This window comes from Megalops cyprinoides, chromosome 12, assembly GCF_013368585.1.
Source record: "Megalops cyprinoides isolate fMegCyp1 chromosome 12, fMegCyp1.pri, whole genome shotgun sequence".
NCBI lineage: Eukaryota > Metazoa > Chordata > Actinopteri > Elopiformes > Megalopidae > Megalops > Megalops cyprinoides.
This window is the reverse complement of record NC_050594.1, coordinates 15,936,510-16,043,559: the sequence shown is the minus strand read 5'-3', so window position 1 is coordinate 16,043,559 and position 107,050 is coordinate 15,936,510. Positions and strand designations below refer to the sequence as shown.

The 107,050-nt window shown below is 43.1% G+C and overlaps 3 protein-coding genes across 6 annotated transcripts; 2 read left to right on the top strand and 1 right to left on the bottom strand.

The window, feature by feature from the left end:
* The first annotated feature begins 5,238 nt into the window (after window positions 1–5,238).
* Window positions 5,239–40,707, top strand: pdss2 (prenyl (decaprenyl) diphosphate synthase, subunit 2). Its single transcript, XM_036541556.1, has 8 exons — window positions 5,239–6,149; window positions 17,550–17,684; window positions 25,226–25,424; window positions 34,348–34,422; window positions 35,502–35,675; window positions 37,306–37,437; window positions 38,026–38,061; window positions 40,198–40,707. Exons 1-8 carry the CDS (start codon window positions 5,905–5,907, stop codon window positions 40,351–40,353), a joined length of 1,152 nt encoding a protein of 383 aa, XP_036397449.1. The 5' UTR covers window positions 5,239–5,904; the 3' UTR covers window positions 40,354–40,707.
* A 9,732-nt stretch (window positions 40,708–50,439) lies between these two features.
* On the top strand, window positions 50,440–61,273 carry zbtb8os (zinc finger and BTB domain containing 8 opposite strand). The gene is made up of 7 exons (XM_036542232.1): window positions 50,440–50,595; window positions 51,484–51,508; window positions 53,363–53,484; window positions 57,048–57,130; window positions 58,714–58,766; window positions 59,800–59,836; window positions 60,335–61,273. Exons 1-7 carry the CDS (start codon window positions 50,514–50,516, stop codon window positions 60,419–60,421), a joined length of 489 nt encoding a protein of 162 aa, XP_036398125.1. The 5' UTR covers window positions 50,440–50,513; the 3' UTR covers window positions 60,422–61,273.
* Window positions 61,274–64,147: 2,874 nt separating this feature from the next.
* Window positions 64,148–78,238, bottom strand: LOC118787473 (CD276 antigen-like). 4 transcript variants are annotated; one of them, XM_036543048.1, is made up of 5 exons: window positions 78,045–78,238; window positions 74,627–74,674; window positions 68,971–69,324; window positions 68,116–68,400; window positions 64,148–66,869 (listed from the first exon to the last, which is right to left on the bottom strand). In XM_036543048.1, the coding sequence occupies exons 2-5, from the start codon at window positions 74,664–74,666 to the stop codon at window positions 66,718–66,720; spliced, it is 831 nt and encodes a 276-aa protein (XP_036398941.1). In that variant the 5' UTR covers window positions 74,667–74,674; window positions 78,045–78,238; the 3' UTR covers window positions 64,148–66,717. The 4 variants fall into 4 exon arrangements, with proteins under 4 accessions (XP_036398941.1, XP_036398940.1, XP_036398942.1 ...); XM_036543047.1 differs by lacking the exon at window positions 78,045–78,238 and adding an exon at window positions 77,902–78,034; XM_036543049.1 differs by lacking the exon at window positions 78,045–78,238 and adding an exon at window positions 74,920–75,242.
* Between the last annotated feature and the right edge of the window lie 28,812 nt (window positions 78,239–107,050).

Here is a 107,050-nt window from a genome sequence, read left to right as displayed (position 1 = left end):
TGCAGCTGCACATGCAGCAAGTGAAACTATCACACATTGAAAGGGGGGCTGCTGCAGAATCATGGGGAATGGGGGCTGTTATACCTGAGGAGTTTTGAAATGTGGAATTTTCAGTTTTCAGGAAGTTTCACCACCTTCAGACTCTGCAACATTTTTGAAGCCACACGATCACTGGTCCTATAAGGTCACGCAGCACTTACCATAACTCTTGGACACACAAAGTTGCCAACTGTTTCTCTTGAAGTCCCCAACTATTTCTGCTGTTTGTAGTTGTAGCTGTTTGCATGCTGACTAAATAAACCCTCAAGCTCTTGCTACAACCTAATAAATTCCAAATATTCCATGTGTATATTCCAATGGCTTGGCACTCACATTCTTTTTGCATTTTATCTTTCTTATTTTGTGGCACTGTTGCTGTTTATTTATTTTTTATTTTTATTTTTTCCTGCTGTTCCACAGAAGAATGCTTTTGTGGACACATTATGTTTTTTTGAATGGTTATTTTTCTTTCATTGTTGGTCATTTCTCATTGCTTGTGTAAACCAGAACTCGAACAGAAATTGACAAACATTTCAAGACTGCTTGATATCCACTTGATATGTAGGGCACTCAAAGGAGTGACTCTTATTGCTAAGGGAATCTGACACTCTGCACAAACTAAGGAGTTAAGGGAGGTACAATGTCAGCATGCACCTTCCAAGTTCACTAAAATTGTAGTAAACCTGTTGCAGACCTGGAAGGATGAAGGATTGAGTTGAAATCATAATATGTGCATAAGGGATTAGTCATTAGACCTCTCATGTTCTACCGCAGTGCCAAAGAAGAGGATGAGCAGAACTTTTACACCATTCAGAGACCCAAAACACCAATTTGGCCTCATAAGGGCTGCAGCCATGCTCCCTCTAACCAGCCACCTTATGGCCAGAGATCAAATTTGCTCACCTCTACACCATCCACCCTGTTAAAAGTATGGGTGGAGCTGCAAGAACACATGTCCCTTGGTCAATTATGGAGATGTCTTTGAAAATATTCCTGTGCTTTGCCAGAGCATGTGAACATTGTCCAATTATAAACAATTTCATTTGAGTGAGGATAGTGTTACACAAAGAATGCTGCAACAAGGGTAACTCACCTTATTTGTATAACAGGAGATGCCATGTTTTTTTTCCACACAGATAAGTTTTCAATCTATTCAATTCAACAGCTTTTACCAGGGCGAATTGTGCACAGAGAAATATGAACTGTAAACACGAGTAAGACTGGAGTATAATGACAAATTAGATTAAATGATGGAGTTTAGATCCCTGAGGAGAGAATAAGTGGAAAAAGTGCAGTAATCACAAACATTACATCGCTCTGCACTTTGCTCCCCGGCTCCTTACAGCCGACTTCCATTTAAAATATACTTATGAGATTTTATAGACAGGATGATTTTACAAAGGAATTAAACAGAGATAGGAAACAGCTGGGTTGCCGATGTTTTCAAAATTGGAATCGCCCGTGGACAGTTAATGAAAATAAACATGCAATTTTCAAAAAAGCACACAAAACTCAGCTTTAGAGTTGGAATTATCCCGCAAGAGAGGTCACCTGGGAACTTGGATGCAGAAGGGTGTAAATTGAAATCCCCTTAAGATGAACTTTTTAAGAAACTGTCCAGATGGATATAATGTCAAACATGACCCATGCAAGTTTCCCCGGATAAATACTTCCAGATCAAATAAATAAGTAATGCAATGTACTTATGTAATGTTTATAGCATCTTTCTAAATCTCTGTTGTTTGGGGTTCTTTTTTTGTTTTTGATAGCTGTTATGGGAAATGAGGTTTTATGAAATGGTCAACTGCTGTATAATGAAGTGCTACATAGACATTACAAAATGTCTGCTCTTTTTTTTTTTAGAGATTTTAGTGTGGTCCTTTGTTCAGTCCAATTCAATCACAGACAGGGCAGGTTAGCTCCACTCGATGGAGGCTTCATGGCACTTCTCTCTGGCTCATTAATGCTTTATAAGTGCCATATTACTTAAACTAAAAGCAGTTTTAATAATCCCAGTGACTTGACTTCCTGCTAAAAAGAGCACCTAAAATGGTCAATTTGACTAACAATTTGAATAACCTGTGTAATTCACTCAGCTAAATGATTAAGGGAGAAGACAACAACATCAAAAAATGATTCAATGCGCAGCTAGATTTTGATGTTCAAAAGCAAAGGAGGAAGGTCAGATTTTATGGATATTGTGATCAATTCAAATGTTACAGTAAGAGACCATTCCAATGTCCTCAGCTGAATCAGAACCAGTATTTCTCCAGGTCCAGAGTTTTCTGAAGCTGAAACAACGTGGATGTGCTCCTGCTCCAATGTACATGAATAATAGACTTCAAAAGAATTGAAGAACTATTTTGTAAATGCATACATAAAAAAGAAAATAATGAAAATGTCAGGCTTACAGACAATTTTCCATGTTGTGTAAAGTCACACATCTCTCTGAAACGAAAAATATATAAACGTTATCAAGGTTATATCAGCAAGGCTTAAACTGGAGACTTCTGCATGTGCTGGAGGGATGTCTTTGCTGGATTAGTCACCCGTGTACCCTGTGATAAACTCACTTCTACTGAATTAATGAATCATGCCAGATAGTGTGTTGTTTCTTTGTGTGTGTGTGTGTGTGTGTATGTGTGGTGGTGTCATCATCCCTAGTCTTTTTATTTAAAAGGGATGTATGGAAAGAATCAGCATATTTCTCCTAATCAGTTGGGTCTTTTCCTTTCCTCAACATTGTGTGGCAGGGAGAATGAGAGACAGTGCTAGATTGTGTTCACACACACGCACACACACACACACACACACACACACACAAAGCCTCCTCTAATTTGTGTGTGTGTTGGGAGCAAATGTGAAATCAGTGCTCTGCTGCAGAGTTGATCCCTGAAATATGTTTATCTTTCCCATAGTCCTGATCAGCTTTCCTAACTGCATAATTACAGTGAATTCTCAGAACAATTCTCACTGCAGTCACTCACATCTTTTTTTGTTTGCCAGTCATTACAAAGACTCCTGTGTCAATTAAAACTCAAAGCTCAATTTTGTGAGGGAGTGTGGAGGGACCATGCAAAGCACCTGGTAACAGAGATTCATGACTCTGAGGTACGTAACAATATGCCATGTACCAATATAAACTGTCCTGAGGGAGAGAGAGAGAGAGAGAGAGAGACTTGACTTTTAAGCCTCCTTTATTTAGACAATAAATCAAAGAGCTCAACAGCCATTTCCATTCATCAATTAAATAAAGGAAACAAAGCTAACAAACAAAAAAAAGTAATTGCAAAAGAGAAGCAGAGAGCGAAAGAGTTTGCAGACGTTTTTTGTAGAAATGGCATTCTTTCCATTATAAAAAAGATCATCAATATGAAAGCATGATCTTTATGTTCACAGTACCCAGTAATTTCTCTATAAAGGTGCAATGGAAAAACAGCATTTTTAAATTGATTACTTTTCTGCAGACACCTGACCCCAATCTCTCAGTGAAACAAGAAACAGTAAACATACTAGGAAGCTGGCCTATGTTTCAGCATTAGGGATGGCAACAGTGTGGCTAAGGGCATTGTTTTTTCAGCTTTGATTGCCTTCTCCAAGGTCTCAGACAGAGTCTGTGACAGCATTTCAAATAACAAGATCAGCTGGTACATTTCTCAAAGTCAATAACACACGCTTATAATCAAAACATATTAAGCAAGCGAAACTCATACCGGTTATATGTGAAACTTCACAGGCTATGGTGAGGTGAGCAGGGAATATCACTATCCACATGGGTATACTTGGAACCTATTTTCTTTCCAAAGAAAAATTGTGAATAAATGTTGAACAACATTAACATATAAATGCCAAATATCCAGAAATAATTTAACAAGCAAGTGCTTCTGATTTGTGGACAAACGAACGGTTTGCAACACCTGCAAGAACTGCGCTGAAATGGCTACAAATGTTTTGACAGTTTCAAAATCTTAACGCCGTTTAAAGAAAATCCCCAGAGCAAAACAGTTTTTGATACCTTGTATCAAACTTGTATTTTGTATGAAATTATGTGTGTACTTGCTTTGTGAGGGAAAACGGAAAACATTACATATGCTACAAAGTAAAGTCTATCTACACTGCAAAAAATTATTTCACAAAGGACAGCTATCTCGTGAGTTCCAGCCAATCTGAAAGTACATGGCAAACAGAGTAGAGTGAAATTCATATTTTTGTGAGGTAACCATGATACTCCTGCTTTCGAAAGGCAGCGCTCAATACTGAACCTCCAGAGACGAGTTTGATTGTCAGGCACTGATATGTAAAACATAATCCGGAATCAGGCAAAATCATTATTAAAAGCAGAGGAAAGAGCAGCTGTTATTTGAATCAGCAGTTTGGAAAAAAAAGAGCAAGAGTAATTATTAAAATTCTCTCAAAGCCCTGCGTGCTGTCTCCACATCACTGTAGGGAGTTCTTGCCAAGCATTTATGTTTTTGTAAACAGTCACTTTGGGAAATACATCATCCTGTCTACATCTTGACAGTGGGATGTCTAATCCTGACCCTGACAGATACAGTGGGGGCCAGGGCCTTCTGCTGAAGTGGAGGAAATAACTATGAAGTCTCAGGTTTGTAGGAGCATGTATTTGTGTGGTGGTAGTGGTGGGGTTCAGGAATATTGTAAAGCTCTTATTCCCCCATCTTGAGACCGAATCCCAGAGATCAGACAGGGCCCCCAGTTCTCCCTACAGAAACTGGGCCAGAATAAACTTCTCTGGGGAGTCCCTCAGAGATGTGTTACTTGATCCTCCCATGGGTCCACGCACCAGCGTCATACCACATACTCCCTGCTGGGAATCATGGAAATGATCCAGTATATAAAAAAGTATTTTGCCACCTGATTTGTTTACCAAAGGCTAAAAGATGTGGCTTTGAAATGATTTTTGTGATAGAATATTGAGAACGTACGGTGTTATTTCTTGGAAAAAACAAACATGTAACAGTAATTTTAGTGAAGCCTTTACTATTGACAGCACATTCTGTCTGTTTCTTTGTTTTCACTTAAAGCATAGTCTGTACATTATAGGTGATATAGACAATAAAGGAAGATATGAAACAAAGACTGTTGCACTGCTTGAAGGTTTGCGCATGGCATAACAGCACTCAAGAGGTTAAACGGCGATGTATCTTTACGACGTGTCGTATTTCGATTTGTCGAACATGGCGGCATGCATTGAAATGTCGTGAAACCCGGCTGGCTGAAGTGAGGTCGTCTGTTATCTTTCTGCCGTAACGATTCTATTTTACAAATGGAAACAAGTACAGAATGTACCATAGTTATTTCCAGGATACTGTGACTGTTTTACCTCAGCAGAACGCATGGCGTAGCATAGATCCTATGTCAGAGAGCAGCAAACTGGCTAGCTGACATTGCGAGGGAACGCTCATGATTGAGACAGCAAGCCACTAGCTAGCGCTTAATAGACTGTCATAGCGTTCAACACAGGCCAGGCGAGCTAGCTAGTCAATTAACTATCTGTTACATGTGTAGCTATATTTACCTAGCTTTACAGTCTTGCCTGACACTTAGATCTACACAAGTGTATCTTGCTAATAAGTTAGCCCCATAACTGCATTGCGTTGTCTTAAGCACGCTATCATTTTTGATTCATTGGTTTACTGGAGTATCTGTCAGTAGCTTTACAGCTTACAAAACCGAGTACTGGCTAGCTGGTTATATGAAGGTAAAATAGCTAGAGTGCTTATAGTAGGTATTGTCTTCCACTGTAAGTGAACGTTAGCTAACTTAACGAGCGGTAGATAGCAAGCTGGAAATAACGTTGTTTTGAAATCAGGTAATCAGCTAATGTAAATATAATTGGCGACGATGACATTGCTGCGGGCAAGGCTGTCTTGCCTCGGTTCATTATGCTGCGGACGCAGGGACATCAGCTTTTTCACCAACACGTCTCCTTCTAACTGGAGTAAAGTGGTTTCCGACGCGGAGAAAATCGTAGGGTATCCGACCTCCTTTATGAGCTTGCGCTGCTTGCTCAGCGATGAACTCAGCAACGTCGCGATGCATGTGAGAAAACTGGTGGGGACCAAACACCCTTTACTTAACACTGCCAGGTATGGATATATGTGTGTGCGTGCGTGTGGGGGCGGGGGGACTTCATGCTAGCACTAAGGACGGCTGCATTGCTTCGCAGGACGTAAATTACTGTTCTGCGTCTCCCAAACAAACTCAATGTTAACGTTAAGGTTGTTGGTAACTACTGTACTTTGTGTTCCGTCGTCGTAAAGATGGGCAGTGCGACAGTTAATGTTGGCTCTGACTAACCTGTTCAGTTGATCAGGTGCTAGCTAACTACCTTGTCATGAGGAAGATAATCACCCAACTTCGTACATGAAAGATATCTTCAATGACAGACCTGGCTTGTGCATTTGCTAACGCTGTCAGTTTTCCAGATGTTAAATTAATTACATTTCTGAGAGCTGTGGACGTTAATGATAAAATGCACAATTTTAACTTACAGGAAGTTTTGACACGTACCTTACTAACCACTTGTTGCTTTGTATGCTCGTACAGGGCTATTTCCATGCTCGCTTTTGTAACACTGTGCACGAAACATTAAATTGTAAGTTAAGTGTAATCAGCATTTTGAATCGATTCTTGCACACTAATTCAGTGCTAAACTGTTGTCATTCAGTCACTGCCAATGAGCAGAGTTGCAGCAGTTATGGCTAACTTAAGCTCGCGAGATGGGCAGGGATGACACGTGAAATAGCCCTATATAACCGTGTAACACAGAAAAGCAACTTTTTTTTTCATCCGTAATGTTTGTCATTTACCATTGATTTAATGCCAGCGCTCCTTTTATGTGCTTCCTGTCCCTACGATTGGTTGATTGTAGGTCTATGTCTTCCTTTTAATCCTGTAATTTTGTGTTACAAAGTCATTAAGGCACACAGCGTTTTTACATGCAATGGCTCTGTAGTGCAGGTATTGTCTCTTGGCCTCCGTTCAGTAAAACGCATGTGTTCATGTTGCGTAAGGCTCCCTCCTGTGGCTCATGCTGTCACTCTCCGCTGCATACTGGCATAAAGCTTATGAAGTGAAGAGAACAGAGATGTTAACCAATCAAAGATCTTTAACTTTGACCCGTTTTCTGATTGGGTTGTGCAGTCCTGTCCACTTGGCAGAGGCATCATGTTACAGATTACATGTGACAACACTGTGGGGGGTCTGAACTCATGACTGCTGGATGAACAGTGGATAGAATTTATTAGAAGGAATTAAGTGTAATTGACAGGTTAAATTTTGAAGTAGTTATTGCAGCAGAATACATTATGTGTGTGTGTCTGACTGATGGGACTAGTGTTGCTGACTGTTGACCTAGGTAGACAGATGTCATCTATGTCAACCTCTATTGCATGCTAGCATAAGCCACAATCATGTCCTTGGTGTCTCTTTTTCCTATTCCACTCCTCAGCAGTGGGACCAACTAAAAAACTGCTTTTTACAATCACACAACACCACTTTCCCAGCTTGAGAGTTCAGCCTGCTATGCTAGAAGCCCCAGGTCCCTGGCATATGATCACCAATAAGTCACACTGTCAGGCTCCTCATATGCAGACTAATGCTGCAGCTCTTCCAGAGACTTGAGGACAAATTGTTTTTTTCTTATCAGCTGTCTCTGCAAAGAAGGTGCATTCTCTGTGCATCACCAAATGGGGCATGGGCACGCCCAGTAAGATCAGCTATCAGCTGTGAAGAGTCTGTGTAGATTGCAGTTTGTTTTCTTCTATGATTGCCTCAGAGTGTCATATGGGGCACCTAAACCAATCAGGGCAGCTGAGAGTATGTACAGTGTGAGGAGTGAAAAAAGCCCCCCTCACTGGACATCATCATGAAACCCAGCTGGAACTCTGAAGCTGTGTATCATCATTATTGTTACCCCCTTCCTCTGAAGGAGACCAGCTCAGAGTCAGAAACTCCAGCAGCAGGGTTAGGAGGATCTGCTCATCGATATGCCCTCCGTCACCCGGTTTCTGCTCAGGGTGGCAGAGTTGAGAGAGAGAGAGAGACGGAGGGGGAGAGAGTGGGAGAGAGAGAAAGAGAGAGAGAGAACTGGAACTTGACCCTAGTCTGCAGACAGTCCTGCTGGAAACTGTAGCCCAAGGGTGTAATAACCTATACACCTAAATCCGATATGACAATCCATTTCGGTGTTGTAGCACCGGCGAAGTGGACCTCTCACAGTCTGATTCCTCTCTGTCAGCCCGGGTCGGCCGGCTCGTATTTCCTGCTGTGTCTCCGCCCCAAGACACGCAGCAGACAAAAATATCCACAATCGCAGACAGACGGCCTCACAGAATCACCTTACGGCTTTCTCTTTCATTTCATTCTTAAAAAACCTGGTGGCTCAGCTAACTCCGTGCAGTCTGGAGTTACGGAGAACACAGCAGGGCAGGGAGAGACAAAGACAAATGGGACTCGGTTCATGGAGCCCTGCTTTACTTCTGTACCGGGGAAGACCTTGAAACAGTGTCATGCATTAATCTACCCAGAGATGCATGCTGCTTGTGTTCTGTGGTCTGTTCGGCGCGTTACAGTTTTGCTCTTTATGTCGTGGTATCCTTTTGTCTTAAAATGCTGCCCAAACAATGTTAAACAACTTTTCAGCCGAGTCAAAAGAAAGACATCGATAAGTAAATGGTCTATATTGGAAAGTGTCTCCAAAAACCTAACCCCTAAAATTCATTCAAATGACATTGATCAGGCAGAAGGCTTTGATGTTCTCTTGGTTCATGACACTCTGCTCTGGTTGGCTTGAGAATGGAATCTGAACAATCCTGGTTGTTCAGTGGTAGCGGTGTGTGGAACAGCAGGTAGGGCAGAGGACTTGCAAACAGATGGCGATGGCTGTACTTTCCTGGTGAGGCAGCACTGGTGACAGCCTTGTGAAAGGCCTCAATCTGCTAAAGTAAGACTCGTTACAGAGCAAACCCACTATAATGGAGCTCTCTATCCCCTGCTCCTTGTCTGAAGCTGAGCCTCCTCATTCACTCTGGTTTCACATGGTGCAAGATGCCCCTTACCAAATTACCCTTACAGAATGTCTTGAGGCGCAGAAATCGAAGTTAGGAAAACAGGTGACAGGAAACAATTAGTCTAGCAAAACCTGAGCAGATTTAGCTTGTTGGCCTGAACCAAAAAGTCCCAAAATTAGCCTGTGACAGGTCATTTACTGTATATGCAATTACTGTGCTTATACACCAGAATTATACAGCTGGGGTGGTTTTAGGAATGTGTTTGGGATGTGGACTGTTTGCAAAGTTACCACATGGTACCACAAAGTTGCACTGGTAAGGTAGAAATTGGCAAGTGACTACAGAAAAATAGCACCAAGCTGTATGATCGGTCAGAAGGGAAAATGTCATGTGAATACAGCTGGATCGATACCATTTACATCGGTGGAATGGGCGTAATTGATTACTTTCAGCTAAAGCAGTAAGTAGTCATACAGTCAGTCTCTCTCTAAAGAAGACAAAATAAGACAGTGGAGTAAGTAACCAGAGGGCATAGGGGAGGTCAAAGAAACAGATTTCAGACTTTGATTAGTCAAGATAAGGAAACCGATTAACATGGGACATGGCACAAAATAAAAGCAAAACAGTAATTAGGGAAGCTAGCCGGTAGTCTGAAGACTGCTGGATCTGTTGTCATCCCCTTGAATTATTATCATTTGGTTCATTTTATGAACTAAAATCAAAAATAAAACCTTGCATGTTCTCACCCAAATCAGTCATGTATAAGGAGAAGACGTGCAGCCCAACTCACTTCACTGATGGAGGGACTGAGCCACACCCAGACACACCTGTTACATAATTATAGTCTCTCTGGAAGGAGCACCGGAATTAGCACTGAACTGAGAGCTTTTCCAAACTGCTGCCTGAAAGAATGGAATCGCCTGGTTCCAATTCCATATGTCAGTAGCTGGACCCTCTTGTACCAGCAGCCTTAGTGTGATCATGTACTGTATGTTTTCTGTCTGTCTAAGTTTCCTGCTATGTGCTTAAAAGTACTTCTGGAAGTGAGCGTCTCACAGGCTCTTTCTCAATTATATGTAAAATTATATTTCAGCTCTGATGAATTTTAAATAAATTGAAGAAAAATCAATTTTCCCTCTAAATTTTGCTCAGTGAGCAATGATTAGATTTCAGCTGCTAGACGGCACATGCCAATTTCCGCATCTCTTTGAAAATTTGCCCAACTTGAGAGGCCAATCACCCGGAATAATTGCAAGAACCACACACACTTTCGCTGAGACAAACTGAGGAGAATGATGGAAAGCAGACAAAAAAAAAGAACACGAAAAATGTCTTTGTCATACCTGTAATTTCAGGACATAATGAATACAGAGTAGACCATGAATTTCAATACTGCCATCGGAAACAAGGAATCTTAAAATGACCATCAACATTGCAGTGTTTGCCTGGAATGTAGTGTTGAAAAGCTTGCTATATTCAATCAAACGGCACACCGTTGTTTGGTAATGGTCCTTGTGGTGGCTGATAATATTGAGTAATGCTGCAGAAGTATTCTATCATTTGCAGTCACACAGTTGCCTGTCAGTCGATGCTTAGGTTACGATGGGGTTCCCTACAGAGTCCTGCATGCAGCGTCTGTGTCATAGGGGTGTCTAATGTGCTGTTATTAATAGCACACACATTAACAGTAGACTTACTGTCCGGCTCGCTGCTGGACACACGTCAGAGCCAAATTAATTCTGAAGAGAGAGGAGGACCCCTGTGTTGGTTCTGCCTGTAGAGCCCGGATTGTCTGTGGAGATTTCTGAGCATAGATCTGTTTTTTCTGTTCTTCTTCCTGCCGCGCGCACGTGGTATCGACTGGGTCAACATGAAGCCTCTGTATTACAGTCAGACGGAGATGAAAGCGGCTCTCCGCCGTTGTCACGCACTCAGTGGGGTTTATTTATTGATTGTGCTGCAATGGAAGCCGGTGGATGATGTAATTATTATCTATTGATGCCCTCATGAATGAAACATCCAGCCCTTTCGGGCGTAAACAGAGGACTGGCCAGCACACTGCCGTGTTCTCGGTGTATTCAGCGTGATGATGACCTCACATTCTGCCCACGGGTGTGGCTCACCTGTGGTCACCTCCAAACAGATTAACAACTAACAGTCTGCCAGGTACAATGTTCAGGACCACCGCTAATAGAGGGCTACTGTACCAGTAGTGAGGTCAAGGCTATATGTATTTATATTCAGTGTTCTATTTTCCTCTGTTTGGAGAGGACTTTGCCTGTATTATTTAAGAGCAGTTTGGGCTGTTGTCTCCCTCTCTTCCCCTCCCGTTCGGCGACGTCTGGACGCGTCTCTCCGCATGACCGCTCACCCTGAGTCATTAGCACTTGGCCAATGTGGGATCCGTGCCCGTTCTGTCAAGCCCCTTACCTCCATCCCTCCAGACACGCACACAAAGCTAATGCAGAATGCCTGTGAAATCTAACAGCATGTTTGAACTTAATTGCAGCTTAATAAAGTGATGTTGCTGGTCACAGAGCCAAATTGTCTTGCTGAAATCAAAATTGGTCATCTCACAGGTTAGGTAGGTAGATAGATAGATAGATAGATAGATAGATAGATCGATAGATAGATAGATAGATGGTTAATCCTTTATTGATCCAAAAAGGAAATTGCCTTGGCAACAATCAAGTTTGTTGAAACAAAGGTGGACAACCTAAAATAAACATAAAACAGGACAATAATCAGCATCAGGTCATTGGAGAAGGGAGAGAGGAAGAAGGGGTCAGTGTTACGAAATATGTATGGTTTAAACCCCCCAAACCCTGGCCCCCTCCTAACCAGACGACTTTATAAGTGGCATTCAGAAATGGAAATGTAAAGGGTAATATAGGCACTGTAACTGTTTGAGTCAAGCAAAAGAGAGGTGCGGGACGGTAGAAAGACACCAGGAAGGCAGCGACCCGTCCTTCTCTCTCTCTCGCTCTTTCTCTCCCTCTCCGTCTCCTTTACTCCTCTCATCCTCTGCCCCCCATGTGCTCCGCCCCTTCGCAGGAAGACCAGTATGATTGATGGATGTGCGGCAGTGTGGAGTCTGGCATAAACATTAATAATCTATCGTCCCGCTGCTGCGACCCAAACGAGTCTCCCCCTGAGTAAGGTTCCTCCACTTGTGCCTGTGGTGGGGGGGCTGGTGGCACCAGATGGATTCCCTTACTCAATATACGTATGCAGAGAGACTGGAGTGAATGCATGCCTAAGACACTGCACTCTGCTTGTTTGTAAAGTGTGTCTGTACGTCTAGTTTACTGGAACTGATAGGTTGTAGTTATTAAATGCACCAGGGATCATATAAATGAAGCATTTAATAACTACAACCTATCGGTTCCAGCAAGCTAGACATACAAGCACACTTTACAAACAAGCAGAGTGCAGTGCAGCTTGTGGAAGAGGATGAAACTGACCTCCATTTTAGAGCTCAGTAGAAATAAAAATGAAAGAAAAAAGAGAAATGTGGGGAAATTTTAATGTAGGCCCCTATAGATGAAATATTATCATTTTAATTTATTGAAATGTGAGGAATTGTATACAGAGTATTATTTCATTTAAGAAACATACTTCTCTTTTCTTTTACTTTATTTTGTTTTACTTTTACTCATTGGTTCCAATTTCCAGCAGTTAACCCTACGACTAAGTTTCTTTTTTAAAAGACCTGTTTGGGGGTTCATCTGAACAGGCACAAACTGACGGATGAAACCAGCCTTGTTGCGCTGTCTGCCTCTCTCCCTCCCTCCCTCCCTCTCTTTCTCTCAGGGGGAGGGAGGGGGAGGCTCACGCTAAGTTGAGGCCGGTGTCTGGGCTGATGCCGAGGGGGCGGAGCCGTCCGCAGGCGTCTGGACTCTAACGATGTCCATGATTCATGGCGCGAGGGCTCCCTGGGGACAGGATTAAAACTGCTCGCTCTAACTGCTCCCGAGGGAGTTCAGGCCTTTTATCTCCACGGCAGCCGGAGTCTCTCCTTTTAACTGCGTGTGGCTCCAGGTCTGCGAGATTGCACTGCCGCAGTTGATCAGTGCGGGCGTAACTTAAACGAAGGCAGTTATTTTCTGCATCACTATCTTTAAAAAACAATATGAAGACAGGTAAGGTGCAGATTATAATACCATGGTATTCAGATGGGGAGAGAAGCCCAACTCTGCCTCATTTCCCATTTGACCTGTTGGTCCTCGTGATTTCAAGTTTCGGGACTGTCGGACCTGGTGTGGGTTTGGTGTGCATGGGCAAGAGGCCTTGGGTCTGGGTCCCGTGACTCTGGCCTGTAGTGAATTGAGTCTGCGTTTGGCTGCAGGTTTTTTTTTTTTTTTTTTTTTGCTGTTTCCTGCCGTGCGCCGCATGTCATCCAAGTTCTCGCTCAGTAGTGCTCAGAGATTATCACCATGGCAACCGTGTCGTTTACTCGTCAGAACATCGCCCCTCTGAAGACCCCGGGCTCGCCGTGGGCTGCCGGGACGTGCGACTGACACACAAACGGTGGCCAAGACAACACCGCATGCGCTGATTAAAAACCGTATCAATGTTTAATACAGTGCACGTTGCTTGCGAGACGGCCAAGGAGCGTATGTTTTTTTTACAAAGAGTGTTTGTGTGCTCAATACCAATTATTCAAATGCTGTACTAGGCCTATAAGTTCTCATCATGTCAAAGTTGTGAATGTGGTTAAAATCAGAAACAGCGCCCGTGTTTCTGGGCAGGCAAGATGTACCTTCTTTTCAGTGCACCCAGTTGTAAGTTTTACTATCTGACAGCTGAGAGGCTGCAATGTTAACAGCGCTGTCTGTCTGTGACTGATGCTGATTTTTTTTTTTGTCTTAGTCATTTGTTTTGCCAACTTGGTACATCCATGTATGTGCAAGTTAAATTTTATGCGATGATATTATTGGGGATAAGTGACCTCACATCCCCTCTAGCCACCTCCAGCAATATCACTGCTGGAATTATTCTCAGCGCGGCAGTGAATTAATGACACTGCGGACAGGCAATTCTTCCACAATTGCGCTGACCTCCAGTCTGAGTCTTCCCCTCGTAGCGGCAATTAGAAGCAAATCTGCTGGTTCGCGGTGCTAGAAGAGGGGAAAAAAATCCTTTCTCTGGGAGCGGGAATTAAATGAAGGGTTTCGCCCCTGGAGAGGCAGTAAGGGTTACATGCTGTCTCATTAGCGATGTGTTCTGTGCATCTCATTTGCATACAATTACCGGGCATTATGGGAGAATTTTTTTGTTATTGCAGCGCAATAGCCCAGCCGGGGGTTGGTCGGACCAATATTACCTGCCAGTCTGAAGAAATTTTGGATGAATGAGGGGAAGAAACAACAACATTTATCTCTCGGTCCAGGCTGTATGATGAACCCATCAGTGAGTTGTAGCTACCAGCTGAATGCTAATGGAGTTCAGACGATCATACATTAAGGAGGTTGAGTGAAAGTTTTCAGGGAATAAAATTGACTGAACTAATTTATTTCTAACAAACTTTGGAATGTACAGTAATTTTATGCAAGTCCCCTTAAATCACTGGTCGCATTTGAGTGGACACAGTTTTCAAAGTAATGGTTTTGATCCTGGTTATGGCCGTATTCTAAACAAACTATTTACATTCAGTATGAACTACAACCACTGTTAACATTCCTGTTTATGTGGTAATCAGTATCCCAGATAATCCCTCTACAGGACAGGCATGAACATCGCCACTTATCTTATTTGAGAGTACGGTTTTGAAGATGCTTTGAAGATGATTTTGTGTTTTTCTCTTGAGTGCTCTTGAAAATAGCCCTTCGTGAACAATTGTCTCCTTGTTAAATGTGACTCTTTTTTTAGCCATGACAGTTGCCTGGTGAGTGAATTGTGACCCGTGATTCTGTGCAAAATATTGAACATGTGTAGGTGTGAGCCTTTAGGAGGAATATTCTGAATGAGGTAGTTGTATTGCTTAGTATTCCACTTATTAGAGGAATATCCACATGTTTCATGTAGGTTTGCCGTGAACAGAATACCAGCTTGTTAAAGTTATGGTTATTGGAATAATGCATTTACATTACTCATAGTGTAGTCAAAATATGTGATTATTGTGGTTCACTTTGGAATAATGTGCCTTACAGGGGCAGTCAGTCTTAGCCCCCCCCCCCTCTCTTCCCTGTGTCCAAAGCGTTACTGTTATTGTGTGAATTTTTTATAATATTTAATATATTTGACATTTGTTCATAGAGGATGATGCACTGAGGATTTGCAGAGACTGAACGTGTACAGAACTGCACAAAACAGTTAGACTTTAAATTACAAATTACCAAGTGCACGCACAGCAACCGTGTTATAATTAGCAATTACTAAAACAATTTAATTACTACCTGTAATACCCTGTGTTTCGAGGCATTTTGTAGCATTGCTCCTGCTCCATGGCTTTTTGCATATGCCACTTCCAGTGATGAAGTAGCTACAGCAAGTACACACCACATCCTCATTCTTTAATTGCTTTTATCAGTTCAGAGCACTACCCAAATAAGTTTTTTTGTGCAATATCACAGTTATACAAACAATTTCATGAAAGTAAGTTTTGGCAAGCCAGGCCTAAGCAGTGTCATACCGCAGGCAAACACTCAGAGGGTGTGGTGACATCACTTCCCTGTTAACCAGACTCCGAGCCAAGAGTGATGGCCAGTATTTCTATGTTTACCAGATATCTCATAAACAACTGAATTTTCAGAAACGGTGTGTGTCTGGTTCCATCTTCAGCATGCACAAGCACTCTGTACTGTACGGCTTTCCAGCTGTGTTCTGAGAGAAAACCTTGTGTGGAACTGTAGGCTGTGAGGAGAGCCGTGACAGCAGTATACTGAGGAAAATGTCACTTGAGAAATTAATAGAATTAATTTTTTTGAGCAATAGCAAGTATTTAGACATTTCCATTGTACGGTTGAATACACTGATACAATGCCATTGGAAACATTCAAGAAAGTTGATGAAACCTAACCACTCTGAGCATGTTGGAGAGAGACGATTTAACCCAAAAAAGAGAAGTGTGCTAAGTGGTTATTTCCTGAGTCCAGTCCCTGAATGGTCATGAATGTCTGCCTCTCAGTTAGCCAGCGACCCCTCCCCATTTAATTGGCTGCCTTATTCCTGTGATGTCATTGGTCATTAGCGCAGTCCTGTGCTGCTGGTCAGTACCAGAGCGCACTGCTGTCATCGTTACCGGGGCCAGGAGAACCCCGCTGAGCGAACCGCCCTCACAGCAGGAGTAGCGTCATGGGACGGAAGTGTTCCAAAAAATGGCACTGCCAGAGAGCAGGGGGTCACAGGAGGGTGACTCACCAGAGTAGATGATGTGATCAGAACTTTGTGAGTCGATTGATGCAGTGAAGCACAGCCAGGATACCACGCTAGGCCGGTCCCCTCATTCTTAAAAAAGTCCCCTTGCTCCACAAGCTGCAACCTATCTGTTGAAATGCTGAAGTAGGTAAACATTTGTATCCTGGCATGAAGAGACAAAATGGTCAAGTAATCTTGATGAAAATCCAGATGAAAAAATTAAATGTATCGCTAACCAAAATGTTTCTGCTTCTTCACTTTTGGAACAATCTTAAAATAGGGCAAATCTTCTGAGTTTCCCAGCTGTCATTGACCACAAGGAGCCATAGTGAGTGAGCACATGGATAAGAGATACGTATGACGAATATGTGAAATCCAGTAATTGGAAATGCTCACTGCTAGACCCACATGGGCCTGGTGCTGGAGAATAGCTCCCAGTTGAGCCTCTTAAATCAAGCCCCTGCTGAACTTAAACCTTTTTTCCTGGTTGCTCATAAAAACTGTGCTTTTCAGGTTTTATGGGTAATTTGAAACCATAAATGGCTATTTACCGCCATACTTTCCTGACTGCCATGTGCAATGTGGCATGCACCGTTTCATATTCAGAGGCACTCTTTTCAGCAGCTGCTTTTTTAAAGGGGCGCACTTGTCAGAATTAATCACTTCATATGAAGTACTATGTGTATGAAACATTACCTTAGTGACTGACAATGATGCTTCCATTGCACAAATAGCCCAGAGCTGAGCCTCTCTGCTGACTGCTGATGTCACTGGAACTAAGGCTGCTCTAAGCGATTGCTGTAAGACAGTGGGAGGAAGTGGGAAGAATTTAAAAAAAAAAGATGACTAAATATTCATCTCACACAAACTACACATCTGTCATCTGTCTGTACACTCAAACAAAGTGAATCTTCAGCCTGTTTTGTGTCTGTAATGGGTTAGAGACCTGCATGAGGGGAAATCTGAGATCAGAGATTCAAAACGCTTCTGTAAACCTTTAATTATGAAAAATTAGGGAGCGGCCGCATTCACCTACCTCGACCGCTCTTTCCTCATTTGCCTTTTTAGGGCGGGGCCTGAGTGTTTGCTGACCTCTGTCCTCCTCCTTCTCTCCAGGGGCTTTGTGTATGACAGCAAGAATAACCTGCAGATGAGGGGTCTGGTGGTGCTGCTGATATCCAAGGCAGCGGGGCCGAGCGCAGCCTCCCCCGACCTGCTGCAACAGGACATGGTCAGCGGGATCTACCCCAGGTGAGACTGGCCGTCACGCTGCTCTTCTGTCCACTCGGTATGTCTCCTCATCTGATGTGCTCCAGGTGTGCCTGTGCTTCAGGTAACTCTCTACTCCAGGTGTCCCTGTATCTCAGGTAACTCTCTACTCCAGGTGTCTCTGTAGCTTAGGTAACTCTACTCCAGGTGGCTGTGTACTTCAGAACATTCTGTATTCCAGGTGTCTCAGCACCTCAGGTAACTCTCCTCTCCAGATGCCCCGGTGCTCATACACACTGTACCTCTGTATCTCCTGGGGCAAATTTTACCCCATCCAGTTATGGGCATAGGTTAGTCTGATACAGGAAGATACCACGACCTCCCAGATACAGGTAAGGGTCTAACTCTGTTATAGGTGTGTGTTATAGGTGTGTGTCTAGGTTTCTTCTCTCAGGTGAGTGCTGTTCTTCATGCCCTGGCTGCCCTCTCGCCACCCACCCCCTCCAACCCCCCTCCCCTCGGCTGGGACACAGACATGAGGTGTTTGAGGAGCAGGGAACAGACAACAGTGGGGCAGTGAGAGGAGCACAGAGCCCCCCCTGTGTGGAGTTTGAGCTCTAATGAGCAGGAGTCCTGGGACGTTCACTCCAGTTTCATAACCCCCCCCCCCCCCCCCCCCCCCATACCCCGCTGGGGTAACATGAGCTCCATTTCAAAGCCTGCAGTCAAATATGCTGCGTATACGCCCATCTCAGATGCACTGTATGAGTTTCATCCAGAACATAAACAGTCCTTTTTATTTTGCTGGCATGCATTGCAGATATGAACATTGGCCGATTATGCAGGCATTTTCTGTGCTCGTCCTGTTCGAGGATCCCAGCTTCGGTCAGGTAACGTTGCCGGGTGGTTTTCTGTGGGCGTCCAGTCATTTTCCACAGTGCTGTGTTCGGGCACATGGCTTTGCAGGCAGCGCTGTGCATTTTGAATTCCCCAAATGAAGGTGCACAACCACACAGGATCACGCTCTCCCGTATACCTTTACTCTTGACGTTGGAGGCCGGTTCAGGGTTTGATCGGGTGGCTGACAACGTCTGGCAGGAGGGCACGGGCAGATTTTGGGGTCGTGATTTGGGCAGTCTTCACACACATTGGCACACACAACACCCCCTCTGTCTGTCTCTCTCTCTGGCTCTCTCTCGCAAGCTGTCTCTGTGAGGTCAGTGCAAGTCCAGGGATAAACGCCACTGCAGCGTGGCTGTCTCACAGCTGGGGATGCCTCTGTGCTGCAGGTGTGTCAGCAGGTAACATCTGAGAATAGGACCCTCGAGACAGCCGGGGAGGAGAAAGAGAGAGAAGTTTGGGAGGGTAGGGCTTGCTGCTGGATCAGAGGTCAGGTAAGGGGACAAGAGGGCCAGCTGCTGGCTTGAATCGGGTCCAGTGGCGCTAAACGATTCACTTCCCTCATTAGCAGCTCGGACTATGATCTGACACCTACTTGTCATCTTGCAGGGGGAGAGCAACAAGCAGCCTGTGGCAGAGAGATTCTCTGAAACACGTAGTACATGGCTAAGACACCAGCTTTTCCCAGAATTCCCTGGGGCCAGGTGAAATGTGAACCTCCTTGACCTATAGGAACCAAACGAGTATATTCAGCTTAACGGTGGACCATAGAGCAGGAACAGGATTTATTATTCACTGCTTTTGAGAGGCAAAATTAAATTCAAGACTACAAAAGCCATCACTTTTTGTGTATTTGGGACAACTTGTGTGAGGGTACAGTACCAGTCCAAACTTTGGACACACCTGATTAAGATAATGGGAAACATGCATTGATAGTCATTGTGATCGAAAGACTTATGCATAAATGCTTTAAATTTAAATCAGCTTCACTATTTATGTTTGTCTATGTATAAATTTCTCAACAAAAAAAAATAAATAAAGAATCTGAAGAATCTTGAAGAATCTAAGAAAGAAGATAGTTTTGATTTGTTTGATTTGATTTAACACTTTTTGGTCACTTTTTGACCAACACTGTTTGATCAGTGCGTAATTCTTTTTGCATTATTTCATAGTTTTGATGTCTTTACTATTATTCTGAAATGTGGAAAATAGTAAAAATAAAGAAAAACCCTTCTATGAGTAGGTGTGTCCAAACTTTTGATTGGTACTATATAACAGAAGCATGCATTTGATTGACAGCCGAAGATGCGGCAAGCATAAGATTTGAACACCGTGCCATTTGAAACAGGCCCCAGTGCGCCTGCCGGAAGCCTCCAGGAGCATTAAATCACGCGAACAGGCTTCTCCCCCCTCGCCTGATTATCTGCTGGAGGAGTTAATGAGGGACGGAATGATTGTGTGATTACCAAGATTGCTTCTGTCACTGGCCTATTTATACAGCCCCCACCCCCAGGAGGGTAAGCTATGGCGTTAGGTGGTTTATCTGACGCTGGATGGGGTTCCCACCCAGAGACATCCACTTGGACTCCAGGCCCGGAGTGAGGGCAGCCTTTGGGCAATCACTGATAAGGAAACTTTTAAGGTCACTTTCTGTCTCTCCCCCCCTTTTTTTAACCTCTCTTCCCTGACACTGTGAAGCCACGTGTGGTTGAGCCACTGCACCTGCAAGGAGACGGCCAGGACGCAGTGCTTTGCAGGTATGTTTATGAGTCACTCGCAGTCCAGGTGTTGAGTCCAGGTTTTGGAGAACCGCAGGGTGCTGTTCCGTCTGCGGACACCTGTGATAAAAGCTCAGGGTCAGAGACGACGGAAGGTGCGCTCGTCTTCAGGGACTCTGGAGAGAGGCTTTTGCACTCAGGATATCGATGTTAGCCACAAAGGGTTGAAACAGTGGTTTAAGTTTCATTATCACCAATCTTTCCATCTGTCTTTTGAGTCCTGTGAGTTGCCATTTTGTGCTGGTGACCACAGAACTAAGCATTTTTTATAGTTCTGGATGTGCTTTTTTTTTAATCGTATTTTTTGGCTGAATCTCACCCCTGCCCTATTCTGGTCCTTTTGCGGTCGTGGTGTGACTCGACCGCGTTCAGGGTTTCTCTCCGTTTCTCTGCCTGCTTCCCCCGTGCCTTTCACTTGCCATTCAAAGAGGAAAAGGGGATGTTGCTCGTAACGGGCAGTTTTACGTGTGGATTATTTCCCAGCAGTGCCAAGGGGTTACCAGAAGCCACTGTTGTGTTTGGCTGTCTGCACGCAAGGCGCTTGAATGACCCCTTTCTTGCTCAGAGCTGGCACCCACCCGCTCTTGGGGAATGGGTGTGGGGGGGGGGGTGCTGCTGGACGGGCACTCACAGCTTCTCGAAACACCCCTCCACTCTCTCTCACACACACACACACACACACACACACACACACACTTGTGCACACACTCACACTCCCTCCCTCTGACCACACCCTCTGGAGCGCTGGTCGCTCCAGCCGGCCAAACGGGAAGTGACCACATTCTTCCAGTCCTCGGACACAGCAGTCACTTCACAGACATGCCCCCCCCCCCTCACCCCTCCACCCCATGTCAGCCGCTGCGGTGTTGAAGTTTGCTCCAGCTGCTCCGAGTCTGTGTGGAACTTTCGCAGCCTAGCCGCGGCGCTTCAGAATTCCGCTCCTGCAGTGATCTGTCTTTCCTTCAGTCTATCCAGACCGGTCTTTGAGCACCTCTACCCCTACCCCCGAGCCCCTGCCACAGCGTACTCCATAACTCTCGGCATTCCTGTATCCCGCTGCCTGGCGTGATGCCAGCGCTCAGCATGGCAACCCTGTCCGGGCTCCGCAGTCTGTCTTGCGCTGCCCTCGGGTGCTGCACCTCCTTCCTTCATTGCCAGTGGGGTTTTTTTTATGCTGTGGCCACACTGCTGCAGGACAGAGGCGTTTCACATGTGACGCTGGCTCCCCCCGCCCCCCCCCACCCCCCTACCCCATGCCTCCTCCCTCCCAGTCTGCGCTGGTTCCTGTGGGGCAGCCTGACCAGCTGTGACTCACATCCTGATAGTGGTAATGCAGAACGCCCACATCTTTGGCAGGGGCACCTGTGCACAGGGCCTGACCTCACGGCAGAGTAGAGCTGCAGAGAGACAAGCAGGGGTCAGAGGTCACGCAGCCGGGGGCTGCCTCCAGAAACGCCAGTGGGCCCAATCAAGCCCCACCCCAATGCATTGCGGATATTTTCACACTGGAGGTCTGACACATACTTGTTTATTTGCTTATTTTATGTAAAAAAAAGAAACTCCCACGCCTTATCTCTTCAGCAGTTTGGAGGCGAATTAAATTCACCAATCTGCTCCGTTGCTCCGTTGATGAGAGTTTGTGGTAAAGGGCTCTGATTGAAGCAGTAGTTGTGTTTTGCTTGAAATATAGTGCTCTTGAGCTTCTTTTTTACTGTCATATATGTGGTCTCCACCCTTCTGTAAGAAACAGTCGGATGAACGTTTTTTGTTTTGTGGGCCGCAAGTTTATCGTCTTTTTTTTTCTTATGCAACATTCGTTATTGGCTCTCCCATTATTGACCCACGCTGTGAATCCAGGATACAGAGAAGTGCAAATCAGTTGTAAGGCAGAGACACACACACATACAAACACAGATGTAGGCATGTGCACTCACTTACACAGGTGCGCACACACAGAAAGGCATGCATGAACACAGACGAGACACACACACAGACACACTAACACGTACCCACATATGTACACACAGGTTGCCACAAAGGCGCGCACACACACACACACCCATGCACTCAGATTTGCCACACACACACACACACACACACACACATACACACACACACACACACACACGCGCGCGCACAATAACCAGCCCCCCGCTGCCTCCCCTGTCTGATCTGGCCTCGTGTGCGGCTTTCCTAACGAGCGGTGAGTAATCTCCCATCACCTCATCCACGCTCGTCCTCTCTCTCGCTCTCTCTCTCCTCGTCTCTGCGCTGCGGGTCGGGATCTTGGCTCATTACCGCCACTCCGATGGGGGTTGATTGATCTCTCCCAGGGACGGTCTCCTCCCCCCTGACGCACAGCATTTGTAAAACGTCTCCCGCTCTGGTGCAGTCTGCCGATGGTCGTTTTAGGAAAGGGGGGGTCGTGGTTGCCAGTGTGGAGTAATGCTTAGGGCTCTAGATTCAGAGGGGCACTGGTTACCAGCAGTCCGCATCCACACACACCCTGATAACCTTATGGAAGAAGTCCTCCAAGTTCCAACGTTTTACATAATGTACATGGCTAGTCAAGAGGTCAGTGCTGTTTTAAGTAAAGTATCTCGCATGTAGGATGCATCTGGGCTCTTTCTGGTCCCGGTGAATCCACCCCCAAACCCCCCCCTCCGACCCCAGCTTGAAACTTTCTGGCAAGAGAAAATGTTGCTAGTAAAGTGCTAATCTTAAACGCTCATGAGCTGAACTTTTTTAATGAGCGTGCTCGTTTGGAAATGAGGCAGATAGGGGTGATGAGTAGGGGGAGATACGCGTGGCTTTATCTCGGGCCAGCGGAGTGGGATTGTGGGTAAGCGGTGGGAGGCACGGCGGATCCCGGCTCCTCTTATCGGCTGTGCCCAAAGTCACAGGGACAGTGAGATAACAAGGAAAGTGTCCGACCACCACTGTCCTGTCTCCAACCCCCCCACCACTACCCAAAACCACCCCACCACCGCTAGGGATATGTGCAAAACCGCAGTTTAAAGTTGCTCGCAGAGCGTTGCGTTTCAGACTGCAGTGGCCCCTCCTAGCATGTAGCCCCCCCTCAGCCCTCAGTGCCTGGTGTAGACTCCGTTGCTGTGTGGCCCACGCAGGCTGTGCCACAAGGTGACGGGGACTCTGTGGGAGAAGCGGAGCCAAGCGCAGCGCTGGGGAGAGGAGGCGTGGCAGGGGGGCGGAACGCTTCAGCAAGATGGCATCCGATGCTGCTGTGTTGCTATGCAACTGGGAGCAGGAGTTATTTATAGACTGCCCACTCCTCCTTCTCCTCCACCTCCTCCTCCTCCTCCTCTTCCCCCTCCTCCAGAGTCTGCCGATCTGGAGTGGTGGATTGTGGAAGTTTTGTGTGTGTGTGTGTGTGTGTGTGTGTATGTGTGTTTGGGGTGGGGGGTTGAGGGGGTTGGGGGCGAATAGGGTAAGCCTTGAGTGTTTTAAGGACCGAGCACTGTTTTTGATCAGTTTCTGTTTCATGTGAGATGTGTTGATGTGATGAGATATGGCTCTGTGTCTTCGTGTGTATACCACTGTATACATGTAGATGTGTGTCTTCTGCATGCATTATTCGTTTGCACATCTTTAATTTCACAGGATTTTGGGCATTGATCCCAAGACCCTCTGGTCCAAAGGGCCAGTTCCCTGAACAGTTCCTCAGTGATTATCCATTTTATAACCTTCCAATGGAACGCAGATACACAAAGACTGCCTGTCCTTTCCCCGATTATGCTTTAAACAAAATGTTCGATGTCGTGGAATCAGTGCCCTTTATTACCCACCATGCACTGGCATGAACCTCAGCGCAGCGGAGCAGGCGCTGGTCACCGTCTCAGAGCGCTGCCGAACAATGGTTGTGATTGAACAGGAAAGAGCGATATTAACACGTTTTTAATAAAGGCTCGCCAAGCACCCGAAACGACATGCAATTACCTGCAACCTGCGAGCGCTCCTGACGGGGCGGACTTGACAGACCAGGGGAATCTAATTGTCTCATCAAGACGCTTTCTCGCCCGGTGAAAGATGTGTAAGTGGCCATCAGCGTGTCCGAACCTCCTCTGACAGATTTCCCCCGTCTCGCCGGAGCGGGTCCGTCCCATCCCGAAAGAGACCTGATTATCCCCGGAATGGCTGAATCAACATTTGATTATAGCTTCCTTACGCTCTGTAAAGAGTGTCATTCAATGACCAATTTCTTGTCTGTTCTCTCATAATCAAGAGTAGCTGTTATTTCTAACACATATTATGAGCTTTGCTGCTGGAGGTGATGTTTTTTTTTCCCCCTTCTTTTTGACTGGGAGTGTTTTTTTTCTTTTTTTTCCGAAATTGATTTTTTTTTCATGCAGATTGGATCAGAATGCAAATTGAGTTATTTGCTGTCAGTTAGGGGTGTTCATGCTGGCTTTTGAAACATTGACGTTTTGAATTCCTGGGATACTGGATAAAGAGACCAGAATATTAATGGCCCCCGTTTGAGCAGCACAGGCACCGGTGGGGTAGAACACCCCCTCTAATGTCCTTGACATCGGTTGCGTTTTGTTGTTTTCAGTTATTTAGTTAATGGTTTTGGGTATCGCAGTTAAAATATGCCCTTCACTGAAAGCAACAATGCTTTTGCTCGCTGTTTCTGTCCAAGCTGAACCATAAAAAGTAACTACACTTCCTTTTATGGTCTGCCATTAGCCAGTGTAGCATGTGATTTGCTATCTTTGAATGAATCAATTTTATTTGATGCAGCAAATTGCCTCACAAAGAATTTTAAGATGACAGAGCTTCAATTATGTTTCTGGGGCTTAAGATGATTATTTCGAAGTGTTAATTGCATCTGCTCAGATGTAATTGGCGTGGTTTGACCCTATTTCTCTGTGCTGTATGTTCTAGCCAGCGCAACCTTGCCGAGATCACGGAGCTCATCCACACTGCCTTTCTGGTGCATCGTGGGATTGTCAACCTCAAGGAGTGGACCAACTCCGATGGCCCGCTCAAAGACATGCAATTCGGAAACAAGATGGCCGTCCTGAGCGGGGACTTCTTACTGGCCAACGCCTGCACGGGGTTGGCCCAGCTCAACAACACGAAGGTATGGAGTCCACACTTTGCCGTGCTTACTGCACAGAAGGGCCACGTGGAGCAGTTTTCAGGGGAGCAGTGCAGAGCAGTTTTTAGGACAGCACTGTGAAGCAGTAAGCAGCAATGTGGAGCAGTGGTCAAGACAATAGTATTGGGCAGTGGTCAAGGAAGCAGTGAGGAACAGTGGTCTGGGGAGCAGTATGGAGCAGTGGACAGAGCAGCGGTGTGGAGCAGTGGTCAGGAAAGCAGTGTGGAGCTGTGCTCGGTGCTGTGCGCCCTTGCTGTTCGGCTTCTGAATCATTTCATCTGAGCAGTTAATGTAAAAAACCACCATTGTAAATAGGTCAGAAGGTGTACAGTATGTGTTAAATGTGCTGTAGGATACAGGAGAAAAATCTCTCGTATGCAGTACCTGTCTTCAGAGGGAGGAGAGGAGCTCGTCTTGCGGAAAATTTGTGGAGATTGTGTGTGCCGGGCCTTGCTGAACCTCCTTTAATTTAGCCCTCTTCTGGAGCAGGGATTCGCCTCTGATAATGAAATGCAAATCTGTTTTCCGACTGCCAGGGGGAATATTAGCAGAGTCAATTATTTTTCCGGGGGCATTTCCCTCTGGATTTTCTCTGTGGATGCAGGGGTAACGGTCCCCCGCACGGCGCTGCAAGTTTTAAAATCTCGCCCCCTCTGTCCTTTGGGTGCTATTGCAGGAGATTTCCGCTTCGTAAATGCAGCACAATGATCACTCTCTCAGTGAATGTCAATGCAGTCTTGCGAGTGACGCCATTACAGTTGGTGTCTGTAAACCATATAATGTTACACGTCTCAATGGGGTTTATTATTATCCTTTTTCATTTTTTTCTCCTCTTTCAGTCAAAACATGGTGCAGATTTTAAGTTCAATAAAATTAAATAAATATTTTTTTGCTTCAAAATAAGTAAATGAAACCGTTGATGGAAATCATAGTACTTCTGAACAGAATGTAATTTAACACGGCAAGTGATGTTTGTATATGTGTGTCTGTGTGTGGTGTGTGTGCATTTGTGTGCGTGTGTTTGTGTGTGTGTGTGTGTGTGTGTGTGTGTGTGTGAGAGAGTGTGTGTCGGGGAGTCCCTGTCCTACCCCTGGCACGGTTGCAATGTGTCTACATTGAATTTAAGTCAAGACTGCATTCTGTAGTATGTGCCTGTGCTCTGCTTGTCAAAGGCACTTTTCCTGGGTGCTACCTGCCACTGTGTGAGAGGCAGGAGAGTGGCTGGAAAGTGTCAGCAGTATTGACCTTCCAGTCCCAGAGCAGCAGGCCTTTCGGAGGGGGGAGCCAGGGGGGGTGGGTGGGGGTGCACTCCTCAGGAATGCAAGGAATATTGATGAGAACATAAACAGTCTATTCAAACGAGTTAAACACCACTTATAAACGCTATCTGTGTCAATTTGGCCCTGGCCAGAGCTTATTGATTAAATCAACAGATCAATGTTTTAGCTTCAAAGCCACTGCAGGGTCTTTTACATGCACAGACAAATAAGTGCGTACACACACTCACACACACACACACACACACACACAAGCATTTGCACTCACGCCCAGAAATACATGCACGCGCAAATGCACAAACACCTGAAAATGTGAAAATGGTCAGGAACGGAGATAGATGGCGAGAGATGCACTGGAGGGAAGCCTTGGAGAGAGGCTGCAGCTCGTTGAGGATTTAATGGGATTGGGGGCAGGCGCGGATCATGTGCTCTTTGGGGGGAGCCCGCTGCAAGCGAGGGAAGGGAATGGAACGTGATTAGAAACAATTCCGCAGAACGTTAACATAAACAAGGAGAACTTGTGAAACTGGCGAGCCAGCTCACTTGGCAGCGCTTCCGCGAGGACTTGGATGCCCTTAACACTACCCTTATCCTCAACCCCACCCCCTCTTTCCTGTCTTCCCACCCCCCGGCCCTCTGATTGACAGCTTGCCCGTCACTGCCTCGGCACTTGGTGTGGTCATAGCCGCGCCTCGGTGTCCGAGTCCCCTCAGCGGTGCTGTTTTCGCAGGCGCAGCGTCCGCGATCCCCCATGCCTCCCCTGTTTGCTGCCTCTGTTCCTAATGCTTTGTGTTAAATCAGCTGGCTCGCCTCTCGTTTGCGACAACACCGCTGCAGCGCGTTTGGGAATCCACTCTTCTGGCACCGAGCACCATGTCTGTAGCTTATATAAAATCCTTTACGTGAGGGGCGAAGTTGCTGCCGCAGCGCTGAGCGGTTTTTTGCTTTTGTTTTTTCGTGTTTCGCGTTCCCAGTGTGCCATCCCGCTGCCCCGCGGTGATGCCCAGCACCCCACCCCCTCCTCCCTGCCACCCACGGCCGCGGCGGGCGAGGGGGCCGAATTCCCTCTCAACCCCGGCGTCCCGGGGGGCTGCGTCTCGGGGCTCGGTGGGCGGCCCCCACTTGCACGCCACAGATCATCTTCTACGCGCCCGCCCTGAGCCAACGATGACAGACCCTGTCACCAGCGCGCCCCGCAGAATGCGCGTCCCTCTGAAGATCAAAATAAACGCGATTCCTGCCGGCTTCGGGCCGGACCGGCTCCCCCTCGGCAGCGCACGTCTGGGCCCGCCTCGGGTGAACCCGAGGTCAGCCAGTCCGAGCGGTCGCCCCGGATCCTGGCTCGCGCACACCGGCCTCGCGTTTAAAAGAGACAAATGAACATGACACCTCCTTAAAACAGCGATATACGCGTAAATGGAAATGATCTGGTCTCGAAATTCAAGTATCCTTTTACCATGCCTCGTGTGACTGGAATCAGCAAGTAAAGTTTTAGGCCTAAAATATTTACTAGAATTTTTTGGGGGTTTTTTTGTGGAGAAACAGGTGAGTATATGAAATATGAAAAGTCGGGCTTTTTTTGTCCATGCAATAGTGTTACCAGCGAAGAGCCAATGGGAAGCTTTGAAATGCTTCCATGTCTTCGGCTGCAAAGTCCAGCAAAGGCGTGCAGTATCGGGTATCAACCAACTATTTATTGCGGCTGAACGCAGCGGCACTGGACATGTGATGGATAGGATGGGGCCAGTTGCGCAGCCAGAGGCCCTAAGAAGGCAGGGCTACGCAGCCAGAACTGCAGCAGAGCAGATGGAACTAGAGCGGAGCGCCTTCTTATGGAGCTGTTCTGTCATTCTGAGGCGCCCCCTGCTGGAGATAAGTAGTACTAATCACTTAAAGGCAAGCAGTTTTTTTTCCCCTGAATTAATCCCGGGGAGCAAGACTCCACCGCACTCTGAATTCATTGTTTCATAATGTATTTTTCCATTGGCAGAACCTTCAGACCAGAACCACATATTTAATTATCACTCAGGCGCTGGCTAATCAAGAGCACATTTTACCTATAACGTCGTATCGCATACTGTTAAACTGTGCCACACTTGCAAAAGAATGTGTTTACATTACCAGTTGTGTTGAATTGGGTAGGCTGATTTCACATTGCATTTTGTTTGAGTTGTCCACTGAGCCAGTGTGCCCATCGATCCAAGCGACTTTTTAATCCCTCTCTCAAATCCAAACTTTTTTTTTTCTTTTTTTTTTTTTCTTCTAGAGGGAAATACTGAAGCAATTAAAATTCATTCATCAAGTAATTAAGATCTGAGGCGGAAATGAGATTCGTCGCACGAGTAGCGTAGCCGTGTTCTAAGAGCGTGTTTCGAAAAGCGCCGTGGCAACCCGTCACGGAAACGGGGACACCAATTTTCCCCTCGACTGAAGGAACACAGGGGACGCCGTGATGAATGGCGGTTTGCGCGCTGGTAGACAAACAGGTGTATGGAGGGAAGGGACGTGTTTCCTTGCTTTATTGAAACGGTGATGGCGCCGCGTGGCAGAGCTGGCAGCGTGTGGCTGCTATTGCCGCGCTGATCCTCATTTAGATGGATCGCTCTGCATATGAGGACGTGATGGAATCTACAGGCTGTTGTGGAGGAGGGCGGAACTCTGTCTCCTGTATTTTCTTTTTTTTCCTCATAAGAAGAGAACAAGAAGAGCCATTAATCACCAGTACTGTGTGTGTGTGTGTGTGTGTGTGTGTGTGTGTGTGTGTTTGAAGGGGTGCATGGAAAACCTGCTGAGAGAGTATGGGAAGGGGGGGGGGGGTGAGGGAGAGGGATCAATGAAGGAGTGAGAAACGGAGGAAAAGAGATGAACTTGCACTGTGCGTGCCCTGCGGAGTGTGATTGAGAGAGGAGGACCCTATCTCTCCATCCTGATCTGTGCTCACCCACTCAAACTCCATGCATCACTAGGCTTCTGAAGGAGGGAAGCACAGGGGTGGACAGGGGGTCTAGGATTGGGTTATATGGAGGAGTCTCTAGGTTTGTGTATCTCAGAGGTGATGCAAGAATGGATGGGTCTTTATGGGAAGGTGTGACATACCCTGATCAGAGGGGTCGAGGTGGGAATGCTGCAGAGTATTTCAGCATACAGGTCTGTTACACACCTCTTCAGACTAGAGTCTAACATCAGCTTCTGATGGTGTATGTGCAGCCCCACCCAAATTTCGACAGCAGATGCACTTACAATGTCTCTCTCTGTCTATGACCTGCTTATGCCATTTGTAATTATTTGTTCCTGGAATGGGGGAAGGTAAGAAGAGAAGAGCATCATGGTCCTACCAGGACACAAGCCCATGGCCAGCTAGTTCAGGCGCCTGGGCTCTAACCAAACCATGCAAGGTCTTACCCATCCACCTGATACGCTTTGAGGTTATTCCATTTTCGTGCCAGGATTGTCTAAGTGTTTTTGAACCTTATGTTTTCAGTTCAGTACAGACATGGAAGTGAAATAAGGAAAGCTCAAAAATCCAACTCTATGTGCAACGCAGCATTTGTTTTTTTTTATATCTCATGCTAAAAATCATACAATATTAAATGGTAAAAAGCCCCATTTTTGTGTCTGGCTCCTCGGAGCAGCTGCTCGGAGCCGATGCGCTTAGATCACCGTCGGTGCTGGGACATGAGCTGAGCTGACAGTGACTAGTTACCCACATCTGTGTCTTTGGAAGGCGGATTTCCCGAGGACATGGCACAACCCCTCCCCTCTGCCTGCCCCCCGCAGAGGGCCCGCCCCAGCAGGTGTGTGCTAAGCAGCGGGGCACGCCGACTCTGACAGCTCTGTGTTTGCACGTCTGAACCCCTGCTTTGGAAGCTGGGGGGAGAGGGCAGGCTAGGGGAGGCGTGACTGATACCCCCTCTGCAGAGCTCAGGGGAGGAAACGGTTAAGTTCGGGGTGAGGGAAGTCGGGGCATGACTGTCCATCTTCGTCTTTCAAGGAGAGGATGAGGAAAACAGGCCTGCAGGAAGACCTGCAATCAGACCTTAGACAGGGAGAGAGAGGAGAGACCAGGACTGATGCTGTGTCGTGTGACTCTCTGATTCAACAGTTTGAGAACTCTCTTTCATAGTATAAAAGAGAGAGGGAAGCTGTAGCTGTGCCCATCTGATATGTATACACACACACACACACACACGTACACATACGGAATAGGGAATGGTGTTATCACACACAAGACAAGACACAGTCACGAGACAGGGGAGTTGCTGTTGCTAGGACTAACACACACACACACACACTTGAGAAAGAGGCGTTGTTACAGTGACTTTGACATTTGGCATGAGCTGGTGTGTTATTGGTGCATTCCTCTTCGCATTACCCAAGCAGCCGGTCTTGGGGCTGCGAGCGTTTCACAAACCAGAACATTTTTCAGTGAGTGATTGATCTGTATTATGTGTCCCGGCCTTGAGAGGAATCCTGGGACAGCACTTGTATAAATGGTAATGCGATCCGGAGCCGCGGCTCTGGTTTCTCCCCTTCATAGACCTGTTGGCGATACTTGATCCGCCTGGATTTGGGAATGGGGCTTATCTGATACTTTCCAAAAAAAGCCCCTCATTTTCTCTATTCCCAAAGCTAACTAAGACGGCACATCTGGTAACACTGTAGGGGCATTGTCCTTTTGGTTTTCGCCAGAGCTCGGATTGCCTCAATATTTCCTCAAGGATCCGGTTACCCAGAGGGCAAGGGGACTCTGAGTGAGCTGTGTTTATACCAGCCTCTCAAATAAAAAACGTCTGGATTTAATGAAAAGGGGTGTTTTTGTAGTGTGTAATATATTCTTCTTTTTCCTGCACTTTGTAAAGGACAAATGATTATATGTATATAATTGTTAGATAACTAGGGTCTGTCATATACATATAAGTTGCACGTTATGTAAACATAAACACAGACGGAGTATTTAATACATTCATAATCTGGGTTGAGCCAGACATATTCTTTTTGTTGAGAAATCATTGGAAAATAGGGATGAAATCAGGTCTGTACTAATTGAGCATCTTTGTTACAGGTGTAATGATAGATGGTTAGTCGGGCTGCTTAATAGAACGAGATAAGTCTGGTTATTTTACCCCCTTGGATTAATATTTTCTAATTATAGTCAAGGAATTATGGGAGAAAGCATGGAATCTGAGCTGAGCGCCCATGGCCCCCCTCAGGTAGTAGAGGGTACTGCAGACTGAATGTGACACTGAATTTCATTGTGTGAATTACACCGACAGGATCAATGGAGCTGCCCTGAAGAGAAGGCAGAACTTTGATCACTGTGGAGTTACTGTAGATCTGTTTCACTTTCTCAGTAAATGGAGTTTACTACAAACTTTGATCTCAGGTAGGGGGCAGCCACCTACTTGTAAGTGAATTACGTACAGAAATTTTTCAGTGGCTATTTATGGAAATGGTTGGGAGATAGGTGCATATGAATATACTGGAATTGTATTAGGGAAGGGTTATGCGGAGCAAGACATCTAAACTCATAGCCGCTGTCCATCACTCAATGAGCCATATCTCACCTCACAATCCATATCTTAGCCGATAAAAGATGGACCTCAGACTTGGACCAGAGACCTCCAAAGAACAACTGTAATATTGTTTCAGACACTTAGAATCCCGCTGAAACTTTATGCACATATATTTTGATGGCCATTTTATTGCTTGGTTTGTCCCTGCAGGGATACTGTTGACTCCAGTAGTGTAGTATAAGGAATCCAGTCATCTCAATTTTCTGGTATGGCTAAATTAAACAAGCTGCTCATGAATGGAGCAATAAAAGTGCTCTCTCTCTCTGTATTTCGTTGTCACGCACTCACTGTTACTCACTCTTTCTCACTCTCCCACTGTCTCTCTCTCTCTCTCTGTATTTCTTTGTCACGCACTCACCGTTACTCACTCTTTCTCACTCTCCCACTGTCTCTCTCTCTCTCTCTCTCTCTCTGTATATCTTTGTCACGCACTCACTGTTACTCACTCTTTCTCACTCTCCTGCTGTGTCTCTCTCTCTCTCTCTCTGTATTTCTTTGTCACGCACTCACCGTTACTTACTCTTTCTCACTCTCCCACTGTCTCTCTCTGTCTGTATTTCTTTGTCACGCACTCACTGTTACTCACTCTTTCTCACTCTCCCACTGTCTCTCTCTCTCTCAGAAGGAAGCAGCACGTCTTTGGCTGTTTTCCCTCTTCCGCCTGCTGTAGGGTATTGTTAAAAGAAGAGATGGGATAAAACGAGGCTCAAATTTTAAAAAAAGAGAGAAGGGTGAAAATAAGCGTTGGTGTGTGTGTGTGTGTGTGTGTGCGGCATGGTGAAAAGGTTTTGAAGAGCCCGTGCGCTCAGCGGCGGCCCCTCGAGAGACGGGAATGAAAGGTCCGCTCGGCTGCCTTTATTTTCTTACGCCGGGGCTGTTTGCTTGCGGAGCGTCGGGTTCCCTTTGAACGCTAACGAACCCGTGGGCTCCGTTTTCTCCAGCGCCTCAAAGTTAGTTATCCGTCAAGTGGAAAGTGAAGACTGCTGCCGAGCGCAGGCTCCTCTAATTTTCCCCCGCGCGGCACTGCTATTGCAGGTGGAAACACTTGTGGGTGACAGGCGCGTGTGTGCGAGTCTGTGTTTGCGCATAGTCGTCTGTTATTCAACTGTTTTTGCCCCTTTCCAGCCCAGACTAACCGAGAGGTTTGGGAGTGGGGGGGCGGGGGGGGGGGGGGGGGGGATTCTGACTTGTACCTCTCTGACAGAAGATGGGAAAAGGGGTGAATGCTAGGAGGGAAATTTATTAACACTGGAGCAGACATCTGCATTCCCCCTGAGCCCCATTAACCCTTCCCTCTTGACGTTTCTGTATTTTGACTTCCCATCTGCATTTCGGTGTCTATGACACCGCAGGCCGGACACCCGATATGTGTGTATAATGTGGTTTTAACGTCTGGGACTATAAATAAGACGTTGAATTAGCAAAGCTGAGTCTAAATATGCTTTGCGAAAACATGGGCTAGTCTGTATGGCAGCAATAATGAGACCTGATCAATTTACAGCACACTTCAAACCCCCCCCCCGTCCGACAGGCCCTCACATCTATTCCCTTACGAGGCAGTCTCTCACCTTTCACAATGACGTGTTTCAAACTCACATCCAGTGGCCCTTCGTGTACATGCAACTCTTGCTCTCACCTGGCCCTCTTGCCCCTGTGCCTGGCTCTGTTGTCCCCAATAATACAGAAGGGACCGAACACAGGGAGGATGTAATGTTGATGAACTTTGAAAGCATCACTGAGTTGAGGGGCAAATCACATTCTCCTCATTTCCGTTTCTGCATACCAATTATATTAAACGAGGGGCTATTTATATTAAAAAGTGTGGAAACATTGCCTGTCCAGGATCTTCCTGTCGATTGCAGTGCGCTGTTGGGCCAGACTTTAAGTCAGGCCTGGGGTGTACTGAATCATAAATCCCCACCGGATTGAATGAATATTTGATGACCACTCTTGTTTTGCACTATATGTCTTTCTCTTTGCAGAGGGAGATGAAATTGTAGAGGAATAACAGAAAACTGTTGTCTTTTTTCTTTCTCTCCATCTGTTGTGGCCCAGGTTGTGGAGCTCATCTCTAGTGCCATCGGTGACCTGGTGCAGGGCATATACTACGAGAACTCCTCAGCCGTGGAGGTGAGACCTGTGTTCCTCGCAGCCCTCTGTCTCCTGTCGTCCCCTTCTAACTGCACGCTCAAGCATTAACAGGAGACATTCACAGCTTCCGTGCAACAGCTGTTGTCAGATCTGCAAGCCTTCATTAGAAAGTCCTTTCTCTGTTTGCTAGAAGGGCTCTGGCTGGGGCTGAGTGTGGGGGTGTCCTGTCTACTCCTTCTGTTGCCTGCTGCTCTTAAAGGAGTGATCCAGGTGCCTCCCGATTTCAGCCTACCATACTGTATTCCTTCCGAGTCCTGTCACTATCTGCTGTCCTGGTGAAGTATGTCTATGCCATTGAGCAGTCATATTTCATATAGTCTTGATTATAAGCACTTTATACAGTGCCTCTGTTAATTGTTTTTAAAAATTTGCCATTGTTCTATTCTGTTTCCCCAACTCTCTGCCAAGCTCCAGTGGGCTATGTTGGATATTACGCAGGCCTGACTCACAAGCCCTGTCAAAGTAGGTGAGAACTTGCAGTGCAGAGGAAGAGGCCTGCCCTCTGAATTATGAGTGACAAAAGAAAGTTTGTGAGGGCAGTGTTGTAAACAGTAGTAGGAGATGTCTGTCTTGACGTATGTCCTCCTGGATGGGAGGAGATGGTCTCTGACGGCCGAGAGGGCGTTGCTGGGACTCCAGTTACCTCTCAGCCCTTTCAGAGGGGAGAGTTTCCGAGCAGAGAAGCGCCTCGTTTTCTTCCTCACCCCCGGCTTCGGTTTCAGGCCATTTCTATTTTCTCCCCCCCATATCTTTGGAAGTAACAGGTATTAATTGTTACAAGTCTGGAGGCTTTTGAAGTCCCCCCCTCCTCCCCTTCTTGCGTTTCGTTCGGTTATTTTTGAGACCAGGACTCTGACTCTCAAATTTCCTTCTCCTTGTCTGTATCTCACTACCTGTTTCCTGTACTGTGTGGAAGTAAACAAACAACTTCTGTATGTTGCTGTTTGAATCATCTTTAAATGAATGGTAGTCATGTAAGCAATTGTAGTCATTGCAGTTTTGAGCATATTTTCCATCCAAATGCATCGCAACTAACAAAAAGATGAACTTTTTTAAAGGAGAGCTGTCCATCTGATGACATCACAGTGGCCTCGTGGGAGGAGCAGATGTTCCTTTCCCATGGTGCTTTGCTGGCGAAGAGCTGCCAGGCAGCCATGGAGCTAGCTAAGCATGACAAGCAGGCTCAGGTGCTGGCCTACCAGTATGGCAAGCACATGTCACTGGGCCACAAGGTATGTGGGTGGGGGGTATACAGAAAACCTATGATGCTCAGATCAGGGCTTTCTGATAAGGAAAACGGAAGGAAGAAAATGAAGACACCCTTCCAAGGTCATTCACATCTCTTGTTAAGCTCTCCAGGTGGTTTTCACATCCTCCATCCCCTAGTTTCTCTGTAGCTATCCTCCCAACATGCACATTGAGATTTTCAGGTGTGGGGAAGCGCTCTGTCTTTTGTAGGATATCATCTGTGGAACCCCTGATGTGCCTTCTACTCCATCAGTTGATTTTCACATGTTTAATAATAATGATAATCATAATCATCATCATCATCATCATCATCATCATCACCACCAATAGATCAAGAATGATCACAGTCACAGGTACCATAAGTGAACACTTGTTGCAAACTTTGTTTTGCCAGGCCTGTTAGGACTGCAGATTCTCTAACTTTTTAAAAAACATTGCTCTGAAATTGAAAATTTTAGCTTTTTAGCTGTATTGGTAATTGTTCATTTTAACTCTCTATTACCCTGAGTGTTTATCCCTCTAATTCTAGTCTCCTGTCATTTTAATTGCATATATGAATACAGATCCCTGCTAATTCCCTCTTCTTTTAGTTTTTAGGTATTCTGATTTCTTCCCTCACACATGCACAACACCTTGAGTTTGTGAAAAGTGATTTATATTTAAAATGTAAAATACTCATTCAGGAGCAAACGGAAGTCTGCCCAGAGCTGCCGTGCTGTACTTGCACAACAGTAGGATTACTTCTGTGCTTGCGTTTCTGCATCTGTGCCATGAAACCTTTATCGGTTTCTGAGTTTTCGGCATTGTCTTTTATTGTTGCCTCACTTGAAAAGTTGCACCTCTTTTGTTTGACCACGTGCTTGTGTGGATAAGGTCTTCGCTGCACGTTCCATATTCCACATTCCATCTTGTTTTGTCATTTGGTAAGAGAGTAAAGATTCCTATAAGAATGGGCTTGTGTACATCCGCATACACACACACGCTGAGTTCTTGAGCACCTGCGCCATGCCATGCTTTGCCACAAAGCCACCCGCAGTTAAAAGCCAGCACACGCAGAGAGAGAGAGAGAGAGAGAGATTGGTTCCGTGTGTTTCCTTTATGAGGGAAGCGCCTCAGACAGATCGGATGTGACAGCAAGCAGGCCGGATCACAGGTTTATTCCCTGGCCCGATGTTCCCCTTCAAAGCGTGTCACTTCCATTGTGCGTGATGCTCGCTTCAAACAGGAAGCGCTCTGAGAGGGGAGAGGAAAGGGAGAGAGAGGGAAGGAGAGGAGACCTGCTGTCTCTCAGAGACCCTCAAGCATACACGTGATGATGATGATGCATTTGCAAGAAGTTTAGGAAAGTCTGCTCTTTAGTTTGGTTGGGGGATTCCTGTAACGCATGTGCATTATATCTTATGGGTTTTTGAGGCATGCACCCAGACACACAAACGTATACAATATTTACTTATTTTTCTTGTTGGAGTAAAGCAATTGATTGATCAACAGTATGTGGCGATCCTGTTTCAGTGGCTGTATGATTGAGGGGTAACAGTGAATGCTTTTCTGTTTTCTTGTGTGTGCATGTGGATGCGTGTGTGTGTATGTGTGCATGCGCGCCTGTATTTTCAGATGAACTCCGACCTGCAGCCCTTTCTGAAAGCGACTGCTGGCGAGCCTGTGTCCTTCAGCCTGAACTCCGCCCCGGTGGTTTTCCACCGTCAGATCGTGGGGCCAGAGGGCTGGCTTCTCCAGCTGCAGCAGGTACAGGCGCCGCCCTGACACACCTGAACTGACCTGAGGTAACCTGACTGCTCCCAGGCACAGCAGAGTTTAAGTGGATTAATCCATGTGAGGGTTGTAACGTGTCACAGTTTTGCAGCGCTTTATTTGATTAGCAGACTCTTGCATAGCAGGGCGGTGTCCTGAGAAAGAATCTTTATAGATTGTAAGATATATATAACTCTTGACCTTTAGCACAGTGTCTCACCCACTGCTGCAACAGACTGTTGGGGCTGGTTGCTAGTGAAAGTTAAATATGAAATCAAAAAATGTTTCTTCAAGCAAATGTTTTATACAAAATAGCATATTCATCCCAATTAATCCTGACAAACCAATTCATTCTTTTTTTTTTAATAATGAAAGAGTACAAGTAATTCATAAAATAAAGGGCCTTGTCCCAAATGACATCAGAACCCACAGTTTATACAGCTGTATACTGGTCATTAGACCAGTACCCAAAGCATAGCATCAGAAGGAGAAATGTGACACAGTGAGGTGTGGTAGCATGTAGAAATGCATTGCGCTGATCATTGACCATTTCTCTCATGCTCTCTTTCTCTTTCAACACAGGCCACAACCATCGGAAGACAGCTGGACTACTCCAAGGTGGGCTGGTTGGAATTTCTTTTGTGACCCATTACTGTCTGTTGTGATTTTTTATGTATAGTATGTAGTCTAATGACGTCTGGTGTCTGACAGCCCTCTGCAGGGTGGCAAATGTAATGGTAACGTTGCATGTTTTACGCCCTTACAGTATGCAGCCCTTGACTAAATGCCCCAGCCATGCCCCATCTTCTTCACCCTTCTTTTTAAAGCACCTGTATACAGTGCAAACCACCTGTATTTCAGATTGACTTCTGTTACAGTAACGTTGTGCTTATTGACAGGTAAAAAAAACGATCCGGTCGAATTACCAAGAACGCAGAGTGCAATCACAAGTCGTGCTCAATCTTTGTTGTCCGTTGTCATTCTGCCTGCTTGCCTGCCTGCCTCACTGAAGGAGTACTGGGAGTGGGTGGGGGGGGGCGGGGTGGGTGGTGGGGTCGTGGTGTTAGGTTTGGTGTGGGACGGGGGGGGTGTCTGTTCACAGTAACTGATAGTGAGATGAAGATTCGGTCTCCAAAGTCAGATGGAAAAAGAACCAAGGGACACATGGGGGGCAGGAAGAGTTTGAAGGAAGGAGGGGATCTCGAGTCGCGTCTGAAACCAGATCGGAGGGGATAGAGTACCCAGCCTATTTGTGGAGGAGACAGGGTGGCTCTGTGACAATGGCATCAGAGAAACTCCTTCGCCGGAGTGGGGCGTGGGTCGGCTGTCTCTCTCCAACTCTACCTCCCAACCCACCAACAACCATCTGACAAAAGCCTTCACTGGGGGTGACCAGGACACAGGGGGTGATGTCACTCCAAACACACTGTGTGCAGTTTCGGCAGAGGCATCCAGAGCCATTTAAACTTCATACATACCACTGTGCGGAAAGTGTAGATAGAAATAGATCTGTATATCAGTAATTAGTCTGAGGCCCAACGTGCAGGTTCTGGAAGTTGTCTTCAGTGTAAGAGTTCATGAATGTTGTCCTCCACGTAATTACCTTCGGAATTTTCTGTCACATACACTTAAAACCTCTGTACTGATGTATGGATGGTATAGTTCAGTTAAACACACATCTACATGCAGTAGATGGTGTTAGTGCCATTGCTATGTGCATGGCAACAAAATTCTGCAGCGCCTCAAAGTTTTTAGTGCAAGAGTTCAAAGTGGAGTACTCTGCCCAATTAGTTTTTGGGCAGTTTGGAAATGTCTGTCACCCCTACCTTTCCCTGCCTTTAACAACGTGAAGATGAAGAGTAAATCAAATGAGAAGAGACATGTGGAGTGCCCACCATACGGTCCCTGTGCCAGGGGCCGCCCCCTTCCCCCCCGCTCCGCTCCCCCAAAGGGAACATTTCTCCACATTAACACGGAGCAGCCATGCTCGCTGCCTGCTGTTTTTAAGACATGGCCCAGAGGGCCTTTTCAGCACAACTTGTCCCAGAATTCATTATCCAAACTGCCGTCAGCTAAAGCTGTCCTGAGTGAAGCAGGCCTTGGCTGGGCAGACAAGCTTTTGTGTGTGTGTGCGCAAGTGTGAGTAAGTGTCCATAACTGTACGTGCGTGCATGTGTGTGTTTGTCTGCCTGTGCATGGACATGTATTTCCTCATCTGACATTCATTCACAGTGGCTTTTATTCTTTGCATGCATGGTATGTATTCCACCATTTAGGGTGGATCTGAAAATGTCTGACAGCATTTCTTAAGTGACAGAGAGAGTGGAATTATGGCATATTATTTGTATGTCAGTCCAGCCCACTAGATTTGAGATCGAAGGGGCATTACTCTCAAACTTTCAAATGGTCATAAGCTTTCCAGTATGATTTGATATCAGAATGTGGCTGTTTCTCAGTGAACTGTGTTGCATTCAGGGTCAGAGGGTGTTCAGACGCTCAGATGTTCAGACTTCAGATGGGGTTCTGTGTTTTCATCGCTACAGAAATGAAATAAGTCTCAGCTTCTGTTAATAAGATCTAATAATATTAATCTAAAGAGCTACAGTAGTAGTAATAATGTGTGTAGCTCACAGACAACAGGCGCTCTATTGTTGAATTGTGTTTTACAGGAATACCAATGAGAAGCAGTGCTGTTGAGAAAGTGTTTCACTGGCTCAATGTGCCTGATTGTTTCGGACATTGTTTTGTCTACAGCTTTGGGGAGCGATCAAGGCTGAGAAAGGTGTGAGCTCGGCGATCGACCTGTGCTGTTACCATGGAGACAAAGCGCTGGAGGCCATCAGGTGTTTCCCTCCCTCCGAGGCCCGATCCGCCCTGGAGAACATCGCCTGTGCCGTCGCGAAGTTCTGATCCTCCGAGCCGGGGCCCGCTCCAGAGGCCAGCGCTGCTGCTTGCACTGTGGTGTTCGGCCCAGTTTGCTGAAGTCCAAAACGTCACTCGTTGGCATCACAAAGCTGTGACCACATTTTGTGTCTGACAAGCTGGATGCAGAGATGCGCTGTCTGATGGACCCAAAGCTCTGGCTCAGTCAGGTTTGTCACAGAGCTGTGATGGACCCAGCTTTTTTTAACCCACTGATTCCAGGGCGGTCTGATTTGGGAAAAAAAGACATTTTTACTTCCGACATCAGAGATGTCAGATTCATTAGATTGCCTGCAATGTCACCAAAGTCCTATTGGTGAAAGAAGCCAATAGGGAATGTATGCCATGAATGAGTGTTTTCTTATGTAATAAATATCCTATTGTAATCAAATTATGGTAGTTGTGCTTCCGTTTTGTCAGAATTTTGTGTGACGTGTAGCTGCCTTTTTGTTTGTTTTTACAGGGGGGCCAGTTTTTTTTCCTTCCTCTTCCGTGTTGCAGCAAACAAAATCAGGAAAAAAAAAGGTCGAGCAACATCCCCTGGCCCTGCCAGAAGCACACTTGAAGCTGCACAGGCAGAAATAATTAATGAGCCCCACTCCTGTGACCTCAGCAAATGGACAGGAAATGCGGTGGTATTGATTGGGCCGCGCGAGGTCTGGCGCCAGAGAGGTGGCCTGTGGTTTCCCAGCGCTCGCTCCGAGGGCACAGGGGGTGTGAAGCGGCGGGTGTTGCCCGGCCTCCCGACACCTCTCGCCCAGCGGGGCGAGCGAGGGCACGCCTCGCTGAAGGACGACTCGCAGGTCGGGGGGAGGGGAGGGGAGGAGCGGCGTGCCCAAAACTCGAGGACGTCGACCCGGGTCCCCAGGTTTTTAAGCCCCTCGTGTTTGTGGCCGTGTTAGAGGAATGCCACGTTGCCTTTACTCAGCTGGAACAGAGCGCTCTCTGGTGAGCCTCTGGCCATCGCTGAAATATTAATCTTCCCCTTTAGCGGACATGGGAAACTCACAGGAAAACTAAAAGGGCTAAAAAAAAAGAGAAAAAAGAGAAAACAGCAGGGTTCCTGCAGAGATCTTTTTTTATTTTTTGCTCTGTACAGAGTGAAATCATTACCTGTTTGCTAAGCAAGCCAAATAAATTGCCATCGTGCTGTAAAAATTTTTACATCAAAGACTTGAAAGGGACTTTTTTTTCTTACACTTCAATATTTTCAAATAGTTAAGAGGGAATCTATGCTCAAGAATATTTTGAAAGCTGAGAGCAAATGATTTTTTCTTTCCGTGTGAGCTGTTTATTTTGGTGTTTTGTTTGCTTTTGCGGTGCGGTGGTTTTTCACGGAGCTGAGGGGAGGTGGCGGGGGGTCGGCGAGGATGGGACAATAACAGCCCCAATGACAGAGAGGGAAGGCCGCCCCCGGATCATGCCTCGCGGGAACCCGACCCTGTCTCTGTTTTGTTCATAGAGATGATTTCTGTGGTTTGCACGCGTGCAACCTGAGTGTGCCGTGGACAAGGAGGCTGAGTTTACATTAGTGATGTGGATAGGCCTGCAGCTCTCTCTCCCTCCCTGCCGTGCTGTAATTACAGCTGGCCACTGCAGACAGCCAGCACAGCAAACAGATTCCCTTTCAGCCCCCCTCTCACTCGCGGGACGAGGTTACTTTCACCCCGTGAGGGAGAGAGACAGAGGGGAGAGTGAGAACACCGGGCGCCCCCCCCCACCCCCCCGCCACCCCCGCATGCCACCCACAGGTTCATTAATGCAGGAAATGGGACGGTGTGTGGGCGGAGTTTGGACTCTCCAGACTTGGATAATGAATGAGCACATTTTTCTAGGAGAGAGAGAGAAAACACAATGGCTGTCTCTGCGAGGCCGGTACCCACCCCCAGGTGTTTATACGATGGGGCTGGACAGGAGGGGCGGAGCTAAGGCTTCTGAGCAGTGACAGGGGTGGGACATAAAGCACACCTGAGAAGAGATTGATTTTGTTAGTCAGCATACTACACTGAAAGAGAGAGCTGTCCTTAAAGTCTTCAATAAAAGCTGCCATTCCCCACACAGTCTGATGTATGTCCTCAGGATCACCTCTCACACCCGCTGCATTACTATGCGTTTAGTCATTTGGCAGGCACTCTTATTCAGAGTGACGTACAAAGCAAAAGTAAATACATACAGTAAAGCCATGTGAATAACTATACAGAATGTAATGTAATTTACATACAGATAATGCCAAACCACATCTGACCATGTTGCAATGCCTCATACAGTGTTACAGTAGCCAGTGCTAAACTGAATACAGATGAAACTGAATACATACACTAATCAAAATGTCAGCAGCTAGCTTAAAAGTGTAAAATCAATACCTTAAATGTCTGTATATGTTTAGGTGAGATTTAAGGGCATGATAAATAGCATGCCATAACACCTTGGCAGAAGTATCCTTGCAGCGGCTGATGCTGCATTTCAGATGTCCTGGGGAGTGTGGGACTCTCTCTCAAGAACCATTGCTGGTTCTTCAGCACATGCTGCATATTGCTGGCCTTGGCCAAGGTATCAGGGCTGTAACGGACCAGTGTCTCTCTGTCTCACTCTTCCTTAACATATTAATAGTCCTAATAGTCCTGGATGCCATTGTCACCAGCATGAATCCTCCCATGAGACAATTAGCATGAAGTCATGTGAGATATTGGAAAATGTAGTTGGCTAGGAGTGAAGCCGCAGCATGTGTTCCTAATCAATGTTCACGGTTTAGGCTGATGAAAATGAAATATGTAGAAAATCCAATATCTAACACACACACGTACACACAGATGATGGACCCTCTCTCTCGGTCCAGCTCACTTTACTGGAAACACCTGTTAATCCCAAAGCAGTGATCATGAAGTCATTCACCTCAGTATGAAAGATGTGGTCTATTCCTCGGGGGAAAAAATGAGCAGAGAGTCTTAACGGTGTATTAACGAGCCGGTGTTCGATGAACGGTACCTGATGATCACAGCTCCGAGAGCGCCCGCTCGTGTGATGGGTCTCATCGCGGTCCTTGCGCATGTCTCACGCCTCATCGCCTGACAGATCAGACCGCCGGCTCTCGCTGTCACAGAGACAGCCCATTAGCTGAGTAATGACTGCCGTGCCGAGGCGCGAGAGGGACGAGATACACCTCTCGATGCGTTTCATTTGCACATTGCACGATTCTCTTATCCCGCACTAATATAGACATCGTTAGAGGCTGGTCACAGCACACTGGTCTTGTGCCTTGGCTGATGACGTCGTTGCAGAGCTGTTTCAAGCTTTTACCGCTTTAATGCAAAACTATGAAGTTCGTTTTTTTCAATTGCTCTCTACCATGCGCTTGTTTAGAGAACTTTCGGTGTATGCTGGCAAAGTGATTTTTCATGAATGAGCGTGACACATGTTGGATTCTCAGAGGTTTGTGATGACTTACTGATGAATTATTTCTGGTTGTTAATGGCGTATCAGTTTTCACATCAAATACACAAGGTACCGTAAAGGCAACAATTAACAACAAGAAGGCATAATATGAAAAGAATGAAACAGAAAAATATCGTCGTAATGTTTTTAAGTGGACATTTTGCCATGCATAAATCAATATAGTAGTACACACTGTACCGCCACGGGAGCCTTTAGCGCTGTTCTGTCGTTCCGTGGCAGGGACACTGATGTTGCAAGCCTTTTTACGACCGCTGGAGGGAGACATTAGCCTATTTAGAGGTTGTCGTCTTCTTGCGTCCTCTAGCTCGGCCTGCAGGTTTTCAGGAAAACTACAAAGTTATTTTAAAATTCACATGGACCCAGTATTCTAAAAGTAAAAGTTATTTTTATATAGGTCAATTGGCAGCTGTTGTTTTCTTTTGAAATCAAGATAGAGGAATAAAACTCTCGCCAATAAGAACAAGATCCAAGTGAGACCCACAATCTGAACAGGTATCTTCTCTTTGTACATTCATAGACAGCAACTGTCTATTTATCTATTATTCCTTCCTTTCATGAATAGCAAAATAGTTGTGCCATAATTATGCATCTTGATAAGATGTTGATAATGTAAATTGATAATTGATGATATAATTATCTGCACCAAAAGTTTTCAGATTGTTTTAGCAACGGTGAAATAACTTGCCCAAAACCATTTCTTGTATTGCTATAATTTTGTCATTAGCCAGCACCAGCTGATCGTCGATGAGGCCTACGGATAAAATGGTTCAATGATTTGTGAAGCCATGCCTCAGTCATTCACACAACGTCAGCTTCCATACACAGTAGAAACAGCATGACACAGGTTGTAGACAGAATGAATAGTTTTGGCATGTACTCTGTGGACATGATCATTCCAAGAGTGGTCCATCTGCACATCTAAAGTGGTACTAAATCTCAAAACAACTCTAAGGGACTTTCCACACATACTTTAGACCCAGGCCAAGGTGACTTTTAGCGCTGGGCTAAGTGATGTTTCACACTTGCACATTGGCATGTCTGATGCTATGCTGGAGCTGAGTCAACACTGAATTGTTGGGATTAGCCCCAGAAATCACTTTAAACATGATTCCAAAATGGCTAATCTGAAAGGAGGATAAGATAGCCCAGGATCAGTCTTAGCCCAGGGTTAAGAATAGCCCTGGGCTAAAAAAAAATAAGTTTTAAGAGCCCTTATTTCAATGTTGTTTCTCACCTCACACTTATTGTGAAATAATCACCTCAGGAACAGAGGATTCCCTCAATGGTTCCTCAATTTCTACTCACAAAGTGACAATGTAGCACATACCCCAATTCTACTAAGTGAGAAGTAATTGGATGGATACTTAAGGTCTGACTCCCTTGCAATGTCAGATTTTTAAAACCTCAATATGAACTCAAAACATGTTTTACTGGTTGCTTTGGACTAATTAAAGCAATTATATTTTTTATTGTCACAAGGTAACCAGACTTAACACCCCCCACACCCTTCCCTTCCCTTCCCTCACCCTCATTCTCATCCCACCAAAGCACAAGGACAGGTAAGTGATGATTAAAACAAGCTATTATTATTTATTTATTTATTTATTTATTTATTTTACAGGAAATGTCAACAGTTCATGTACTGTGGGACACAGGGTATTAATGATCTCTCCCCTTAAGCTCCCCTCCCCAGGACCTGGGTGCTGCCCCAGTGGATGTGAGCACGCCCACACACATGTGCACACACCAGCAATCCACTGCATTCACTGGCAAGTAGACTTAGTGCACCACCTTCAGGCCGGGGTATTATACACGCTCAGCAAGCTCAGCAGCAGGTTACAGCAGCGTGCAAAACAATTAACAAAACAGCCTATCCCCAGGAGCCCACTCCAGACCCAGACACTCCAGACCACACACCAGACCCAAGGAACAATCTATCAGGAAATCAGGCGAAGCATTCTTCCCACACAGACACCACATATAGGGTACAAAAAGGGAAAAATAATGCACTGTAATCACCAAAATAAAATGAATGAATAAATAAAGTTGCCACTGCACTTCTAGCTGACCTCATCCCCCGTCCCCCCCTCAGGGCTGACCAGCCGTTCCATCTCCCTGTCACTGCCACACACCCAGTCTTGTGCCAACAGGTAAGGGTTTTCAGGAAATACTGCTGTCCTTCCCTAAGTGTCACACACCACAGACTGAGCAAACTGCACGCGCTCCTAATCTTATACGAAACCCTTATAAAGTCACGCTCTACCTCCTCAGCCAGCCTGGCCTCTCTGCCTCTCCTAAATTCCTGGAGTGACTTGTCAGTGATTAACTGGAATTAGTTATTGTTGGCCTGGCCTGGCATTATTTCTTCCTAAGATATCAGTGTTCTTTCTCCAGTCCCCAGCAGGAATAGCAAGGAAGCCTGAGCCTCTTCTAAATGAATTTCAAATGAACTCTGGGGTTTGTACATTATATGACTTTGAATACCATTGAGTTTGTCATGAAGCCAAAAAATAATTTCATATTAGCTTGTTTTATTGGTTGACTGAATTTTTTTTTTAAAAAAAGCTCTTTGGTGTTAATTCCTATTATAGTAAAGGTGAAAAGACACTTATAAAACTGTGAATGAATTATACTTGAATGTCACAAAGAGAGAGCATCTAACACCCATATGGAAAAGGGGTGACACACTCACACCATCACACACATACACACACAGGTGTGGAATGGGGGACAAACATGCTGACATACTAATAATACAGAAAGACAAATAAGTGAGCAACGTTTGCTCATATGTCACAAGAGTCCTGTGTATATAGCGTCTGGTGCCTGTGAACTGATGTGCTCTTCACATTAGACAGGTACCTTTGCCTCTGTATGCTGCTACCTGACACCAGCATGTAACTCAGATCAGTCACTGTGTGAGAGTTCTCTTGGACACACCTGCCTGTAGAATAGAGTACTCCCACGCAATGAGTAAGCCATGGGTGTGGGCGACTGTGTCACCATGGTTTCCTCCTGTAAGTCAGGTCACATGAATTTACCCCTCTCTTTTTATTTTCTCAATCCACTGTACTACATTTACATTTATTTGTTTGGCAGATGCTTTTATCCAAAGCGACTTATAAGTGGGGAAGAGTACAACACAAGGTACTACACAATAACAGATTATATCAGGGGCTCTTTCTGAGTTTTTCCATCCAGCAGAGAATTATCCATTATCACCTGTCCAATCTAATAGAAATGAGTGGAGTTGCTTGGAAACCTGAAAACCTGTCCACAGGAAATGACAATGCACCCCACTGCTCCTTTCACATCATTGGTTGCTGTTACAAATAATATGCCTGATAATAGATGGTAATGGTCAGAGAAGAAACTGCAGCCACTTTGGGATCACCTTGAGGCGGCACGGGTTCTGATGTGACCACAGTCGTCACAAACCGCCACATATGTGTCTGTTAGCATCCAAGCATGCACAACGTTGCAATATCTCTCACTCAAGAGAGGAGACATGGATGATGTTGGGCAGAAAGGACCGACCACTGCTTCTGACAAAAGGAAAGAGAAAATGAAAAAGAAAAAAAAAACAGATTGGGTTTAACTCACAGCACCTCCAGTGAGCCTCTTGCATCATCTTGAATTTCCTGTGTCAAAGATACAAGTGGCGATGCCAAAGGTTCACTGTTTTTGACACAGCTGAATAATTGAACTGCTGCTGTCTGATAACCAATTTTAATTAAAATGTTATGGCACTTGAGGCAATGGTACACCATAAGTATTGGCTCAGCTTTGTCTTGGACTAAACAAGACCCCCCTAGCCATGCCATTTGTAAATTGTGCATTATGGTACAATAAGAACAATCTTTCACTGCAGGGATTGAGATTGGAACTCTTTCCACTGCCATACAGAGATAAATTGCTGTGTTTTATCATGCTGGTTCATGCAGAAGGGTTTTTTGTTTGGCAGTCTGTGTCCCCCTCTCCTGATCGTCTTTTAATATCACATGGTGAACTGCAGTTCCATCACTTCTCAAGTTCTTATAAGCTACACTGCAAGTAAAAGCTTACATAGGCTGTGGTAAACGTACCTGGCACTGTCTTTCTTGTTTCAAACTCAAACACCTCAGTAACAGTTTGCAATGTTAGCCTTATGAAATGACTGAAGCCATTCATCTTATTCATGTTATTGAGTAAATAACACAAGCTAATCTTGTTATTGTCGTGGTTTAAGGTCTGTCTTAATACCATGCAAATCCGGATTTTAACGGCATGCTAAGCTAATACCATTGCAATTGCCCCAGAGAGTTTGAATTAAAAGAAAATGCATAAGGAAGTGATATGGGGAAATGAAATGGATTTGCAGTACCAATATCTGATTATCTCTCTTAGTGCAACCATGTCATGGTGCCTGCTTGCACACCAAACACAAAAAAACAGAAGAAATTTTACAAAACAATAAATCAGTTTTTTTTATTCACACACAAATAAGGAAACATATTTGCAGACTCACAGACCATTATAGATAGCTGTAAGAGGACATGTCAAAGCACACGTTCAACATCAGGCCAGCCACATGTAGGCGTTGTACAACCCAGAGGTCTTTGGCCTTGTATACCTCAATATTACACAGTACTGAGATCTTTTTAAGACTAGTGCTCTGCTTTTGTGGGAACTGGTACTTTTGCCATCTTTGGATGGTACTGGAACCTTTGCTATTCCTATAAAGTGAAATGCCTTTAGTCCTCCATTATACACACACACATGTCCCTGGGCATTGTCAACAAATGTCACGGCTAGTTTCGAGCCCAGGCCATACTGCTCAGCCTAGCCTTGAAACAACTGCCTTTATGAACCACTCTATAACCACACAAGAGCTGCACAATATATATTTTAAAGTATTCAAGATTATACAGTATATGTCACACTGTTGTACTGTTGTTCAAAGGCACACATAGTTTTTTCAGTGATTAAACTGTAACACAAGTGATAAATTACTTCATTTGATTTTTGTCTGCTGTAATATTTGTGTAAAATTGTCCAGAAAAATCAGGTTTTCACAAAATTCCAGTTTGCTTTTATTGTGATACTCAGTTGAGAACTTCACCAGCATTGAACCTCTTACAGAGGATTATTGCTCTGTTAAGCAGGCAACAGTAATAAGCTGGCCTTTGTTTTCAGACAAATGGCACGATATCTTACATTGATATTATGGTGTTCAAGTTAAGACACGCTTCATTCACCATCAAAACTCCCTCAGACTAACTGTCAGGGAACAATTGATCGAATTTTAGGTTTTGTTTTTTACTGCTTACTTTTTTAACTAGCCATATGTCAATCAAAAATCACCATTTTTATTGGCTGAATGTCTTGAAGCTTTTGGGATGGTGCTTCTCATTCATCTCTCTTCCTGTTTCCCAGGGCAACTGGAACAAAGGGAGTGATGCCACTTCCAATACAGTATTTATGCATACTTTACTGCCAAAGAACAATACATTACTTGCAGTTAGATTTAAATGGATTAATTTTGTGTTTATAGTTAATTTTGTTTAAATATAATATAACCATATTATGTAATGACTGAAAATACCATATATACCTACACTACAGCCTATTGAATTGCTCTTAAATTATCAGCTCATATTTTAAAGGAAGTCAGAAATGGTGGTCTTTTCCAGGCAGCCTTAAAGTATATAAATCACATTTTTTTCAGTCAATCAGTGGTTGGTTGGATAGTAGAGCAGGCTGTATGTATTCTGGAAATTACTCTTACAGTCTTCCAAACCTGTACATTGATTTCTGGTTTCTGATTTTTATTTTCTATTTCTGAAGTTTTCTTTTGTTTATTTATTTTTGTTGATTCATCAACCTGTACTCTAAACCTCCCTCACTTTTCATCTGTATGTGTCTGGGAGACAACACACCATTTTTTGTCATCACACTTGTATGTCTGGCTGTTTTTGGAAATTTTTAAATCCCTGTTACAAGCATCCCATCACATTTAGCTACCTTGCTAAAACATCTTGCTAGATAGTTATACAGAACTAGACAGCTCATTGGAGAAACACACACATCCTACATACATATATGATCAATTTTTTAGATAATTCCATAAACTATTTGCACTATTGATAATCAAATTATGGCTTCAAAAGTAGGGCTTCTACTTTCTTGATGAAATCTGTCACCTGGAAGGAGACCTGGCTTGCGAGCTGTTTCCGCTTTTTTTGGTCAAAAATCAGCTCACAGGACATACATGCACTACTCAAGGGACATGACAGAGAAAAAGAAACTGAACAAAAGAAAGTATATTAATGAAACGGAGCTGAATATACTCAATCAAAACAAGTGAGAGAAAAGCCTGGAATGAGATTGGGATGAAAAGTTCCCTCGTAGGAAGTAGTGTTGTGCTTTTACTGAAGCCAAATAGGCTGCATAAGGCACAATTGTACACAAAATGTATGCTATTGATGCTTTTGTAGGGCAAAAAGTTCTGTCGGATGTGTTTATCATTTTACGCATTTTACGCTTAAATAAGTACTTTTATTTTGACGAATTTGTGGAATTCGTAACCCGGAAGTAGTATTTGTTGTTGCTGGTTTGACACTGTTAACTTTATTGCTTGCATGCATGAAAGTAAAGCTTCAGCTCAAAGCGACATATCATAGTGGCATATCTAAAAAGTAGACGAAGTATTGAGAATGAATGATCGGGAACTCGATCTTACGGAGGCGCAGAAAGCAATAAAGGCAAAATACCCACCCATCGTCAAGAAATATGAGTGTGAGTTCTCAGAAGTAATTTAAATATCATCGTTGAAAATACATGTTGTAAGCTGGCTAGCTGTCTATGAAGCTAACTGGAAAGCTAGACACGTGTGTAATAGTACTACTAATAATAATCATGTCGAGGTTTCAACTTGAAAGCGACTCAAGATAGCTAACTAGCAACTTTCGAATTTAATTCCGGCTATCTGTCTAGGTTAGTTTGCCCAGCTACGCTTCCTAGTGACGAGCTACCCGGCTAAGTTAATTATTAGTCAGACATTTGGAGTGAGTAAAATTAGTGGTAACAGCGTATTGTTTTGCTGAAAGGCTTGATGTTACCAATAATAGCTATATATGGTTTCGGTTACTCTTTGTCGTTTTGGAACATTTCTCAGGCGTGCGTTCAATACTGCTGTCATAATTTTGTGTCATTTGCAGTATACTCGCAACACCCCGTGACAGAAGTGTCAGAATATGTCAGAATGAGGACAGTGTTTGGCTTGGAATGTCGGCGATCATAGTCCACATAATCAGAGCTGGATAATTGAACCATAGCAAAAGAAACTGTTTTCTTGGAGTTGCGCGCTGAAGATAAGGGCACTTCCTGATCTAAGTAATCTGAGCGTTTTGTTTGGGCGTTGCTTAGTGTTGTGTGCACCCGTGATCTCACAAATTGCTGTTTTGCCATGGTGACTGTGGAGGAAAAACAATTAAGGATGCGATTTAAGTATGTGACTTTATGTTTTGATTTTTTTGAGCGTCTCTCTCTTGCACATCTTTTACATATGTGAACATCTGTTTGCTGTCATGTATACAATAGATTGGACGTGGTGGTGGGGCGGATATGTATTCTCAAAATGACGCACAATAACATAACACTTGACTCTCCCTTTTTTTTTTTTAGATTTGGACCACACAGCTGATGTGCAGTAAGTGAGGTTATATGGCAGTAAGTGAGGTTATATGGCAGGGATTTAATTGAATACATATGTAAATTTAGTTCAAATCATTTCAAATAGGAGAATAAAAACAAACAAAAACAGGAAGTAACATTAGACAAATAAAAGGACATGCTGCCACTCAGCCACATTATCTGTAAAAATAACAACTTGCATTGTTATGCCGGTGATCAACAGTTATACCTTCATATAAGACCCAGTGATCCAAACAGCCTTGCCACCTTCAAAGAATGCCTCAAAGGTATTGAATGTTGAATGTCTCAGATCTCTCTTCAACTTAATGACTGTAAATCTATAATCTTCTTGTGTCACAACCTGCACTGTTTCGCAATGAGTTTGGTAGTCTGTCTGATAATGTGAAACCTTTTGCCAGAAGTTTAGGCGTTCATTTTGATGCAGATCTGAGTTTTTATGAACATGTGAAGAGGGATGTTCAGTCCTGCTTTTGTGAGTTTTGGAACATTTCCAAAATTAGGTCATTTTATCCTCTAGTGTTGTAAAGCCTTTACAGTGAAAGTATGATCCTCTTTGCATTTCATTCTGGACTCTGAAACAGTGAGAAGAGTGTTATCCTATGATTTAAGTGGCCGTTCATTTCTATAAGGGGTTAAAACGTCAGTAATGTAGTGAAGATGCAATCCGTGTCTTGCTTTAAAAGCAATTAGTCAAATCTTACTATCAGAAGTCACTAATATAAGCAGGAGGCAATCCATGGTTGGTTTAAAAATAATTAGTCAAATGTTAAAATCAATTCTAAAACTAACTGGAAATCAGTGCAATGAGGCTAGGACAGGGGTTATGTGATTTCTCTTTATAGTCCTGATAGGGAGCTTAGCTGCTGTGTTCCAAAGTAACTGAAGAAAGTGGCTGACGACTAAGGCATCTATACAGTGATTTGCAGTAGTGTAGTTGTGAAACAACAAAGGAATTAATGACTTTCTCTAAATCAGTTGTGACAGGAATGATGTTATCCTGGATAGATTTCTTAATTGTAAAAAGTAAGATTAGACTATCTTATTGATGATTTGTTCTAAATATAGCTTAGAGTCAAATATAGATTCAAGATTGCTAGTGACTGGTTTCACATTAATGACGAAGGAGCCAATACTGTATTGAACATTCTCAGTAGCAGGCTGGCACCAAAAATTAAATATTCTCATTTGTCAGCATTCAGCTGAAGAAAGTTTTTGGACATCCAACACTTAATGTCTGTAAGACAGTCCTCAAGAGTGGCTAATCTATTCAGGTCATGTGGGTTATTTAAAAGATAAAGCTGAGTGTTGTCATCATAGCACTGAAATGACATATTGTGTCTACAGATGATATGAAAAAGTGGTAGAATGTAAATGGATATCGGAATAGGATCCAAAATTGACACCTGTTGGACTCCATGTGTAATTGGTGCTTGGGAAGACACAAATCTGTCAATGACAACTGAGAACTATCTGTACAAAAAGATAACATCCGAACATCCGGTGCCTAATAATGATTCATCTTTAACAATTAAAATCACTATAAATCTATTGTAATGCATTCCCAGCTCCAGGTCCACAGTCTACATCACATGACAACAATAGACCAAAGCTGTCCATAGTGTTTCAGCAACTGTGAAATGGGTGAACCATTTTTAACTGTTATTTGCAGTTGCACTCGTGAAGCTAACTTGAGTAATTTGGCTATGGTAGCTCAGATAGCAAGTTACAATGGTAACCTGTAAGTCACAGTAGTAGTGAATGACTTGTGGAACCTTCTAGTCTCAGATCTGTCAGAACTGCTGTGCTGCTTTGCGTTACCCCCCAAGCTCTGGTGTTTTCTGTTGTCCAGGCTGCACTCTTGGGGGGATTCTCTGGAGGAGGCGTTCGAGCAGTGTGCCATGGCCATGTTCGGCTACATGACGGACACGGAGACGGTGGAGCCCATCGACACAATCGAGGTGGAGTCAGAGGGTCAGTGGACACCAAAAGACAGACAGGCAGACAGAACATTGACCGACCGGATAGGCACACAGACACAGAGGGAAAAATAGGCAAATCCTTAGCTAAAGTCTTCAGCACATCACATTATTAAGCTCTGAAGCAGCTGCTGAATAAATTCTGAATTTGTAAAGCAAACGTTTTATTTGCTTGGTTCTGCTTGGACATCACTGTGATACCGTTATGAGCGCCGAACAGAGGCTTTGTAATTTGATAAGTAAAATTGGACTAGGAAAGACTGGGTGAGGGGTGCCAGCCCCCAGCAAATTTAGAGGTGCCGTGGGTTATCGTGAAGTCACATGTTTGTGGCCATTGCATTGTAGTAATTTTTGAGACCGTTGTTGCCTAGCGATATAGCTCTGTCCATTTCTGGAAAGTAGGACAACACGCACAGACACATCAGAGTAGAGGCAGGTCCAGTTTGGATTTTATTCAAGGCTATAGGCTAAAAATATCAGCCATGACCTTTTTCGAACTGTGGTAAGTACAGGTGGAGTGCTAATATATTTTTCCACAAGGGGGCATTGCTGTCTCTTTCAATGCAAAACACCACAGTGCCCTGAAGTTTCAATGTGTGGCTCCAGAGAATGAGAAAAAGGTGCTCGCTGAGTTAAGGGTCCTTTCTGAGTTCATTAAATAGGGGACAGTAGCAACAGTGGTTCCAATATCATGTTAAGCTTGTTCAGATAATGGATGTCTGCAACTCTGGGTTTCTGTTGGGGAGAATGTTTTGAAGGACTTAAAGACACAGTAAAATTCTGTAAACTGAGTTTTGTTAACTTTGTCATGTCAAGGGGAAAAAAAAAATCTTACTCTACTTCCACTAATCTGGTTGGAACATCTTATAAGAATCTCCTTTTTTAGCAAAAAGATGAAACAACCCTCTGTTTCTCTGGGACTGAGCCCCAGTCTTATTACCTCTATCCAGGAAGCCAAGTAAAATAACAACTTAGTCATTGCTCAGTCTGGATAAAAATAATGGTGGATTGTACGTGGATAACATGATTGCTTGCAGTGAAATTCCAAGGTACTTACAGCCTTTATTGGCTCTGTGCTGCATTATTGTGTATGCCAGTAAAGTAAGAAGGGCGGGGCGTTACTGACAACAGCCTCCAGCTCACAGTTCAACAACCTGCTAAGGATACTACATCACAAGTGTATTGCTAAGGAGCAGGTCTTGTAGTCCAAATCTTCAATTCCCTACTGGGAGACTGCTGTTTATTTCCTGAATTGTTTCTGTGGATACCCAGCTGTGTAAAATGGATAATCTGAAAGCTACCTAAGTTGCCCTGGATATAGGATATGGGTGTCTACCCCAGCTCACAGGAGGCACTTTATTATCAAATGAGCTGAAGCTATACCCTGAAGAGTGGAAATGGTTGCATTAGATAAGTATGTAAAGGAGAAAAGCCTGTTCTCACAACCAGTTACCACAAGTTGAGGTGTCAGAGTCAGTGAGTCTGTTGGCTTGTCTGATCAAAGTTGACTCCATCAGAGTCAAAGTTGCATAACACTGGTTCCACTGAGGAATGCTGGTGGCTAGCAGTCAGCATAAGCACTGGAGCAGAGAGGCTGCTGGTGGTTATGAAAGGGATGTGATGCAGGCTTCCCATCAGGCCCATATAAGGGAGTACATAGAGAATGAGCCAGCTCAAGTCTATGAAGAGTCATTTCAGTCCCTTTCCAACCAGCCAATAACTGTGTCCCTGGATGAGAAGGAAAACTACCAGCTGTTTTATGTTTTTCTCTGAATGTCGAAATTTTCAGGAAAAGGTGTTCCCTCAGGAAAAGACACCTGCAAAGTATCCAGGGTAGTCCAGGCTGTTTATATAGCCAGGTCCACTTTGTATGGAGAAAAAGAAAAAATGTTGCAATGCGGAAGGTTATAATTGTCGTTGAGATATCTCAGCCTTGTCTCTTGATCTCAAATTATTAAAATACATAGAAAGGCAAACCATAAAAGCCACTTGTACTTGATGAGTGTCAAATTACCTTGAGTAACACTGTTATTCTGAGTAAAGGTTAGCCTACACTTTTATTTGTGTATGCATTCTGGCAGCTTGCAGTTGCAAGCAGGGCCATATGTGTGTCTATTATGCTAATTAAATATGTACAATAATGCAGAAGATACGACACAATGTGCAAGTTGTTAATGGACCCAGAGCTTTCAGAGAACACTCAAATATCTTAAACATATCTGAATCTTCCAATAGTGCCCTAGTGAAAAAATTTTTTTCAAAAGAGTTAGGTGTCATAATTTGGGAATGTGATGACCTGAGAGGTGATATGACCAGTATGCCTGTTCCCTGCTTTTATATTTAGTCCCCCAAGCTGTGTGACCACTTTACGTCAGGCAGGGTAACATCAAGATCAAGACAATACATTCTTTTGGGGTTATGTTCTGAAGGCCCACCTCAAGGTTTCTCATTACATAGTTTGTGTAAGATGCCAAGCCCTAACTGGAGGAAAGGCATCCTCTGAATAACTCACAGACACCTGACAAATCTCAGGGTACCTGTGAGCAGTGAGGCAAAGGAACTGTGGCCCACCTCCCCTCCCTTATCTGTAGTAAAACAAAGCTAGTTTTCCCCATTATTCTAGTCCCTGGATATTAATTGGCACATGACGTGGTCGGTTTCAAACCTAAACAGTGTGTGCGGCTTCCTGTTTCAGAATGTTCTAAACATGCAGTTTCCCTTTATATTTGTGAAGGTTGGGAATTTCCTAACCCTGGGGGGGGGGGGGGGGGGGGCCCAGTTGCATTGGAGAAAGAATGCCTGTTGTGCTATTGTCCAGAAACAGAACAATGACTGGTGGACATGTCTCACCGTAGGGTAGTGTGAGATTTTATTTTAAAGGGCAACAGATGGTTTGTAAATCTTGAATGAATCCAATCCAGGGTGGCCAATGGTCTGTGAAGACCAACAGTAGACTAAAACAAATAGAGGGGTTAGTCAGTGGCCTTTGAACGCTAAAATTGGTGTCCTGTAAACTCCTGTAAAGATTTATTTGTTTTTGCAGATGTTTGGGCTGAAGGATGTATGTGTATTCCAGATGGAGAGGCAGCTCTAGTGATCAAGTTTTAAACAAGTTTTAAAACAGGCTTATGTAAAAAGAATTAGTGGGAATTTCAGTGTCATTGCCCAGATAAAATGAAAAAACCAACATTCCCCTGGTTATTTGTTTGTATATTAATGTGTGCCATTCTGAGCCCTGGACATGTGCCTGTGTTTATGATGTCTGACAGTTGATGTAAACAGATTTCATAAGCTTCTGTGTGCAGATGAAGCAGTGTATATGTTCAATGAGTATAGTGTTGCCCAGGTATGTGTGATATGGGATGTAGAAGGAGGCTTTATGAATTTTGAAGTCTTATGAAGTCTTTTTTTTTTTGTTACAATAAATATGATGTTAGTTGAATTTTTTAGGGACACTTTCATCTAAGATGGACCTGTAAAGTACACTTTCTGTTATGTAATTTAAAAAAAATAATGTAAAACAATTTAATGTTAAAATATGTCTCTCTGTTATTGCAGGGGATGATATGGAATCCCTCCTGTATCATTTCTTGGATGACTGGTTGTTTAAATTCAGTGCAGATGTGTTCTTCATCCCCAGGGTAAGTCGTCCACTGGAAAAGGGTCCTTTAAACGGCACCCACACACTGTCCACATTTAAACTATGTGAGACTGCATTTGACTCAAGTGGGTAATTACAAGTGGCTGCTATGGACACAACAGTTAACTAAAGCGCCCACTGCAGGAAACATTTGCCATTGTATACTTCAGTTGCAAGGCAAGGCTAGAAAAAGACATATTTCCTGATGCAATTTTTGTATATGAAAAAGTAGCTTTGAAATCGCAAAACATGTTAGACCGAGAAACAGCAAGGTCTTTGCTGCAGAGTGTACCACAGAGAGGAAGATCTGTGCTGCGCCACAGACACACCTGGCAATTACCCACCCCTGAGCGCTCCCTGTCCAGTGATGACGCAGGAAGGCCCTAACAGGTTAAATCTCTACAGACCCGCAGGGGTTATTTAAGTCCAGACTAATATTTTGCCTCCTTTGAATCTTCCCAAAAACTGAACAAGGGTATTAATTGAAAATGAAAATGGCCCTAAATGCCTGTCAATTAATTTTGATTTGTTTGTCTAGACAGTCCAATGACAAAAATAATGAAACCAAAAAGAAAAATATAAAGAATACCTAAAAAAAAGGATGGTTGTGTATGTATGTATGTATGTGTGTGTGTGTGTGTGTGTGTGTGTGTGTATACACACATTATCCATATACATACATACATACATACATACATACATACTTGTCAGCTGTGTGGTGTGGTGGTAAGGAGCAGGGCTGGTGAGCTGGGCTGACTGAACAGGTTTGATTCCTCACTGGGACACTTCTGTGGCAAGGCCCTTGGGCAAGGTACCGAACCAGACAATTGCCTCAGTAACTATCTAGCTTTATTAATGTATGAAATTATAACCTACAAGTATGTAAGTGGCTCTGGATAAGAGTGTCTGCAAAATGAAAATAATGTAATATAAGCCACTTAACTTGCACCTAGACCCTGAGCTGAAGCGGTGCTGCTTGCGGTTGTGCAGCAAACCTGCAGCTGATGTGTGCAGTCAGACTCAAATGAATTGACTCCTGCATCAAATCTGGTGCTGTGCTGCACTGGGAATGCTGTGTGGCAGATGTGCTGCAGCTGATCTGTACTAGCTGTACTTCCCAGTACTAGCAAAGAGTGTGTGCTGTGGTTGATATGACTAACTGCCTGGTTATTAACTGCAGAAATTTGCTTCCACCCAGTTTCAGATGAAGTGCTGGGACATATTAAATTCCAGCTTGAACATAATTGTCTATTGAGTAAAATCTGTTTATTAGAGCCTTTTATATCACTCATGGATGTTTAATATGGTAAAATACCGTGACAGTGCCTGGTGTTGAATGTCACATTAAGCCTACAGTTTGCATGTGTTTCGTGATTGCTGGTAAGTGCATAAGTTTGGATCCGTGTTGTAAAATCTTGGATTTTCTTTTAACAGTGAGGTTTTTTTTATATTGTTTATTTTTATATTATGCCGTGCATGATGCCACTGCATTTATGGAACATGAGCGTGCACTGATGATGGATGACATTACTCCCCATGGCAAAACAGAGGTTCTGTTTTAACTTTCACTCTTCTGTGTTCCAGGAAGTGAAAGTTTTGCACATTGACAGGATGCGTTTCAGGATTCGTTCCATCGGGTAAGTTCTGTGGAACATTTGACCTAAACTGTAAAACTCAGCCACCCCATCTCATTCTTTGCTCAGTTTTCATCCTGGACATCTCACTGCATGTGTTATGCATGTGTCTGTGACAGTGGTGATGTGTTGCCTTACTGAAGGATACAAGGGCCTGGCACCGCACGGCATGCTAACATACAAACAATACTTATATTTTAGACTTTACAGACTTTACAGTACGTCAGGTCAACAACTTAGGATGTGAGAGTAATTGGGATCTGACTGATATACATTGGTGCAGGAGACCCTTGCCATTCAGGGGGGTACGTTGTAGGGATTCCATCAAATGGGCCCATTGGCAAATTCTGTACTGTACCACTGTTAAAGACTTGTGCGTAAAGGGAATTTGATCTAGACACATTAAAATGAATTTGATGTAACGTAATCATTCAGTTGCAGGAGCTTCGCAGTCAGGTTTTCAGGTGTATGCCTGAGCCTTTTTTTCCCGAGGATTTTCTGCTGTTGAGGGAGACAAACATTTGTAATTTGGCCTTTCAGTAGATGTTGCACCTACAGGCCCTCACACATCCCAAGAAAAGTAGCAGTGTTGGGGGTCACAAGTGGTTTAATTGGGATTTACCTGCAGGTTGCTTGGAAGACATCAGTGGAAGAGCGTTTACCCTCCAATGAGTGGCCACTCTACTTTAGTGCGCTGTGTCACTTGTAGTGTGAAAAATAGCTGCTAGCTGCATGCGAGTGTATTGGAGGATTCCATTTGACTCGCCTCAGTGTGCCTCTGTGAGTGCAGCCATTGCCGTGGTGAGAGGAGCCTTGTCTATACAGTTGGCATTTTCAAAAACAGGGTCGCATAAAAGGGAAAGCAGTATTAAAAAGTGGTTCAGTGTGTTTCAGCTCCCGGGCCCTCGTGCTTTGCCTACCCACTATTTCTAATCATGTGTAGATAGGAATGGGTGGGGCTGGAGGCATGCTGTTAAACCACATACCCCTACATTTCCTTTCACTGGAAGCTCTGCTGTGGTTTGTGTTTGTACAGATGGGGAGAGGAGTTTGACCTTGCGAAGCACCCGCAGGTGAGTCATCGCTCTTGAGAGCCAAATGGCCCTTTCACAAACTGCTGTGAATGCGCTCATTGAGGACCCTCTCTGTTCACATCCTCAGTGGTGTATGTATGTGCACCTGGCAACACAGAATGTTCATTTTTGAAGTAGTGCCATTCTGGAATTCCACTGACTGGAATTTAACAGGAAAGGTTTACTCCTCTGCTATCCTAGAACAAGCGAAAAGATTTACGGTAAAGGTGAGGCTGTTCCAGCACCGGATGACTGACTATGTGATGGTTAACTGAGCTCAAACAGTGCCTCTGGTATACAGTGTACTTGTCTAGACACATCTCTTCACATCCACACACTCTGAAGTATACAGTTATCCAACTTGGCTTTCTGTTTTTATTTATGCCAGCTTTACTTGTCTGCTACTTTGATATATGACTCTTCATAGTCGACTTGCCTGATATGTTCAGTCATTGCAAAGGTGGAATTTAATGGAGTGAGCATTATCTCTCCCTCCAGGGGACAGAGGTGAAGGCCATCACATACTCGGCCATGCAGATACATGATGAGAGCAAGCCGGAGATCTTCGTCATAATCGACATATAAAGGAGAACTCCCTTCAGTGACATCACAGAAGTGAGGCCATTGTCCGTCTGGAATGTGCATCATGGCGGGAAAGTGTGGGACTGAAAGGGAGGACCCCCGGCACAACGAGAATGTGTAATGTCTGGCTTTCCAGCCGCGGGTGCCTTTATATGAAATGTGACTCCTTATTAAAACAAGAAATCAAAACAGCTTGTGGCTTCGGGAAGAAAATTTGTTTCACTCCTTGTTCTTGCAACATCCCTTAACCAGTGAAAACTGCAAAATCTGGAACTGGATCACAACGCTTCTTGACACGTCAAATCTTTTGTACTAAATGGAAACATGCTGACCCTCAGTATACAGAGATTTAATGTGCGAGTTATGTGAGGAAACGCACTGCTATAATATCTCTGCTCCTTAATACAGCAGAGTTCTGTGTCACTGGGCAAAGTGAGCACGGTGGCAGCAGAAATCTGAGTGAATGGAGTAGGAAGAAGTGGGGAAACCAGACTCATTTCATTTTAAGCCTTACAGGTGGGATGAAAGCTTAGTGCGCTGTATTCTTTCACTGCTGACTTTTCTTACTTGGTACTTTGGGTCCCATTTTGTTTATTACGATTACAGTAATTACTGCAATCTGTAGTAATCAGTAGGTCTCGGAAGTGTCAGATTACAGGCAACATGCAGGCCATGGAGAAACTATTCTAAAATGGAGCTTTTGAGCATGTGGAATTTAGGGTTCTAAGTCAAGGTTTTATTTTTTAAAAACTTCCCAATCAGAAAGTAAGGTATTTGAGAATTTAATTTATATAATGTGGAAGACTGTATTTTAAGACCTTTCTCTAAGTGAAAATTCTGTTTCGGTGTCAGAATGCTGTGGACAAATTAAAAAAAAAAAAAAAAACTGAGTGTTTATACTTCATTCTTACTCTGTGTTGTGAAAGTATGGATTTTGTCTGAAATAAATGTTTATGAATTGCCATTCATGTTGCAATTCTTGAGTAAGTTTGCCTGTGGTGAGAAAAAATGTTATGAGTATGAATTTATTTCCAGTGTTAGCATTTGTTCAGCCCTTGTTAGAATGCATGTGAAAGGTTGTATACACTGATGAGCCAAAACATTATAACCACCTGCCTAACATGCTGTTGTTCCTCCGTGTACTGCCAAAACAGTGCCAACCCGCCGAGGCATGGACTCTACAAGACCCCTGAAGGTGTCCTGTGGTATCTGGCACCAAAACATTAATAGCAGGTCCTTCAAGTCCTGTAAGTTGTGAGGTGGAGCCGCCGTGGATCGGACTTGTCGGTCCAGCACATCGCACAGATGCTCATTTGGATTGAGATCTGGAGAATTTGGAGGCGAGGGCAACACCTTGAACACTTACTTCATCATGTTGCTCAAACCATTCCCAAACAATGTGTGCAGTGTGGCAGGGCGCATTATCCTGCTGAAAGAGGCCACTGCCATCAGGGAATACCATTGCCATGAAGGGGTGTACCTGGTCGGCAACGATGTTTAGGTAAGTGGGACATGTCAAATTGACATCCACATGAATGGCCGGACCCAGGGTTTCCCAGCAGAACATTGCCCAGAGCATCACACTCCCTCCACTGGCTTGTTGTCTTCCCACAGTGCATCCTGGTGCCATCCGTTCCCCAGGTAAACGGCGCACACGTACACAGCCATCCACGTGATCTAAAAGAAAACGGGACTCATCAGACCAGGTGACCTTATTCCACTGCTCCATGGTCCAGTTCTGACACTCGCATGCCCATTGTAGGTGCTTTCGACGGTGGACAGGGGTCATTATGGGCATTCTGACTGGTCTGTGGCTACACAGCCCCATACGCAGCAGGGTGCAATGCACTGTGTGTTGTGACACATTCCTCCCATAACCATCATGAAAATTTTCTGTGACTTGTGCTACAGTAGACTTTCTGTCGGATCAGATCGGGATAGCCTTCGTTGCCCTTGCGCATCGATGAGCATTGGGTACCGAACACCCTGTCACCAGTTTGTGGTTTGTCCCTCCTCTGACCACTGTCAGTAGGTACTCACCACTGCTGACCGGGAGCACCCCACAAGTGTTGCCGTTTCAGAGATGCTCTGACCCAGTTGTCTAGCCATAAAATTGGCCCTTGTCAAAGTCGCTCAGGTCTTTACTCCTGCCCGTTTCTCCTGCATCCAACACATTGACTACGAGAACTGATTGTTCGCTTACCATCTAATCTACGCAGACCTTGACATGTGCCCTTGTTTGGAGATGATCAACGTTATTCGGTTCACCTGTGAGTGGTCATAATGTTTTGGCTCATCGGTGTATATATCAATTTGATCAATCAGTTTGTATTTGCTGTAGTGCTCCTCACACCTAAATTGTAGCAGGACACTTGCAAGAGATAAACTTCAAATATATGGGAAAAGATTTCTTGCATTTTTACCAATCTGGCTATCACTGGGCTTATTTATAGTCACCAGTGTAAAAGCAGGACCCGTTTAAATGATGGAGTGTTCATCAAGGGGCTCCACAACCATATATATTTGTTCATAAAAATGTTACAGATGAATGAAAAGCATTCATGGAAGACAAAATGTCATCCAGAACACTTGCAAATCAACTAATTGGCAAGCATTTAAAAAAATTTGCCCTGAGATTCACATAACATAATGGGTTGCAATTTTAGTGGCAATAAACAGTGATGCTGATTGTGCTAGGTTTGTAGGAGGGTGATAAAAATTACGGAGCGATTGTGAATATTCAGGGTGCGCTGGCATTTTGACACGCTGTAGTCATGCATCTACAACAGCTAAGACATTGTAGAAAGTCTACAACAGAGTGCACCCTGACAATATGGCAGAGGGCATTTGGTCAGAAATAATGGCAATGTAAGAGAGATCTGCTGATGAACACCAACTCTTAATTAATGATCTTAACACTTTTTATGAGAAATTGTTGTTTAACTGAAATTTCAAAGTTGAAACTAAATGAAATCATTCCCCAAACAGACATTACAAAACAGTAAAAACAGAGATTTCTAGCATTGTCTCAATTCTATATGAATGCCAGTAATCAATCCCTTAAATAGTCTTCATTGGTCATGTAAGGATTTTTCATGCATAAGGCTGACACAAATGTTTTGTTCTCATAAAATGTTGCTGCGTCTCCTGAATAACAAATGCAGCTGAAAGAGGCAGTCCAAATGTTCTGTTGTGAAATGCCATTTGTGCATTGTATGAAAGAGAGTTGAGGCTAATGGATACTGGGTAACTGGGGAGTATATGGAGTATGGAGTACAAGCTGCAAGCACAAGACAGAGCAGACTTGAAATGCAGAGAAAACAGCCAGCTGTGGACTGTCAGAGCAGGCTGTTCTCATGCCTTTAAAGAAGAGAAAACATGTGCCTGGGAACATCTGGAAGAACACAAACAGGATACTGATTAAAGGGAGAAGATCTGGTGAGTGTTGGCAAGCGTGATATTGGAATGTCTTTAGATATTGGAATGTCTTTAATATCGCAAAGCGAACAAAAACATAGGCACCTATATTTGTAAGCTAAGACAACAGACAGCCATGAGGGGGGATTGGAATGTCTTTGATGCCGCTCCTCTGTAACTAATAAGATATGTCAGTGGTCAGTTCACTAGAACATCTGACAAAAATGCAAATTTCTTACAGTAAAAAACTGAAACACCGACAGACAAGAACAAAATTAGATTAGAAAACTTTAATGTTCTCAAGGAGGCTGTTTGTTCTGCAGCGAGAAAGTACAAACAGTACAAACTCCACACACATACACTGCAAACCATAAAAACAAGTGTATACACACGAATAATGAAATGCTGAAAATGCATTGCTGTCACCTGTCTTCAGCTGCATCTCTCATCTTCCTCTTTTTCTAGATAAATGGAGCATGGGGTTTGGCATAATGACAGCATACACCTTTGAATTACAGGAAATGGTTGATCTCACTGGACCTCAACTTGTTACAGAAGAGTGAAAAATAAAGAAATTTAGGCAAAGTTTAGATAGATACTGCACAGCAGCATTTGATCATTTAACATTTTTACCGTAATGAATGACAAGCTTAATATGTTCGACAGACACAGCTGAAATTAAATAATCTTCACACGTTCTTCTCAAAGTGCAATTGCAATCAAACTGCAGTTCTTTAATGTGAGGTTTAATGTGACAGGTGTCTCACTGAAAGAACATTGTGTGTGGTCAGTTGCAGAACAGCATTATTGGCTTGCACGTCACAGTGGATTCTGGGTTTTGTTGAAGCATTACAAACTTACGGTAATGGATAACCAGTACCTAGGGTACAAAACTTGTACTTAATCACATGAATTTGGACTGTCATGTAAAAGAAACTCACGTTTAACAGTGGTTTCTGTTGCCATTATTTCAAAAACAGTACACGTATTAATGTGGACTCATTTTACAAGTATAACAAAATAACCATTTTAACAATGATTTTATTACTTTTTTAACAAAACATACTCAAAAATTGGTCATTCTTTCTATACATTCATATGCCACTCTCTTCCCCTGACCTTGTATCTGTTACAGTTTCCAATCATTTACAGAATTCTATTGCTCAACAAGCACTACGGAAAAATGCACTTTTAAACATCATGTCCTGATTGGCTAATGCAATTTCACACATTCCTCATTCCTTTCACACGATAAAAAGGACCGCTTATGGCACAAGCTGACAGTAAACATCTGACGGGATACGTGCCTCAACAGTGCCTGACTTCTCCGAACCTTTATTATAGCACCAGCATGGTTACGACATATCATTTCCAAAAGTAGTGAGTTTGCTGCACGTGTAGCAGAAATAAATCTGGCATTTTTAATTTTCACCAAATCAGCTTCTACCTATTTTTATGCTTTTCTGCTGTCTGGTGTTTTGCTTCACGCTCTATTTGACCACATTCTATGTTTGTGATATCAGCACACCTCTGTATTGTCCAAGAGGAAGGCCGTAGCTGTATCAATCTATAGAATTACCATTACAATTAACAATTAAAATCATGTGCGTCTGTTGTACACTGAAACTCAGATTCAGACTTCAGCAAGTCAGTATTGGGTCAGAGTATGACTTAACACTCTCATGGAAAACAGAAAATACAATTAAGTAGTATAGTTAAATATTACAATAAATAGTGTAGATGTAACATAATAATATATGTAAAATATCCTTTCAGTGTTTTTTATTTTTAGTATTGTATTTGATACTGTCCTCCCTTTCACTCAAGTTTGGGTGGGAACACAATAGATTGGGCTCTTTGCATACCCTCTATATATACTCCTATAGAAGCACTGAGGCCAGATGAAGGCAAGGTGGAATGAAGCCAATTGTATTCCACCCCTACGGACTCCCAGTTATTGTCGGAGAATAACAAAGCTCACACTGAAAGAGAGGTCTGAGCTGTATGCCTCAGACTGCATGAAACAAGCGCCTTAACTGGCTGAACCACTTGGTTCCTGTCTCTTCTCAATGTACTGTTCTGTTTTTGTTTAAAATGTAAAACACTTGCACGTAATCGATGATTTCAATCCCTGAAGTCAGTAGTATTATGGTAGTGATAAGAATTTAAGGAATTATAGATGATTATAAAATTAAAATGTCATAACAATACTGAGCAAGCCATGTTGTATGACGTAGTTACTGGAAAACAAAAACCATGCTGGGTCTCTTGGACACAGTTCTGCATGCTAAGGTTAACCAATATAAATAGGATTGGAGGACTGAAGGGAAGGGAAACCACCTAATACCTGCATGCTACATACATGCTACTTGCCTCTAGGCTACTGGTGTTGTGGAGGTAGCTAGGAATGGCATTGTGTCGTGAAAGGCAAGGTCCAGAGTGTTTTCTGTCCAAATCAGCATGGCTCTGTATCAGGGTTTAAGTGCTCTCACTGGCAGAGCAGCCAAGCACGTTGCAGCTTAAGGAGCTTGTACGTGTGGATGTACAGTGGCTTGATGAAGATCAGGACCTGACGAAAGAGCCATGAGCTTTAATGAGGCCACAGGTGGGGTTACATGATGCAAAGGTTCCACAGATGTCAAACAGAGGTGACGGTTTCTGTGCAGAGAACCTCCACGGTGACAAGGGTGAAGGGGACGAGAGTGTGCTAGCAGCTTCTGTAGTGTTGGTTTCCACGCTGAAAGGGTTTATATGCTAGACTGATAAAGCTGCACTGACTGAAAAGCATGAGGCAGATGCTGAAACAGATTTGTTGCTCCAGCTTCTTTCAAAGGGACGTCATCGCTGTCTGTAAATCTATTTAGAGTCAGAGGACATCCCCATCAATGTGTTCCATTCATTTCCTTAAAACACATGGTAAAGTTTTGACCTCTCCTGTGCAAAACAAGAAACGTTGCCAAGCAAATAAACAAAAGCAGAAAAATAATAAACAAGACCAGAAAAATAGTCTCTCTCGTAGAGGATCCTCGGCCAGCTGAAACAGAAACAGACACAGCGGGTGTTAGGCTCATCTGAAAATGCAAGTGACTTTTCAAAAACTTCTCAAAAACTTGTTTTGATGATGACAGTCACTTTTTAATGGGGCACATATTCAAAAATCGGTTTCATTACGTTGAGCCATGACCTGACTTCTCGAGTTTCAGAAGAAGTTTTATATAAATTTATTTATTTATTTATTTATTTTAATGCAGATGGCCGGATCTGTGAGGCCACATTATTATGCCAACATTTAAGGAGTGAACACTCAGACTTGTATTGCTCTCACTAAAGAAGGAGTAAACACTGTCAGCTCTGCATTAGTCATTACCGCGTATGTGTGAACAAGGGTGTGCTAAATGGCAACAATGCAATGTAATGTAATGTAATCCTTAACTGAATGTGTACACAGCTACCCACATAATCAACAAACTGTCTAAAGTGTACCAAAGCACACTCCAACTGTCAATCTTGCCAGAATGCCACTGTAAATCACTGTAACTGTAAAATCCACAACAAACTGGGAAGATCTGTCCTCATTTCACCCAAGAGTGACCTAACTAAAATCACAAAGAAGTTGTTGTTGTAACTTGCCAAACTAGTCCGGATGGACAAATCAAGCAGAACTTCCACACAGTTAAACAGAAAAAGGAAGGAATTTTGTGCCAAAGAAACATGGGTGGTTGGATCTTACAATTGCCTTCTATTTCAACTTAGAATTTCAACTTTATCCTGTGATAAACTTCCAAAGAAATTCGAAAAAGGTCTTTTTCAGCAGTCCAAGACTCCTGCGTCAAGCTGTGTGCTAAATGATGGTCATCCAGAGTGCATTTGGGTCAAAGCCTACGGATAGCTCAGGCTTTGTGACAGAAATGGATTTACTCCGGTGGTCTGGCTTATTTAAAGAAATGGCTGAATGGACGTGAGCCAGGCAGCCATATCAAACAGGACTGAATCAAAATATCAGCTAAAAATGATAAAAGTCTCTTAAATGTTACTCTTTGAGCACCACTGATATAGCTATTGAAGGTCTGAAAGCCTTGACCAGTGGGTAGATTCACTCTTGACATCCTCTCTGGAGTATGGTAATCTTCAGGCTAACTGAATGAAGATCCCAAACCAGTCCAGTACCATACTATTGATGTCCAGTCCAGTTTCTAGTTTACCCTAGTATAGTCATGTCTGTGGGCCTGACTGATGAAGTGTACATAGAGGTACATAGTGAATAGATGTAGCAGCTTTACCGCAGCTGAAGCTCATGGGCCATGCCAGCTCCTGGTCCAGGACCCTGTTTTTAAGGCTGAAGGTGAAGTTAACCGCTGGGCAAGAATCCTCCAGAAGGACATGGGTTCGGAGGAAGAGGAGCCCTTCCTCCCTGGGCTGAGGAATGACCTCCAGGTGATGGGTCAGGTTCTGACCCATGGAATCCACCCACTGAACCTCTGGCTCAGGGTATCCCTCACTCTCATACTGGACGCAGATGCCGGTGGACTGGAGGGTTATGCTGAGCGCAGGCTCTGTGTAGAAAGCTGGAAAAAGAAACACTGAGGTTAATTCTAAGGATTTTAGTGTTCTGTCTAGCAAGGTTTAATAAAGATTTAATAATGTTGTCTGTGTGGCGCAAGGGCAGAGTTCCAATGCCTCTGTGCAATGGGATTTCTGTGAGTTAAATGGCTAATTCTTTCATGGACAGAAGTAAAATAAACGAGAACAGTATTGTACACATACAAACTATTTACATGATAATGTAGAAAAACACAAACAAAAATATAGCAAATTTTGCATTAACAAAAAGAGTGTGAAGCACTGTCTGTCTACATGGGCAATGGCATAGATAAGCCTCTTGACAGCTCTAGTGTTTGACTAAATACTCACTTCTCTCCATATTTTGAGGAATTGCACAACACAGTAATGTGAAACAACACTGAAATATATCATTTGGCTGGCAGGAGCCATCAGAGGCTGGATGTACCCAGCGCCTCCATCCCTGACTCCTGTCATACACCCAGATATTATTTACTCTGTAGCCAGAGCGGGGTGCTCCCATTTCCCAGAACTCAAAGCACACTAGTGCCCCCTCAAGCATACCGTCCCCTTACCAGCATATGTCAGATTGACAGTGGCTCTGCCCGTTCCCTTCAGGTTGCTGACGGAGCACTGATAACCGCCAGAGTCCTGTGGTCGGACCCTCTCCAGCCTTAGAGAGGCATTCCCCGACCCGAGCCCCGAGTGGTACAGAGCGGTGCGATTCCTGTACCCGGGGCTCTGCCGATCGAGCTGATCCTGGTTGTAGTAGAAGCTGTGCACCACCTGGGAGTTATCCACCCGCTGCCAAGTCACGACCAAGCCATCCAGGTTCCCGTCAGCGTTTGGGGTGTACCTGCACCCTAAAACAACCGGTAGCCCACGAGCTGCTATCACCTCACTTTTGGGGGCAATCACCTCAAAGGCATCTGGAGAGAAAAGAAAAGTAGGCGCCCACAATATATATATATAAAAAAAAAAAAAGAATTCATACATCTGGTGCGAGGAATTTTATCTTAAGGTGTGTGAAGTCAGAGCCAAGGAAATGTGATTGGCTGCTTCATTTCTTTAAAAATACCAAAGGCTTGGGACACAGTGAGATCTCATGATTTCACAGATTTATCCTGGACTGCAGTCTTATGATGTAATAAATTCAAAATCCAGGGATTGTAATATTATGCCAGAATAAACTTATAGTATAGTTCAGACTTGGCAGCTATGCACCATGTGTATACCAAGCTTTGGTCATTATAACAGTTTAGACATAATAATAATAGTTTAGTGCATTACCTGAAACTCTGAACATGAATCTGAACTAGTTTATTAAATGTTTCTGGAACAAGAGAATGATTGTGTGAGAAATGTTGACAGGTATATGAGGCAACTTTAAAAAAAAAAACAAACATGCCAATGTGGCCTCCCTGTCCTTACCACCCCATTTGCTGAATACCAGTGGTAACATTTCACAGAATGTGGTGACAAACTACTCCAGCAATGTTCTAAAATACACAGACCACTAACATTTGGCTGTTTGCTTACAGTCAGATATGAACAAAAATTGGGTTTGAGTGAGGATCAGTCATCCCACACTGCACTCAAAACCCAGGGCTGTATTTATGTAATTGATAGTTATACAGAATAGCAAAGCAGACATGCTACAAAACAAACAAATACTCCAAAACATGGCAATAAACGTCACAATAAATAACACAGACAAAAGCCTATGTACAGATACAAACTTTGAACCTAGTATGCATGTCTTGGACTCCTCCATGCCACAAACACCAGTTTTATGGATTCTACACCATCAAAACCCTGAGTATGTACAGACAACTGGAATTTTACATTTAGGCCCAACTAATAGTTAGGAAGTTCACAAAACAATTCTCTAATTCCCCAACAATTTAACAAACTACGCTATTGTACTGCCATCATGTAGATTACTCAAGGCATTTTGACATTAAAGTTATCATGGAGGTGTGACACTGAAAGGCGTAGGGCCAGAGTACTGTGAGAGCTGAGTGTCTTCTGCCTGATCACTTTGTACTCTTTGTCTCTACCTGCATGTATACACAAAAATATTATTCTTCACAAAGCACTCTATGTACTCTGCTGAAATGTTAAGGACGTTGTATCTTTCCTGAGTGGAGCAGATTATCTGCTCAGACGGCCTTGGTTGGTGTCTGGACTGTGTGGGTCTAAGGAGCACACAGGCCATGCCTGGTCAGCAAATGATATGGTTTACATGGCTTAAATTTAAAAGCTTAAGATTAAGTTTTTAATCAACTGCTAACAACAGAATGTTTCAAAACACTTTTATAACTTAACGGAGGCAAAGGCTTGAAGCCCTCCCTATGACTGAACCAGCCATGGAACCCTCTGTCTGGTGTTCTGACGATGGCAAAGTGACCCTCAGACAGGCTGTGAAATACTGATACAAGGGAACGCAATAGTTGCTGTACAATCATCTATTAACATTTTCTCCTTCCACCATTTTGCACTTTCTCAAAGCATCACCTAAAATTACATATATATCTCACTGACCAGCAAAAAGCCATGGTTCATACATCTTACACATTTAATATGCACAAGTGCTACAGATACACATCTGTGATTTTTTGCTCATAGTGACAATTTTGCATGTTTACAACACCTGCAAGCCTTTAGTAAATCTGTCCCTTACAGCAGTGTTTCCCAGTCCGGGTCCTGGAGGACCTCTGTATACGCTGCCTTCAATTGCAGCTGAATTCTAAATTGATTAGGTTAGATTACCCTGTAAAATGAGTATGAATCGCTGTTTAACTTCATTTAAATACCTGCTGGCAGTTCTCTGTTACAGATATGGGTTGGTGGAAATATGTTGTCTATTACATAAATATAGGGGAATACTTCTGTAGATTATTTTTGTTTGAGTCCTTTAAACAAATTAGCAATACAAACAAGTATTCACCTTAACTGATTAAGAGTAATCAGCTGCTCAGTCAGGCCTAGAACAAGAAATTGAACAACTAATTATACCCTCATTAGGGCAGCTGCACCAAATTTGTTCAAGTGCCAAGCCTGTTAAACAAGTTGCCCTGTATCAAAATAAAAAAACAGTGTTCAGCTAAACTATCAAACAAAGCTAATTATTTGAGAGTGCTGCTGGAATGAAAACCAGCATACACAGGGCCCCCAAAGACCAGGACTGGGAAACACTGCTTTGAGTAGTGAGTACTGTATCTCGTTCTGGGCACCACACCACATGAAAGTACAGAGAAGGGCAACAAGACTGGTTCCAACAGGTATCAAACATGTATGTTATGAAGAGAGATCCAAGACACCTGTTGTTTTTAGTACAGACAAAATGAAAAGAAAAGCAAAGAAGATGAAATTTTGATGTTTTTATACTTTTAAAAGGACAAATGTGCACTACAGAAGCTATTTTATGATAAATTATATCAACAGAACAAGAGGGAGTATGGAACATTTCATTCTAATACTAGGAAGCTTTTACATGCATTTTAAGGACTGCGGCGTCTTAGCCGGTTGTTTTCTTTTCCTGGTCCATGTGCTTTTGTTTTTCCCTGCGTTTCAGCCCTGCCCTGCTCTCCGCCCTGTCACCGCCCACCAGATTTACCTGACTGTTTGCACACCTGCACCCCGTCTCCTCATCAGCCTTGCCCTATTTAGTCCTGCTCGTGTTGTGTCTCATTGCCAGTTCGTCGAGTCGCTACTCGCTGTTTGTTTCTTCGTGTTGCCTGCCGGTCCTGTTTCTTTGCCTGTTTTTCCTGACTTTGTTCCTCGTTCTTGCCCTGTGGTTTTGGTCACCGTGTCTGCTTGGTTTTTGACTCTGCCTGCCCTGACTTCGACTTCTGGATTTCCCAATTGGATCAATAAATCTGTTTGCATCCATTTCCTCTGTCTGCGCTTGAATCCCTGCCTAAGTTCTGACAATTTGATGCATTGAATAGATTGTCAAGATTTGCAGTGGAAGCAGAGATCCTCAGAGGGTTAATAACCAGGCTTAACACAGTCTTAGATACAAAAATTAAAGTTCTTGCCAGGCTGAAAGGCCTGTGTCCCTCATTAAAGTCTTATGTTCTTATGTTTCCTTAACTTTAGAGCTGAGAAAAACATGGGCATTGGCTAAACTGATATCTGAAAGGTTTGTTCTTGTCTAATTAATGTCTGGCACAGTGGCCACGCCTGCTACCCTGCCACAGAAGCCCAAAGAATCAGAAAATAAAGCTTGTTTTGTTTCCTCTGAGCTATTACTTTGTCTTAGAGGAAACGAAACAAGAACAGACAATAACAGTGACAATACGGATTACTCTGTACGTTCTAACACTGCTCTCTGAGGTTAGAGAATCTGTTCCAGCTTGTATTCCATACATGAACACACACACAAAACAAACACAAATGCAGATGAGTAAAAAGACACGCAATGACATATGTGTGCAGTCTGCCACTGAAAAAAAATGTAATAAATCAAGAAAAAAATACATCAAATGAGTGTTGTCCATCCTCTGATTTTACTAAAGCCAGAATTTCATTGGGCATTAGCACAATGAATCTTTAAGACTCTGTACCGCCAATTTCAGAAGAAAATGTAATTATCATTGCCAGCTGGGGAGCCACCAGTCTCCATAACACTATGCAAGCTATGGGTCTTAACATTTGCTAAAAGTAAGGTATGGTCTCAACAAATGAAATTTGTTCAAAACACATAAATTAAATAGCTGCAAGCAGCAATGAGGGGGCCAAGCAGTCCAGCAAGGCAGAGTCGCCATGACACTTGATCTGATCATGTTAAAAGTTTTTTGTTAATTGACCAAAAATTGGGTGTAACTCAGATATGAGCTCACGTCTTGTTTGGGTTGTTTGCCTTTGACTTTTTCCACAGCCTCAAGAGGGGGTCCAAAGTTCATGTATCAAGACTGATGTCAACACATCAAACAGTTGTTGAGATATGATCTCACTTCCTGACAAAACCGTTTGTCCATTACAGCCAATTGAAATCAACAAACGGTTTTGAAAATCAAAAATCCATGTTTTGTGAGGCTTGGTCTGAAGATCACCTGTAGCAAAGTTGGTGAAAATCGGACAAAATTTGTGACCTGTGAAAAAAATTTTGAACTTTTTCATAAAATCCAATATGGCGAATTGACGTCATGGGGTGCGTTGAACTCGGCTTGATCCAAGGAATCCAACGATAGGGTACCTCATTTTTGAAAATGTGGCATACGGTTCAAAAGTTACGTGCGGTTCTAGGGGATGCCATAGACACTCCGTCCAGAAGAAGAAGAAGAATAAGAAAATACAAACAAAATGGGTGCCTACGCAGCTTCGCTGCTTGGCCCCCCAAAAAGTAGAAACACAATGGGTGCCAAAGCGGCGAAAATAGCGTTAGATTGGTGTTGTATGAACCAGATTCATGGAAGTAAGCGTTTCGGCAAAGCTGTGAGCATCTCCAGATTTATATAATAAGCTTTATCTTTGTGTTTCTTCTGACTCTTACATTTCTGTAGAGTATAAAGATACTGAAAAAAGAAAACTCACTGCATTATGCTGGCCTTGATTTACGTAAGTCTGCATAACGCATTCAAGAAAAATCAGACTAATCGATGCCTAAAAACCCTTCTTCAATTTGAATTTTCATTTCTCATGTGTTTTCTAGTTTTGGTGTCTCCATTTCTTCCTATTTCTTAATTAGGACACTACAAAGTTTTCCGATGTTCATGTACACACTTTGCACCTTTTTGTGTGATATTCCACCGTCTACTGTAGGGGCGCAGCAAAGTTCGAACTTGCGAGTTTGCGACTCATTGCTTGATCTAGTAGATCAAGTAGATTATGATTTTCTATGCATCGTAAAATGAATTCGATTGGAGCCGTGAGGATATACAGTATGTCATATAATACGTCAACATATGTCATATAATAACTCCCCCCTCCCCCTGCGCGCTAACTGATCTGCATTTGTCAAGCTTTATCTTGACATCACAGTAGCCTATTATCATTTTTTGGATATGAAGATGAGTGCGCTGATCCACCTGGATGGAAGAAGCTCACTTTTGCCGCAGATATGTAAAGCTAACTATCCATCATATGAGAACATCAGGGGTTTTGTCACAGGTTCATGACGAAAAACGACCTTTGAATTGCCACATCACAAAAGCACTACTTTAACTTAATTTTAAGAAAACTTCAGAAATATTTCAAGTTTTAAAACACAAGAAGTTTCCTTACCTGTCACGGCGAAGAACCACACAGATACAAGAAAAAACATGCTGAACTCTGGAATCAGAAAGAAAGACGTATTACAACGAGCTAAGGCAGTCTTTGGCAGGTACATCATCGTATAAAATCGATCGTTTGACATGGGTTGAGCAAAATGAATGAATGTAGGCATCCCGCAGTAGCCAGTCTATAAAGTAAGGGAAATTTGATCCCAATTCGCCCCACTCTCTTATCTTTTATTTCATAAAATGATTTATTAAATAGAAAGCGTCTGGTTATCGGTCACACAGAATAGTTCCCACCCAAAAATGCGCTTTCTCCCGTGACTAAAGGAATGACTGCGTTTTGAAAGTTGCGTCAGTGAGAGACTCTCTTTATAAGTTAGCCAGGTGATAAATATAACTCTACGGAAGCAAAATTCCCGAGAAAATCAAATAAACGAATAATCTTCGAATGAGTCAGAGAGGATGTAACGAGACTGTCGCTGACGTCTTATTCGCGTCGTTTTATGAAGTTGCCAACTTATTCGCAGCTTCTTATTCGGCCGTTCGGTAGAGCTTCTAAACCGCTGCTTCTCATTCGGGTGCTTTGTTTTTCTGTGATAACCCAATATTAACTGTAGGTTTTTTTTTTAATTGAAACTTCCAAAATTTCCTAGGACATCAATTTTAAATTTCATTTTAATTATTTTCAAATTTAAATTTAATACTAAACCGATATGAAAAGGAATTGCTGATATGCGACGTTGTGTTGATGTTAACAGCATGCTGTCGTGAATGCGTTCACATATTAGGCTACATTATTAGCATAGAGCAGACACTCTTATCCAGAGCAACTTAGTTTTTTAAAACATGTTATACATTTATATGGTTGGGTATTTCCTGAGGAGATTCTGGTTTAACTGCCTTGTCCCAGGGTACAACAGTGCCCTAACGAGGTGGTCGGGCCAGCTCCCAATTTAATAGCCTACACCTAGCTGTATTTTCAAGTTGTACTTGGGGAGTTGCATTTTACCCGACCAAAGTTGGGTAAATGGGCAGCAAAGTTGGAATATATGTTTATTTTCTAGTCTCAAAGACATTTTCCATCCTGTTTAATGTATTCATTCATCTCAGACCACTCATGTAGCAACTCCCACTATATATTTTTTGGCAGAGGTTGTGCTTTGCCTGGCCTGAAATGATGTCACACAGGCATTTTCATTGTGTTTAAAGGGTTAATTCATCTTGGGCCACTCATTTATTAACTCACATTGAAGACACCTTTGTTATATTGTAGGGAAGTTGTGTTTAGTCTGGCCTGAATTGATTTTCCCTGTTTAAATAGGCAGGGGAATTGGGAAATACAGCAAAATATGTGTTATTATTGTATTTAAAGGGTTAATGCTTGCCAGGCCACTCATTTATCAACTTCCACCTGAACACACCTATGTTACCTACCAGAAAAATGTATATTGTCCTGGTCAAAATAATTTTACCTGTCTAACAGATAGCAAAGTTGGGACATATACCTATGTTGTGGTCACACAGACATTTTCAACATGACTTTTCACATGTTGGAAATGGTTAATTAAACTGCAAAATGTGCTGTTTTCATGTAAGTTTCAATAAAAATGTGTCTTCTTTTCTTCTTTTTGATTTGTTTATCATAGGTGGTGGTACAGATGAGTACATTATCAGCATTACTGTTTAGCTTGTTAATGTTAAGTTAATATTAACATATTAAGTCAATATGAAGGCTTGCTAGCTAGATAAAAATTCCTCACAGGGAAGTTTCGTTGGACCTTTGGACCTCACAGCAATTTTTTCAGTTTATTCAGAAGGGGTTTCACACGCAAAACATGTCTCTCACACAAATATATGAATGTCTCGCACGCGCTCAAATGAAATGATCGCGCACACACGTGAAACATAAATTTACGTCAAACATTTTTTGCTGCAAATGGATTTGGGGATTTGGTCAGAATTAGTGGCCTCCTCAATGCTGAGAAATACAAGCAGATTCTTATCCATCATGCAATACCATCAGTGAGGCGTCTGATGGTCCTAAATTCATTCTGCAGCATGATAATGACCCCAAACATACAGCCAGAGTCATAAAAAAACTTCAAAAAATCCTCACCAAAAAAAGGAACAAGGAGTTCTGCAACAAATGGTGTGGCCCCCACAAAGCCCTGATCTCAACATCATCAAGTCAGTCTGGGATTACATGAAGAGACAGAAAGAACTGAAACAGCCAAAATCCATAGAAGAACTGTGGCAAGTTCTCCAAGATGCTTGGAAAAACCTACCCGCCGAGTATTTTACAAAACTGTGCACTAAGCGAATCGGTGATGTTTTGAAAGCCAAGGGTGGTCATACCAAATATTGATTTAACTATTGATTTTTCTGTTTCGTGCACTTACATTAAAAACTATTCATTTCATTATTTTGAAAGCATTCTGAATTTACACCTTTTACACAATTTATATATATATATATGTTTCATGTGTATGTGTGGAAGTCAATAACGTCGGTGTACATGCAAGAGTATGTGTGTGTGTGCGCGAGCATTTCATATGAATGCACGGGGCTTTCATATGTGTGTGCAAAGTTACGTTTGAATTATGCACCACAAGGCACCTCGTAGAACCTACCTCCTGCAGTGGTACAGTAAACAAAATAAACGGAATCTCAATGTAAGACACTAGAATTACATTAGAATAGACTTTACCACTAGAGTGCAATGTTTGCTCACGTTTCGTCTTTATTTATCAGGAAACGCATGTTTCTGGTCTGCACTATCTGACAATAATTTACGAGAACGTGGGTGAACCAAGCACATTTTCTGATTGTACTATTTCTAAAATTACAACTAAATGTATGTACGAGATAATCCAATACTGCCAACCTTATAACGATTACATTAAGTGTCTTGTGCAGTCCATGTATCTTAGGCCTACATAAAATAAATAATTTACTGGGAAGAGTCCGAGTAACTTAACTAACTAGCTGACATCGAATCAGCTGGGTGTCACTTTAATCAATATTTTGAATAAAATTAATAAGTTCACAACACGACGGCTATTCATTTGCCACAAAGACGCACAAGATAAACTGTAGCTTCACGCATTTTTCTATGTAACCAATCACTATATTACTTTGGAAAAAGCATAAACTGTAACAACAGACTGAAACCTGTGTGGGTTGCATTATTTTTGGTTCCCTCTAGAGGTCAGTAGAATGACGTGTGGTGTTTTTTCCGCTAACTCCCGTGAGTATGTATTCCACAGACCATTAACTTACGTTTGGATGCCAAAGAATTTCCATTGCTTTCACGGCTCTTCGTCATATAACTCGTCCCAGCTATTAAAGTAGGACGCATCGCTTGTCCAAAATTAATAATCAGTTGATTTAAATGGACTTTCTCAGGCTGACGCACTTATTACCGGTTTGTTTGCTTCTTCGTAGAAAACTGGACTGCGCACACGAACGTGTTCCTTCTCAGAAGTAAATACTTCCACCTGCGGGTCAGGTGACTACTTTTGCTTTTAGTTCTCTCTCTTCCCTCCACTGGGTAGCTGTAACTTTAGGGGCGAACAAACAAACCACTTTTCTTGAAGGCTTTCCGAAGGTTCCAATCCACTCAAATCCAAGTCCACTAGTGACCAGTGTAGAGATTAATCGGCAAAGGTTGCCCTCTGGCGAGAAAGCTATGCAACTACTGTAGGCTGTATAAACCAGGGTAGTATGACGGATATCGGTCGCACCAAGATGCGCTGCGTGTGCGTGTCTGTCTACCACCGTTTTCGCGGCATGCGTCCTGTAAGATCAAACCAGCGAGGTACCGTACCGTCGGACCATGACACACCACTCAGACGCAGCCCGCTTCCATAAATGTGCTGCGGTGCTCACTTAACGTAAATAATGTGATTTGTTTGATTATGTTGGAGTTCCTACAAGAAGGCAATTACTGTACATACCCTGGCATTAAGGCTTGTGATGATCAAACAGAGAGAGATCATCTACATTTTGAAAAGAAGATTAAAAAAGAGACTTGGTTGTATTGAACGACTTGTCCTTAAGTGATCAAGTATTATTGTCAACAACGGAAGGATTATCTACATTAGTGAATGCTTCACTTGCGTAGGTGTTCCCCGATCAATAGGCGATGAAATGGACAACTGATTTTGTTTAGAGAAATAAGCGTCATTATTTTAAAAAGGATGTATTATGTAATTCACAAGATAATGAGTCTTAAATTTGCCGTTAATGCATTTAACATTATATTTAAAACTAAATTGTGACAAATACTAAAAATTTAAGATTTAATGTAAGTGACTCCAGTTAAAATGACTAACCATAAACAGATTATTCGTATATATTGGATAACTGTATATACCCCCCCCCCCCCACCCTCTCATCATAAATATCTAATACTGAAACATAAGGAGAATAAAACTTTTTAAAGAGATGGTATGAAAATGCCACAGTTATTTAAAGAGAATGGCTGGTTGTGTAATTACACTGATTTTCTCAGAAAATGTGAAATTCCAGTTACTGTAAAGGAATTTACTTTTGTGTTTGATGCGATTCCCACAGGCCATATACGTCTTTTGCTGGGAGATATGTTCTTCACAGTAGATGGGGAGTTTCCATCTGAAATTTTATTAGATGGTTTATGCATTACTTATAAGCAATGTTCAGACTATGTCAGATAGATTGATATAAACTAGAAAACACTATGGAACCTAGCCTGGTAAGTGTTGTCTCACAAAATAAAAGAGGTCCCATGTAATGCAAAATGACTATATAATGTGATGTATTCATTTGGTATATCCACTCAAACATATACTCTCCAAATATAAATTAGACATTGACAAAAACTGTGTGTCTTGTGGAACAGATGAAAAAAAAAACATCTATTTTACCATTGCATGTATTCAAACATATTTTATTTAGACTTGCAGCTTTTTATTAATAGGAGAATGAGCACAAGGGTACGAATAAGATGGAACAATGTTTTGCTCAGTTGTAATAATGAAAAAAATGAAGATAACATTCTATTTGTAATGAACTTGTTTATAATATACAGAAAATTCGATATCCATACAGTTAAATGAACCAAAGAGGAACCACAAATTATATTACTAAGAACTGATATTGAAAATTACTTTAACACTTTATGTAAAATAAAAGCCAAGGCACAGTTTGATTCTTTGTAACCTGTTACAAACCTTTAACTGTTATCTGTAATGTTTATCCATTTTTGTGTTATCTATATTCTTCTAAATTTGAATGTTTGTTATGTGTATATCGTTAATAATTTCGTAAATATTTTTTTAAAAAATGAAAGCATCACAGTAAAGAAAAAAAAAACCACAGCAACAACATACCTCATGTACCCATGGTCACCCATAGTCCATGTTGAAGGAAATCTCAGTCTTTAATTATTATTTTTTAAATTTCCATTTTACTTTAACCTGGAAAAATTGAAGCATGAAGTTATGACGGTAATGACGAGAGGAGTTAATTTACAAGGTCACATAATGAGTGGATAGTACACACTACGATTTCAGAAGAAAACAATTCTAAATATTTAAAAGTCATAAAGATTAAAATTAAATGAGCGAAGATTTTTTAAAAAGTAAGTGAAATGATTGTCAAGCTCATTTTAAAAGAAAAATATTCTACAAGACTGTTTGAGATAGTGAGACACGTACTCTTGTCCCATGGAAGGACCATAGCATCTGGTGCATCTTCTTGCTGCTGTCATTGGCTCATTGCGATAAAGGAAGATGTTACTTGGATAAGTTGGCAGAGAGTGCCAGGTGTAAATGGGCTCTAACAGTCATAGACTGGGCTCGGCTCCTCATCTCAGACTTAAAGCCCTGTGGAATATGGGTTTTGCAGGAAAAAAAAAATAATACCCCATAACAAAAATGTTCATATTTTAACATTTATGGTTAGAGAGAAAACCAGAACGCAAAATGAAAAGGAGAGATCTTTCAAACTCACACAGCTTTGGAAAAGATCTGACAGTCCCCCAGCGAAGAAGTCATGATTTATACAGTGCAGAGATAAGCCCTGTAATAAAGGAACAGAACTAAGCCAGAGAAGATTCATTACTCACATGCACACAGCCACACTTGCACGCACATAGCTCTTTTGTGCAACCTCTCATGCATGTCTGTCTCTGGATTACATGTGAATAATGAGCAGTTTATTTAATGTTTTTTTTACACAAGTTAGTAATCTTATTTATCACAGTGGACTGTGGTGCCAGTTCATTTACAGAGGAGTGGAGATGTGATGATGCACATTTTTCCTCATCTAGGGTGGCTTAAATTATATTATTTTCTTTATTCAGGGTGACTTTCAGTGTCACTTGTATTTTCACATTATTATCTATCCATTCCCACAATTAGATACGTTTCAGATGCAGATTTTCAGCACATGATGTGTATTTATAGAACATACTTCTTCATTTAACCAGAAGGGTCAGCTGAGTACTTAGCTGTATTTTCTGGTAAGGATCTTGTCAAGGTGTGGAGGGAATGCAAGAAATTACATAGCCAAACAAATATAGTGAGGATGATTACATGGCCAGAAGCAGAGAGTCATCTTTAATGACCACTGTAAGGTAGGACTTCAGTTTAACGTCTCAGCCAAAGGAAAGCATCTTCAACAGCAGAGTTCTCTGCTGATTTGGATTCCCTAAGCCTAGAGGGAAGAGTATCTCCAACTGGCCTACCAACACCACTTCCAACAATAACCTGCTTTTTCTCAGGGGGTCTCCCTTCCAAGTACTAACAGAGCCTGATCACACTTAGATCCATTTGTTTGGTATGGCTGCTGGCAAGCTTAGCTTGGGCATTTTGCTCACAGATACCACAGCTCAACAGTCCAAATGCAGGGTTTTACATATCCACTCAAACATGGGCTAGACTCTGAGACTTTGAGAAAAATGTTCATATGATAAGATGTAACTGCTGGAAGGACCATCAGGTTTCCAGCAACCCTGAAGTACTCCCTAGGGTTTACATCCAGCTGCTGTATCTCACATGGTCATGTTTGTCTCACCTGAAGCAGCCCCTTTGTCACTGTTAAACTAGATGCCACGGGTAACCCATCTGTAATGTCTATCTTGTCTGTGTGGATTGAGCTAATTCTCTTGCTAAGCCAGTGGTTTCCACCTGGCCACACAGCACAGTGGTGAGTCCTGTTTGATATGTTTCCAAAGGAATGTGTACCGGACATTGTGGGTAAAAAAGTACCCTTTTTAGTATGAAGAGGGAAACCATTTTCATTGATCAACAGGTAAAAAAAAAGGTTTTATGTGTGTGTAGGTGTGGGTGTCCACCACAGGAGTGGTCGTGTGGAGCCCCTGTACACTCTACCCTAGGCTTCCCGCCTGCTGTACTTAGACAGCAGATCATGACCGTACCCCCCCCCCCCCAACCTGCCTGAAAGCATAAAGGAAAGGGAATTTTTTTTTTTTTGCTGTCACTTGTAAAATTGCAGGTTGCCAAAATAATTTCTTGCAATTTAAATGGAATGTTCCTGCAGCACCTTAAGAGACAGATTCTACCTTATTATCATACCTTTTGACAGTGGCAAACTCTAGACAAAGCTATTAAATTTCCCTTCCCCTTTCCTCTTAAGCTAGCTAACTGTATTCATTTCAAAATCAATGTTGGGTAATATGAATTATGAAAAAAAAATCTGAAAAGGAAAAGGTTCTGTATAAATGTAATTAACCTTAAATGGAAAAAGGTTATTTCAAAGGCGTTCAACCATATATCAGAGCGAGATCTAAAGAGAAGCTATTAAATGGTACAACAGTTACATTTCTGTTTTTTTTGCTTGTATTTGATGCACAGTGCAAATAAGTTTATTCTGCTTTTGTCATACTTTCCAACTGTTATATTAATAATTGGTCTTTTAGTGATATTTTTTGACTTCATATTGAATTAAGTTTTTAATCCACATTTGACTAAACTCTTTTCCAAATACACAATAAAAAAGAAAATGATAAAAAACTAGTAAGATAAACAAGCGAATATACAGAAAGGTGCTGCACATGCACATATTTGTAAAGGAAAAACATAGATCACTGAGTTCATAGAACAGAACAGAATGTTCATTACAGAATGAAGGCAACCAGAGACAGCCACCACTGCATCAAGCAATGACTGTTTTCTGAATTGAGATAACTTATTCAACAAAGGCAGGGTAATCAAATGTAGTGGGCAATTCACCCCACAATTCAGCACATACAAGACATTTCCTATTACTGTGAAATTAAACTTTTGTCTGAATGGATCATGGTTGAAGACAGTACATTACCCTAAAATGTGAGGACGGTTGTTTTTTCCCCGTTGCAATACTGCAGCTTTCAAAAACATTTAGTGAGATTACATTTTCCTGGGCTGCCACTTGCATAAAGAACATACGTATTTTGTCTCTGGAGGACATGAGGAGTGTGACATGCGAAAGCTGGGGAGCACAACTGCCAGCGAGCACCTCTCTATTCAACCATCACGGAACCCAAAGCAAGGAGAGGCCACAGGGGACATCCGCATAGCTCTCAATGACAGTTAGGGGTCAGCCCTCTACCTCCGCCTCCGCTGGAAAAGGGGGGGGGGGGGTTGGGGAGGGGATGGGCAGCCTGACTGTGGACACAGTGTTCAGGGCAGAAAAGTGGCATGTGCAGAAAAGCGGGGACTCTCAGCTCCGGGGGGTTCTGGAGCATGCTGAAAACGAGATGTCTCGACAAACATTCGATTGACAAACCAGCACTCCGTCTGCCTCGCTTGGAGCGGGAAAGTGACAGCCTGACCCCCGCGTCCGTGCCAGGGACAGATGGCATCGCTGAGGGTGCCCTCATCATCAACACTCAGGGCTGAGGGTGTCCTGGAAAAAAAAAAACACTTTATAACCCAATTCATATTTTAGGAATGTAAGTGTTTTGTTTGTGGGAGACTAATTATATCCTTTGAAAGGTGCAGCTAGGATATTTGTCTTCTGCAGGTCAGACATCACACTCCTCTGTCTTTCAGTTAACTGGGCAAAACTGACAAATAGTTATTTTAGAGACATCACAAGGACCTCTATTTTAAGTAGACGGTGAAAAAAAACAACTGCCAAAAAAAAAAAACTTCTGACAATCGATGAAGATTAAAGCTAAAATCATTATCTTCTCTGTCCTCCGCGTTCATCATTAATCTCAGGAAAATAAACAGGGGTGCTGCATTAATATCTCATTACCAATCCTGTTCAAGCTCAGACATGATAATGGTGTTGATGTTCTTCAGAGATGCGGCGTTCGTTGACGCAGATCGTTTAAGACTTGGCAGCTCCCTGACATGTGCGTCTCCAAACGGGCGGCTTCAAATTGCGATTTAATGCCTTTTTTGTTTTGTTTTTAATCTGCTTTTCATCCTTTCCCTTCTCCCCCCCTTTACTCTAGGATTTATTATCGCTTGTTCCCAGACTCTCTGATGTGATCGCCCAGGACACTGGCTCTTCCTCTGAAGGAAGAATTCTAGTTCCTGATTAAAAAAAAAGAGACAAAGCAAAAATGATTGAAGAAAAAAGGTGCTGTCTATTCCTTCAGTTGGGGAACAAAATCCTTTAGATGAAAATTTTGGTCTTGTTTTCCAGCAAATTGAACAGAAACAGATCTTTGTCTTAGCATCTTTTTTCTGAAGTAATAAAGTTTGACAGTATGTCCTTTAGTTTTCAGTGATTTCTTTAAATGTCTGTTGTCAGAGAACAAATATTCATCCCATCTCTAGTGAACAGCATACATAACAGCAGTATCATGCAGCTCTGCTGTTGAGTTTATGTGATTATGGTTTGCGTGAGATCGGATGTGAGAGCTTTTCCACATTCCCACACAACTCCACTGGATACACAAGTGATCAGCAATCTGTGAGGAAGCTGTGGACAGACTCCTGGACAGCTGTGGATAGCCTAATTCCTCGGGCACAGGGTGGGTTTCACTGGCTTCACACTGGGTTCCCTCAATGCGCTGCCCTCAGCACCCTGCAGTTCCTTCAACACCCATGAGCTGCTTGTGTAGTATGAAGCAGATGTGCCTAGCCTTTGTTCAGTGTTTCCTCTTCTGGTGCACTGTGGGACTTGTAGTGTGAAAGACAGTCATTCTTGGGATGGCAGTGAAGTGGAGCCCCTGTGTGAGTGTAGAGGATGTCATGGTGAGACAAGCTCAATGTATAACTGTTGATTGCAAAAAAGCATAAAAAGAAAATATCCCCCCAGAAGGCATGCCTGTAATAGAAATTAGAAGTTGGTTTTCCGATAAAAAACAGATGCTTCTTTTGCATTATATATAAAAGAATTAAATATTTGAGTTGCACAAAGGTAACATTATCACATCAGATACAAAGAAAAGTAAAAAGACAAATGAGTCAGCTGTGGATCAGTTAACCTTATTTAAATTTGAATGCTAATTAGTTGCATAAACAACATCAAAAATAGGTTCGTGAAATTTAGCAGACAGAAGTCTATTGTCCACTTCCCCTTTTTGTATTTCTCCTGCTACCAAGTAAGAAACAATCAACTGCCAATGAGTGACTGTGACTAAATTGGCAATCTTATTAATCCAAAAAGGTGACATTTGTGAATTTAAAGGTCAGTACTCTGATTCCGCAATTTCCTGCTCAGAGGCCTCCACCAATCAACTGAAATTTGATGTTCACTGATGCTCGTGCAGACCCACTGCCAGTTGTTCGTTGTGCGTGTTATTTTGATTGGCGGCTTTTTCAACGTACTGCATGGTGGCACTAACACAGTCAGTGGTTAGCTATGTGTAATATGCCGGTTGGAGTGAGACATTTCATAAAGTATATCTCTGTATGTTGCTGCTGTGAGCTTGGAATAATTCGGTGCCTTTTCCTTCCATTTTTGTATGGAGGAGGGGGTGAAATGGCCGAAGAGTTGAGGGTTGCCGGTGTGAGTCAATTGTTTTTATTGCTCTCGAAACTCTAGTTTGGCCCCTGGAAGAAATCAATGCTCCTATCAGTGGTTGAGGGGGAATAATATTTATTGATTTTTTTTCCATGCCATTCTGCTCAGAACATACATCAAGTGACACAAACTGCACTGTATGCTTCATGCCCTCCTACAACCCCCCCCCCACTCCAATCCCCCCCCCCCCCCACACCTTCAAACAGCGAATCAAGGTGTTGTTCTGATCGCTCTGGTCTTCTGTAAGGTTGCCTCTCCACCCCTTTCATCTCGCTGTTGCCATGGTTACTGTTCCACTCAATTTGGAACATGGTGATCATTCCCTTCGGACACAATTACCACCCGGTGGAAAAAAAAATCCACTGCCTAATGATTGGCCCTTGTAGCTGCTCGTCTAATTACCAGCAGGTCCCGACTATAGAGAGTCCCGCCCCAGAGACTGATAATAGTCCTGTGCACTGAGGTGACCGATCTGAAATCTGTCATCAAGTCTCTGGGGTGCGTATTTCGGAGAGAACTGCTTTTAACGGCTCGTCCCTGACCCCCTGCTTCATGACAGGCGGTGCCACTGTGTTCTCCGGGGCCTCCCACTGTGATTCAGAATCCAACCGTACCTGCGTCTCCATTCTCACAGAGACAGAGGAATAGTGTTTTCTCCCAGGACCGATGCGGTAAAAGGCTTCTGGTGCTCTTTCTCGCTTTTTTCTTTTTTTATTATTAACTTGTTAAAATATTGCCACCCCATCGCTTCCTCATGCTTGTCTTGCATTTTGCATTGCTTTCTATTTCAGGCTAGAAATGTTAGCGCTGTTTATTCATACCAGGTAGTGACACTTTATATCCCTTTAATGACAAAACCCCTGCAGTGATGCCAAGCAGAGGGAAAGAGGGGAGAAAAAAACAAGAAAAGGCATCTAAACCAGTGTACTGGGAGAGAAGAGGGTGTGGTATGCTGCTTCTTTCACTGTAGCTTATTTCAACAGCGAAAGAAGAACCTAAAACAGAAACACACTCTGTATGGGTAAACCCATGACCCCCTTCACACCCCTGACCTCAGTTCTTTTTTATGCTGTTAGAAAGGAGACAAAAAAGGAAAGATGGAGTATATTTACTTTGAGGACAATACCTGCACACACACACACACACACACACACACGCACACATATGTACACACATAAAATGCAAGGTTATTGTGTTTCTAATAAAATTCACCTATTCCCTGGTGGAAGTTCAGTAATTGTCTCAATTAGAGCCCAGATTAAGTTTTTTTTCTTCATTGCAGCCTGTATTGTACTGCAATATTAAGGGCTGCAGCCAGCATGCTGTAGTGAGTCGAATTTAATTTTGTTGACCAAATTGCACTAATAATAAGCCCTGTCAAACCCATTAAAACTAATATAAAGCAACAAACAGTTATTACATTTTGTAAATTCTCTAATACTATTATGTATTTAATTACTCATTAACATTCCTGATAATAGAACCACACATCAGCTTTATGCCTCTCCTGAGCCAGGAATCCAAAATTGTCTTCAAATTGTCAAAGATCTTATTTATTGCAATAACTTACAACAAAACTGTTTAGACTCCATCTCCAAGTTGGCATTTATGCACCCCTCTCTCCTCAGAGGGGTAACACCAAAACCCTTGGCCTTTTTGTTGTACTCTGCATCTCACAGCACAGAGCCTGAGGTCTTCAGAGAGACACCCATGAACTATGTCAAAAAATCAAACTCAACCAAAGGACTCACTCAGCTGTATCATTCCTAAGGACAGGCAGGGAGCACTGGAGCTGGTGATACAGATACAACACAAGCAATAAAATCTCGGGCCTCCAGTTTATAAGTGAATACTTTCACCAGTGTTGTAACACAGGGGTTCATCCACCTGCAAGCATACCTCAGGCTTTCACTGGTCCAGACCCCTTTCTTTGTGCTCCCCAGCCAGGGACAGTCCTTCTTTAGCCCTCAGCAGAACTCTGTGAGATGGAAACCTCAATGTGTGGGTGGGTTTATTGCAGATAACTCAGCTCCTTCCAGACAAGAAATGCTGAAAGAAAGCAGATGAAGAGCTGAGAAGAGATATCTCTTTCCAATCATTACCGAATATATGAAGAGATTCTTTCATGGCACAGTGTTACATTCAAAACAGTGGGAACATCATGTATTGACTGAGAGGGAGGTTCGTCACAGCTGCAATCAAAACCTCTGCTTGGGTAATCAGTGATTTTATAAACAAATTCAGTCCAAAGTTAATTCAGTTGCTATAAATCAACACAACCACCAATGCTTTTTTTCAGAGAGCAAAACTGCTGACCCAAGACACACACAGTTATTTGAATATGTTTTTGGATCTTTAAATATCATGGCTTTTGATTCAATGCAGCTTCCTCTTCCTCATAAATACAAACTTACCAGCGAACAGAGATTAACTAGACATCAAGGGTCTATTTTAAGGGGCCCCAAAAAAAAATCCCTCTCAGAAACTGGAATAGCCTGGGAACGCACATTCTCTATTTCACTCGCTGTTTCTTCTGTTCTGTCTGCGGGGACTTGTCTAGTCTGGGAGGAGACGGTGGAGCCTCGCCCTGCCTGCTCAGGGCCTCAAAGGCCCTCTCTCAGACTCATGCCTTTGAGATAACACACCTGCAGTGCTTCTGTCAAGCTCCCAACGAATGCGCAATGAGCCTCTTCTGAGAGATCCTGAAAAAAAAAAAGTGTGAAGCATTACCATAAGCTCAAAATATGTGGGCTCAGTGTCTGAGCGGCTTCTTCCGTGTACTGTGATCCGCAGCTGAAGCAGAGCCGCTTCTCAGGCCTCAAAGAGAGCTGCTAGGTGAGGTTTGCCTCAGCGTAAGGACTGCTTAGACTCCTCACACCTACCGCTCCGGGTCTGAGAAAAGGCTAGTTTGGGGGTGTACACAGACCAGAGGACTGAGGCAACAGGGCAGGTTAAGGGGATCTTCAATATATATATACTGCATATATACACACAGCACACATGAACATGCATATACATGGACATTGAGCAAGCAGACACACATGTGTATACAGTTCCAGACACACAAGAGTACCCATGGAGCACCCATAGACCTAAATACTCATACACATGCTCATACAGACAGGTGTACACATATGACATGCACACATACACCCACACAGACACACAACAGACGTCATAATTACTTTACTTATTGCCTTCTTACTTCAGACCAACACAGAGAGGTCACTATAGGCCTGGGTGCTAAGCAGAGAACAGAATGGTAGTCATGTTTGTTTGACCGTCTCAGAGGCTGCAGTGACACAGGAAGCCTGTGGGCTCAATTTGAAGCAAAAAATAGCAATCTAGCTGTGAGCTGACCTCAAACACTTCTGCTTCTGACTTTGGGAACCTTTGCTGGTTTTGTATCATGACACTTGACCCTTCCACAAATGTATGTTTGGAGGACAACGCACAAACGCAGATTCCTTCTGTGAACAAAATGAACAGAGTCTGTCTTCTTCAACCCTGTTTTACTGTAACCACTATAATCAAGTGGAGCTGCAGTGAAACAGATTTCACCTTCCTCATGATGAATTATTTTCTTCACAACAAATGCCGGCACCCACAGCCACACTGTTGTCTTCTACCCTTACACACGAGCACCGCTGGGAGTAGGCCTGAACCTCCGAGTGAGGTGCTCCACCAAAACAAGGCCGCGGAATGCCAGTGGTGTGTTAAAATTCGGGCAGCGGTGAGTGTGTGCCGTGTGCGATAGAGAGGCGAGATGGCGTAATTCCGCCATGGCTGCCGCGCTCTCCGCGCGTCTCTCGAGTTCCCACCGTGTGTCATTTACACCCTGGGCCATGTCTGGTGGTGGGGTGAGGAGGGTGCTCAGGCTGAGTGCATCTGTCATTAATTGGCTGCATTTGTCAGGCGGGCGATGACGACTCCGAGCTGAGAACTGCTCTCGGCCATCTTCGCAAGTGATAAAAAGGCACGGGAATGTGTGGGTGTCTTTTGCGCGGTGCTGTCCCCACTGTCCCATCTGCACATAGAAAAAATCACCACCTCTGACTACACCCCCCTCCCCCCCACCCCCAGCCCCTGCGTCTTAAGCCCATTAGTTCTTATTTATTTCTTTAAATCAATAACAAGCAAGACTTAACCAATACTCTGGCAGTGATAAATGTCTCACCCTCATTTCTTCCCACCGCAGGCAAAGTATACATAGAGTCTGTGATGACCTTGAATTATTGTTACTATTATCATTATAGTCTCCCTAATAAAAGATGGCAGGAAGTCCTGTAAAACAACGGTATTATTGACCTTGGAACGATTTAATGGCAACCTCTTAACGATTCTTGCCGGAGTAATGAAAACGGGGAGGGGAGGGTGGCGCAAGAAAGCAAACTTTCATCAGGAGAAGCATGGAAGCAAAGCCGCCGCTCCAGTAATTAAGCAAGCCCATTACGGCTCAGACTGGGGGTGGAGTCACAGCCGAGGGGCTGGAGGAGTGGAGTCTGGCTGGAAAGGCTGAACAGGCAAGAGGTCCTTTATTAAAGCAACACATTTTGGCCTTACCCTGGCCCCCATATGAGGGATGAGGAATAAGCAACGATAGGAGAGTGTCAGTGTCACAACATCAGAAGTCAAGCTCACTGCTATTTTGGGGGAAACAATCCTCACTGAGCAGTGTTGGGAGAGGCTTCACGAACCCTGTAATAGGTAGGCCTACAATACACTGTCAATCATTGGCTTCTATGAACCCAAAAAAAAAAAAAAACACAAAACAACAGTTGCCTCAAATCAGTGGGTCATTGAAAGCCCTTGATATCTCCAACACCCATTTTGGAATTCATGAGGTATCATTCCCACATCACTAGGATTATGTCTTTTTTAATGAAATTTCTCTAATGATTGAGCTATTGATATGTATAAGTGTACAGTGATAATTTAATTGTAATGTCAACACAATGCAATTAATTATCTCAGAATGTTGTTGTTGTTGTTATTATTATTATTAATAATCATAGTTAATCTAAAAAAGGTCCAGCATACTAAATATGTCCATGTCCTCATCCTATGTAATGAATGTTTGCTCTCCTCATTCCCAGAGATGTTGGTGGACTTTCCAGCAGCCTGACATTTGGGTAATCTTGTGTGTTAAGTGCTTAGTTTTAATGGATGGGATAGGCTGAATGCTGGTTGACTTAGATGCATATCTTGTCTTGTTTAAGTAGGCTTTCCTCTGTCTTAGAGAACTCAGTGTAGGAGCTTTCTGAATGGGGAAAAAAATCACTATGGCTTTGGAATTTTGAATTAAAACTAGAAATTGAGTCTCAGCTTTATGCTGAAATAAGGTGGATTTAATAAACTCTTCATCCTTAGAAGTGCAATGATAATGCCTACCTCTGCTTTTTCAACCCTGGTCCTGGAGGGCTGCTGTGTGTTCACTGGTTCTATTTTCACCCAAACTGCCTTTTGTAACCAATCATCATTCTGTTTAAACCAAGTTAACTTTCCCATTTCTGAAGATATCTGTAATCCACAGCAGAGAAATTACTTCTACTACTTCTACTATTGCTGAACGAATTAATTATCTCTTCTCCAGTAAGCCTCCCTCAGTCCAGTCCAGTCTACAAAACATACTGAACAAACTTCCATATTTTCTCTGCCTGTACCTGGATCTGCGGCAATTGTTCAATAATCATAACATGCATGTGCATAGCTTCCTGGGTCTCATTTGGCATAATGGATTACTATACTATATTGCCTTATATTCACTGTTGATGAACCTGGGAACTGGGTGTGGTAGTATAGTAGAGTCAGTTCTCCTCCCTCCTTACAGACCACCCCTAGGATATCTGCTGAAGAATTTTAGTCTCTTCACCTGACACTCTCTATGGCTGTGACACAAAGTTCAGTCTCTAGCCAATAGATGTCCTACTGCAACATTTCGCCATTCATAGCCTCTCATGGGGTGTGAAACCACTTCTGTGCAGATGAATCACAGATCAGTTTCCTGTGTTCCTGATTTTTACATGCAAAACATTTTTTACGAGTCCAAGACCTTGAGACGGTCAGTATCCTCTAGGTAACTCTTGAAAACAATAATTTTCTCTTTGAATGTTGATGATCTGAAAAAAAAAAATCTCCTGACTCTTCTTGTCCAACATCTAAAGAATCTGCCCTTCACAACGCTCTCTACATAGCTCCTGAGAGAAACCCTGCAGTTCTCTCCACCAGCACTGTCTGACCTCTGCAAGTCACCCAGAGCTCCACTGCTTCCCCCTCCTCTCAGCCTCCTACTCCAGCAGGTTACAGCCAACATGTGCTTTAACATGATTAAATGGTATATAGCTCTCAACTCAGCAATCGCCAACATCCAGACCCTTATCTCTCCCTACATCCCTGCCAGTGATCTCTGATTCCATCCTCAGTGGCTGTCTGTGCCACTCCTTTATAGGTTCCCTAGTTCTGCTAGAGTCCTGGACAATGCAGTGGATGTGGATGTTTTCAGCAAAATATGGGAAGACCATCTGCACTGATTGCATCAGTTACCACAGGGCATCAAGTCAGCAGGACTCAACATCAACTACCAGAGGTGCACCTTGGTGAAGAAGGAAGTTGAGTACCTATAGTTTGTCATTGGTGATGGGGCCATTTGTCCACAGCTGGAGAACAAGGAAACGATTAGTTCCAAGGCTTGATTTACTCAATAGTATCTGTTTTACCAGCCAGGAAACTTCACTATGTGCTACAGGGCAACATCTTTTCTCACATGCTGGAAGATGCTTGTTCTTGTGTGTGGGCCTTCACAGCAAGGAATGGGCCTGGTCACTCACCCCAAAAGATCAGCAAAGCAACTTTGAGTTGCTTCAGAGTCTGCCCACTTGTTCATTTAGGCAGTCAAACTTTTGTTACTGCAATTGTTAATGACGTTAGTCTTGCTACATCTGCATTTTATAGCAGAGATTCATGTAATATATTACTCTGTACTTGGCACTTGTATCCCTGAGTATATTGCGATGGATGATGACATCTGCCAGAAAGATGAATAATTAATTAGACTGTATCTAAAAATTGTAGCAGTAACTGCTGTTGTAAATATACAGAAGCAGAAAAATGACAAGGGTAATTCTGTGTTTGCGCCATCAAAATGCAATAAAGATAACAAACAGCATGGCTGTGACACTCTTGAGCTAAGCAACAAGGTTTATTTCTACAGTGCTTAATTTCTCTACAATTTTATTCCCACTGTCATCAGACTCCATCAGAGTCTATGAGAGTCCATCACGGGGAGAGAGAAAGCTATGTCGGCAGCCAGTGTTGATGCTCTGAAAGAGAGTTGGGATTCCAGTAGTCTTAATTGCCAATTTATTGCCGTGGCGACAGGACATTGATTAGCCGGATCTCTCAGACGGCTCGCAAGGTCAGAGATGTTTTCCCGGCATTTGAATGAAACGAAATGCCGTAAGGCTCTGGACACAGATGAACACCCCCCCCCCATCTCCGCCTCTCCTCTTGCTGTTGAGGCGGAGGAAATGTCCGGTCCTCATTCTGTAAAATGGTGTCCTGCAGAATAACTGTAATCATGATGATGACGATGACTTGCATTTGTTTATGCAGCGCCTTTCATTCAAGGATAGCGGAGTGCTACACAGTGTGTATGCTTTCAGCTCATCCACAGCAGGGAAAGCAAAACCACAAAAAAGGAAAAAGTGAAAGAGAAAGATTTTTTCTCTTTTTTTAATTGTGTTGGCAGTCGATGTGAAAGGTACCACACAGCAATACGTAGAGCACAAACAAGCCAGGGCTCCATTGTGCTACCCGTCAGTGTGGAAACCCACAAGTGCTAAAAAATCCAGGAGCCAAAAGTACACTGCAACATCTAGGACTTGCCAGAATTCACTATGTTAAAGTTTCCTCTTGAAAACACAATAATGATGAAATTGATCAAGGTGATGATAAAACTGATTAATATATAGATACAGTATGCAGATTGTCTCACCAATGCAGGAAAACCTTAACGTGAAATTATACTAGGAAGTATCAAAATAAACCTTTAACTATATGTGCATCTGAATTCCATCCAGTGGCCAATAAAATTTCATTACACCCCCCTTGTTGTAGTCAGTAAAATACATTGTGTTCACACACTCCATCACTTTTACAAAATCAATTAATACAAGGGCTGCCTACCTGCCCCTCATAATCTTACCTCAATTAGGTATCAATTGCGAAAAGGTCTTTACCTGTCTGTTTGTCTCCAGAGAGATGTGGCAGGAGCCTTGTGACCTAACTGAAGGCCTCATCCTTAGCATGCTTAGTAGCATCAGGACTGTGTCCTGACAATATTTGGCTCTGAGGAGCTCCTTGCTTCATCTTTCTGCATAGGGTGTGGTCAAACCCTGCTTTAATGCCTACCATCATCATCATCAGAAGCAAACTGTGCATAATTATTATTTCATGACGGGCACCTGCTACAGGTGATCATTCCATATGCTTTGATCTGGTTTGTCCCTTTTGCTCGCCTCTTTCACTTTCAGATTTTTCTTCTATTTTTCTGAAAAATAAGTAAGATTACCTGATTCAGAAATGCTGTACTTACACGATACCAATTCTATTCATTGTGGAGGATGCTGCTGTTGTAGCCATAAACAAAGTACTTTAAAACCATATTGCAAGCAGAATGTTTAGGCAGTCAGATGTCTACAGGAAACGCATTGCATAACATGATGTTTTCAGACTGGTAAAACAATTCAAAACTTGAAACCAAATTCTAATCATAATTATTTAACCAGTTTTTTATTTAACTTAAATCATTTGTAAGAAAACCAAGTTTTTTACTTGATGTATTTTTCCTTTCCTGAAATAAGAATGACTAAATGAGACATTATGGCTTCTGTTTTACAATTTGCTGCTTCTGGACCCAAAGCTCTTGTCAGAGATGGGGAAATGGACCAGCTATAGACTTCTTGTAACTCTGCAGGCTGGATTGTCTGAACCGTGGAGACTGGCTGGTCGGTATAGCCAAGGCATGAGAGTGCGTGAGCCACTGCCAGGAAAGATCATTTTTGAAGAAGAATCTTATAAATATTGCACAAACCGCCACTCATCCCCATACAGAGAGATATAATACGAGCCTCTCCGCTATCTATTATTAAATCTCTGAATGTGGGAAGAGGCAGCCGACCCACTGACTGCTTTTCTCCATTTCAAAGCCCGGTTCTTTTTTTAATCAATCCAATGCTTTGTTCCATGAGCTCAACATTTATCGGCACGGGACGCCGTAAGAAGGGGACCTCGGACTGTATCGGGTCGCCGCAGCGCTCGGCTGTCTGCGATATTGATCCAAAACTCCTCCTACCGACGTCTTAATCCAAAAGCTCCTACGGAGTTACGGGAGGGAGGACTATCACAGAGGAACAGGCTGCTGTGATTGTATTTTTCATATGGGGGGTGGGGAGGTGGGGGGGGGGGGGGGGGTGAATGTCAGTGGGTTGAGCTACCCTGGTACAGCAGGCGATAGAGGCTTCCATTGTCCTCACCCTTCTCACCCTTCAGGGTTGTGAGAGGACACACATATCATCCCAAAACTGGAGCTTCTGTTTCTCCACAGCCCCCCACCCCTCCCCAAGACAAGCAGGCAAACAAAGACATTTGTTTACCCCGACTGCTGTGTTACATAAAGTCTCAGCTGGAATGATGTATTTAATTAAACACATTGTGATAGTAGTTTCAACCAATAGTCCCCCCCCATCACCCTGTCATGGTGCCAATGGATGATTCAAAAAGAAAAAACTTAAAGACCAATATTTTATTTCACCTGAGCTTTGGATTTCAGTTCTTTTTCAAAAAGCTTTGCTTTCTGAATGAGCCATGACAGTAAATATTCACTTAGGCCTAGGCCTAGTAGTAGTTAAACCTACACCTGTCACGCGTAAGGGCACAGTCAGATGAATACGAAAATGGGCTGCACAGAAATAAACCATGTACAGTCCTGCTTTGCATTGTACTGCATAGCATTTTGACCCTTTGTCCCACATCCCACATATTGAGATAATGTCCCGCATTTTCATTGGTCATTTGGTTGTTAATTGTCAAAAATAAGAACACATGGATGCGTTCTTTTACCCGCCCGGCACATGAGCCGCTTATGCCATTGCGGCATAGTTTCTACTCTGTTTAACCCATTTGCACGTAACTTATTTTTAATGCTATGTAGCATGCATGTTATGTTACATGGTTCATTATGTTTTCATTAGCGTTATTAAGCTTCTCATAGTTTTCAGTTAGCATTTGCTATATTTTAATGTTAAATCGCTGTTTCCTCAAAGCTAAAATTAGCTAGAATTTTCCCAATTCTAATCGCACTGGTTTTAGCATACGCGCTAATTGTAGATAATTTCTTCAGAAGATCTTACAAATAGTTTTATCTTTCTCCACTACCTTATCATCGTGTCGCACCGGAAATCCGAAGTATTGCCACACAAATGATTTAAGTTGCGCAGGTGCATCACACATCTTGCTCCGTCCTTAATTGAGAATTGGCTAACTACAGATGAGTTCATCTCTGACTGCATGCAAATGATGAGACTATTGTATCACATCAAAAGTATTGGTCAACCCCTGGGTGGTGACAGTGTAGTTATTATTACTTTGTTGGATATCATTTCACTACTTAAATCATGAAGGCTTTTTTGCATAACGGAGCCAGATGAAAATATCGTGACTCGTCATGAGATATTTCGACACATTTTTGTATCGTGGTGTATCATGTCTCAAGAGTATCATCCCACCCCTAGACCTCATTCATGTTTTGTACTTTACCGGTTCTGAACACATATTATAAAAAATTATTTACATGCACAATTTAACATCAAAGCTTCACATGGTTTCCCTTCTTAAACTCCATCATTTCAATGTTCCACACTCCAAAAAAGGGGTCATTAGCAGATATGCATGCACGCACACACGCACACACACACACACGCACGCACACACACACACACACACACACACACACACACACACACACGGAGTAGTGTGATATACATCTTTGGTGTGGGGCAGTGGGAATGAACAATTTGCAATGAGAAGCATGCATTAAAAAAATCAATAAGGAGCAAAGAGTTCATTCAAAACTGGCACCAGGAAACCCAGAGGAGAGGGGCGTGACAGGGCAACCAACGGGAAGCCTTTAATTGGCCCACTGGTCTCCAGGGCGCTACTGGCGTTTTGTTCCTATAAATGGGGGTGGTGTGCAATCTTTAATAATGCACTGGATAAAAATAACACTGGGGGAAATGAAGGGAAAGAGAAGCAGGGAGGTGGTTTCACATGGTGCACTTTTTCCTGAGGCTTTCATTGTCTCATGTTCACAGCCTATTGTATGTTTTAAACAACATCCCAATATCCATGCATGAAAACAAGCATTTTCTAAAAGTGAGACAGGGGAGCAGTTATACCTGTAATATTGTGCTGGTGCTGTTTTATAAATTCTACTTTAACTGCTAAAGGGAGGGAGGGCACTGTCATACATGCACAGGTATGCACCACAGGGGTTTGTCCCATGAAGATCAGACCAGGCCTTCCAGTGTGCCCTGAAGTGATGGAAGGCCCTTAACTTCTCTGGTGGTCATCAGTATTTGGATTGGGGGTGGGGGCAGACAATGTTGTGCAATTCTGCATCAAAAGTGCATTTGGAGAACAACTGAAGTCTCCTTCCCTGAGTGTTCCTCCTCCCCTAACCGTGCATACCAAATAACACTAAAATTTGGTATGCATGGTACCAAACCAAACAAACACACACAGACACACACCCATGAACTCCTTAATCGCTTCGCAAAATTATTCCGTCACACAAACTGAAGCACCTCCCTATCCAGCTGCACCCCTCTTCTTGTGGAAAAAACACATTTCAATCTGATGACATAAACGGCTGTTTATAAGGATTGTGGGTTCTTTCTCATTGTTTGGACATAACTTGGCACGACTTTCTGATCAGATGCATTGCTGTGCAAACATGCATAACAGCATTCCTAGGGAGAGTCTTTCCTGCACAAAGGAGCCTGGATCATTCTCCTCTCATTCTATCACTTTAATTAAAAAGTATAAATTATTTGTTATCTGGTCTGTCTGTTCTTTTATAGAAAGCACTAATAAAGTAATAATCTGAGGGCTTATTAAATATTTAACAACTGTCAAGGACCAGGGATGAATTTTAATGACTCGTCGTAGTATGATTAAGGTTTATTAAGATTTCATGGTTGAGTTTTTTATTTCAGCACTGTGCTCTGGACATGAAGCCTTTTTTTCTTTTTCTATTTTTTTTAGCAGGAATTCTACGAGTATTTGACTGCTCGTGAGACAGATGACCCGTGCTGTTTTGGGGCCTACAGCAGGTACAGCTCCATCTACTTTGGGTTTCCTTTCAAGAGTTTTTTATGGTGTTTTCAGTGTGATCAGCACCGCAGTTCTATGTGTGCATGTGTAGTTGGGTACACTTTGGGTACACCTCAGGGCTGAGCTGCCCCCTGGTCCTGGGATTCCAGAATTGGCTACAGGTATCAACCTCACCAAGTCCACTGATTTTCACAGAGTCACTGAAGTTAAAATCATCAGTTGTCTGTGCATATTCATTTATCGCTCAATTAGTTTCCTTTGTCTTCTTGCGTGCATTTTTTTTCTGCCTCCTTTAACATTAGCAATATCATTGCATTACATTATTTATTTTGATATACACCTTAACCAAGATGACCATCACTTATAAGTCATACATTATTAATTTATATATATTATATATTGCTGTAAATCAGACTAGCTCAGGCTGGCTCCTGTGCATTCACTGTGACACTCCCATTTTGAGACAGAGTGGATAGAGCCTATCCACAGCAAGGCTTAAACAAAATGCTAGTGTCACTGTGAATATGCACTTGCTCCAGTTCCTCTAAAGATTCAAACCCACCATCCCCTGGTCAAAAGTGCAGGCTTTGCAATAACAAATCTCCTAACCTAAAGTTCGGTAAAAAAGGTGCTGCTGGAAGGACCATCATTTTCCTCTCTGCCAGATACATGGAACAACCTGTTAAGATAAGATTAAAACAGTTTGTTTTCATTACTTTTTAAAGTGGCTTGTTCCTTACATGGAATAATGGAACCTAATAGAAAGTTAGATTCATGAGTTTTTCTCTCAGTGAACCTTTGGGGCGGCAGTGTAGCATAGTGGTTAAGGAGCAGGACTCGTAACCGAAAGGTTGCCGGTTCGATCCCCGCTGGGACACTACTGCTGTACCCTTGGGCAAGGTACTTAACCCACAATTGCCTCAGTAAATATCCAGCTGTATAAATGGATAACATTGTAAAGAACTGTAACCTATGTAAGTCGCTTTGGATAAAAGCGTCTGCTAAATGAATAAATGTAAATGTTAAAGTGTTACACACACCCACACACACACACACACACACTCACCCTTGGTATAACTGTCATTCTCAGAAGCTCTTGTAGATGAAGTTGTGAATAAAGATATGCTGTTATGGTTATGGTGTAAGTCCCATTCCTGTTAATGCTCTGTATGTGATATCTGATGCTGTTCCCCACCCCGCAGTGCCAAACCATGGTGTGAACAGATGTTCACGGAGGGCTTTATCCCAGTTCCAAATCCTTGTGGCATTTTAATCATCATGAAAATGCTACCTCCTGCTCATTGCACTTCTTCAGATAATTCCTGTGAGTGAGTATGTGAGTATGTGTATGTGTCTGTACACCAATAGATTATTTAATTAGAAAAAAAGGTCTAAGACAAGAGGAAGAAATAGGTTAGTGGGCCAGTGGAGGGTGGGGGATTGGTCAGTAATAATGAGGAAGCCCTAACTACAGTTCAGACCAGCTTGGTAACAAAGATGCTCTGGGTGGATTGTGCAGGGTGTAACGGGAGAAAATCCTGTCCGAAAAGTGACTCATCCATACTGAATGGAGTATGACGGTAAGAGTCTACCTGCAATGGGTTTTCTTCACTTCTGTTTATTAGAGCGTACAGGGCAGACCAGGAGATTGAGCTTGTTCTGTGTCAGTACTGACTAAATAAGAGCTCATTTGAAGTGAAAATCAGCATACAGTTTGCCCTCACGGCCAGGTTAGGTGACGTCATCAGCCAACAATGACCAGGAGACCACGGTGGCAGAGCACATTAGCTTTGTTTTGCCTGGGGTTGGGGTAGGTTCCTCATCTCATCACTCTCAGGAGTCCACTTCCTGCTGTACCAATTCAAGCTGGGAACAAGAAACCTGACCCAGCAACTCCTGTCACAAAATGAACGTGTTTCAAAATCATTTCCTGTGTTCAGAGCCGGTATATCCCTTTTTAACTCCATTTCAGCAGATACAGTACACGTCACCATGGTTACGTGGTTCAGCACGTCTATCAAGTGAACTTTATCTCCTGAGTGCCCACTATGGCAGGTTTGCCAATATCATTTTTGGTACTTTATCCGAGGCAGCTTGAATGTTTTCAGTTTGACATCTGACTCTGCACAGCACATTTATACTGCACGAATGCTACTGGGCCTCTAGGCTATGGCAACAGTCTCCCGATTTCATGCAAGCCCATGAATGAAATACCCAGGGTCCAGCACTTAATAACATGTTTCCCAAACCTGGCCCTTGGGACCCACTGGGCATGTTGGTTTTCATCTCAGCTGTGCTCTCAATGAACTCAATTAACTACTTAACGAGCTGTTAACGGAACATTGATCCTTATATTACCTCTTCAAATATAATTTGCAAAAAAAGCTCCTAAAAGGACTGTGCTGTTGGAGGTAGGGTTGAACTAAAACATGGCTGTTTATTTAATGTATTGATGTTTATTCAATGTATACATAATCTACTGTTCACTTTGTGTGATTATTTTTTTAAGACCCATTGAGTAACTAATCACTCTACATAAATTTGTACCTGGTATATACTTGCCTGGATTGGTACCTCAAAAGGATACAAACAATTTACAGATAAACACTTATGTATATACTTCTTGTTGTTTGAAGTGTGTTTGGTCTTCAGACAACCCCCTGTATGTAGTTCCAGATCAAAATTCAATGAAAGACTCGATCAGACCTCATGAATTGAAAGCTGATGTAGAACAAAAAAAAAAACAGCATACACAGTGCCTCCTCAGGACTCATTACTCCAGATCATACGGCATACTAATGTGCTGAGATCAGTTTCAATCACTTTCAAGTAGGGAGTTAAAACTCTGACAGTGCATCTGACGGGACATTTGTTTCAGTGGTTCACAAATGCAGATCTGAACAGAAACTCTCAATTTCAAATAGGAGTGGCACACAAGTTGGCACCCTCCCCCCCTCCCCTATCCCTCCCAAAGGATGTTGCCCAGATGTTTCCACTCACATTATCATGAGATAAATAGCTGGTTGTGTTTGTCTTCCTGCAGCAACGCTGATCCTGGGTGAGATCTGCATTGCATTTTAAAGAGCCTCCCTCTCCTCCTGCACCAAAAGCATGCACCAGGTTGTGGGCGTCCCATTATGCTTTTTGAATGAGATTTGGTTTATTAATGCACTGCTTTTAATGAGCGTGCCCCTTATCTGAATAAACACGCTTCAATCATGGCGCGTGCAACAGTGAAATGTGCCGTCGAGGGCTTAGTTAAAGAATTCTCTCAGGCAAAAAGCCGTGTAAAACACAGAAAGGAATAAAGCATGGGGTGCTTATGTTTGGAAGAGATGGTTTAAAATGCAATCATGGTGAGATATAAAAAGAGACAATGGATAGCCTGAATCAGCTATTGTTTAATTATTGAAGTGAAGCTCACTGTGATCCCTCAATAATCCAGGAGAGCTGCAAGGCACCAGCTCTGATAGTAATGATGTGTGGCAGCACTGTGCATTCTCATGCACAAAAGATCTCTCACACAAGTAATACTCGCTCACATACACACACGCACACACGCACACACACACACATGCACACACATGCACACACACACAAGCATGCATGCATATGTACACACGCACATGCACGTGTATATGTACATGTAAGTGCGCATACACACACCATGCACACACACTGGCATGCAGGTACGACAGGGATCCATGCACTCTCTCTAGCCATCACTTCTACCCTGCTTTCATTGCTTCTGCTCTGCCGGCATCATCTTGTATTCAAGGCAATCAAACAAAGTACATTGTAAAATTTTGATTTGGAATCTCTTAATTATGAACAACTTGGTATATTTTTGGGTATTTTGAAAGTATATTTTAGATCAGTCCTGGTGCCACTGGACCAAACCATAGCCTGAACATTTATGAACTCTAGCACTGACTCTAGCACTCTACATAATGGATGGATTATTACTGGTGGAATTATGCATGTTTTTCCTCAAATGAATTTTATCATTTAAGATGCTGGGAGAAAAAAAAAAACAATTTATGACCATTTATGACATCAGGTATTTAATGAAATCTTTGTGGTTATGTACCTTCCTCAGGGGTACAACCATAGGGCTTCAAACTCACAAACTCCTGGATACAAGTTTACTTCCAAAACTCATACTCTACACTGCATTGCCGCCTACATAAAATTCCACTGTAAATCAAGGGATCTGGATAGATGCCAAAGTGATTTTTTCTACCAGGTAAAAGCATGTTCCTCCTACAATGTCATATCCATAACTAAGTTTAAAACTCATAAATATATGCATCAGCATAACAGCATATAAATGTATTCATTTATTTTCCATGTCTTCCAAACTTTTATACTACTGATGTATTTTAAAAAGCAAAAGACAAGAAATGACATAGAATGATACATGAAAAAATAACTGATTCTGAACTGCACAGAGCAAAGAAGAGGCCCCCCTGACCACATTTGCTCCCAGGCCATCGCCCCAGTTCTCATACAGCGATGTTATGCTTGAAATTACTTTATCTGTCTAACCTGAGAGAATGCAATTTGGTAGCAATGCTGATGCCACAGACATACATATTCTCTCATGCCCTCTCACAAGCACATACACATGTGAACAATCACACATGCTTTCACACACGTACAGTCATACACACACCCTGAAACTGTTGTTCAAAACTAATGAGCTATTTTTATTAGATGGGTACACCTTGCCCACTGTTTCTGTTTCTATCCGCTAAAGCAACCTCTATACCATTCTCAAAACACTTACATATATGCATCATATACCATACCCTTAATTACTGAACTTCAAGCAGTCATTTCCATTTCCAGATCAGAAGAAACAGGGATCAACTAGAAAAAAAAAATTCTGTATCTATAGAGTGTCAGCATGGACAGCAAAAGGCAAACGCAATTAGTGGAATAGCACGCTGAGCTGTTTCCAGATGCTGTAAGGCACAAGCTACATTGGTCTCTGAGTTCTGCTTAACAACCCCCCCCCCCCCCCTGTACCTTCCATTTATGGAGGCTGGTGATGAATTCTTTTTTAACATCCCAAATGAATATTAGAAAAGCAAAAAAGCAGAAAGAAAAGACCCAATCCAAGGTAAACTTGCTCCTGGGCCACACACTCAGCCTTCAGATTTCGGTGTCAGATTTTCTTTAAATAACATCCTCTTTTGAGGGGTTAGCCCTTTGTGGCATGCATTTTATCAAGGTTACAATTTGCAAGCAAACCTTCTTGGAATTTGTTGACAGGTTTTTTTGGATTCATTGATTTTTTTTATCAGTGACGGGGTCCTGAGGTGAAACAGTGGCCCCCGCCCCCCAATTACAGCTCTGCTTCTCAGGTACGATGGGCATCATTGTGCCGGTGTTGGTAATACAATATGCGCACATGAGTCCTCTGATGGTTATGGTGGTGCAGCTCTTCACATTGGTCATTGTTTCAAGAACTCACGAGACACCGGACACCACCGAATTTGGTCAGGGACACGGGCCCTAACGCTCGCTGTAGCCTCCCGATGGGATCAAAACAGATTAAGAGGTCATGTTACCGCTCATAAATTCTTCACATCGACCCAGCCTGAGCTGTTCGCGAGAATGGCCAGAGAGCAGGAGAGGACAGGAAGGCCTGTACCAGCGACCTGAGAGGTCAGACCTGAGACCACCGATCAGTTCTTGAGCTGTGACAAGGTCAGAAAATGATAAAAGTGCCCATCTTTGATGACCTCTGACCTCTGGAGGCAGCTCCTACCCAGTTTAGTGGAACATTAAAATTTGTGGAGGTACATATTTTTCTATTTGCATCGAAAATAATTGCAGCAGTGCTGGAATGAGCTGGAAAGTGTTCATGGGCTTGAAAATGTCACAAATGTAATGTGGATAGCAGGATGACCTTTTGCAGTTTTCCCTTCCTTTCTCTGTCTCATTCCCTCCTTCTCTCGCTTTCCAGTCTCTTGTGATCGACTTGGGGCTCACCTCACACCACTAAGTGGGAGCAGAAAAGAAACTGTGATGTAGAATGACACGATGGAGGCTGCAAAATGTCTCCTCACACACTTTTTGTGGGTGCTGTCTGCCTGCTCTGCTTCTCCTCTCCCCCTGCAGGCCTTCTTTGCACACTGCCTATAAATGCTCCCTCCTGTAAATCACATGCTCAGCTGTGCTTTCTGTCCCATGCAAAGTTTAATTGATTGGTTTTTATTTTATTTTTTTGTGGTCAAACACTGTCTCTGTCAAACACACCTGCACACGTACGCACAAAAACACACTGTCTTGGTCCCCCTCTCTCTTTTCCTCACACACACACACACACACACAGTAACAGGACTGTCTCTCACACAGATAAAAATACACACAAGATGCAGTTTGTCTCCCAGTCCCTCTCTCTGCTACACATACACATTTAAACACGCAAAAGCTGTTTACCCCACTTATGATCCACTGTAGCAAATGAGAAAGTCTCCATGAATTTCCTTATGCTGAACAATACATAAACTAGCTCTCACTCCTGCAGGCTTTTAAGAATTATGATGCATATTCTAAAATGATTTCTGTACTTGTTCCTAGAACAAAAAATATGAAAGTCATTCTGACTCAGACTTTCTTCAGCTATAAAGGGGTCCCAGCTGAGATTTGAGGTCCATAAATTGTTAGTGTGGCCTTGTATGTTTTGTCACTGTGTTTTTAACAGCAATGTAACTAAAAGTGACTTAGAATGCAAAAGCTCCTTCACACACATTATCCCAATTCTGTCTCATTTTTCACAAGAACACTTAGATGTGACAAGAAGAAAAGGCCTGCCCATTACTGTGAACCACAGCTAAAAAGTACAGAGGGACAAAGACAAGCTTTAATACCACTGCAATAACTACAACAGCTACTATTACGGTTACTGTGTATCTAACAGTTTCTCTGCTGCTCCAACCTATAGTGTTAGTTGCTACCTCAACAAATACAGTAACAACTATCAGTATTTAAGTAAACTTAAGCAAATTGTGTTTTGAATAACACGTTAGTTACTCCCTAGTTGTTACAAGGTGTAACTGGCAAGAATTTAATTATCAAACAAAAGACTTGGACAACTTTCAAAGACGATGATGGTTTCCTTTGAAATATCTCATTTGATCAAAATATCAGTCTAATGAAAAAATCTGTAAACTGCGCTCACAAGAAGTTGCTTTCCAACCCACAGAGGAAGCAATCATACATTCCCCAGACCAGACTCTGAAAGATACTTGCTAATGTGTCACAACACATACATCTGCATTCACAGCCCATGTGTCAGAGTTTAAATAGAAACACTCCAGCTTTGGTGAGAAACCAAAAATAAAATGTATTGGCTGCCCTTCCAGGCATGGGGGGGGGTAGTTGCTCTTAGCTTAGTTGGGGATTACGCATGTGTAAATATTAAACTGGAAAGCTCTGGTGGATTGACTAATTGGGTACCCATGGAGAACAGGTTTGGCCCTAATTTAGCAAGGCTAAGACTCAAATAGGGGAGGATAAGACAGAAACAGGGAGCATAGAAGGGAGTGACCAATCAAAGGTCAGAGGAATACTGCAAGCAAAAATGTCGGAGACTGGAAGGAACGCACCCATTTACAAACTGCAGGCTACTAATTAGGGGTGCCGTGCAAGAGAGGATGTAGTCCAGTAACAGGAAAATGCATGCATTCATGTCCTTTGTAAGGCTGCTGCTGCTTTCTGCTAGGATGCAGCCAAAAAAGACATTTCCTTTTCATTATGATGGTAACCTTTTATTCAGACAAGTAAAAGACTTAATAATATAAAAAACTTTATTCATTGTAGATTTTGAGCATTGCCGTTGCTGAAGTTCACTTATTGAAGAACTGTTGGCATTTTGATGGATCCCTTGGCTCCTTAAGCGGAAAGGAGCAGTGTCCTGGACTGTAGATAGATTGGAGTGGACCTGGATTACAGTTAGAGTAGAGGAACTGAAAACCTAACTTTTGCTACTTCACACTTGTGAGTTAAGATTTTGGTTTTACTTTTTCACCCCCTCATGCTAACTTTGGAATCGCCAGTTACATATTAGACTCCACTGCAGTACTGCACGCATACAGAAGAACTAGAGCACAAGCGCAATCCTCTGCTACATTCGCAAGCAGCCAACGGCTATTTTTCCACATTGCAAGGCCTGGAGCACACTGGGAGAACAGACGCCAAACACGGGAGAGGCACGTCACCTCACCTCACAGGTGCTCGACAAGCTGCAGGATGCGCAAATGTGGAGAGATGTGGGGATGCTACGGAGAAACTTACCCCTACCCTGGAAAAACAAAACCAACATTTGTTCTGCCACTGTAGGCTCCTGGAACTGGTGGAACAGCTGGGCTGTAGGGCTCAGCCTGCAATTGGAGCAACAGCCTTAAGACTGAGTCACAAGGGAGCCTTAGGGCTGCTTTTTCACCTATAACTGGACTGTATAATGCTTAGAATATTTATTTTTTATTCATTTATTTGTAATGCTTGTGTCCTGTGCTTTTCCCCTCGTTGCTGGTTTCTAGGCTGCCATAATACTAATAACCCCAGAGACTGTCATACCCTGGGTACAAGTATCTTCTCCACCACCAGGTGGTGTACTTAAGCACTATTGTTTCATCAGCACCCAAAAGCATCCTGCCCCTCAAAATGACAGAGCCCTTTGTCAAGGAGCAGATGTTACAAAATGGCAACCAGTGGTAAACTATGCCTGTTCAGCAGTGCACCAGTAGCAAGCTGTTTTCAGATTCAATACAGCATGCAGAGTATTATTTCCTGCCAAAAAGTTACTATATATAATGCTGGTTTACCAGCCATGGCTGACAATCATGTCAGCTGCCATTACCTCATATTTCGAGATCAAAGGACCCCCAGCGTATGCCCAAGCCATAATAATTCTGCTGCATTAACACAACAGCATATAATCAAAAATTCTAAATTTGTCACAAGCACAGTGGTTGCTGGTGTATAAATATGGAATGCACCTTTCTTAGCTCTGTTTTTGTGGAGGCAGTGTCTTTGTTAAGTCTGAGTCAAGAGACTTCTT

What these genes read in the sequence shown, in the direction of transcription:
- pdss2 (XM_036541556.1), top strand. Translation starts at nt 5,905, where the DNA reads ATGACATTGCTGCGGGCAAGGCTGTCTTGCCTCGGTTCATTATGCTGC. An exon ending in GTCAGCGGGATCTACCCCAG is followed by an intron (nt 17,685 to 25,225) that starts GTGAGACTGGCC and finishes TGTATGTTCTAG; the next exon opens with CCAGCGCAACCTTGCCGAGA. An exon ending in AGAACTCCTCAGCCGTGGAG is followed by an intron (nt 34,423 to 35,501) that starts GTGAGACCTGTG and finishes ACTTTTTTAAAG; the next exon opens with GAGAGCTGTCCATCTGATGA.
- zbtb8os (XM_036542232.1), top strand. Translation starts at nt 50,514, where the DNA reads ATGAATGATCGGGAACTCGATCTTACGGAGGCGCAGAAAGCAATAAAG. An exon ending in ATGTGTTCTTCATCCCCAGG is followed by an intron (nt 57,131 to 58,713) that starts GTAAGTCGTCCA and finishes TCTGTGTTCCAG; the next exon opens with GAAGTGAAAGTTTTGCACAT. An exon ending in TTCAGGATTCGTTCCATCGG is followed by an intron (nt 58,767 to 59,799) that starts GTAAGTTCTGTG and finishes GTGTTTGTACAG; the next exon opens with ATGGGGAGAGGAGTTTGACC.
- LOC118787473 (XM_036543046.1), bottom strand. Translation starts at nt 74,789, where the DNA reads ATGCCTACATTCATTCATTTTGCTCAACCCATGTCAAACGATCGATTT. An exon ending in GTGGTTCTTCGCCGTGACAG is followed by an intron (nt 69,325 to 74,626) that starts GTAAGGAAACTT and finishes TTTTCTCTCCAG; the next exon opens with ATGCCTTTGAGGTGATTGCC. An exon ending in GCCCATGAGCTTCAGCTGCG is followed by an intron (nt 66,870 to 68,115) that starts GTAAAGCTGCTA and finishes TTTCTGTTTCAG; the next exon opens with CTGGCCGAGGATCCTCTACG.